Source organism: Azolla caroliniana, unplaced genomic scaffold (genome assembly GCF_043228905.1).
Source record: "Azolla caroliniana isolate FFs.n. ecotype wild unplaced genomic scaffold, voAzoCaro1.0.p SCAF_3, whole genome shotgun sequence".
NCBI lineage: Eukaryota > Viridiplantae > Streptophyta > Polypodiopsida > Salviniales > Salviniaceae > Azolla > Azolla caroliniana.
The window spans coordinates 6410924-6555102 of record NW_028230438.1 but is presented as its reverse complement, the minus strand read 5'-3'; the positions used below and the strand labels follow the sequence as shown (position 1 = coordinate 6555102).

Below are 144179 nucleotides of genomic sequence, written 5' to 3'. Positions count from 1 at the left end.
ATTGTTGTTTACGAATCACAACCTCAGGCTCACCAGTTATTGCATCATATTGACCTCTTAAAGTATATAAGAGCATTAACCATACCTCTTTGACTAACTCAACCGCATTTTGTTTAGCTTTTTGAAATACACATTTACATCTAACTTTCCACAATACCCAAACTACTAGAGAAGATATCGTAGACCAAACCATATCCTCTCCCAAACAACTAACTCTTGTAGTATTAGAGACCTCCAATACATGTCTTCTATTGCAGAGGAGAAGAAAATCACCGTACTCCTTTTCATAGTTATGAATTTCTTTAGCCAATCTTCCCCATCTCACAAACCCCCATGTGTACACCTGCCTACCATAAAGTGGATATAACATTCTCAACATTCTTTTCCAAACTGCTCTAGCAATAGGACATATCCATAAAGCATGGTAAACCGATTCAATGGGAGAACCACAATTGTCACAATGGCATCGATGACTTCACAACAATGGCATAATGTGTCAACAACCATCTAAATAACACAACTTTTTTAGGAATGACATAATGGATTGCATATTTCGATAATAATAAATTGATAATAATCATGAGGTAGTCAATAATCGAAGAAACCAATGCACATTCATGGTCAATGTTTTATTTTGTATCATTGGATGTAATTTTGGTTGTTCAAGTGATTAACTAATTAATAATATAGCTGTAAATGAAATGGTGATACATATTCATGTTTCAATTCAATTTTTTTGTAACCTATATGCTTATCAAGTTCTAACTAATGCTAATTATTACAACCTTCCAATATGTACATACATACATATATAGATGATTAGTTATTGGATGACTTCTATTCACACACAAGTGATTCAATGGGATATATGTGGTAACACAACATATAGAGGTTAACACTTCCTTTACGTGGAAGGATTATATCATCATTATATCATTTGGTGAAAATCTCATTGTTCGCATTGAATAATCTCTTCATCTTCTCTATGACTTGGGCGTCGAGACATGCATTCAACTTTTGAGGTTGAGGAGGGTTAGAAATATATCCAAAGATATGAAGGTTTATTGTATGGTTGCTTTGTGTTGGGCTAGTGTTGTGTTATTTGGACCACCCAAACATTTTACACGCCAATGTGTGGTCAAGATTATAGCATACTTTTCCATCTTGAAAAGTTAGCGTATGTCCAATATCAACATTCACATCTCGTTTGGCTTGGAAGAATGCTATAATGGACAATTTGCTTCTCATGTACTAAAGGCTTTTTGTTCCCACGAGGTTGTTACATCCAATAAAAAAATTTAACTTTAATGAAATATACTAATCTTGTAGGAAAAAGGAACTTTGATATGACATCTCGAAAGTAAAACAATCGTATGATAGCATAACTAGCATACAAACACCAACACCAACACAAGAAAAGTGTTTCATATATACTAAACATTATCGAAAACTCAAATGTATAGAGACTAAAATAAAGTTGACATGCCATTACGTTTATAGAACAAAGTTATGCTTCTAATTCTTAACATTTCTGGTAAATTTGTAAGTAACATATAGTAAGAGAGGGGAACAAGTGTTAAGCATGTAGTGATTGAATTATTGTAGGATATATCACGTGCAAGATTGTTGAACAAGGCACACGTGATTATTTTTATAAGTGGACGATCAATACATATAATACATTAGTGGATTGAGTTTTGCTTTCCTTTCTAAATCGTGTTCATAAAGAAAACATATGAATTGAATTAAGAAAAGAAAACACAACTAATTTTCATACTAAAATATGGGCATTAAAATAATGTCTCAAACTTGGTCTAAGCTTCTCAAGATAATAGATTGCATGTTTAGAGAGGAGGCACTAGACAATTCGAGATTCATTCTCCATAAACATCTAGTTATTTTGACACATTGGGAAATCATGACTAATTTTCACCTGGAAGTATGGGCCTTTAAAAAAACTATTCAATTACACCCCCATTTGGTGTAGTTCTAGAGCTACACACAGATGCATGCATAGTATGAACCATATGTGCATTTCGCATTTGCGCAAGAAAAACACCATCAAAGAATGATAAATACCATACTTTTGGATTAACTATTTATTATGAGGTAAATAAGCCTAAAAAATGGGGGAAAAACAAAAAAAAAACACAAGAATGTTTGAATAACATTCACATTCGTTTTCCAACGTAGGGAAACGAATGTTATGCTAGATGAACACGAATTTTACATATTATGGATGCATGCACATGGCCTTCTTAAGACACTGAGATGAGACTCTATAGCGTAAATTAGATTGCATAAATATTTGTCACGTCATTATAAACATAATGGGATCATTGAGCTTGTTTCATTTAAGTTCTTAGTAAACTAGCAGACTTGTGTTATGTTGCTTGTACATACTTCCAAGATTTTTTTGATTTTCGAAAATCTTATTGATTGGCAAAGCCCAAGCTTTAGATTACACCTTGTGACGCCGTGCTTGCCATTAATTCATAAATATATATAAACTTCCCATGCCTTTTAAACTGAATTTTTGACGAATGAATATGTAATTTTAACTTAGAGGGTCCTTTTCAATTTCATGATTTGTTGTTGGTACTAAGATTGTATAACATACCTCAAAATTAACTTTGAAATGTAGTTTTTACAAAATCAACTCTTTGATGCTTGAAAGGGCATCCACAAACTCCTATTCAATGAGAAAACTTTGATTAGACGGAAGCTATCCCAATTTGCCATATTCATTGCTTTTATCTTATAGCACGAATATTGTAAACATGCAACAAAATTATCATTTGACAAGTAGGCATTGTCGAGTATGTAATGGCCCACAATTGACGTGATATATCTATTGATTACGGTAGTTCAAAGTAGCATTAAAACTTTCCATTTTCTAGTCTCTAGTGATGAAGGGGTTATAGATTGAAACTCATTTTGAAAATATGCTTTGGTTACAACTTTGCCATGTTTTATACAATGTAGTCTCGACAAAAGCAAAGATGGTCAATTACCAATGAGCAAAAAAGGTTGGCAACATTAACATCAAAATGGCCAATAAGTTGAACATAGTCTGACCTCAAATTTCCCTTGTAAGTGTCAATGAGGTTGGAACAATTCAGGTGCTAGAAATGGCAAGAAGATGAGGTTATGGTAGGCATGAAGACGAGGTTATGTAGGCGTGCAATCACTAAAGATGTTAAGACAAAAATTCACAGTGGTTAGACCATTCTAAACATGATATTGTTATTGAGGTTATTAGGATATTGTAAATGTGAAAACATAAGTCGGACCATTATTGAAGTTTCATCATTCCAAAAATTCATAAACCCTAGCCAAGGCCGTGATGGGTGTGACCTGGCATTGCAGATTGTGTTTGGTTTCCAGCCAAGTTGGACTACTTGGATTACACCCCCCTCCCTCTCTCTTTGGTAAAAAAACTTAAGTATATTAACATGTGCGTGAAAAACGTTACTTACAATGGGTGTCCCAATGGAGTATGGAACATGTTGAATTGCTAGCAGGACAAAACGAACACTCCAATGAGGAAAGAATTTCTACTTGCTCCAATAAAGAAAATTGCGAAGAAAATTCCAATATTACTACTACTAATCTCTCTCTCTCTCTCTCTCTCTTCATAATTAGTTTGCCCTAGTGGTAAGTTGCTACACTACTAGCACGACATATTGGGTTGGAAACCCGGTTTTCTCACTTCTCTATTACTTCAAACATATCTCTTAATTCACTAGATGCCACCATGGAATGTAAGGGTTGAATCCATGACCTCCTGGTCTCCATTGGGCAACCTTACCAACCTCATGAACTACATCCATCTAGCATCTCTCTCTCTCTCTCTCTCTCTCTCTCTCTCTCTCTCTCTCTCTCTCTATCTATCTATCTATTTGGGCATCTCATATTTGACCTCTGAAGACGATAATATAATATATCTATCTATCTCTCGAATCTTGAATCTTGATTAGGGAAAGGCTTGGATCTCGGGCAAGAGGGTCAAAAGCCAGGGTAGTGATGCAACTTGTTTGGCCAAAATAAATTTTTTTTTTTTGGGGGGGGGGGGGGTGTAACATATGTCCAACCAAGCTCGTGAGGTCATGCCCATATCCATACACGCGTGGAGAGCCATATAAGTCTCTCTCTCTCTCTATTTGGGCATCTCATATTTGACCTCTGAAGATGATAATATAATATAATCTATCTATCTATCTATCTCTCGAATCTTGATTACGAAAAGGTTTGGATCTTGGCCAAGAGGGTCGAAGCTAGAGTAGTGATGCAACTTGTTTGGCCAAAAGGATGGGCGGCGGGGTGACATATGTCCGGCCAAGCTCGTGAGGTCATGCCCATATCCATACATGCGTGGAGAGCCATATAAGTTGCGTGTCTGGGCAGACACCAAGATCTGTATATGTATATCGGCCGGCAGGGATGGGCGGGCGGGCGGACAAGGCGAGCTCACCAACGAAAGGAAGAAGATGCTCACATAGATGAGAGAGAGAGAGAGAGAGTTTTGCAATGCAATCTGATTGTGTTGAGCTGGTGACAGCCTGTCTTCAACCAATAACTGTCCCCACCTTCATCCCCCCTCCCCTGTCTCTGCTCTCTCTCACTCTATTCAATCCCTGTTTTTGTGTTTTAATTCTATCCTCTTTCTTCTTCTTCTTCTTTTTGCCCTAGTTTTCACCCTGATTTTTGCCCTATCCTGCAGAAACATCTCTGAAGGAAGAGAGCAGAGCAGAGTCCAGAACAGAGCAGGGCCCAGAACAGAGCAGGTTCCAGAATAGAGCAGAGTCCAGAACAGAGCAGAGTCAAGAACAGAGCAGAGTCCAAAACATAGCAGGGTCTAGAACAGAGCAGGGTCTAGAACAGAGCAGGGTCCAAAACAGAGCAGGGTCTAGAACAGAGCAGGGTCCAAAACAGAGCAGGGTCTAGAACAGAGCAGGGTTAAGAACAGAGCAGAGTCCAGAACAGAGCAGAACAGAGTAGAGGAGAGCGGAACAGATCGGAATAGAGCAGAGCATGTGATTGTTAGAGCGTTTCCGGAAATCACTGTTTCTGTTCCTTTGATATCGTTTTCTTTTTTTAGGGCTTACATCAGGAAGTCTCCACAGCATCTCTCTCCAGCATAAAAGTAAACAGTAGGATTCCTCGCAGGGCGGCGGGGACAGCAAGGATTCCTACGTATATACATATACAGGTGTTTGGTTCTTGTTTCTTCCTTCTCATCAAAATCTGTTCGGCTTGGATGAGAGATCTGAGAAAAGAAGGCAAACGAAAGTCGTTCTTTTGCTTTGATTTTCTTTGTGCTCTGAGAAAATTAGTCTGAGATTTCTCGAGAAGAAGAAGAAGATTGTTGGAAAGGGGAATTTCTCGAGGAGTGAAAGTTTCTGAAGATGGGTAGCCTGAGGAATGAAGGTTTCCGAGAAGGTAACCCAAAAAGGGGAGGTTTTTTGAGAAATTAGCCAAATAGGGAAGGTTTTCAGAGAGAAGATTGTCTGAGAAGGCTAGGGTTTTCTGAGACAGTAACTTCCACAAGAGGTGGAAGCTACCCAAGAAGAAAAGTTTTTGAGAAATTAGCCAAATAGGGAAGGTTTTCAGAGAGAAGATAGTCGAGAGAAAGGCTAGGGTTTTCTGAGACAATATCTTCCACAGGAGGTGGAAGCTATCCAAGAAGAAAAAGGGTTTCCTAAATGAATGTTTCTCAGAGAGATTTGTTGAGAAGCTATTTGAAAATTTGAAGATAACAACACGAGAAGGGTTTCTCGAGAACCCAATCCTGACGAGAAAACTGTCGCCTTCAAAGGTTTCCTCTCTTATGAGAGATCACGGGAAAAGGTAGCCAATCAGAGAGAAAGAATATCTGACCACGAAGATTAGTCGTCATTTGGGGATGCTAGAAAAACCATGCTAGACATTAGCTGAACCTGCTAATGCCCGATTCGAGCGCCGCGACCGATGTACTCGGCATAGGGACCCTTGTACTAGTATTACTCTCTTGCCTTTTCGGAGCTTTCTCCATTGTTTACATCCTATTGTTTCACTTCCGAATCAACAAATTGAGAGAGCCTCTACTGCATGACTTTGATTCGCCATGGATAGCTCGGATGGTCCTCGTTTGCTTCTTCATCCTATGGAACCTAGGTGAAGCTCTCTGTCTTCCATGGTCAAGAGAAAAGGATCGAGTGTTAGAGGTTTCTTCCCAAGTTAATCTCTGCAAGGCCCATGTGGTATGGTCTCTTGGGCTCATGGAACCCGGTTTGCTCCTCATTGTTTTGTTCTTGGTTCATGGGGCCTTGCAAGAAGGCTCAAGGAAACATATCAATGTTAGGGTTTTAGCACTCATGTGTTTATGCGGCTTACCAATATTCGTCTTGCAAGTCATAGTGGCCATGATAAGCAATGGTGAAGGAAGCGTTTTTGGTGTGGCCAAGTTGCCCTCATACTTCACGAGTTCGTATGAGAAGGTGGTATTGGACGGAGCAAATGTAGAGGTAGAACTATGCACCTATCCACTCTTAAGCATACTCCCACTGGCTCTATTCTTCATCATATTTATGCCTTATTTCACATGGTTCGGGTTTCAGCTCCTCCGGAATATAATCAACCGGAAGCTCCGTGCCCGGGTCTACTGGTTGGTATCGATGTTCGTCATTTTACTTCCAATTCACGTTGGTTTCCTCGGGGTGTCAAGTGTGGTGAGCCGGCCAGGAAAGGCTGCCCATGAGGCATTTTCTTTCCTTGGCTTCATGTCCTTGCTACTCATCATTGGCACGGCCGTGTGCATCCTCGTGGTGCTGCCCATTTTTGACGCCACCGCTGTCCATCACTTGTTTCACACACGTCGCTATCGGCCATGGAATCATCAAAGCGAAGCTTTTAGAGGGAGTATTAGTAGTAGTCCGCATGGGGTATTTAGAGGGGGACATTCCAATGCAGTTGTGAGTGATGATGATGATGCCTCGTCACAAGGTCTCGCGAAACGTAGCCTCTTGGGGGCTGTTTCACAGTATCGGGCCGATGCGAGTACTTCTTCGTCCACAAGCGCCCGTGGTTTTGATGCCATATCTAAGGATCTAACTCTTGGACCAGGGGCCTGGCTTGTGGATGTTCCGGGGTCAGTTGTTTCCCCACCCTCTTCTCCAACTCTATTGGGCGCACCTCTCATTTTTCTATGACAATCATCTATGTTTTTGCCATGTATAATGCCTGCTAGGAGTGTCATCTTTGTGGATGTTGCATTGGAGTGTCATCTTTGTACCCTATTCTGGTATATGTTAGGGAAACCCTCAATTTTTTCTTTGATATATGGAAAAAGTATATACTTTTGTAATTTTATGGTAAAGGTAATTAATACCTGCAAAAAAGGTTTGGCCAATTCCCACTTGTGTCAAATTTATTTACTTGTCAAAGTGTGTCAAGTTATATGCTTTAGATCGTTTTCTACTGTAGTAGGTTGAAATTTTGTCTCTGTTGGTATAACATAAATGCGATTAATTTATGATGTTGATTCGCTAATAGAATCAAAGTTGGATCATTGCTACAAAACGGACAACTGTTTAGTTTGCTTCCAAATAGGCCCTTCTAACAAAAGGAGTAGTCTAACTGAATATATTGCAGAATCTGGAAGATGATTTCAAATGGTGATAAGTTTTCTAATACAGCTAAATGGGAGTCTATATATCTTTAGTAGATCTATTTTGATGGGAGTGAAAAATATAATACAGCTATTGTGGATCACGATTTGATAAGAGTGTTTTCACTTGCAATGTAAAGGAAGCTCGAGTAGGAGGTCCAAAATGCATACATAAATCAGAACACAAACAAATGCGTTGATAGTGCTATCGGACAATATGGAGGCCAATGTAGCAAACCGCACATCTTGGCTCAACTTCATGTAACCACACATGTGCCCCACCCCTCCTAGGATTCTACTGCCTACTCTTACCAATTGACAACATTCATTTGGAACCCCCAATGTTAAGGCAATATGTTGAGGAAATGTTATATGATGACAAACACAAATCTCATGCCCATGCAAGTATCGCATGGAAATGAGCAATCCACAATTTGGTTTCATGAATAAGACCATAATTGTATACATACATATATGTGTTCATTTGGTTGTTGCTAAACCATAATTAGTTACAAGTCCATGTGAATTTGGTATAATGATTAACTTTATACATCACATCAACACATCGAGTTGATGAAGTCAAGCACACCATAACCAATAACATTTTGGTAGATGATGTTGTTGCTCAATTATTCCCTACTAGTCGAGAAGCTTTGATAATTGAAAGCACGCAGTACCCATGAGTATGGCATCTTCATGATTTTGGATGGACACAAGGAAATATCTTTAATGGTAGTCATTGAGCATTGTGAGCATTTCTCATGTGGGGATCACAATGGAAGTTGTATATCATTTCAATGGCTTATGGCAAGAAGCAAGTAGTGATTGAAAATAGAAAGCCTATAAATACATCAAATATCTAATGCTAATTCAAAACAAAGATGAGATATGAATGACAAGGCATGAGGATAGAGAAAGGAGAAGCAACAAGAGAGCAATAGACAACTAATGAGTCAAAATAGAAAGGCTATGATTACGACCAATTATTGGTGTTGATCTCCTCGAGAAAACTAGGGTGAATGCCCCCTTTTATACATCTAAATATGCAATGAATGATTGTGGATGGCCATTCACTATTATGAGCTTGTATGAATTTTCTTTCTAGCCCTTCACTATTTATATGTACCCACATAGAATAACAACTCTTCACTCATTGTTGGTTGTGACGTTGTCGTGGCGTGGCTTGCCTAGAAGCGTAGTGTTGCTTAGACAAGAGATATCGTGAAAGTAAGGAAGGAATCGCTGGGATTATGAACGGAAGAGACGAAAGAGTAGAGATATAGTAAATAGAGATCAATAAGATATGACAAATTAGGATTTTTAAGGAATATAAGATAAGATATAAAATAATATATGAGAAAGTGTATGAAATTTATAATCATTTTCATAAAAGAGTTACAAAATGATTGTGCACGTCGTTGAACCTCCGAACTTTGTCTTGCAAGGTAATCGCTCTTCTCTTTCTTCATCGTCGACCACTACAATCTTCACTTCAATATTTTGATGAAGATAAGGCTCGAACCGCCTCCCTCTTGTTGAGAGTTGACCACCACGACCACCAAGCTAGAGCTCCACGTTTATGTTAAACTTCTTCCCTTCTTTCCCTATTTTTATGGTATCTCTTATGTAATACATAATTTGATTGATATCTCATACCTCTCCCCTTTTGATCTTCTCTTTCACCCTTTAAATAGGTGCCCCCATGCATATGATGCATTGGAAGGTACAAGACATGCATGTGATGCATGATAAACATCTCGCTCATTTGAGCTTTTATGTATGAAACAATATATGCAATAACAATAAACATGAAAATATAATCTTAAAGAGAAAGCAATTAGCCTTATGGTAGTTGTGTTGACTTTGGTGTATGAGGTTGTGGGTTTGAGTCTCAAAATACTATTAAATACAACATACAACTTTATTTTTATATCATCAAGTAAATCCTTTATGTAATATAAAGTATGCTTTACTTTATGTATATTACTTTGAGAGTCATAGGGTGGGGTTATTGGTTCAGTTCCTCTCTTGTTCGTGTAATATAATATATTTATATATATATATATATATAATTTTTCTTTACATATATATCTAATATTATCATATGTGTTGTTAATATTATCTTTATATATAAAACATTATCAAATGTTATTTTAGTTACGTATTTATCTTATTGTAGACTTTTAATATGAAGCTTTCGTACTTCACGACAACGTAAGGTACTTAGTTGAGCTTGAGATCCTAAACAACATGTTTGTACCCATCTTCTCCCTCACAATAATGATAGCTATCCATCATTGAGGCACAAAGTTTCGATATCATGCTAACTTGTGGAAATATATACGAAGCCAAAATAGCTAATTGAGTACAAAATCAATAAGAGAACATGTGTATAGATGCCAACTTACCATTATATACTTGTATGAAATCCACAATGTCACACCGACCCTTTCTAGCCCTTACAATATCTATATGTACCCACATAATTGTACAATTCTTCACTCCTTGGAGGTTGTGACATAAGGTGTGTGGTTAAGCTTGACATCTTAACACACATGTTTGTACCCATCTCCTCCCTCACAACTTTGTTGGTCATACAACTTAACATGTGTGATTGAGCTTGACATCTTAACATACACGTTTGTTCCCACATAGGTGTATAACCATTCACTCATTAGTAATTGTGACATAAGGTGTGTGTTTGAGCCTAAAATCTTAGCACACATGTTTGTACCCATCTCCTTCCTCACAAGTTTGTTAGATATCCATTGTTGAGACTCAAATCTCACAAGATGTTAGCTTATGTAAACATGGAAGAAGCCAAATAGATAATAGAGTACAAAATGAATAAGAGAGCATGTGTGTGTATTCAATGCATATATACAAAGTTTCTTCTTGTTCCTCTCATAATAGTAGTTGTGACATGGAAAAGTAGGCCCTTTAAGGTATTGTAAGACTAGGTTACATGAAGCCAATTTCTTTGAGGACAAGGTGCTTTTATAGCTCAACTGTGAAAACTATTAGATTAATCTATGTTGTTGTGATGATACTCCATAGACACCAACCAACATCAACCCATGCCACATGCTCTAATTGTACCATATAACCAATGCCTACGGTAGTCCCACAATACCGTATGTGATAGACACAGTAAAACCCAAGTTCCTTAGGCAGAAACACACTAAAAGGGTGACAATCATTTCCTAGTTAATGGAGCCCTCGAGCAAAAGAGTGGGACAATATATCATGCATTCATATGTTGTTAGTTTCCCCAAAAATTGACACGTGTCATGCTCCTTGTTGAATAGTGTCATTTTGCACCATGTGCCACTTTGTGATGCTTTGTTAGTAGTGTTGTTAGCAATTTAGAGGTCATTTGAGATCCCAACTCTATGAGCCTCATTTAGGGCATTTTATCAGACGCATAACATTTAGGAATTAAGGGTAAAATTCCAATGGTTTTAAAAGTATATTAGGAATCAACTCATGCAAGGGGAATGTAGACCTAAGCTAACCTAAGGTACAATTATAATGAGAAGTACCTAAACTAATTGGAAATGGAGACCAACATCTCCTCGAAATGTTGTGAGACACCAAAAGTGCAACAAGGATATTGTAACAATAGCTTGTGTTGATTGCATCCATGGTATGATCTTATGCAAAATTTAGTGGTATTGGATGTTGAAGGTGTTTAGGATATGCCTTGATTCCCTTGGTCATGGGTGGTTGGGTGGAAGCATGCTCCGCACCTTGCAACCATTCACGGCTCCCCTGTTGGTATTCATGCTAACAAGCTATATTGGCAATCATGCATTAGATTTTACAATGCGATGACATCTCGTAATATTGTGTTATGGCTTAGACTATCTATGAATACCTTCATGCTAACAAGCTATATTGGCAATCATGCATTAGATTTTACAATGCGATGACATCTCGTAATATTGTGTTATGGCTTAGACTATCTATGAATACCTTCATGCTAACAAACTATTTGGCAATCATGCATTAGATTTTACAATGCGATGACTATCTCGTAATATTATGTTATGGCTTAGACTTACGACAAATGTTGCATGATGTGGAACTTTCTAATGAAATTGAGCTACAAGCTCTAAGGCACAACAAGATTTTTGATGGGCTCTCATCCAATCATTGGAGTTATATTTGAGGAAATTCTAGGTCATCAATAAGGTGAAGTAGAGCTAGGGCAAAACAACGTAATCTAACATGGAGCTGGATGCATATGACATCATGGTTGTGGACAAGAACAAGATAATCTAGCTTCAAAATTTGAAAGACTAAAGGATCGATAGGCCATGCTTTCACAATTTGTATTCGTATCAAAAATCAAAATCAAATGAGCTTTTACTATTTTGTTCCACATGAGACTTTTGTTCTTGTTGAGCTCATATTAGGACATGTGTTATGTTTTAACAAATGTGGAAGTGATACATTGGAGGGACATCAAAGGAAGACACATATGAGGAGGAGAATGCGATAACACAACTTCATTGATTTGGTCAATGTTAACATATGGACAAGGTGTTAATGATCTAACTTGTTGCAAGGCTAGGTGGTTCTTATGATAATTCGTGAGAGCCGTATATGTGTTGGACTAAAAGTCCTACTTTAACCATTGTACCCTTAGTGTGAACACTCCTTGTAGTTAGGGCTTTGTTCCCTCATGTATACTAGGAGGAATTCCTCCTTGTACAAGATCGGCGAATGATAATACAATTTTCTGTTTGCTAACAATTGTGTAACTCTATGTGTGTGTGTGTGTGACACACATTCTTTCTATGTGTATATCTTGAAACGGAAAAGAGATAACAATACCTCACACTTACTCTACCCTTGCTTGCTTCACATTAACAAACATCCACACTTGCTTCTGCACGATCGACCACAGTAGACCAACAGACCACGCACAATAGTGGATTTAGACACTACGAGTGTCAATAATATGATCCCGGACCTATAACCTAGTCCCATTTTGTGATGAATCAAGATGATTATGATCTACAAATTTCTTGAGTAGCTTGAGCATCATGTAAATGGCGAGAAAGAGCATCATCCAATGGGGTTGACATAATGTGTTGGCAAAGGAGGGAGTATATTAGGTAGAAGAATGAACCCTTCGTGTTTCTAATAAAAACCAAAATGTCTTAACTACCTCCACATAAAAAATATTTATTCTTAAACTACCATTTCTTCTATGTGCTAATATTCTCCCTTGTGTATATCCCAAACAAATACCCATAAGATCATAAACACACGTAAACATATACACAAAATCATAGCTCTACAAATGCTTAAATAATATATACCCGCAAATTGCACCTACTTGTACACACAATCCACAAGCATACAAAATCATAGGTGCACCGTGCATTTATATCTATCACACACATCAAATATCAATACAATCCCATGGGCACCTTTGCATTTAATGTACACATGCAAATAAATATTATAACACAAACACTCGTGGATTCACACAATAACAACTATCATACACGAACACACATTTTCACACCTTCTTGGGCGCATGCCCACACTCACATCCTATGTGCACCCATACCTTCCACCTAGCAAAATAATTAGATGTGAGCTTTCAAGTCATCTTAAACATTCAACATCAACAAACTCCAGATACATTATCATCAACTCAATCTTCTCTAAGTTTAAGACATAGTGGTCTTGCTTGCATTCAAACGCACATATGAATTTTGACATTTGTAGTCATCCGACTCGTCCCCAACACCAAAACTCTCCACAACATCCTCCAACTTCCTATCAATGATGCAACCATTGACAATCCTAATTCCTACCCGTGGCACAATAGGGCAATATTTCCAACTCATACTCAACTATTCCCAAACTGTACCACATGTAAAACATAGCTTCTACCAAAACATTTGAAAATAAGCTTCTATTGGACCACTTGAAGGGACACGATTCCACTTTCTAAAAGTGAATGTAAGTAGTAATTACATCTTGCAATTACCATAACTAATCTCCTAAATGTCATTATATGTTAATCTCAAAAACAACTAAGAATGGTATTCGAGAAGAGGTATATGGTTATCAACATAGTTGCTTGTACAATCTAGAGTGATTACTTGACTTTCAATTCATATAAAACATATTATAATTTATATTATCTAAAGAGTCAAGTGAATCCAAAACCTTAATGACAAAAAGTGTCTAGGCTCTAGCTTCCTAGTGGAGTTGGGTACAACAACTTCAGGTTCTAACATTGAAGTCAAAACTCTTCACAAACCTCCTTTAGGTTCCTCCTAACAACACAACCTTTGAAAATGTTGTGTATTGCACACTGAAACAATAATTTGGCCCATAATTAGCTAACACCAAAGTGTACCACGCGTACAAAATAACATCTATCAAACCACTTAAAAATCAACTTCTAGAAAAACACTTGAAAGAGACATGCTTAGCTTTTTAAGAATTAGTAATTACATTTTGTAATTACCAAAACTCATCCCTTAATTGTCGATAATTGTTGCTTTTCATAACAACTAAGGATGGCATCTTGAAAAAAGGTACATACTACATAGCTATCAATACAATTATGCATGCAATCCAATGTGATTAGCAAAGTCTCAAGTCAGATAAAACATATTGTGATATATATTCCTCGAGGAGTTAAGAAAATCCATAAGCTCAATGACAAAAAAGTGTCGGCTTTTTTAGTGGGAGGGCTTCTTTCTCGGGGCGTGAGAGACGGGCATACCCTCTTCGGGTTTCTAACCTCGAAGTTTGGTAAGATCAATCGACACATACTAGATGGACAGAAGACCCATCTTCTCATACCCACTTCGGGGTTCTAAACTTGAAGTTTGCTAAGATCAATTGACAGCGAGTAGATGGGCAAAAGCCCCCAAACTTAGCTCTCTCACACCCACTTTGGGGGTTTCTAACCTAGAAGTTCGCTAAGATCAATCAACAACGAGTAGATGGACAATATAAGAAGCCCCGAGACCCAACTCGGAAAATAGAAGCAAAAACATAATGTGTATGTATGTATGTATGTATGTATGTATGTATGTATGTATGTATGTGGCATATTGTCAATGATGAATCAAAAAGCATAGTTCTTGATATTTCCAATACATACAAGCCCACATTTGTAATTTTGCCCTACAATAAGATTTCAAAAAAAAAAAACAGAGAGCTCTCGCTTAGCACGGAGAAGACGCTCCCGCCCACATCTGCGTCTAAAGCTAAATCGCATTTTCCTTCACTACCCACATCATCTCTCCTCTACTCCTCACTTGGGTCCCTCTCATCTCTGTGTTTTCTGGCCAAACCCTAACCCAAACCCTAATCATATCCATTTCGAAGGTTTTCCATCCATGAATCAGTACCATATCTATGAAGCTATAGGGCGCGGCAAGCATTCGGTAAACAAAATAGAAACACATAATCATATTCCATAGTTTTAGTTCTCAGTTATACTGTTCACACCCTAAGTCTCATTCTCTGGTGGAAAATTTATTATTTATCTATTTTGCCGTAATGCAGACTGTTTATAAAGGCAGGAAGAAGAAGACTATCGAGTACTATGCGATCAAGAGCGTGGATAAGGGTCAGAAAAGCAGGGTTTTGCAAGAAGTAAGTTCAAATATGTTCGGACCTAAGAATTTAAGTATGGGGAATGCTGTTTAAGATTGTTCGTTTAATTCTCAAATTGATTTTTTGTGTTGGAACTTGGATGAATTAGACAAAGCATGAACTAAATACATGGTTTGTGTTTTTTGTTCATTATGGTGTCACAAAAATGAATTCAAATCTGTTCTGATTTCAGACCATAATAATGTGATATGCTTTTTAGGGGTATTGCATCAATTCTGAAATTGGATTCTTGGTATTGGATGAATTTTAGAAGCGCGAATTTTCAAAAATTTTGAGGTTTCATGAGGAATTTGAAGCATAAGATTGATTCCCTCATCTAGATTCTATATTTTTTCGTGGTTATTGGTTCAATCCCCAAGTAGGATTCTTGTGCTGGATATAACAAACCTATATGATCTACACTTGTTGCTTGATGCAACTACACAATGCTGGTTGCAAATTGTTTTAATGTATTCAGATTTCAATGGTTTTTGAGGCACTGGGAACATGGCTCTATATTATATGAATTTTAAGTATAGATTTGTTCCATGACATCTGAGTTTGAAGTTCTTGATGCAACGCCAAAGTAGGTTCTCGTGTTGGATGAATTAAGAAAGCATGACACATTCATGGATTTATGCATTTTACGGTATGGTCGTCTCCAAAATTCAAGTGTACTCTGATTTGGCCAACATTACTTGAAGTTTAATCCTAGGCCTGATCTGTAACGTGATGTTATCGGTTCAAGACCGAATTGGGTTTTTCTATCTTGTGTTGCATTACTAAACCATAATTTGTTCACATGGCTGGATGCGTTTTACAATGTTAAGCTTATTGAGGTTTTGATGAATACATTGGGCTGGATTTAGACTCATATTTTATGATTTGAAGTATAGATTGGAATCCTGCTTAATTCTTGGCATCTAGATTCTGAGTTGCATTTGATGTGAAAAACTCAGCCTTAGCATCCAAATACAAATGTAAATTGTTTTATCATTTGGATTCTTCAAAGTGCTGAAGAAATTCAGCAGAGAAGTGTTGATGAGTATTAATTGTTATCTCAGCGTGTTGACTGAAAGTCTTTAACTGCACATACTTACACTATGGTGCTTCCTTACAGGTTCGAACACTCCATTCATTGGATCACACAAATGTGCTCAAGTTTTATGCATGGTCAGTAAAACTTTCATTTTCTAGATAACAGTCCATCTTTGGAATCATGTCACATTTTAATGGTCAAATATAGAAGCTTCTAGAAAAACTGAAAATTTGTCTTGTTGGGCTATTTAGTAACTTTCCTATCTATTAGACAATGCTATTTTCTTTTTCTCTGAGGGTATTTCTTTATTAGGTATGAGACATCTGCTCACTTGTGGCTTGTTTTGGAATATTGTGTTGGAGGAGATCTTCTAACGTTGTTGCAACAGGTTTGTCTCCACTGTCTTTATTGTTTTATTCTATCGATTGAAATTTCATTTTGCCTCTGTGGTCGTTATTGTTTTATTTTTTGGATCAAAATTTCTTGTGTGATATCTAGTGCGGGAAAGTCCACTGTTGCCTATATTAACAGCGTGCAAGACATTGTGGCTTTTTAATACATTAGTTTATTGGGTCATGCAATCATAATTTCTCAAAAAAACAGGAGAATAGGGAGGAAAATTTTTGAGCCAATATGTACAGTAACAATGTTATTTAGTACCCCTACTTGATGTGCATACAATATCTTAGAAATGTGTGTGTGCATGTATCCCAAAATATAGTAAACAGTTTCCTATTGATATGTGCCTTCTAATTAACCATGGCCTCTGTGGCAATTAATGATTTTGAGTTTCGGGTGCTTTAGTGGTAGAACATGTACCTAAGAGTTTACCCAGAAGAATTGATATTTTGCCCAAACACAATCAGAATATATTATTACAAATGCAAACAAAGAATTGTATACACGAGAATATATACTTTGAAAGCAACAATTCATTGACGCTCAAGCCTCTTCCCCCCTTTCCCCACAAAGGCACTCTTTCCTCTTTGTACACCTCTCCTCACTACATGCACACTATCTCCCTCTTTATACACAAATATACTCTCTCCACTCTCTCTACACCTAACACAATTACTAATTGATATACCAGATAAAAGAAAAGAAAGGCGAATAGATTGGATAGAAGAACCCAAATCCTCCTGACCACCCCCGAGCTATGATCAAGACATAGCCAACCTACCACCAACGTCCTAACTCTGTGATATCATTCATGAGTTGTTCCTCAAATACTTTCACTTTATATTCAACTCCAAACTGTTGCAAAAGAGTGTGTGAATAGTTCGGTATTGTAATGCCCAAGGAGAGAGATACCGCAATATCTGTCAGAATGCAGGCCAATCATTTTGTGACATGTATCTTACAAGGTCCTAGCTTAAATGACGAGTTCTGGGTTGTTACTCTGTACCTGATCAATACTGAGTTATTTATGGGTAAAAATTTGTAAGAGTTCCATTGGGTTAATATCTGTGTTGGACTTCCCTACGTAACTTACTTCTGCTTGGTATTTGGGCTAAACACAGACATTCATCAGGTGTATCAATGCATCGTCTATAGTCATAATTGAATTCAATGTGCTCTTGGCCTTAAGACTAGGAGATAATTATTGTTTAGGTTGGCAGGCTGATCCTCATCTTCAATTTGAAAAGGTAATTAGGATTAAGTTTTATTGTTGCGTCTCTCAAGACGGGATAATTCTATGAAATCTATGTACTTGAGGGTCATTGCTTGACACCTAAAAAGGTCCTTGCACTTTGATTTTACCTATTTAGATCTCTGCTCATAAGCTATCTTCATTGGCCTTCTCCTTCTAGCTACCTATTTGGAAACTTTATGAAGTTGTCCACCCCATTATCTTACAATCCTTTGCATACATCTTTCTCGTTCGCTAGGCTTAAATGGGAGTTTTCACCCTTCTCTCGTTGTGATGTTGCAATTCAACACTTCCTGCCTGTATTTTTTTAACCCAGCATTTAGGTTGCATTTCTTGAAGCTTCCACCTTAACATCATATCTTCAAACATTCTTCATCGTAACTAGGCAGTGACCCTGCTGTTCCTCAAAACACCATTTTGGAATCTGGATTTATGTTATTGTGAAGTCATGGTCTTCAAGGACAGGGAATGAGGAATCAAATTGTCATTCTAAAGATTCCATATGAAACAGTCATTAGATTGCTCATAAATGTATGCATTTCAAGCTGTACATTATACATAAACCTCAGATGCACAAAGTAAACCACTTGAAAAATTGCATATGAAAAATAAAATTGAGAGCCTACATGGTCGAACCTGGTTTTGCAAGTACCTGATCATATGAACATGTTACTAAAATTGTGCACCAAACTGAAACCTGAAAGAGAAAGGCTCTTTGTTCATCACATAACTTCTCCAAGACCCTGCTATTGAGAGATGTCACACCACCACCTTCACAGCACCAATGTCTAATAGGAAAGCCCTGTGAATTAATGCACTGTAAACTACAATGTTGCTTAAAACAATTCCTCCATGCACTAATGAGCACATGGTTACACATGTGCACAGTATTATGTTGCATTATTGTGTCTGAATTATTACCATAATCTACAGACTCTTCCTGAATCAGTTCCTCCTGCACTGATGAGCACACACATGTCCAATGTATTATGTGGGATTGCGCTTTATTGCGTTAACATTAGTGGTACTGACCTTCACTTAGATATTAGGTTCACTATTCTTGTCTTTGGAAAGGTATATTGGTAGCGCTTTTCAGTGAATGGATAAGTTTCATTCCAGCACGGTGATGTGTCCTTGTTGGATTGGAAATTATAAATTTGTAATTCTCACTAGTATGAGTTTTTTTAAACCGAAAATGTCATTGGCAAAATCATAAATTTAGATGTACTTTTTCCCACCATATAGTAAACATTTGAAGAGCTCTCTGTATAACATGACAATTTTTAAAACTTGGGCAGATGTCTGCATATAAATATTATTAGAAATTTATCTTACCTTGTTTTCCTTCACATAAATTTCTCCTTCACCCAGTTCCATTTTGCATTTCTTCTTGACACAGTTGCTCCACTTTGTATGTATGCAGGATTCAAAGTTGCCTGAGGAATCGATTCATGATTTTGCACGAGATTTAGTTCATGCACTGCAGTAATATTACATACGATGCTATAACTTTTTCCAAGAAAATCTTTCCTGTAGTTTTAAGATGGTATTCTTGCTATTACCCCAGATTTTTGCACTCTAAAGGAGTCATATATTGTGATCTCAAACCGTCTAACATATTACTGGATGAGAATGGACGTCTAAAGGTAAGAACTCAAACACATTTCAAAAAATAAGTAATGAGTGAAAGGGCTAGGAAAATTTATTCTAAATGTTTGTTGGGTGCAGTTGTGTGATTTCGGTTTGGCAAGGCGCCTAAGTGACATTTCCAAAAGTTCAGTTCAACAGGTAGCTCTATGTATAATGAACTTACATCTGTTACTGCAGACTAACTTTTAGATAGGCCTAAATAATATCTTTGTATATGTATGACATATAATTTACATGCATGTACATATTTTGTCTCCTTTCTCACTCACTCATGCACACACATACGTGGGCTGAATTCATGCCTTGAACTGACATGGGTGCTAGTTCGGCCTGGTAAATACGTGCTTGGCATGAGGAGAGTGTTTCTTTTTTCTCCATTTTTAAAGCATGCAGTGTGGCGTTTTCATAAAAGGAAAAATTAGTTATGAGCTGGAGCTTGGGTCTCAAATTTCGAACTTTTTGTCTTCTATGCCTTAGTTACCTCAAGCAAAAAGGGGCACACCTTGTTACATGGCTCCAGAACTCTTCCAAGATGGAGGTGTACATTCTTTTGCATCAGATCTTTGGGCTCTTGGATGTGTTTTGTATGAGTGCTATGCTGGAAGGCCTCCTTTTGCATCCAACAGTTTCACACAACTTGTAAATTCAATTTTATCTGATCCAACCCCTTACCTACAGGGAAACCCTACAAAAGATTTTGAAGATCTTGTTATGTCTTTGCTAATAAAGGATCCTGCTAAGCGTCTTCAATGGCCTGATGTTTGCAAGCATCCATTTTGGAGGGTTGAAATGAAGATTTTGACACTTCCTGCACAACCAGCTTTTGTTCGGCTTTTGCAGCAGGCTAATGTTGCTGGCGACAATACTAATGCTGCACCATACAAAACCCCAAGTGCCAACTCAAAGGGTGCAAATCAAGATCAGAAGACTCCCATTGAGAAGCCTACCAGAAAGTTGGATTCACATTCAGGACATAAGAAACCACCCATAGCTTCTACCAGAGATACAGAATCATGTGAAAACTTGCCATCATCAAAGCAACCTAACTCTGGCAGGCCTACTAACATGAGAAGCCCAACACCATTGAAGGAGGATTTAGTGCACAAGAACCGTGGGGTGAATCTCTTGAGGCTATCTAAGATAGTAAAAACAAATCTACAGAGAGAAACTGAAGGTGGTAATTATCGTCAGCAAGGCCAGAATGTCCATGTGAATGATGAAGATGTGACAATTGAAAACAATGACTTAGAGCTGGATTTCGCTGAGCAAACAGATGGCGATTCTAATGATGATGATGAGGTGTCAGACATTTCTACATGTCAAGAGTCTCCTGCAGCTGGTAATGAAAATAGTGTTAAAGAGCAGCCTTGTGATGTACAAACACCGCAGGTTAATATGACTGATAGAAATGGTGGAAATGATGCTGATTATGGAAAGGGTGATACTGAAAAAGTTCAAGTAGCCCTTGCTAGACTGGATGTTGCTGCTACTCCTCCCGGTGTTGGTTTACCAAGGAGGGTTCAACGAACACAAACACATTCTGATCAGAAAAAGCTCACTATGATTTCTCCTGCCCATGCTAATGGGGAGCCACTCAAAACCTCCCTTATAATCTCTCAAGCACTTTGGCATCCCTCTGATCTAGCTGTGCGACCCATTATGATTTACAAAAAGGTTGACAAGCTTGCAGAGCCTGGCTATGATTTGCGTTCTCTACCTTGTGATCATATCACACCATCGGACTTTGTAAAGCTCCCGGCTGAAGAAATGGAAAGTTTTGTTAACAAAATTGTGGTGAGTGTCAGTGGTAGTAGTGCACTCAACGAGAAATTGAATACTCTTAAATACCTAGAGACTGTGTGTGCAAATGCAGAGAGTGCAAATATCCTCATAAATGGTCCAGCAATGCAAATGCTTGTAAAGATGCTACGTACGTCAAAGCCTCCTGCTTTGCGTATTCAGGTGATATACACAATGGGCTTGTTGATCCGCCATGCAACACTGATAGAAGAGGAGCTTGCAGGCACTGGAATTATCACTGTCTTAAGTCAAGGTTTACGTGATAAGCAGGACAAAGTAAGACGATGTTCTATGGCAACACTAGGAGAGTTGCTGTTCTATATAGCAACACAAAATGATAGCTCACCAAGGTCTGTGACCGGAAGTGATACAGGTTCAAAAGACGGAAAATCTGCTTCTTCTTGGCAGGTAACAAGGTCATATTTATTTCTGTAATATTGTTTCGGGTCAGATTGGCCACTTTGGCCACTACTATAGCGATGTTACTATAGCCTTTCTTGCTTTTCTTTTTTCTGCTGTAAGACCCATGTTGTTATTACTTACAAACAATACTTTTGACAGGTTCCCAACACATTGATTGCATTAGTTGCTTCTATCCTCAGGAAGGGTGAGGACGATCCCACACAGCATTATGCTCTTAAAACAATTGAGAACATATCAAGCCAAGGTGGAGAATGGGCAGCTCGGTTTACAAATCATGGTGTACTTGAAAACCTCTGTTATATTTTTAAAGCTTCTGGAAAGCAAGAAAGCCTCCGTTTATCTGCAGGATCGTGTCTAGTACGTCTCCTTAGATTTGGAGCTTCTAATGTACCCTTTGTCCTTGAGAAACTGAGCCTAAAAGAGCTTTCTATGGGACTAACAAAGCCTAATCTCAAGGAGCAACAAGTGAACATCAATTTGTTGAACATCTTTTTGATGGGAAGCTCTTCAATGAGTATTTCTAAACAGCTTTCCTCTCTGCTGGAGGAGAAATCACTGGTTTCTAATCTTTTAACAATGCTAGAGCAAAGTACTGAAGTGTTACGAGGAAAATCGTTAGTATGTGCAGCGTTATTGTGCAAGGTTAACCGCAGATGGTTGACTTCACTTTGTAGTGGCAAGCTCTTAGCAGTTAGTGAACGGTTTGTGAAGGAGAAGGAATGTTATGTTAAGCAATGTATAGATGCCCTCATACAGACAATTGTTGACATAGTCCCAAATATCTTGGATAGCATAGGGTCTGATGTGCAGCAACCTGCAGGAAGTGGCAAGCGGCTTACACCTCAATCAGGAAGGAATCAAGTTAGAAATAGTCTATCCCTCTTTCCAATCATTCTGCATTTGTTTGAAAGCCCAGTCTTTAGAGAGAAAATCGTGAATGGGCGAATTCTTAAACTGCTTGCAGGCTTTTTGAGCATTTTGCAAACGGCTTCGTTCCCTGTAAGAATTCTCTATGAACGCAACATTAATCACGAGCTGAATCTTACCCATTGTTTTTCCTGATGATGCATATATATTTTTTACAGGGTCTAGATGAGTTTCAATCCACTCTCCTTAGGATCTTCGAAGTCTTTGGGCAACAATCTTCAATTCCTCTTGCACATCCAGATGTTTTCTTTCATGAAGTTCTCCCTAGCCTTGCCATCTTGTACAGAAAGAAGAGCTCAGGCGACACCCGGTTTTTGTGCTTAAAGACCTTCTTTGATGTACTTGTAGTTTATTTGGATGACATTGCAAATTCTCCAGGAGGAGATATAAGAAACAACAGCAGTGGGTCAGCCAGTCATGATGATTTGAGAGTGATTGCTAGGGAACAGTTTTTGCCCTACTACTCAAGTCTCTTGGATGATGATGATCCAATTCCTATGTATGCTCAAAAAACTCTAATGATGTTGGTAGATATCAAATGCATTGGAATCGAGGATATACTCAGCCTAAAGCTGTTATCCCAATTCTTTGATTTTCTTCGTGATGATTTCTCAACTGTCAATCTGTACAGCGTGAGGTTGTGCCTTTTCTTGGCATCAGCATCAGAAGTCAAAACGAGCTCACTTTCAGGGCTTGGGATTAGTGGAAGAGTAGGTGCATTGATAGAATTTGTACATAAAAGGGATATGGAAGATTTCTTGGAACCATCACTGTCATTGTGCAAATCACTTCTTGTGCGCTGCTCTGTGGAGGAAATAAAAGATATTGGAGAATTTGTGAGCTACATGGATGTGTTCTTAGAGCTTTGTTGTAGGCATGAGCTCCAGGTAGCAGAAGTTGCTGCAGAATGCTTGTATTTGCTTGTAAAGGTACTACCAAGATCTGCAACTCCAGTGTTAGCATCAAAGTTACCACTATTGAGGAATGCATTAGATTGTTGTACTAATTCTCAGGGCTCGAGGACAGCTTCAACGATGCAGAGGCTATTACTGTTAACACTTACTGCAGTTTGTAGAGAACAGAGGACGGGGCATTATTCGAACCGACAGCCATCTCCACATCTTTCAGGTGCAGATGGTTCAGCACTAATGTCTATTGTTGCCAGATTAAAGAATTCCAATGTCCAAGCAGTGGCTGATGCTGCATCAGACTCATGTCTTGAGTTGCAAGTTCTCCTTGGTCAGACTTGACAGTTGGCAATTGGTTGTTGAGATACCTGGCAGTTAACAGTTGAAACTTGCATCAGAGCAAATAGTTTGCAGTTGACAGTTTGAACTTGGCTGATGCAGCACAGATTCATGGTGTTGCAAGTTCTTGGTCAGATGTTGCAATTGGTACTTGACAAATGGCAACAGACAGTTAGTTGAGATTTGGGCCGAGGCTGCAGTCAGATCCATGTCTTGAGTTAGTTACAAGTTCTTGTTGATAGTTGGCACCTGGCATTTAATAGTTGGTAGTTGACAGTTGATGCTGAAGGTGGGCAGAAAGAGACAGAGAGAGAGCCTCTGTTCTGGGTGCACACACACACACCATTGTGTGAATTTTTTTGCATTCCTAGATTCCTTACATTCTTTGTGATGGAATCTCATATGCATGGTTTAGATGCTTGTAACATAAGTTTGTCGTTACGTTTGTTCCCTAAAAATGAAAGACCCTTGAAATTGTAACAAGCTCTGTTGTAATCTTAAGGCCCTGATGTCAACAAGAAAATACGTACGAGGTCCCTTGGGTCTTCCATATGGAAAATTTCTTCCTTGTGTGCTTGATTACTCAATATGAAGTCTGTCTTGTGTCATTCCATTAAGCATGGTTTTTCTAATCATCATGATGTGTTCAGTGTTTGAGAAGGACTTCCTTGCACTAGAAGCTGTGGCCATTTCAATGCTTCAATCGGTGGATTGGTTGCACGCTAGTATGAATGTGCATGATGGTCTTCCTTGATATGATTGTGTTACCATAAAGCTTCCTTGATTCCTTTTTACCCAATAACAGAATTTAGTTATTAGTTGACATTTTAAAGTAATCTGCATTTGGGATCCGGTTCACTGATTGCATCTTCTAAAATGATTTTGTTTTCAACTACTCAAAGAACATAGATAGCATCCATTATTGTTTTAGCAATGAATTTTTATGCATGTTACGAAACAACTTCTTGGGATGTCACCCATCTTGGTACTCTCTTTACACTTCTGCACTTAACAAGGTTCCTATATTCATTTAATCATGTTTATACCTGGATACTTTAAGGTGCTGAAGACCTATGATTTAGACAACTTAATTAAAGCTTATGACCTACCATCAACCTCTATGGTGTCAACTTCACCTCTTACTTTCATAGAGGATGCACATTTATGGTTTCGTAGTTCTGCCCGCCCTTGGCCTATAGCATAGGTAATACCAAATTCTGTTTTGCTACACAGTGTGTGCTTGGGTTTGGCTCAATCCTCCTAGGCAATATGCCTCAACTTGGCCTATATCGTAGACAATAACAAACTCTACCCTTCATTTGTCCTACATGTATAGGCACTACTATTGACTTGGTCCATATACTCATTGTGTGCCTCATGCTTGACACATAGATTGAAGATCATTGAACAACCTTATGCATAGTGTGACCAGGGTTGGCCTATGTACTAGGTAGGCATTACCAAGCTCTACTTTTAATTTGTCCTAGAGACATACATTATTACCAACTTAATCCTTCTACCCATAGCATGACTTATGCGTTGCTCATTCAATAACCAGAGATGTGATCTAAATTAGGCCCATCAATTGGCAATTAGTCAATCAACTACTCTCTCGTGCATGTTTTTGGGGGATAAATTTCTTAACAGATGACCACCATAGAGTATGGGTTGTGAGGATATGTAATCTTGCTCATTGATTGCATGTTTATCATGGCTTGTTTTCAATCCCAAACTTGTAGTTCAACATAAATCATATTCGCTTTGTTTTAGAGATGAGCTTTTATATATGTTCAAAGACAAGCTTTTTGGAATGTCAATCTAAAATGTTCTCTTTGCACTTGCCTAGTTAACAAAGTTTCGAAAATCTTTTAGCCATATTTACACCCTAAAATTTTAAGATGCTCAAAGTTTGTGGTCTAGATAGTTTTGGGCAAACCTTGAGCTTATTATTTCAAAACTTCATGAACTTACGAAATATAGGTAGACTGTAGAATGGAGCAATAGTTCATCATGTCAATATGGAATCAAATTTATTTGAAGAGATAAAAAAATATTTTGTGCAATTGTACTACCAATTGTATCTTGAACGTTGATGGTAATATTAATAACCATTAAAGGTCCAACTTCCTTGGTTAGGCATGTTGGTTGCATGCACTCAATAAATTGTGAACCATTGGGCTCAAATTTCTTAGTGTATTCATTCTCATCGTAACTATTTCATTTCTATCTCGAACATGTCTATGCTTACATTTGCATGAAGATAGGAAACTATAAAATAACCTCAATTTGTAAACTTATGCCAACAATTTAAGAATTTCCAGTTTTAAATATTCATCCTAAACCTAGAGTAAGGATTAAACATGAGATACTTAATTTCTTATCTTTATTGGTACTTTAACTCCTTGTTTTCTTCCATTCTCTCCCAATTGCCCTTGTGTATCCATGCCTTGGAATGAGGGATCAAAATGCTCGTATACTAATATAGATGCGGCAATTCCCAAGAAAGGAATTTGTACATGTAGAATCCGTGTCCACCACACATCACAAAATCAAAATAACATGCGACAACCATTGGAATGAAATCCACCCTTGCATATGAGGAATTGAACTCGAGACCTCAAGTTTTGTTGATATGTTAATCATGGGGTTATGTGAATCGAATTGCAAAGAGTGGGCAATAAAGAAATTGCATTTTATCACAACTTTTTGTAATAATGTAATTGTTAGATGGAGTAGATTAGATTGGGTGATTGTATTTTTGTTCTGGGTTTAAGGTGCTCTTTTGATTTGAAATGCAATTGATTGAAAAGAAATTGTTAATGGTTTTTGTAAGTGATCTTGATAAGCAATAAGTCTCGAAGTATGTTTTGTATGGGTACATCATCAGGTCATATAAGATGTGACACACATGTCTCTTTCTTGATGTCACGGTTCCATTTCATATATGTACCATAGTATGCAAGCTCAAATATAATATCCTAACTTTCATTTGTTGTCAATGGAGTTGGAATCCACTTGTGACAATGAATGACAACATTGTAAAATCATTAGCTTGCAACATTTTTACCTTACTCCTCAAAAGGGATATATGGCAACATTCAATCAATGGAGAAGGCCAACTTCCTTTAAGTTCCACTTATATTGCAAACCTGTGGAATCTCATGAAAGTGTCTTTATTATATCGTTATTAATATGTTAATGATATGAAAATGTGGCTATTGATACATCATATATCATGTGTTTTGATGATAGTGGTTAAGGAATAACTCAAAATCCTTCAATGTGATAATACAGATAACAATGTGTTATTCTCATTTTGGTCATTCCACAACAAAAAACCAATTGCAATATTTGGGCAATCTTATAAATCCCACAAAGATTAAGAGAATATTTATGTCAATGTCTAGGCAATTCTTAGCTGATTATTGAGCATCGAAATTATGTGTCATATATTACTTCTACATACTACACACCAGTTACAATATAGGGTTTCAACTTCTCACCCTTGATCCAATATTGTCATGGTAAACAAACTCATAACATATTCCTAATCAACCACATAAATTATTCAACTTAATGAGCCCATATTTCTAAAGATGACAATGTATGCTAGATTTTAGTTAAAGAAAATATAAACAACTCCAAATCGACACTTCCAAACATAAGCTTGACAATAGGTAGAATCAACATTTGAGTGTGATTATCTTCTTTTTTTCCACAAAAAGAGAGTGATTATATTGTGAGCAACCTTTTAAGTTATGTATCGACAATAGGATGTCTACTCACTTTCTGGTCATTGAAATTGATTTGGATGGAAAACCTTTATCTATTTTAGGAGTTAGCACATTACAAGACCAAGCTTGAATGTGTAACGAGGTTAATTTTTTGTGGCACTTTCTTGGAACGTGCTTTGTGGAGTTAGTTACTCTTCTTATATTGTTATAAATGTTTTTTCACAATCCTCTGAGCAGTATGTTATCGATTGACTATATTTGAGGAATACATATGAGAGTAAAGTCTACGACAAGTTATTTAAATTCAAGAAATGATAAATATGCATTTAACCACTATGGCTTCACCCATATGATCTTTCAATATATACTATGCATGGTGTTGATTTTTCTCTACGAAGCTCACAATCGTAGACAAATTCATTTAGGGTTAAAATGTCCACAATAATAGTGGTTACTTTTCAATGACATTTTCTTTGAGTAGTTACAACATGAAACACCTTGAAGAAAATTCCATGCACATATAGTATATAACTTGCAACGGATTTAGAAAAATCTTTGTTTAAAGCAAGTAATGTGTGCACGTGAATGAAATGCACACTATTTTTTTACTAAGATTTCAAAACATGTCATCTGACACTACAATAGTTATTAAACTACATGAGCTTAGTTTGACCACATGTTTCATGGGCTTTTAATATCCATGACCAAAGGATATATCTGTCTATATCTTGACATTATGCCGATCCAAACATCATACTCGTCACAAATGCCATTTAAAGCATGCATGAAAACACATAAAACACCTTTATCCATTTACAAATTGACATCAACAATCAAACGCTCTAATGAGATAATTGTTTTGGAGGATGTTGATCCCTTATTGTATTCAACCTAAGAAATTTGCATTGACCATGTAATCTCAATTAGAAGATCCTTTTTTCGTCGTTGATGCATGCATGGACTGGCTAATTTTGTGCCTCATAAACATGGACATGTTTTCACAGTTACTATGGATGTCTTGATTGATCAATCACACCCAATGGGCCTTTTTGAACATATAACATCCATACTTTCGCGATCCATCCAATTATTTGAATTTGTGATCCTTCCAAATCTCTAGTGGTTATAGTTGTGGGCCTTGAGGGGGAGAGAGAGAGAGAGAGAAAGAGAGAGAGAGAGGAATTGTTGAGTAGAGGAAAGCTATATGTTAGGTTGATGTTACCTTTTTTTTTTCTCTAGAAAATCTACTCCAAAAATGTCTTTATGCAAGATGATTTTCTCGCAATGTTTTTTTTCCGTGTGTGTGTATATTAATCTCGAAATCTGTTGAAATTGGTGCAATACAATCAATAGTTACATGTTGTTGGTTGCACACCATGTCTAATAGAAAATATTCAGTAAAACATAAAAGTTTAAAACTATAGAATATGTTTTTTTTCCTTTCCAAAACAAAATATCCTTCCATTAGTTTTAAAAAACCTATCAAGTACAAACGACAAAAGAGATGAAAAAGGACTATGTTTATTGATATAATCTTCATGTTCGAGAACATAGTTTGAATTTATTACAATACAACCTATATTTATTGCATTTGTGTAAAAGTAGTTGCATCAATGCTTGAAAATAACACGACAATTATGCATTGTTTTGACAAAAAATGATCCACCTATTTTAGTATTCCTAAATATTAATGCATGCACAAATGATAGTGTGCATCACATCTTTGTGTCATGTAAATAATCTTGTAATTGAAAATTAGTGTAGATTTTGCTTGACCTTTCTGTGGCATATCAAACTTTGCCGCACAACTTTTAGTCTATCTCATTGTAGCCCTAGTATTTCACTCAAAAATAATTGGAATAGTAAAGTTTAGGCCCAAGAAGAATCACTACAAATCTCAAGGTTCCATAAATAACATTGCAAGGGACGAGATTGTTTCGATTTTACATGCATTTCATTACTTGTATTATACGTACATAAGCCATACATTCACAACTAGAACAACTAGAACAACAATAGTATGCCTTACGATGTGATCAATAAGTTGATTCGCTATGAAAATTCTCATAATTACGGATTGGGCAGATTCTCAACTCCAATCTCTAGTGATTGACCTAGCATAGCTTATTGTAATTCCCATATTTCATAGCTTTATTTAGACAAAGCTAAATGATGTATGGTTAAGAAAAAATGGCACACTTTGAATTCATTAAATATGGAAATTTTCTTCAAATCTAATTATGTGGGAGTGAACTAATAATAGAATATATACTTCCTATTTAAACAAATAAAATATTGTTCATCCATTTATTGCTTTTAATTCTCAAGATTGTCAGCAAAGAATTAGAATGTTAGATGTTGCTCGACAATATAACACATGTTTGAGACTTCTGTTCTACCTATAACATCAACTCCTTTGAAGACACCAAGGGTCATCCAACAATGGGTCTTCGTTCATTAGGTTCTTGTTTGTACATTGAATTGACGGCAAAATTGTAACCAATGATTCTTTCCATGGGAAGTAAATACTTTTCTTTTCTGAAAGATGCATTAGGAAATAATCATACTCATTTTTGTCATCCATAGATATCTGAACAACTCCAATATACAAAAGTTTTCATTGGGCAGAAAAATCGTTGGTATGTACTAGCAAAAACACGAGATTTTGAATGCATGAATAAGCGAAGGAATAAAAATAATATGGCAAAATTGTAACCAATGATTCTTTGCATGGGAAGTAGTTTTCTTTTCTGAAAGACCGCATTAGGAAATCATCATACTTATTTTTGTCATCCATAGATATGTGAACAAAATTGCAATTGGGCAGAAAAATCGTTGGCCATTACTAGCAAAAACAGGACATTTTGAATGCATTAATAAGCAAAGGAATAAAATAATAGTGAGCATTGAAAACAACTTCCGTGAATTTCTCGCAACACAATAACAATACAAAAGACACGGTAAGACATAGTTATGCTAGGTTGTCAAACTAGTTCACGAGAAAATAGTCGTATCGAAGAAAGTAATGCATAATAAAATTTATGCATTTACCAAGGATGCAAAGTATTATCAAACAATCACCTTTTAAGTGAACATATCTCCATAATGATGTAATTTGATGTTTTTGAGGGACTTTGAACCACTATAGTACACGTCAAGGTAGTGAAATGATGAAAGTGACAACCTCTTTTGGATTGATTCTAGTTCGATGAGGTTCCTGGCTCTCTAGTCTCAATATTTACTGCCAAATGACAATGCTTTTTACCATCACGAGATAGAAATATGGAACTTAACAAGAAAGTGTTTTCTTGACTCGAAATACGAGGAAGCGTCTGTTTGTTGACATCATTACTAGTATTAGATACTATAAACTTTATGATTTGGGAGTTTTGAAGTTTGTGAATTGCGTGATTGATTCATCAAATGGATTGGTACTAGTGTTGATCTCATTCTCGATAATGTTATGGCTGTCTTACTCTTTTTGGACTTGACAATTAAGTTTGCACAATTTCCACTACACGTATGGTCGCCTACAACAGTAGGACACACCAATATCAACCAAGACACATGTCACTACTATGTTAGCCATGGCGACTTGTATTGTATTTAAAGGTAGAACCAACAACGAACGAATCAAATTGGTCCTTCAATTCTTTTTTTAAAGATGTGACCCTTGCCAATTCCTTGAAAATCCAGTATTACTGTGGGGGTAGAATTAACCACAAAAACACCAGTCTACATTTTATTAAAGACTCTTTAATTTATTCTTCGAGAATTGAGAAACTAGGTAATTCCACAAAGTCAAATAGACCTCAAATTGCGTATGCACTTTGGAATGATAAGGCAAAGTCATGATATTATACATTAGTATGAGATATGCTCATTTCTATCTCACATTGGTGCAATTTAGTTCTCTGTTTGCTATAAGAAAAGTATTGATATGACCATGTGGTTGATATTTACATGCATGATTTCTCCCAACTTTTAACATTATGTGATGCTTTCAGCACTAGAAATGCACCTTAAGCACCCTTCAAAATTGAAGCATCTGTATTAGAATTGAGTATGAACAAAATGAACTTTAAGGGTTGGACCTTTAGTTTGGTAGGAGAACAATTTTCTCATGTCCCCTAAAAATAACATTTTCGAAATTACATGTGAATATGGACTATGTATCAATCAATATTTGATTTGATTCGTCATGTAATAACTATAGGTAGAGTTTAAGCAATGGATCTTAAATTTGATGCATACAATTTATGGGTGAATGTTGAACTTGCATGTGTGTAGTTTACGTCGGTATAGATTTCTAGGTCTTGGATTAGAGCATTTGTTAGATAACTACGCTATCATTGATGCTCGAAGTGCCTCCACATTCATAAACTTTTGTTTCCGGCAATGTTTGGTATTATTAGTGGTAAACCCCATGATGAGTCAAAACTCAAAAAAAATTACCAATGCTCAAAAGTTCTGAATTTGTTTTTGAAAATTAGCGACAATATGTTATGGATGTAAGACGATGTCCTCAGGCAATTAGAGAAAATATGTTATTGATGTTAGACGACGTCCAACATACAAGACAAACAATGGATAATAGAACTTGAACTAGGTTTAAATGGACCCCAATACACCCAATAAGTACTAGTTTTGACCTTCTTAAGCACAACTAGGGTGAAAAAATACAAAAGATAGGGCTTAAATGTGTGCCTTGCATCCCTCTATGCAAAATATGTCATCAACTAACTCAACCTATGCGTAGAAGTCACCTTGTGACCACTCCTAAAAAATTTGGTAAACCCATAAAATATGCTAACCAATATAACTTATTGCATTTTAATGTCCAGATCATGTTCACTGTGATTACCATGTTGTTTATCACTAATTTCTAGGTAGGGCATGTTTGTGGGGATAACCATGGTGAAAATCTTGGACTGTGTCTAGCATGTTACTGAGGTGGTTGGCCAATTCCCAAGTTACAACTTCAAACAGAGAGGGTAGCCATTCCATGACACTAGATAAACAAAGTTGTTGGTGCAAATCGAGAGTCTAGGATCTTCTCAAACTCGTCTTTGTCTTCAAGTATAAAGTGCTTGGAAGATAAGAAGATTGGTAGTAAGGCTCCAAGACCATTGTATGAAACATATCAAGGATCCAAAAGAGCGAAGGAAGAACAAGTTATAAACCTATTAGGTTTATTTTCATAAAAATGTCATAAAGACTTGATCTTTGATAGTCTACTTCATGGCATGAATGGTTTCGTGATGTAAGAGCCGAACTTTGTCCTCAAGTGTAAAGGTAAGAGCATTGGCTCATAGGCATTCAACTTGATCTTTATGTGTATCTTCAACATAAGAGAGTTTGACACTCACATCATGATGAACTTGCTTTAGTAGTTGTACATGTTCTTGTGATGTAGGGTTTACATTACAAGTTGGGTATTTGGCATTGAATCATGGATTAAACTTGTAGGTTGCAACAAATAGAGTCGTGGAAATTGGTGAGTGTAATGTATTACTACAAGGACTCTTGTGTGAGAAGAACTCAATTTTTTCATCTTATTGATATCTTATGACACACCGTTAGTACTACTTGAGAATTTGGTTTTGTCACGGATCATAAGCTCAAGAGACAAGCAAGAAGATAACCAAATGGACAAGAAAGAAGATAGTATTAAAGGAAAGACTCCATAACTGGTGTTGTTCACCTTGAATTCCTTCAAGGTGAACTCCTCTATTTATACTACATGGCATGCATACTTGTTGCATGTAGGTATGCATGCATGTGCCAAGTGTAGGTATGCATGCATGTGCCAAGTGTAAATACTACAAGGGAGCAACTATGCACATGATGCTAGCAAAATAATAAGGACCAATTACATACATAACTAGTACTAGATATCTTGGTTAACTCATAATACTAGATTATAACATGGTCGTGTCAAGAGTTCGAATCTTGACATTATCCCCCCTCCTACGCCGCCTTCCCAAATCGGCCGTTGGTTTCTGGGGATATCGGTGATGAAAATCTTGGACGACCTATGGGGCATTTTGTAAATTTGCCGATGGTTCCCATGTGGCCTCAGACATGGGGTAACCCCTCCATAGGACGAGGTATTGCAAGTGTCGACGGTGCCAACGTGAGTCAAGGATTTGGTCGACCTCGTATTCCTCCCCTGTCGTCAATTGCACATGTGGTGGTGGTGGGGCTTGACGTCCTGGAAGTTGTGAAGCATAATGGGGTTCGAGGAGGGAGACATGAAAAACATCGTGAATCCGGAAGTGGGATGGAAGGGCGAGCCGGAAGGCGACGGGATTGATGCACTCGATGATACGGAATGGTCCCAACTTCTTGTAATCAAGTTTCGCACATGGACGAGTAGTAGAGATGTGTCGACGTAACAACCAGACCATGTCTCCAACGACAAAGTGTGGAGTGGAAGATCGATGGCGATCAGCCTGCATCTTGTATCGTTCACTAGCAAGACTGAGCTCCAAGGATAAATCATGATGTAGTTCTTCCAAAATGCGGGCGCGATCCTCCGCCGAAGGGTTCACGGAAGTGGTAGGAAGGGAAATGTTGAAGCGAGGATGTAAACCGTAGTTGGCAAAGAAGGGAGTGACGCCAGTCGATGCATGGAGAGAATTATTGTAGGCGAATTCCGCGAGCGAAAGTAAGTTGACCCAATCATCTTGTTGGTAACTAACCGAGCACCGAAGATACTGCTCAAGGATTTGGTTGACACGCTCTGTTTGCCCGTCAGTTTGGGGGTGATAAGCGGAGGACAACTTGACAGAGATGCCTAAAGTTTGTAGCAGGCGCTGCCAGAGAGAGACAAACTGGGGTCCGCATCGGGGAGTCCATGCAAGCGTACCACATTGTTGAGTAGGAGATGCACCATTCCTTCTCCGGAAATGGTTTTGGAACATGGAGTGAAGTGACCCATCTTCGTAAACCGATCGACAACGACCAACACCGAGTCATAGCTATTGACCAAGGGTAGATCAGTTATCAGGTCCATAGAGATAGAGGCCCAAGGACGACAAGGACATGGAAGTGGCTGTAGTAAGCCGTATGGCCGATGATGAATGGCTTTGGAGCGAGCACAAACCTCACAACTCTTTATGTATTCTTTGACCAGCTTCCATGGTTGTGGCCACCAATACCCCCGAGAGATTAGCTCGAGGGTTTTCACGACCCCGAAATGACCTGCAAGTGGGTCATCGTGGCATTCCCGCAACACCCGGGTGCGACATGGGCCCTTTGGGACGTATAAGAGATGATCTCGGAACAACAAACCCTCTTGTATGGTGAAGGTGTCAAGATCCTTCCTTTTGGTCGCCTTGGAGGGGTTTTGCAGACTATCTCGAATCTCGTTGGCGAACGCATCGGTCTTGGATGCATCAATGATTTGTTGGAGTAAAGAATCATCCTGCAACATACAAGTGGCAAAAAGATGCAATTGGTCGGGTTTCAACAAATGTCTAGATTGTTGAGCATAAGCAGCATCCCCAGGGCGGAGTGCAAGGTCAGCTCGGCGAGAAAGGGCATCAGCCTTCCCATGTTGGCCACCATGTCAAAATACGATCTCAAAATCGTAGTCGGCAAGAAATGTCAACCAACAGGCCTGCCTTCGATTCAAAGTATGAGTGGTGGACTGAATGGAACTAGAGTTAAACGAATGCCATACCTCCAATGTGAAATTGCTTGATGGTCCGACAATGGAACCAAGAGAATGTGGGCGACGGGAGATGTCCAGTTGCATGGCTCCTACTGCAACCGAACGATGTCGTTTTCCGGATGTTGGGGTCCGTTAGCTCGATGGAATTGTGGGCGAGTACTCCTAGGACAATGGCAAACGACATGACCGGAGGCGCCACAATACATGCACAAGCCATTAGCCCGCCGAAATTGTCGTTCAGCATCAGTCAGTGGCCGAAATCGGGCTTGATCAATTTCCATGGGGACAGGAGCATTTGCCGAAGTAGGTGAGTGTGAGGATGCTTGGGGTTGTATGGCCGGGGCATGGCGTGGAAGTGAATGAGGTGGAACCCAAGTCCGGCGCTCTTCTTGGCGAAATTCGAAAAGACGATTGTCACAATGGACTGCTTGTGAAATCGCTTGGGATAACGAGGTGGGCTCCGGAAAGTTTAAGAGAAGATTCTTGACATTGCTTTGAAGGCCGCGCCGAAAGTGATAAGCTAAAGCTTGATCATCCCAATTGACGTCGCATGCTAGTTGTCGAAATTTGGAAGCATAGACCGAAGCTGCACGTGAACCTTGTTCGAGTGCATAAATCTTGTTAAGAGCTGTACGTCGTCGGTTTGTCTCTCCAAATGTGGCCTCTAACTCGGCGAGGAAGGTGGGAAAGTCCTCCAATAAAGGTGATGAGGTTTCTACCAATGGTGCAAACCAAGCTTGGGCCGGACCGAAGAGAAGGGTGCCCACAAGGACGACTTGTCGAAGACCATCTCCATAACGTTGAGGTTGTAGCCGAATGATAAGTCGAACTTGGTTGATGAACCCTCGGAAACGCGACCTCGTTCCATCAAATTTTTCTGGGAGGCTAACCTTAGGCTCAAGAAACTGTGACGAAGCTAGGCTAGATGTTGGTAGAAGATCGGGCTCTAGGCTAGGTTGTTGTGGGAGACTAGGGTTCGGGGGTTGTGAGGATAGGGAGGTACCGACTTGAAGTTCTTGTAAAGAATTTCGAAGAGCTTCATTTTCAAGCTACAGTTGTCGTAAGGCTACCATTATTTGGCCTAACTCACTAGTTGAGTCGGACATAGCTATGGCTCATGAGAGGGAGAGCTATGAGGATGGAAGGTGAACAAACTGTCATGGATCATAAGCTCAAGAGACAAGCAAGAAGATAACCAAATGGACAAGAAAGAAGATAGTATTAAAGGAAAGACTCCATAACTGGTGTTGTTCACCTTGAATTCCTTCAAGGTGAACTCCTCTATTTATACTACATGGCATGCATACTTGTTGCACGCATGTGAATCTACAATAGAGCATGTAGGTATGCATGCATGTGCCAAGTGTAAATACTACAAGGGAGAAACTATGCACATGATGCTAGCAAAATAATAAGGACCAATTACATACATAACTAGTACTAGATATCTTGGTTAACTCATAATACTAGATTATAACATGGTCGTGTCAAGAGTTCGAATCTTGACAGGTTTACTCATTTTGTTTGGTCATTTGTTCGAGGGTCATATGTCAAGGACAACTAAATGGAGCATGTGCTTCCTGAGGAGATGGAACATGTGCTTCCAGAAATGCGAGACAAATGTGGGGTTTGTATTTGAGATGGTGTCCTTTGGGAGCTTGTGCATTGACACCAACCATGGACTACCACGGAGCTCGGATGACGAGGCTATGACCGATAAGGCTATGGACTTTGGAAGCTATGGAGAGCATGAAGGCATAGATGAAGAAGGAGACAAGAAAGAATGAAATGAGAATACTAGATTGATGTGTCAATGACTGGTGTTGGATCCCTTGAAAGGGACCAAGGATGTTACAAGTATTTATACTGTGAGATGAAATACAAGCATTGAAATATTCTCAAAAATATTTTAGAACCCTCTAACTTCTAGTTCTAGAACTTTCTAGAGTATGTGACTAGAGAGTATTCCTATATCAAGTACATTATATACAAATACAAGCTCATATCCAAATGGTTGAGTGTGACATCATGTTGACGTGAGATGGGGTTTTTCCACAAGACATATCTCCCAACAGAACTTTAAACTATACATGTTCAGAAAGAGTGTGTTCTTTTATGTGTTGGGATCTTGGGCAAAAGTAACTTTCAAAGTTGTAGTTGTCTAAGATTTGAACTAATGGGTTTGTCAATGGTTAGAATATGAGTGGTGGTGAAGTAGACACAATTATTATGATGTATGAGCATTTGAATCTAGTGTTGGACCCTAGCTAAGTAAAGCCACTAGTCTTGAATGGGGAGATGTTTGTTGTTACCTCCTTATCAATATTAGATAATTTATCTTTAGGGCCAATTGAACTTCTCTTAAGTATCTGCCACCAGACACATCGGTTGTGGAGATTGAGGCATCAACAAGGGACAAAACCGAGCTCCACTAACCATAGGAAAACTGGTGTAGAACAAACCAAATAGGAAGCAATGTGAGTCAATGGGCATCCTCGTGTAAAAGGAACCCACCTACCTTGTAAAAAGCTATAAAAGCCACCTTTTGGTGACTTTAGGGTTCTTCCCCGATCTTGGGAGTTATCCTTTTTCATTATTGCTTAAGAGCTCCCATTCTATCTCCCTTGTATGGTGCTAAACCTTAATCTCTATGCCCTTGTATGGTGCTAAACCTCTTTGTAATAAGAAGTGGTGTATGATTTCTTATATCTTCTTTGTTTCTACATTGATGTCTATGTGCGCGCGCGAGAGAGAGAGAAAGAGAGCTTAAGCACTAATGATCATAGTTAAGTAAACTAGTAACTCCAAGGTACTTGACAACCACCTTGTCTCGGATCCCCACCAGAAGGGTGTATGTAGGTCCAGATCCTCGGCAAACGACATCAATGGAAGGAATAAATTCATGAATCCATTGACGTGTTCCGATGAAGCTCATGGAAGCCACACAACTTCTGATAAAAGAACACAATATGACGTATGTTACCAAATTCATCTAGTTTAGGGACATTAGAGAAAAGGGGAATATAGCCAAACTCCCTCCAAAGCTGTAGGCAAGAGGGCCACCCCTATTTGAAAGAGGTCAAACCTCATTGTCTAAAGCTATAAAAGTCACTTTTGGTGACTTTTGTGGCCTTCTTCCCTCTTAAGTTTTCTCTCCTCCTATATTCATCACTCCTATTTGTAAGTGGTAGAGTTTGAATTTGGTCCTCCATTTGTCAATACCACCAAAAAGTAGGCTCTAAATATGCCAAAAAGGAAAGTAACTCTTCCAGCAATGATGATGAGTATTCTCAAAATAGTGCAAACCATCCATCCATTTGCCATCCTTGAAATTGATAGAGAACCACTGGGATTATAGATGGATGACAAGTTGGATTTGGTTGATGAACCCCTATAGGAAATCCAAAGTCCCATCAAAATTTTGAAGCGAGATAACTCTTGGCTCCAAAATGAGAGGCTCAAACAAAATATGTATTGGGGTCTACGTGATAGAAGAATGAAGCTCTTGTAAGGACTCACAAATTGGAGTATTTTCCAATTGTAAGTGATGAAGGATCGCCGTAATTTGATTAAGATATGTAGTAGTGTTGATCATGTATGAAAAAGGACAAAAAGAGTGTTGATTTCAAATACTTTGAACGCTCGTCGTAATTTGATTAAGATCTATAGAAATGTTAATTACATTTGAAATTGTAGTTGCCTTATTGGTAAATATAATGCTTCATACTTCGAAGGTGTAAGGTTTGAATGTTGTTGTCCATGAATACATTTTGCAAGTTTGCATTACATACTCATATTATTATTATTTTCCCTAGTTGGGGTGGTTTCACGCTATGTGCTGAAAACATATTGACACTAAAACAAACTCACATGCACAAACCCATGGTTTCAATGTTGGAATCCCATGACCCATCCTCTCTAGTTCAAGGCTCCGTGATCCTGTTCATGTTTCACATGCATACACATAACGTTGTGCCACCATGACATATTACAAAGTATTGAGATATTACCTCCCAAATATGTAGTGTTCCTAAAATCTCCATATAAAAAAGCATTCCCAAGCCAAGGGTACTTATTTGATTTGAAATATCAATCCTTGATTTGGAAGAATTTAGAGGCATTGAAACTATCAAACCCAAAAAAATTCCACCAGTATGACCCTAGATGTCCATCTGTCTACTGTGAATGTCCTTGTAAGCAAACTGGAATTGTACTCTTGTTTAACTAACACTAATACACCAAACGACTTTCCTTTGACCCTGAAAAAATTACTTTAGCTAGCAAAGTTTCATATTTGCCAACAAATATGTTCTCGATGTCCATCCAACTACCATGAATGTCATTGTAAGGAAACTAGTATTGAACTCTTGTTCAACTAACATTAATAGACTAAACGACTTTCCTTTGCCCTTATAAAAAAATAATACTATAGCTAGTAAAGTGGCATATTTTGCAACAAATTCTGATTGCTTATGTTCTTAAACACAAACATGATAGTTCCCTAATCAATTGATTTGGTCATATTTCCAAAATATTTTCCATTTGGAAGGGTGTAAATTCAACACACTTGAATTCAACATACATTTGATTATCTATTAGACATGTACCGTGAAACTGCGGCTTAATGGTTTAAACATTTCGGTTCGGTTCAAGTTCGGGTTTTTTTAACGGTTCGGTTCCGTTTCAACAATAAAAAACCGTGGTTTAAACGTGTTTTTATTTTTTATTTTTTAAATTCAAAAAAAGTTTTTAAAAAAGGGAAATTTAAAAAAAAAAAAAGTTTTTAAATAATCATTTCATTTTCATGCCTTATTCTCACATTTTGGGAAAATTTTTAAAAATTTTAAATTTTTTGAAATTTTAAAAATTAAAAATTAGACCTAAGCTGAAAACCGAAACCAAACCACGGAACCACCGTTTTACCGGTTTAATGGCTTAACGTTTGAAAAAAATTTAATGGTTCGGTTTAACGGTTTCGTGATTCGGTTCAGGTTTCAACATCTCTAAACGGTTCTTTTTTCAAACCGGTTTGGTTTGGACCCTCTCGAACCGAACCGAACTGTTGCCGAATGTTACATGTACAACATTAATATCCATGCATGTTGACATCTTGTGACATATCCATGAAAACACCTCAATAGTCATTATCAACATTTCCCTTCTTTACTATGTCTGCGTAAGAGCTTTGTTACATTTTCTGTTCTTTGGGGACTAAAGAGTTACAAGTGTACTTGATGAGGTAGAAGCCTAGTTTGTAAAGCTTTGTGAAGTTTCTCTCCATAACATATTTCCAAGTCTTAATTTGATCCGCCCATCGTTGAACCCATTCTCGATTGTGGGAATCTTGAGCATGGGAGGTTTGATTTCATTGGCTTTTCTCATGTATTGGAGCATCTTTCCTTCCTTTTTTTCAAGTTGGTTTTACATTCATGAACTTCGTTGCTCAATGATTTCCCTATAATTCTCATATGATATGCACACATGGACTTTAGGGCAATATCAAATTATTCCAAACTTTGTGATACACACCAAATGAGTTTGGCTTTTGATCTCCTTCACATAATTTGTGAAATCTTTTAACACTAGAAATATGAAATATTCGTCTTGGATTGTTATCTAGTTGGTGAGAGAAAACACCAAGAGAGCATGTCATTTACTTTCCAACCATTGGAGACTTCAAATGGACATATCCAACGAACTATTGTAGCACAAATGTCCTGAACTCGATCCTCAAACTTGGTTGAGTTATTGCATCAATTTAGAACTCAAAGCCATTTTATGGCGACCTCCAAGTTTGTGACTTATAAAAAACATCTTTGTTTTACTTTCCAACTATTGGAGACTTCAAATGGACATATCCAGTCCACCCTCAAACTTGGACCCCCACCCTCGAACATTGATGAGCTACCTATCGAATATAGTCATATAATGGGCGTGTCCACACTATCCCTTGTACAAACTAGGATAGGCTATTTCTGTAACTAGTTTGTAGGTTGATGTTGCGGTTGCCATTACTGGTCCTTGAATAATACAAGTTTGTATTTTGTGCCGCTCTGTTTTTCCCTCCCTCCTTCCCTCTGTCTCTCTCCCTCCTTTCTTTTCAGTTGTCTAAGACTATTCCGTTCTCTTGCTTGGATTAATACATTTGTTGTCTATTAGCACACACATCATAGTGCACACACAATTGTAGACATTCATCCATTGAAGACCCATCTCCAACACTATCACATCAATTTAGAACTCAAAGCTAATTTCAATGTCGCCCTCCATTGTGTGACAAAACTATCTAAGACTATTCCGTTCTCTTGCTTGGATTAATACATTTGTTGTCTATTAGCACACACATCATAGTGCACACACAATTGTAGACATTCATCCATTGAAGACCCATCTCCAACACTATCACATCAATTTAGAACTCAAAGCTAATTTCAATGTCGCCCTCCATTGTGTGACAAAACTATCAAGGATCCAATGGGTACCCAAAACTCATTGGGTCCTACCATAAACAAACATTGCCCCAATATCTCCCCAAATGGCTACTAAGAAAAGACCCACAAATTTTTAGGGAAGATGGAGATCACATAATTTGGATGTATACGTTTTTGGGGAAACAATGTCTACTAACTTTGTTTATGCACATTTTGTTGTTACAGATTTAGGTGCTATAGGTTACATTGAATGCTCAATTGCAGTTTGGGAGGAGTAGACGATAAAAATCTTGGAGATATGGTGTACAAATATGTGTTGTTCTTGCATATACACATCAAATCGACTATGAGGAATGGCGCTTGAAAGTTGCTACTACTGCTGACTATGCTCAACAAATCGTCTATGATGAGAGTACAAAGGAATTGGTCAAAAACTTAAAACAGGGGAAATTTAAGAGAAAAGAAGAGAATGTCAAAAGAACATTTCAATGTTGTGTCATTTCTCAAAGCTTGTGCTTGGTGGAAGGATCTTTGTGAGGGTTCTAGAATACTGGCATATATTGTGAGAAAAAGGGTTGCTGGAAAAAGCTCATATGTAGCAACTGTTTTAATCAGCATGTATGTTAAATGTGGTGCTCCTTTAAAAGCACAAAAACAGCTTGGAAAGTTGTCAAGCTGAAATGTTATATTGTGGAATGGAGTGATAACTACAAGTGTACAACGATTCCGATGTCCAAAGTATTATTTCAGCCATCTCTCATTGGCATGGAGGCTGCAAATATCCATGAATCGAAAATGTTTTTAGGTCCCTTTCTCCTCATGAATGGATGGATGAATTTATGGTTAGCATTAGCTTTGTTTTGGTGGGGTTCTTCTTCTCACCGAAACAGCCATCAACTTTTGTATTGCTTATGATTTTATAATACCAGGGTGTATCTTTTGTTAAATAAATAAATAAATAAATAAAGACCCACAAAACCTAGGAAGTGGGTTAATAGTTGAAGGAAAGCAAGGTACCGAGGCCACATGGCGTGTTAGGAAACAACAAACAAAAACCCAAGGGTGGCACAAAGGTGACATACAATTTTGGTTTCCTAGGCATAGTTAATTATGTAACCCAATTAAACCAATGCCGACTATAGGCAAAAAAGCAAACCTAGTAATGTATCCACTCAATTGCAGATTCAAAATGTCAAAACCAAAAACCTCGACGCTAAAACTAAATCGGAAACTAGTAGTTTAGGATGTGACTTCATGGTGTTCTCACGATACCAAGTTCAGATTGTTCCTCTAGCTAACCCCTTTTTTTTCTTTTTTCTTTTCCCTGAAAGATTTTCTTCAACAGTATTAAAACATCGAGAAAGTACAAGTGAAAGTTATCTGCCCGTAGGTTTACAACGTAATGTATGTACACCTAAACTTGTACATACAAAAACAGCTTATATATGGTTGTTGAGCCTTAAACGATACATTAACATGTTGGTTTTATATCAAGAAAAGGTCCATGGAAGATGATAATTCCATTGAGGCTTTGGTTTGTCATTACAAAGAGAGGCACCTTCCTCCATAAGTGAAGAACCAGCCATGTTATCATACTGCCCACGAACTACTGTCAACAATGTTTCCCATATCTCAAGCAATACCTTTGGAATGCCAAGCTTTGTGGCATCGTAAAGTCGACTGCATCTACATTTCCATAATACCCATAATGTTATCGTAGTCACAGTTTTCCAGATCTCGACAGATTGCATTTGCTTTCGAGGTTGCTGAAACGGACTAACTGATATCAATCTTCTGTTATATGCCGTGATGGCCTCTTGCATATCATCTGCCTCATACAACATCAAGTTGGAGTGTAATACTCCCCACACCACTGCTCCCCATGAGAACAAGCAACCAACATTGATTGTTAGGAATAAAGAAAGAACTTTATTCCATACTTGTTGAGCCAAGGGACAAGACCAGAGGGCATGCTTAGTAGTCTCTGGCGTTGCATAGCATAATCCTCTAGCTAACCCTTGGTTGCTATACACACGGGATTAGCCAAAATCTCATTTAATTGACCCATAGAATGTTGTATATATGTAATTTTTACCAGTCTTGTAATTTTTTGGTTTGACTCACAATGAAATGTTTATGTATTTTCCTTTGTCTTGTTTAAATTTGACATGAATGGGCACCTTTCTCGTTTGATTTTTTTGTTTGTCTTTTCATCACATCCACTGCCTACCTCATGCTTGCATTTGCTTTCTATACATACATACATACATACATACATACATACATACATACATACATACATACATACATACATACATACATACATACATACATACATACATACACACACACACATACATACATACATACATACATACATACATACACACATACACACATACATACATATAGCCCCTTCTTTTCTCTACCATTTATTTTTTGTTCCATTCTTTCTATTGCTAACATTCTCTTCATTACTATGATGTTCCCTTCTTCCTTTCTCTCTCCCCCATAGGCCATCACCCCAATATTGCACTTACACGTACTTGCTCACTCTCAACGCCCGTTGTCTTTCGACACCTCTACCAACCCATGATCGATTCCACGAACCTATAAGATAACCTTGGAGCTAGTTTCTCATGCGCACAATACCCAACAACAATCCCTGAAGGGTATCCCACAAGCTAAATATGTGAGGGGTTGTTCTCCTTACCAAACCTTGGTGGGAGATTGCATATTATAATGCCTCTCTCATACATGCATATTGTGTTGTAATATGCAATCTCCCACCAAAGGCTAACACATGGCCAAGAGATTACATGTCCTTTATTATACCATATGATCTAGGACCCATGATTTGACACTTCCTCAATCAACATAAACCCACAATAATGGCAAAAATAGGCAATAGAGGGGATCTTTGTAAATGCATTCTTCGTCTATTCCCTTGTCTTCGACTGTCAGCTCGAACAGTCGGCTCCTCTCACAGGAGGGACATATTCCTAGCAAATCACACTCAAGCTACTAGCCTCATAGACTCTTACTCTCGCCTCACTAAGTCAACTATAATCAAGAAGTTAAGTTTATGCCTTAAGTGGTAAGTACACACACACACACATGAAAGCAAGAGATTACTCGTAGTACTAATCACACCTCAATTAAGTAGAGAAGTCAACACAACACGTACAAAAGGAGAAGTGATTAGGATTTTTCTATGTAACACTTAACCCTAATCACTCAAGTCACTACAAGTATATGATAGATAATGTGGAGAGAGCTTTGGCTTAGTTTAAAAGTCGAGAGAAAACTAAAGATTCAAGAATAAGAGCTAAAAAGTCACAAAAGTGACTTTTATAACACTTGCAAAAAGGTTCCCCTTCTACATTGGGGCAACCATTTGGCCTAACCCTCTAGAGCCAATTTTGTTCTATCCCTCTTTTCATGATCTTGAACTTAGTTTAGTACCAATGTGTATGTCAATCTCTTTATGGGTTATATTATTGTATAATAGGTGCTTAACAAGTGATCACACACTTCGATGTGCATCATCTTTGCATGAAAGATTGAGTTTTGGAATATCATGAGATGGAGTCTAACTATCACTATGGAGGGTTTGGCTATGGTAAACCATTCTTGTGTTCGCTTCTAGGAAAGAAAACCACAATGCTCCCTTTCATGCTTTATTGGTTGCAACTTATTTCTTCTTTGTTTGGCACCGTTTTGTACTTTTGGACTCATTTTTCTCATGAAAAAATATCCTTCATTGGTACTAAGAGTAAAGTGGCCATAGTCAATATACAAAGTAGTCCAATATTATAATGAATATTGTAAAGCCGTGCCAAGCACCAAAATCTTTCCAAGCAACTTCTTATGGATAATTTCATCATGTACATGTTTTCCTTCATGAAGGGCCCAAACATTGCGACACACTTTCAAGATACATGAGAAAGTGAAAGCATTACGAGGGATATCCTTGAATTTCATTTCGTTGAAGCATCTCATTGCTTCTTCGGCCTCACCCCAATCAATGCATTCCAAGAGGCCACAACACAGATACAAATATGATGCAACACTTGATGTGTAGTTTTCAACATGCCACATTTGGCATACGTTTGTATTTCTAGAGTCTTTTTTTCTTCCAAAAAAATATATCCTTCCATTAGTTTTAAAAAACATATCAACTACAAAATACAAATTGATGGAAAGGAAGTGACTATCCTTCCCAAGCATGTATTGTGTAAGACAATGGCTTGCCATGAATCCTTCGTTTAATAGATTTGATTGAGCACTTAATGAAATTTCCCATTCTCATCATATCTTGCAATCAGAGAATTCCAAGAGACCTATTCCTGGACTGAAAGCTTGTTAAATACTACCATGAATTTGTACTTCTAGAGTCTTGATGTCCATAATATTGATTTTCCATCAAATTGGAAAGCATACCTTGTTGTCTACTTTGTATTGTCCATGCAATCAACATACTCAACATTAAAAAATATGATCATTATCGTTTCACCAAATCCAAGTTTCAAGCCTTGGCTCCTTTTATTGCTTTGGTGTTGCATACTTCCTTTCACCTCTTCCCCTATGATTCTTGATGAGATTTGTCATGAATCTTCTCACCCCTCCCATCACAAACATGATGTTCAGCCATATGCTTACAATTGTTAATATTCCAATGAAGACATGTCAAATTAGTTAAATATGATAGTTAATTCAAGAATATATATTCATGTAAGTAAAGGATTTAAAGAGAAGGCTATGAAATTTAAATAATAATAATTGTATAATGACATTTTGGGGATTGGAAAGTTTCTCCCTTGAATATATCCATCGATCACTATTAATGAATAATTAGTTAGGGTAAACCCCTTAATGGCCACTTTGTAATTGGAATTAAGGAAGGAAAACTTTATGATGGGAGATCCACATGTTTAGCATGCCTTTTTCTTTGATAAAAATTAATGTTATAAAGCTAGAAAGGCAAATACGCATATTCTTATTAAGCGTCATTGTTGCTATGTTATATCTCTTTCTTGTTTTTATTTGTGTTAATAAAGTAATATTGGTACTTCTAGCCTCATTACATTTATTCCAAGTTTTGAGCACGATTCTCATAGTGTGGGTGCATGATTATGTAAGGTGTCTTTATGTGGTCTCACATGATATGATGCGCCCGAATCTAGTACCCATGAGTATAATACCTCATCTTCCTAGGGAATATGCCATGCCATTGCCCAAAGAATCTCCAATTCCTTTACTATGTTCTCATCCCATTATAATAGGACATTGAATTTCACGATCCTCCTTGAGGACCGGGACCATCACTACGGTTCCTACCAACATTCTTAGAAGCATGACAGTCCATCTAATAATGGCCTCTCTCATGGAAATTGTAACACTCCACCTCCTCAAACCGGGCATTACTACAATTGTGGTTCTTCTTGTCCTTGGGTTTTGCTTTGACTTTGTGCCAGGTACTTTCTACGTGAATACGTGAATAACACGCCTTATACTATTCATCACCTTGTGCACTCCCCATTGTCTTCCAATAAAACTCCTCGTTAAGAAACACTTCACATACCTCTCTATATGAGATCGTGTTGTCTATCACACTCATGTTGAAGCTTGTGCATAAGTTGGGGAATATGCACGTGAGCATTGTGTCTCTAGCTCCAAGCTTATATTAAGCCCATTTCGTTCTGGACCGGACCTATGTGATCCAACTTATTTACGTGGGCGATGGTTAAATCAAATTCAAAGTAGTTTTCTTCTTGTATGTATTCATTAACTTATCTGACACTTGTTCAACACTTTTACTACCCAAACATAAATAATATACATATATAGATATTCTTAGGTAGATGCATGTGGTCATTAACATTGCCAACTAATCAAGTTTAGCCAAATCCTCCTCAACAATGTTAGAGGATGTCTTCTTGTTAATAAGATTACTTAGTTGCCACTAAAGCTGAATGTTACTGATTTGATTCTTCTATGGAGTGAATTTGGTTCCTTGAAATTTCAACTTCCTCTTCCTTCGGCATGACATACCTCAAGATATTCCCATTTGTGTTATGATATATGGTGAAGTGTATGAAGACATGACAAAGATGATAGAATAATTAGCCTCCCACCTTAAATAAACTCTCATCTTCGTTGAATTATTTACGATTATCCCATTTCTCCTCTTGTCTGCTTTGCCTCTATGTGAGTAGTGCTAGATCTTCAAAAGAAAATTTCTCATTATTCTATACAATAGATGAATCTTGCTCTGATACCATTTCATGTAGGTGACATTTAGTCTCTACTTGATTCATAATCTATCACATGGATCCCACAACACCACAAAGATAGAATGTTAAGGTCACAATAATGACACCCCAATCAACAATAGAGAGAGACAACAAAGAATCAATCTAAAATTCTAGAGATGGTAGTTGTACTATTGCCAATAATTACTCTACAATGTATACTACTTACCTCTTTTACTCACACTCTCCAAAAATGACTAAACTCTTCTTGTCCTAAGTTTTAGATGCTTATAGTTGGACATGATGGGTTCACACTAGTTTGACCCAATGACCCTTCTCTCTATTGCATTCCAATATACAACACTAAGGTCACAAATTGAAATAGTGAAATAAATGGGTTTCAATCCCAAACTTATAGGACAATAAAATTATGGCTTTCTTATTTTAAATTTTCTCGTGAGAGAGTCTCTATAAACTCGACATAAGCTCTACAAACCTTAATCAAACCAACTTGGCAATCCTTGCTCTAGCAAACTATGCATATCACACCATAATAGAAAACATAAATTATGATGGCTTCAAGGAAATTGCAATCCATTTCTATAAAAAAAAATATTGAAAACTAAAGATAAGACTATGAGAAGCATAAACACGGATATATAATGCCTCAAAGGAAATCACAATCAATTGTCATTAAAAACTATAGATGAGGTGACAGGAAGCATCGAGGGTCTCTAAAGTATATATATGGTTGCAATATAAGGACAAAGAGCACAAGAAGCATACACATGGATATGTAATGCCTTGAAGTAAATAGTGATTGAAAATTTTAGATAAGGCAACACGAAGCATCGAGGGTCTCCAAAACATATATATGGTTACAATATAAGGGCATAGAGTTGTTTTGTGTGTCAAATGTTCTGGACATGGACAATCATTACTGGGGACACATCATCATCATCATCTCAATAGAGGTTCAAAAACTAGAGGATCACAACATTCGACACACAATGTCTGGTTGATGACAGGTTTGACAATAAAAGCATGAAACGACACGGGACTTGCCGATACAAACGGGCTTGAAAGTCGAAGATTGGAGCACGTCCTCGATAGGGGCGGCTTGCTATGCATGGACCCAGACAACTGCACTCTGATCATGCCATGACAGACTTGCCGATATGGACGGGCCTGAAAGCTGGAGATCGAGTACACACACTTGATATAGGCAACTTGCTATGCACGGATCCAGACAATTGTACTCTGATCATGCCATGACCCCGGACAAATCGAACACGATACTCTCGAGTCTTGACCGCAACAAAGGCTCTTCGCGTCTACTCTGCAACCTTTTTGCTTTTTTGTTTTTGTATCACCACTCTATTTACTACTGCTCCTCTGCTCTATCGAACCAAAAAAAGCCGAAGATAGGGGTGTGCGCTCGATATGGGTGGCTTGCTATGCATGGATCCAGACAAACAACGCCTGGCCATGACCCCGGACAAAAATCGAACATGATACTCTTGAGTCTTGACCGCGACATAGGCTCTTCTTCACTTCTACTCTGTAGTTTTTTGCTTTTTTGCTTTTTTTTTTTACCACCACTCTACTTACTTATTTACTGCTGCTTTGTCAAATATATTTCTTTTTGACCCACAATTTAGGAATTCTTTCAATCTCTTTCTCTCTCTATCTCTCTCAGTTGCTTTTTTTTTTTTTCAATTTTTAATTTTTATTAGGCCAAGATTTCTTTTTGATCCCTGAGAGGGAGAGAGCCCACAAGAAAATTTCCTCCTTTACCAAGGGACACAATTCAGATTAGATCCATAGAAACCCTAATCCACAGGCAGAGAGGCCTAACCTCCTAACCCTAACCCTAACCCACACACATCCTGCCCTACTCCATGGATAGATATATAAAGCAAAAACAGTAAACTCCATACATCGATAAAGAGAATCCTGAACACCATAATCCAGCAGGTAGAGGAATACAAGCATCGAAAACTTGACACATAGAACAGAAAATAAAACCCTAATTCACTGACAAAGAACGAGAAAGAGAACGAGGGAGAGAATCCTGCAAACACTAGCCCCTATACCGAGAAAGAGTAGGCTGGCACTTCTTTCTCCTTCCTTTCCTTTGAAGTTTGATGAGGAGACTAATCTGATCTAGCTGCATTGCTATTCTCTTTTGCCATTTCTATGTCTCCAGAATCTCAGGCATAAATTTAAAACACATCCTAAGTTAGTTTGTAGAATCTTTGTGGAAGAAAAATCGCGGAGGCTGATCTTGGAGACAATATGATGGATCCTGGCCGCGCCGACATTGAGATAGCCCTCCGGAATCCGTACCAAGAAAAGCCGAGGACATTCCCAGCTTTGCGGAGCAAGTCTCAAATGCCTTGGGTAAGACAAATTTATATATCGTAGGTTAATCTGTGAAGAAGTTATGTATTAGGTTAATTTCAAATGCCTTGGGTAAGACAAATTTATATATCGTAGGTTAATCTGTGAAGAAGTTATGTATTAGGTTAATTTCAAATGCCTCGGTTAAGAAGAAGTGATGCATTGGTTAATCTCTACTAGCTAATAAATTAGTTATCTATTAGCTTAATGTCAAGTGCCATTAGTAAGAAACTAATGATGTATATTAGGTTCAAAAGACTTGTGTAAGAACATGGCACGATAAGAAGTGATCTATTGTGCCCAATGCCTTAAAAGGAAGCAGCTATGTATTATGTAAGAAAACGTGATATATATAATGCCTGTGGATAAGAAAAGTGGTGTTAGATTCAAATCCCTGGAGTGAGCCATGAGTAAAAAAAGATGATGCATTAGATTTACTTGACTGAGATGCGCATTCAGAACTTATGCTTAACATCATTTGGATGACGTGAGTAAGGGGATGAATCCAGGTGTGTCTCCTCGCTATGGCAGTGAGGAAGTTTGGCATATTAGTGGCATGTACCTATATACGAGATATAGAGCAAAAGATCTCACCGTCTGCATACACTCTCTAGAGCCCATTATTATTTGCATAGAAAATTAAAATTTCAAGTGAAACCTGATGTTTTGCATGAATTTCAAGTTAAAATCAGAGAGAGAGAGAGCCCAGATTGATGTAGCTCAGTTGGTAAGGTTGCCCAATGGAGACCAGGTGGTCATGGGTTCAACCCCTACATTCCACAGTGGCACCTAGTGAATTAAGAGATATGTATGGAGTATATAATTGAGAGGTGAGTAAAATTGAGTTTCGAACCCAGAGAGAGAGAGATTGATTGATTTTACAGGTCATCAGATTATTTTGTGGTTTCAACAAGAGGGTATATTATTTGCTCACTCTCTTAACATTTGGAGCAATTTTCTATGTTGGTATATCCACTTCTCCAATCATCATATTCGTACTCCTAGTTAGTACTGTCAGCATGCTGTTTGCTGCATACCTTACAAGTTGGGTTCTTGCCAAGGATGAGGGCCCTCCAGAGATGACTCAGGTACTTCTCAACTTGTCAATGAGTACTTTTTTGAGTCAAAGTGCTAGGGATATATAATAAATCAATTGTAGATGTAGTGTTTGCATTTTCACCTATGTTTTGAGTAGTCTCTTCCTTGGTGCTAGAATTCGTTATGACTGGTCCATGTTGTGTATGAAATGGTTAGCTTCAAAGATTATAATGTGAATGTTTCATCAAAAAAAAATTGGCTACCTAATTTAGTCCATTATTTATATGAAATGCTAAATGGTTCTTGTCCTCATTATAGAATTTATAGTGACTACTGAGCTCAAATTTGAGTTTGGAATTTACATGTCTTAAGCTGCATAGTGATGGTACTTTCGCAAAGTGCTGAGACGGTGCTTTGCCTATGACACCAGCGTGATAGCTTTAAAAATAAGAATGTGAATGTTTCCTCGTATTCTTTTTTGGTGATTTTGTCCATTATGTAAATGAATTCTAAATGGTTCTTCTTCCACGTTATTGAAGTTATAATGACTTCTGAGCTCAGAATACATATCAGAAGCCGCATATAATTAACAAACTTTTTTTTCCGACGATTAACCGAAAGGTGTCCTTGTTTGGTAGTGTGCACACACTTACTACATGTGTCGACATAATCAAAAGATGAAATATGATCTTTAAATAGGAAAGATAGCTGGAATATGATATTTTGATACATCTAACCTTCCACTCATGACTGATTAACATAGAATAAAGCAGTTGACTTATAGAGGATTCTAGTCTCTAGACAATATTAATCACCTGTTCAATAATCTGTGACAAGATATAGGAGATCAAAGAATGGCAAAGGTGTTATTTTGAGAATTTATTGTGTTTATACTCAGATTTCAGATGCAATTCGAGATGGTGCAGAAGGATTTTTCCGTACACAATATGGTACGATCTCCAAAATGGCAGTATTACTCGCTTTTACGATACTTGGCATCTATCTCATCCGCAACTCCAGTCCTCAACAAGAATCTTCCGGATTAACAAGGTATTAAATACAGATAAAGGATGCAGATTCAAACAGTACATTCACTGTTGATCTTTTATGCTATATTTCTAACAGATAAATGGTTCAGATACAAAATCACATCCATAATTGACATTCTTTGCTTATTGCAGATCTACTTCTGCTTTTGTAACTGTCCTCGCCTTTTTGTTTGGAGCTCTCTGCTCGGGTATTGCTGGTTATATAGGCATGTGGGTTTCTGTCCGAGCAAATGTTCGTGTGACAAGTGCAGCAAGGCGATCAGCACGTGAAGCATTGCAGGTTTTATGGCTCTCCTTTTGTATTTTGGACAGGAAATCATTAATTTGTAGACTTATCAAACTGATTGACTTAAAATGGTGCCAAACATAATCTAGATTGCAGTTCGGGCTGGTGGGCTTTCAGCTCTTGTAGTGGTGGGCATGACGGTGCTGGGAGTTGCTGTGCTGTATGCTTCATTCAATGTTTATCTAAGGGTAGATGACGACAATGCAATGCATGTTACTGAATGTAAGTTTGACAATGCTGAACTTTAGTTTCTAGCATTACATTATGAGCCTGACTTGTTGGGCCTTTCACATACAAAGTATGTATGCACTTCATGCTTGTAAAACCATCTGAAGAATCATTACTAATTGTGAACCTGCCTCATGCTTTTAAAAACCACTATCACTTGTTGGCACTTCTCTTACAAAGTAGGCATGCACATCATGCCTGTAAAATCATCTGAAGAATCATTACCAATTGTAAAGCTGCATCATGCCGTTAAAATCATTATCATGAATCTTTAGGAAACCTAGAGCTTTTATTTTTTCAGTATGGATAACAGGAGGCTAACCATATTTATGACGAGGATTTGTCTTATTGGTTTATTTTGGTCTAGTAGACCCCTATATATCTTTCTTTCTTGGAGTCCTGACACTTAGCATTTTTTGAACTATTACAGTGCCACTTTTGTTAGTTGGTTATGGTTTTGGTGCATCATTTGTGGCTCTATTTGCTCAGCTTGGTGGAGGTATTTACACAAAAGCAGCAGATGTTGGTGCTGATCTTGTTGGTAAGGTTGAGCAAGGAATTCCTGAGGATGATCCAAGGAATCCAGCTGTCATTGCTGATCTGGTATGTTCAAATATATTTTCAAGTGTCCTTATATTTGTCAGAAAACAGTCATTGTGTTCAGCGATGTTCTTGTTTACTTTTTTTCATGCCCATATGTGTTGTAATTTAGGTTGGTGATAATGTTGGTGATTGTGCCGCACGAGGGGCAGACCTGTTTGAGAGCATAGCTGCTGAAATAATAAGTGCAATGATATTAGGGGGCACTATGGCAAAGCGTTGCAGACTTGAAGGTAGCCAACCATTCTATAATTTCCTGATATGTAACTATTTTGGTGTGATGGGTTGGTGATATTCCTTGGATATATTTTGCAGATGCATCTGGGTTCATCCTCTTTCCTTTGGTTATACATTCTTTTGATTTGATTGTGTCTGCAATTGGAATATTGTCAATTAGAGGTACTCGAGATCCAGGTTCTAAATCTCTGGTTGAAGATCCAATGGCAATTTTACAGAAGGGCTACTCTGTGACCATTGTGTTGGCAATAATTGCATTCTGTGGAGTAAGATATTTCATTTTGTCTTCTAATTTATGTGAAGAAAATAGTATGCACCAGGATATAAAAATGATGCATTTTGGGTTATTGTTGAACTAATGTGTGTTTGACAGTCAACGAGGTGGCTTCTATATACAGATCAGGCACCAGCAGCATGGTTACACTTTGCTTTATGTGGGCTAGTGGGAATAATTACAGCTTATGTCTTTGTTTGGATCTCCCAATACTACACGGATTATAAATATGAACCAGTACGCTCCGTTGCCTTAGCAAGTTTGACTGGACATGGAACAAATGTAATAGCAGGGATTGGACTTGGTCTTGAGTCAACAGCTCTGCCAACGTTAGTGATCAGTGTTGCGATAATATCTGCTTATTGGTTGGGAAAAACCTCAGGATTGGTTGATTCTGATGGATCAGCAACTGGCGGTCTTTTTGGAACCGCTGTTGCTACCATGGGTATGCTGAGCACTGCCGCATATGTTCTCACTATGGACATGTTTGGTCCCATAGCTGATAATGCAGGGGGTATTGCTGAAATGAGCTTACAGGTAATATACATATGTAAGATCTTTCCATGTGTCATGTATGGTTATTGATATATAGCTTGTTTTGTGTATTCTTATTAATGTATGACCTGTTCATGCCACTGCAGCCAGATAATGTGAGGGAGATAACTGATCTTCTTGATGCTGTGGGTAATACAACCAAGGCTACTACTAAGGGTTTTGCTATTGGTTCTGCTGCTTTGGCATCATTTTTACTTTTCAGTGCTTACATGGACGAAGTGTCTCACTTTTCTGGCATTGAGTTCAGTCAGGTACTTAACAGCATGGTTTTACCGTTTTGCTTACATTTCGCTAGCAGTGTAAGATAATTTATATATCTCTTTTGCAGCATAGAGTTGATCATGCACATTCAAAAGACTAAATATTCATTCAGTTTGTGCAGTTGCATGGATGATTTCCCTGTCTTTCATTAAAGGTGGAATGTAGGAATGTCAAAGTCTTAACTTGTGAAGGAACATCTATTAATCACTTCAGTAGAAAATTTGGCATCAGAGTATAATTTTCTTCCAACAGATGACGAGTTCCATTGTTTTATCTTCAATTGTCTGTCTTTAGATGAAATTTGATTCCCCTCAGCACCCAGACATCATATATTCACCTCCACCAAATTAGTCATGATTATATACCCTTAGTTAAATTCTTATTACTTAGAGAATCTTTCTTGCTCTATGCTTTGTCTGTCTGTCTGTCTGATTCATTTTTTTCCCATTGAGATGTGGTATGGTACTCTAAATCATCAATGCTGAGGACCATGATCATTTTGTGTTAACATTTTCTCTGGAATGCAGGTGAAAATATTCTGTTTCATTGAGTATGTTTTGGTTATGTTCTTAGTTTTAAATCAAAAAGTTAACTTCAGAATTAGCTTGGAGTGAATTCATAACTACAAAGTTGTGCAGGTTGATATTGCAACTCCTGAAGTTTTCGTTGGAGGTCTGTTGGGTTCAATGTTAATATACCTTTTTAGTGCTTGGGCATGTATTGCTGTTGGTCGAACTGCACAGGAGGTTGTGAATGAAGTTCGGAGACAGTTTATTGAGCTTCCTGGTATCATGGTGGGTTTTGACACTAGAATAAGGTTTGAAGTAAAGGGACAAGAGTTATTTTCTGTGGCTGCTCATGCTTCTTCTCTTTGTACTGCAGACCTACCAGGAGAAACCCGACTATGGTCGGTGTGTATCAATTGTAGCATCTGCAGCCTTACGTGAGATGATCAAACCTGGAGCCTTGGCTGTGATATCTCCTATAATGATTGGTAATGTTTTCGGGGGTGCCCACTTCATATTGAGGTTTCCCATTAGTAATATATATGTAATGCAGGAAAAAGCCTTAGGGTGACACCATTTCATGTTGTTCGAAACAAATGTTATTCTTAAGATAATTAGATTTTGATTTCCCATAGGGGCTCATTATCAAGAGAAATGAAGCTTATTCTTAAGATAATTAGATTTTGATTTCCCATAGGGGCTCATTATCAAGAGAAATGAAGCGAGTTCTAGAGTGTGACTACTTTGCGTGAAACAAATATAATGAGTATGCTTAAAACAAACTTTTTTTTCGTCAGGGTTTTTTTCTCTCAAGATAATTGTGCATTTTGTGTGTGATGACTAAATAATAACAAATTTGACCCATTCTTAAGATAATTAGTGTGTTTGTTTCTGTAGGGATGATTTTCAAGATAATTGGGTACTACACAGACCAACCACTGCTGGGAGCAAAGGCAGTTGCTGCGATGCTTATGATGGCTACAGTCTCAGGCATTCTAATGGCCATCTTCCTCAACACAGCCGGTGGTGCTTGGGACAATGCAAAGAAGTATATTGAAAGTGGTGCGCTTGGAGGGAAGGGCAGTGATGCTCATAAAGCGGCAATCACAGGCGACACGTGTGTATCCTTCTCTTTGCAATATTGTTTGGGAAAAACATGAATTACAATTTATTGGACATTACCAGAATACTCCTCATGTTTCGAAAGTTACCTGTAAAACATTTTGACTGCTATGTGGGAATTCGTTTCAAGTTTTGCAATTTTGTGGTATTCTGGTAAATATCCATAAAGCTAGGCATATTTTTCCCTTCCCTTTCTTAATGTGATCTCAAAAAACAGTTTATGGGACAAGGCCGGGGTGGGGATGGGAGTTGATCTTCAAATCTCTGGCTTATAGGATGATCTCCCGTGTCACCTATGTGCATGTTCATTTTGGTTCTTGACTTAGCATTTGTGTTACCCAGGGTGGGGGCGATTTGAGCCTCCTACCTATATAGCTTATAGGGCAAAGATGCTCACTGTACCACCTATATGCATGTCACATTCACTGAATCTTCTTTTTAACATGTTCTTAGACTAAAACATCGGTTTATTTTTTGCAGTGTGGGAGATCCCTTCAAAGATACAGCAGGACCATCATTGCATGTCCTCATAAAGATGTTGGCCACAATAACTCTTGTTATGGCTCCTCTCTTCCTCTAAACAAAAATGTGAACGCTTGGCCAGTTGCTTACATGCATGCTTTTTTTATCCTAGCATTCTGAAGTCTAGCTTGAGCTGTTTAACAACATATTCATGCCATGACTTGGTTCAGCAGTCATGTGCAAATACAACTGTTTCCTGGAAGAGAACCCTTCAGGATGTGTGAGTAATTGTTTTAATGTACTTAATTATATAGCAAGAATGGTTATTTCCAAATGCCTTATACACGGTATCAACAAGTGTGATCTAGTCTAAGCCTAGTTTCCCACTTTGAACCTTTCCTTCCCCAATATTTGCAAGGCATTTGTAGCCTATGGAGAGATCAAAATGATTTCGTATTGACATTATGAGATTGCCTATTTGAAGGCTAGATTAATATGAAAATCTTATCTTATGCCCACAATTTACTTATATATCGTGAATTCATGTGTATATGTGAACTTATGCTTGTGACTTTGTGTAGCACACTTAGTGTATTTATGCTTTGTATATCTTAGATGCATCATTTGTGGATTAAGCATTCTGTATTATATGGGAGATTGTATGTAGACATCTTTGTGGATATCATGTAAGTCTCAAAGGGCCCGTTCTTATTACATGTAGGAAATTTCATAAATAAAATAATTTGCACAACTTTTTGTTTGTCACAAGTTCATTTGACCACTGAGGGGCCCATAAACACATTTGAATAAGAATCATTGGCATACTTGTAGGCTGTAGCTTTGAACTATTCCTTTGTGTTTAATCAAGGATGCTAATAACGTGATATATCAGCAAAATATTTCTATGACTTAAATTATCTTTCTACCAAAGATAAAATGTTTCAATAAATGAAATGTCTTACAAATCCTTTTGAGAAGATTTGGGTTTTGAGTTTTTTAAGATCACTTATTGTAAAGTGAGAACTCTCCTTTGATGGACCTTTAAGTCTACGAATGGAGTTATTATTATATATGCATTCATGACATTGAATTGTCCTAGGTGCAAGCTTTTCAACTACCTCAACCAAGACAGAACTCCTTTTTTATGTATATCAATGAAGACATCTAGTTCTTCATCCTTATATTATTTGGATATTACGCTTTGTTCATGTCAAATGATTACTACCCTTTGCTGCCTCAAATGATTTAAAATCAAAATGAATGGCCAAGAATAGCTCAATATAGATGGGGAGTACTTCCATTTATGTTATCCACAAATAACTTCAACACGTTTGAGCTCCAATATTTCTTGATTAAGGCTATGTTCAAAGTAATGCAATAGGCAATTCCTAGTTTCATGTGTTGTTTTGGCTTCTACAATATGCATGACGCTCTTAAGAGAGAAAGAGAGAGATAGAGTAAAAAGTTAGTGTTAAGCTTCAAAATGTCAAAATTACCCAGGAGACCAAAGAAGTAAGATGTAATACAATTTTTTATTACAAGAAGAATAAAGAAGTTATGTTAAGAGATTGATAAATATCTCTTTAATGTTTATGGGGGACCAATTGTGATCTATGGGATGGGTCGAGCCCATGCAGAGGTTCAAACTTGAGTTCCATGGAGATATATATATATATACATATATATACTAAAGACCAAATTTGGCCTATGAGACAAATCACAATTACACATGGATGAATAGATTTTATTCATTCTAAAACAAAAGTAAAAGCTCTAGGTTTCCTAAAGCAATCGTGATCTCGACACATGTAGTGACTTCTTCTATGGTATTACAAGCATGATATGCATAACTAATATGTATGGGTTGAGTAATGGTAATTGGACATCATATCCAGTGATGGTTGGTGAGGTGGAATGAAACTATGACAAAGTTTCTATTTTACCACAATGCAAATTGTCTTGGGAACCTATAGAAGAAGTCATTGCAACATGCAATTCCTTTACATCTCTTGTACTAATATATACATTGATATGTTATACTTATTGAACCTTGAGCAAGCCTTGGCCAAAAAGGGTCAACCTTCTCCACTAATTGGTGAGGGTGAGGGGCCCCTTAGTGGGTTGGGGTCATGTTAAGTTTAATACAAGTATAATGCATAATTAACGTCCTAATACGTGTTGGGATTTTCGGTCCCTCCGGATGGGATGTCCGGAGATGAATGACGGCAAGCCCGGAGGCTGTTACGGAACCGTAGGATGAAGAGTACCCGGCATGAAGCCGGATGAAGAGTACCCGGTTACGGAGCCGGATGCTGTAGACCCCGGTTACGGAGCCGGATGATGAAGACCCCGGTTACGGAGCCGGATGACGTATGTACCCGGAGAGAGATCCGGATGCGGGGACATATCTGTGAATATGTTTGCCAAGGGCCCTTGAGGCTATATTTGTAAATAGCCCGAAAGTCATATGTGTATAAATATGACTTAGGGCAAACAGTTTTGGTTGTTGCTGCTTATTTTCTTGTTTCCACTGAGAGGAAGCGAAGTGAGAGCAGCCGAGAGAGAGTGAGAGCGGAAGAGGAAGGAAGAGGTCGACGCCTCTGTGTAATACCGCCGCCTGTGGCGAGGACAGCGAGCTCAAGGTCGTCGCCTTGCAGCTCGCCATTGTACATTCCCCGCGTATAGTGATAGTTGGAGTCTTGCACTCCCGTGGTTTTTCCCATTTAGGGTTTTCCACGTAAAACATCCAGTGTACCCTTCTCTCTATTGTTTTTCGTGCATTCTTGTATTTCCCGTTGTCTGTGAATCGATCCTGTTCCTCGGTTGTGGCCGAGCACTGTTTTTTCAACAAAGTGGTATCAGAGCCAGGTTAACACAGAAGATGGAAGGCGGCGGTAGTGGGTCTCCGGGCATGATAGTGTTGAACTCACAGAACTACGCCGACTGGAAGATAAAGATGGAAGACCTTCTCATCGTTCGAGACCTGTACGAACCGATCGACAATGCTGAGATACCCAAGGGGGTAATAGAGTCGGAGTGGAAGCTCCTGAACCGGAAAGCCGTAGCCACGATTCAGCAATATGTCGATGTAAGTGTTCTGCAACATGTCGCGAACGATACGAACGCCTATGAGATGTGGCGGAAGCTGTCGGGCCTCTACGAGAGGAAGAATGCATTGAACCGGACCTCCCTGATGAGGAAGATAGTGAACCTCAAGTACCGGGACGGCGAGAGTATGGTGGAACACGTAAGCACGTTCATGGGATTCGTGAACCAGCTTGCGGCGATCAAGTTCCCGTTGGAGGATGCAATGCAAGCCATCATCCTGATGTGTACATTGCCGGAAAGCTGGGAGAACTTGGTGGTGACTCTCAGCACCTCCTGCACCGAAGAAAACTTGTCCCTACAAACGGTAAAGACAAGTATTTTGAACGAAGAAGCGCGTCGGAGAGATAAAGAACCGGCCTCCGATCCGAAGATGCTGCTTACCGAATCGGATCGGGGAAGACAATGGAACCGGAGTCCGCAAAGACGGGAGAAGTCGGGGACCCGGTCGCAGTCAAGAGGAAGGCCCACATGCTTCCACTGTGGGAAGCCGGGGCACTTCCGGAAGAATTGTCGGCATTACCGAAAGGACAACGGAGACGGCGACACCGATTCGAAGAAGTCACCGGAGAGAAACGGTGCATACCGGGGAGCCACGGACCGGAGAGGTTCGGATCGGCGAGGGCAGGACCGGAAAGGAACGACGGCACTCGCGGCAAGTGAAGAGGAGATCATGCTCATCACCGAAGAAGGTGAACTAAACATTGCCGGCGATGAGACTACCTGGGTGGTCGATTCCGGAGCGTCGTTCCACCTGACTCCGGAAAGAAGATACTTCTCATCCTACACAGCCGGTGAGCTTGGCTGTGTTCGGATGGGAAATGAAGGTACGTGCCGGATTGCCGGCATAGGAGACGTGTGGTTGACAACCCCGACCGGATGCAAAATGCTGCTGAAGGATGTCCGACACGTTCCGGAGGTTCGATTGAACCTGATTTCGGCCGGGAGGCTAGACGATGAAGGCTACACAGGTAGCATCCGGAACGGCGTAATGAAGTTCAGCAAGGGGAGCCTGATAGTGGCTCGGGCCCGGAAAGTCAACACACTGTACCTTATGAATGCCTGGTTGTGTCCGGAAGAGTTGAACGTGGCAGCCGACACTGTCGGTGAGCTGTGGCACAAGAGACTGTGCCACATGAGTGAGAAGGGGATGAAGAGGCTTGCAGAAGACAACCTTATTCCAATGAAGCATGTGCACCTGGAGAAGTGCACCGACTGTCTGGCCGGTAAGCAAAACCGGACCTCCTTCCACTCAAGGCCACCGACGAGACGTAGCGCACCATTGGAGTTGGTGCACACTGACGTGTGTCAAGTAGAAACGAAGTCCCATGGCGGAGCCCAGTACTTCGTGACATTCATTGATGACCACAGCCGGAAGCTGTGGACGGCACCGTTGAAGACAAAGGACCAAGTGTTGTGCGTCTTCAAAGAACTTCACGCGAGAGTGGAAAGGGAATCCGGCAAGAAGCTGAAAGCGATACGAGCGGATAACGGAGGGGAATACCGGGGGCAGTTCCAGGAGTACTGTCGCTCGAAGGGAATCCGGCTCGAGTTTACTGTGCCGAAGACGCCGGAACTGAACGGGCTGGCCGAGAGGATGAACCGGACCATAATGGAGAGGGTCCGGAGTATGCTGGCGCATGCGGAATTACCCAAGGGGTTTTGGGCTGAGGCAATGTCAACGGCGACATACGTGATAAACAGATCACCCTCAGTACCTTTGGACGGAGACACGCCGCAGAAAGTGTGGACCGGTAGGGAAGTATCCTACCGGCATCTGAAGGTGTTCGGGTGTCTCGCATACGTGCATGTGGCAAAGGACCGGAGAGGAAAGCTAGATCCAAAGACCCGGCCATGCATATTCCTCGGTTACGGCGACGACGAGTTTGGCTACCGAGTATGGGACCCGGTCGACAAGAAGATATTCCGGAGTCGTGATATCATCTTCATGGAGAACAAGACACTTGCCGACTGGGAGTCGGAGAAGAAGATGAAGAGCTCCAAGTCGACCGGTGAGGATCAACTCTACGAGGAGCAGTCCCGACCGGCAAGGGACCGGTTAGCACTCGAGGATCCGGCCGAAGACGGTGAAGAAACAGAACCGGCCGAAGAAGATGAAAATGATACCGGAACCGGCCCCGATCCCGAAATGGATTCGGATGGAGAAGAATCGGAAGAACCGGTTACCGAAGCTCCGGAACGGAGATATCCTCTAAGAGAGAGAAGGGCCCCCCGGAGATTTCCGGAACCAGAGCACGTGCTGCTAACCGACGAAGGGGAGCCGGAGAGTTTTGAAGAAGCAAAGCTTGACACCCATAGCCGCAGGTGGTTAAGTGCCATGCAGGAGGAGATGGATTCCCTGCATGAGAACCACACATATGAACTGGTGGAGTTGCCGAAAGGAATGCGGGCACTTCGAAACAAGTGGGTGTTCAAGCTGAAACCGGGAGATGCCGGAAACCCCCCGAGATACAAAGCCAGGATCGTGGTGAAGGGGTTTCAGCAGAAGAAGGGCGTCGACTTCGACGAGATATTTGCCCCGGTAGTGAAGATGACCTCCATCCGGACGGTGCTGAGCATAGCGGCAAGCATGGACCTCGAGGTAGAACAGATGGACGTGAAGACGGCATTCCTTCACGGTGACCTCGAAGAAGAGATCTACATGCAGCAACCGGAAGGATTCGAGAAGAAAGGGAAGGAGCACCTGGTATGCTGGTTGAAGAAGAGCCTTTACGGACTGAAGCAGGCTCCCCGGCAATGGTACCGCAAGTTCGACTCCTTCATGACCGACGAAGGGTACCACAAAACGCAGTCTGATCACTGCGTGTTTGTGAAGAAGTTCGAAGGAGGAGACTCCCTAATACTCCTCCTGTACGTGGACGACATGTTGATCGTCGGACGGGACCAGGTCAAGATACGGACACTGAAGAAAGCGCTTCACCGAACCTTCTCAATGAAGGACCTGGGTCCGGCGAGGCAAATACTAGGGATGCACATCATTCGGGACCGGAAGAAGAAGCAGTTGTGGCTGTCACAGGAGAAGTACGTGACAAAGGTGCTTCATCGGTTCAACATGTCGGAAGCAAGACCGGTCGGGTCAACCCTCCCGGCAAACTGCAAGTTGTCCAGCAAGCAAAGCCCCAAGACAAAGGCTGAGAAGGAGGACATGATGAAAGTACCATATGCCTCTGCCGTCGGAAGCTTGATGTACGCAATGGTGTGTACAAGACCGGACATTGGATACGCAGTCGGAGTGGTGAGCCGGTATATGAGTAATCTCGGCAAAGAGCACTGGAACGCGGTCAAGTGGATACTCCGATACCTGAAGGGCACGGCAAACGTGTGCCTCCGATTCGGCTCCGGTAAGCCCGAACTGGACGGCTTTACCGATTCGGATATGTCGGCTGATGCAGATACCAGCCGGTCCACATCAGGGTATGTGATGACGTGTGCAGGGGGAGCTGTTTCGTGGCAGTCGAGGCTGCAGAAGACGGTTGCGTTGTCAACCACGGAGGCGGAGTACATGGCGGCCGTTGAAGCCGGCAAGGAAATAATATGGATGAAGGACTTCACTAGAGAGCTCGGTATCCGGCAGGAGGAGTACCGACTCTACTGCGACAGTCAGAGTGCCATCCACCTTGCGAAGAATGCGGCCTATCACATGGATAGAAGACAAGGAGTTCGTGCTGACGAAGATCCACACGGACGAGAACGGGTCGGATATGCTGACCAAGGTACTTACACCCGACAAGCTGGAAGCATGCCGGAAGAGGATCGGATTGGAGAGACATCCCATGCCGAAGTGAAGGGGGAGTTTGTTGGGATTTTCGGTCCCTCCGGATGGGATGTCCGGAGATGAATGACGGCAAGCCCGGAGGCTGTTACGGAACCGTAGGATGAAGAGTACCCGGCATGAAGCCGGATGAAGAGTACCCGGTTACGGAGCCGGATGCTGTAGACCCCGGTTACGGAGCCGGATGATGAAGACCCCGGTTACGGAGCCGGATGACGTATGTACCCGGAGAGAGATCCGGATGTGGGGACATATCTGTGAATATGTTTGCCAAGGGCCCTTGAGGCTATATTTGTAAATAGCCCGAAAGTCATATGTGTATAAATATGACTTAGGGCAAACAGTTTTGGTTGTTGCTGCTTATTTTCTTGTTTCCACTGAGAGGAAGCGAAGTGAGAGCAGCCGAGAGAGAGTGAGAGCGGAAGAGGAAGGAAGAGGTCGACGCCTCTGTGTAATACCGCCGCCTGTGGCGAGGACAGCGAGCTCAAGGTCGTCGCCTTGCAGCTCGCCATTGTACATTCCCCGCGTATAGTGATAGTTGGAGTCTTGCACTCCCGTGGTTTTTCCCATTTAGGGTTTTCCACGTAAAACATCCAGTGTACCCTTCTCTCTATTGTTTTTCGTGCATTCTTGTATTTCCCGTTGTCTGTGAATCGATCCTGTTCCTCGGTTGTGGCCGAGCACTGTTTTTTCAACAATACGGGTCAAGTACCTCCCAAATGAACAATATTTTACATATGCTTTTTTGCATTTGTTAAATACTTCAAACATAGATAAATTGCATACTTTGTGTCATTTGTAAAAATAAAATTATAATCTAAAATTGTGCAATTACAATAAATTTACAATTTAGACAATAGATAATTATATATTACTTTCAAGTCCCTTTAGGATATATGCATTTCATGCCAATAGTACCATTAAATATTTAGGTTTGAACATATAAATTCTCAATAATATCAACACCAACAATGGGTTACCTCTATAATAATGTTTATACAAGCATGCATGAAGTTGCCAGCCTAACTCCTCTTGTTTGTAATCTTGACTCCATTTGTTGTCTTTTGTCTACATTGTATTCTGTACTTGATGTCCATGTCAATGAAATCCTACTTGATGGCCTAGACATCGATACTAATGCAAAATCATGGTAAATAGCCTTATTGCTTTGTGTGATCGTATGATTTGTGGCATATACTGTTTTATGTGTTTGATTTGCATCTTTGTTAAGTCTTCATCAATGAAGATAGGGGCCCATCCAAACTTGACAACATGCCTCACTTTCTATAGAAGGCAATTCTTTCTACTTCATTTGGACATCGTTAGTGCTTAGAGGTTTGATGGCGGGGTTTTCCGCTCTCAAGGATTTGGCGATATGGAGTTGTTTCTTTCTTGCTCATATCCAAGCTTAGTATAGAGTGTCCTAGCTTGGAGTTGGCATCTAGTGACTCAGAAACGCCTTCATGACTCACACATTGAATTGTTTCTCAATACTCATCCGATCTTCTTTGATTGTACTAATGCATAAGGTGTGTTTGATTTTCTCTATTTCGACCCATCAAAATTCTTTTGCTTTAATTTCTTCCTTCTATGCAAATTTTAACCATGTGGCATATCTAAAGAAATGCATATAAAAAAAGTGTTTATAAGGTGTGTTTGATTTGTCATCATGTGATTTTCCAAGTTTTGAGAACGTTATATTGTAGTTATACAATAATATGTGTGATCAATGCATTGAAATAGATAAGCCATTAAATAGCACTTAAGAAGAAATCATATAATACATACATACATACATATATACATATAAGAGAGCGAGAGGTGGAAATTCTCCATATTATTTTGCTTGATTCTTGGAACTTGTGATAGCGAGACACTGGAAATTCTCCATATTATTTTGCTCGATTCTTGGAACTTGTGATAGCGAGACACTACTGACTATTTTGACCCAATCTTTCTTTTAGTTCAACATTGATTCACCTTACTTAGCTAGGCTCCTCGTCTACGACAGACTTTGGCCCACTCTTTTTTCAACTCAACTTTTATGTTCTTAAGTTTAGAGTTAAGTTGGCTTTCATGGTTTCGCATTGAAGTCAAAGGTTTTTATTGTCTTTTCTTATGACAAAGTTTCAAAGTTGTAAGGTGTTAATAGGTGTGCATCTACATTCTTCTTCTATGATCCTAAATCAAAACTATGTTTTTTTGAGGTTTCATCCATCGTCTTGAGGATTGTCATGTGTTCATTAAGTGTTTCTTAGTGAGATCCAATTGGATGAGTAGTAGTTAGAGGGAGATACCAAACCCTAAAATGCATTGGAAGAAAACCCAAAATGTAGGACATACAAATCCTAAAACAAAACAATAAAGACACCCTAAATATGTTGCAAGAGCAAAACTTCATTGCGTCACAAGAATGAAACCCAAAAAACACAACAAACATGAACCCTTAAAATCGTAGCAAAAACAAACCCCTAATAATGCAGCAAGAAAAATTAAATGAATTTACGACAAGATAAAATGATATACTAACGTCTTTGAAAGGCCAAAATGACCCATGCAAACAAAGAAAAAAAATTACAAGACTGGGCGGGGGACAAATCTCTCTTTTGATAGAATGCATTGGAAGCCATTCAATCGACACAACCAAATCAATGTGAATCCATTTTGGGTAATTAGTATCCTTTAGGCACAACCACGAAAATAAATAATAACAAATTTATTTATTTTTGCTACTAGTACAATTTATCTCAAAGCTACAATAAATGTGGTATATCAGCTACACCAAAGTTAATCATGAAGTGTTGTGTTGGCCATTAAGACTGTTCATTTGCTCTTGTTTACATCATTAAATAATTTACAGCATCCGATGCCTGTTTCATAAGTTTGAGATCATCCCACCTGTGTTCCTATAATGAGAACTAATCCAGAATGGAACTATCTTTCATTCATGGTGCTAAAACAAGCATATACCTTCATCTGCATGAGAACCTCATTTAGCTTATATCCTTGGAAAAAAATTGTTGGTATTAGATTCATCGATGTATCTCTTCACTTGTGAACATTGCATTCTTGTAAGATTGGATTGTCGAAATTGACGAAACGTGTCCAGAATGATTTATACCTCCCCATACCGAGCTCTAGCCATGGTTTTGCATACCCTCCATAATGAACCACTTCAGCATCCCTGACATCATTTTGAACCTCCTCCATTCCATCAACATTGAATATATGGATCGTATTATCAAGAAGCACATAGTCAATGTTACTCTTCTCTCGTTCGAGATGATTCAAATTGCTACTATCAATCTACAACCAAATAACGGAATTCCCACCTTAGTTATCATACAAAGCAGAACAACAGTTCCAATATACTCAAAAAGAAAGATGCACATGCAAAATTAAAGCACATACAAACTCAGACAGAGAATGGACTCACTGGAAATTGGTTGATCTTTGTGAGACTTTGAGTTCTCCATTTCCGTAAATTGACCAAGTTTACACATGACCACCAAACTCCATCATCTTGGCTTGCTTTACATGAATTACTAGCAATAATCATGTTGTTACCAATTTTCAGCTGCCAAAGTGGGGACAAGTCTTTCAAAATAACTATGTCATCATCTAGAAGAAATACTCTATCCAATTTGGGAAAGACCCGAGGCAAGTAGTCTAGTATTCGTGGCTTTTCCAAGTTTTCTTTTTCCATTTTCATAACAGAAGTCTGCAATGGATCAAGTTGCAATTGCTTCCTCCTAGCTTGCTCATTTGGTTTCTCAAAAATGTGTGACACACTAATATTGTCCAAATTTTTTACTTCCACGGTGGCTTTGTCGGGTGAATAGGCCCAGAACCACATTTGCATCGCAGCATAGTTGAGGCTATCTGTTAGTATATGGAAAACAAGTCTGCGAGGTTCCTGTAGCATAGAAAAACAATGTGGAACCATGAAAATGCACGAATATTAGGTTAACCCAACAATCAATGTTAATAAAAATATGGAAAACAATCTGAATTATTTGTAAGTTTCCATTTTTCCCCACATACTCCTGGTCAAACTCCAAAAGAGAGAAAATGGAGTGAATTGACTACATAATTGTAGACAGGGGTTTGACCTAGTGTATATTGGGAACTAATAGAAACTTCAGGGGCATTCAGGGAAATAAAGAAAAACCAGGGTAATTCAGAGTTTTCTCCTGGAAATATTAACCATTGCAAAAGCAATAAGAATAGGTGTGACCTTCGCATTGGTAGTGGTAGAATTAACTACTACTGCTGCAGCAAGAACATTCTCTGAATAAATTATGTAGTGGTAAAGCCTATCATCTTCCAATATGGTTCTATTTGTAGAATGTGTCTCTTTTCGGAGATGATTGTAGTATTGGATAGTTAATTGCAAAGATAAACAATGCAAACCTTTCCGAATCGTCCTTGCAGCAAGTCTACTTAGATATGTACCCTCTTCTCTTAATTCAAGAACTTCCTCCTCTTTCACTAAAATTGCAGATCTTAGCCTTTTCACTGAGGCATCACATTTACTAGGTTCTGATGATAGTGATTTCTTTGGATAAAGTCTTCGTTTCTGCATCATGCACACAAAACAGACAGTAAATTCAATAACGAATTCTCTGGCATTTTCATCATAACCTAAACACAAGGGAAAACCATGGAATAATCTAATAATCAATAAACATGTAAAATACAAATGTAAATCCTATTAGTCTCTAGTTTGTTTTTGTAGACATCGATCCAAGTAAATGAAAATGAAAATTTGAGTAACCTGAAGGACTTGGTAATATTCACATGAGGGGAGGCCCTAAATCTGAAGAAAAACACCTAGGAATAAGATCCACCAAATAGGATAAACACTGGATACAAAATGGTTATGGTGATGCGACAGTTTCCAACCAGCTACAACTTGTTTGTATTCATGTGTAGATGAGACTATAAAGTCCTGTCTCTTTCATATACATGAGAAATAGAATTTGATAGATTGGGACAGTTCTTTCCTTATCAAATCAAATATCATTTATCACAATTGTCATTTTTCAATGTGATTCTTCAATAAGTTATGTCATGCTGGGGTTCTGAACCACCAAATAACATGACCTGAGAAAATGTAATAGGATATGTGTAGAGAGGACAGTGGGATTTGATTCATCTTCCAAAAAACTAATCACCAGTTCATAATGTAACTCTTTAAGCATAGTGAAAGAGTTAATCTGACCCCAACCTCCTCTCACATGGTGGGAGAAGATGTCTTTCCATCCAGCCAACTCAGGCAAGTTCACTCTTCCACTCAATTAATGAACTCTTCAGTTTATATTAGTGCTCCTACGTAGGTGTCCTTTGGAAATTGTCAAAACAAACGAAATGAATTAATCCAAACAATGACATAAATCATCAAGCAGCCAAAAAGCATCTACATCAAGTTTTAGTTCAGCACTGAAAACATAATGTGTAAGAGCAAGGTTATCATTAAAGAAGTGAAATGACTACTATTTCTTCAGAGAGATATATTAATGTGCTTAGCCCTAGGATTAATGTAATTAAATGCGTTCAGATTTTCATGTGTGAAGGCTCCAGGTCAAACAGGTATATTTACTGGCATAAATAGCTGGAGAAATGAGATGTGTTATCATGGGGTACATGATTGGTACACATGTGACCCCTAATGATAATTGTTAATGCAGGCATTAAGATTGTTAATGATCATCAGGTGTGTGATAGGTAGGATATACTTTACATATCGAGAACAAAAACAGTTTTGGAGGAAATGTAGTCATCAAGAGTGCGTTAACCTCTTCCACACTTTTCTAGAGCACCGAAATTAGGGTTTCTGGTGATTTTGGTAGACCAAAACTTAGTGGTTTCTGAAATGTTTTTATTATTAGTATAAATGATGGTTTCTTTAGTCTGCAGTTTACAGATTCCCAAAATCAGGGTCTCAAATCACAGTTTATATTATTATTAAAATTTAGGGTTTCTGATCTGCAACTTGCTGAACACGAGAATTAGAACTTCCCTAATATGTTGTTGATATATTATGGAAATTAGAGTGCCTCAAAATATCCTGCAAATCTTCATGATTTTTGGTATTAGGGAAAGTTGAGAACAACGCTCCTGCAAGTTCATGCTTCCTGGGATTGTGTTATGCTGGCTGAAATCTACTTCTCGTGACCCCTGATACTAGTTGGGGTTGCTCAGCTTTGGGGACAATTACTCTGCTCTTTTAAATCTTGTATTTCTCTCTTCTCAAGCATATGTTAAATCTTATGTCTGTGAATTAGGGGTAGAGACGATAATCACCGGCCTTGAAGCACTTTTCAGACAGTTTCAGGAACTAAATCCTCAGTCTAAAATGAGAATCAATGGACTTTCTTCACAAATTTTACAACTTTCTTCATAAATGCCAACCATCAATATATACAAATAGTGAGAGTTGCAGCGAACCATTTCTTGTTCCCACCAATGAAAACGAGGTCAATGAATCACTAGAATTCTTGCACTATGAACTAGAATTACAATCAAGGGATAGAGAGGACATTGAAACAGGAAAGACACACATTATCTCTCTCAGTATTAGATAGATTGTTTCCGGTGTTCATCAAATTTATTTCTCAGAATCCATTAGTCAAGCCCCTCAATAAGCTCGCTCTATGTCTTTCAACCTCCAATAAGGATGATCTTAGGCATTCCCAACAATCGGGTGTCTCTCAATTCATCCCACAAATACCTCTGTGATGTCCCAACCATAGCTCAAGAATTTGACATCAGGTTTTGATTAGCAGCTATGTGGATATAGGATGTAAAGCTAACACACACAAGTGGAATCTACAGCCATCACTTCCTACATAGTACAAATATCTGGATAACTGATGTCTTCATGTGCAGATGATGAGCACCAAAATGTAAAGCTAATACACCAGATGTAAACAAAGGACCATCAAATATGGAATTAAATGCAGCAATAGAACCATCCGTTTCTAGGTATGAAGTTCTCTGAATAGATAAATCTAGTAATTTTTTCGATTCGAGAGAGAAAACGCAGGAAACGAATGGCAGAAAAGAAGGAGACAAGAATTGAATGCCAAGATATCTTCGAGACAAAGAAAAGGTTTTACCGGAGCAGATGTTCGGCCAACATTCGCCAGATGATGATGACCTGAGAAGCCAAAAAGGGGGGAAGAAACGCACGAATTAGTACAAACCAGGAGAAGTGCCTCGATTTCAAAGAAGAAGAAGAACATGATGATGATGATGAATGTGATGATGAAGAAGATGATGATGATGATGATGATGAATGTGATGATGAATGTGATGATGAAGATGATGATGATGATGATGATGATGAATGTGATGATGAATGTGATGATGAATGTGATGATGAATGTGATGATGATGATGACGCAGAAAGCAGGATGCAGGAATCAAAACGCGAAGATTTTGAAGAAGCAGAAGAACATGATGAAGATGAAAGAAAGCGAGGAGAAGAATCAAAAGGGGGGAAATTTGGGGGTTATGCGAGTTTTGCGAAGGTTACCATGGCTGTGGGCGCCCAAGACGAAGACGAAGAAGTGGGAGAGAAGGGAGAGGGAGCAGACTAAACAGAAAACGATGGAGAAGGAACTCCATCTCCTGCTCCGTCCAAAAGGAACGCCATTGCTACCATTACTGCAACTGCTACCATTACTGCTACTGCTACTGCTACTGCTACCATTACTGCTACTGCTACTGCTGCTATAACTGCTACTGCTGCGATTAAGATGGGGAGGAGGAGGAGGAAAGGAGACCATGATTATTGCAAAGAGAGAGAAAAAGGAAGGAAGGAATCTCTCTCTGCACACTGTGTATGTGTGTCTCTGTGGGTTCTCCTCAGAAGAGAGGAAGGAGAAAAAGAAAGCAAAGCAAAAGAAAGGAATGGGAAGGGAAAGATAAAAGGAAGAATGCTTGCTTTTTTGCTTTTCTGCTTTTCTGCTTTTTTGCTTTCTGCTTTCTGCTTTTTGCTTTTTGGCTTTTTGGGCTTTGGCTTTTTGGCTTTTTTTGGGTGTGGGTTCTCTCTGTGTGTCTGTGGGCTCTCTCTCTTTCAGAAGAGAGGAAGGAGAAAGAAAGGAAAGCAAGAGAGGAATGGAAAGGAAAGGAAAGGAAGAATGCTTGCTTTTTTGCTTTTTTGCTTTTTGGGCTTTTGCTTTTTTGGCTTTTTTTGGGTGTGGGTTCTCTGTGTGTGTCTATGTGGGTTCTCCTCAGAAGAGAGGAAGGAGAAAGAAAGCAAAGCAAAGCAAAGCAAGAAAGGAATGGAAAGGAAAGGAAGAATGCTTGCTTCTTGCTTCTTGCTTTCTAGCTTTCTGGCTTTCTGGCTTTCTGCTTTTTGGCTTGTTTGGTGGAAGAGACACATGGAAGGTGTGACCACCCTTCTGTGTCCCCACACAAGAAGAAGAAGAAGACAAAATATCCATACATACATATAAATTATAATGATAGATCATTAGATAGATAGATAGATAGATAGATAAATATATAGATCAATCGGTAACACACATACATATAAATTATAATGATAGATCGATAGATAAATATATAGATCGATCGGTAACACGCATACATATAATGATATATCGATAGATAGATAGATAGATAGATAAAGATATAGATCGATCGGTAACACAGATACATATAAGTTTTTATATACATAATAGATAGATAGAAATAGACATAGACATATGTCCTCCTAACAGATCGATAGACAAAAATATAGATCGATCATCGGTAACACAAATACATATAGGTTTTATATAATAGATAGATAGACGTATGTACAGACACATGTGTAGATAAACATATAGATCGAACGATAACATACATACATAAATGTTTTATATAATAAATTGACTGACATATGTCCAAACAGACAGATAGACTAACATATAGATAGCTAGATACACATACACATACACATACACATAGGTTTTATATATTGCCCTCTGAAGGCCATGCATGACCCCGCATCCGCACCGAAAGTGAAACATGTGTTTTTCGCGCAGAGCATGCATGGAATTGACTCATAAGTCTCTACGCTCGAGATTTTCACCAGACAAACAGTGCAAATGGAGAGTGCACACTGTGACGAACAAGAGGAATGCACGTAGGGAGTGGACCATATCTGTAAGCTGTGGCAAGCAGTCTCGAATGGCATCGTGTTGAAATTTTGATACTTGGACAACTAAACTTGTTCGAGGAAGATTTATGCATAATAAACTAGTCTCCTTGCTTGTGTGCCGATGCTTAATCTCTCATCGAAGAGTGTGAGTTAATCAATGCATGCTTAATCATATATATGTATGTATTATATATGGGTTTGATCATTGCTCGAGGCTCAAAAGTGGCATTTAACTTTTACCACTATCCCCCAACATGTTAATATAAAATTTAAAGCTTTCGAAAATTCCATTACTGTTATATAATACTTCTTTAGTGCATTTCATGATGTATCTCACGCTTAGAGGTGCGTCTATTATTCAAAAACTTATTCTATGATTACTCGTAGATACTTGGTTCCAACCATAACATTGTCTACATGGAATATTCATTAATATTGTATGGTTGTATAAGGTACAATACTTCACATGATGCAAACTCCAAAGATTTATATGGCCCCCTCATATACTGGACTTTGAAGTTGACATGATCACTAATGACTTCTTTGCATGAAAGTGGCCATTGAGCTTTAACCATCTCAAAGTGGATGAAGAGATGAACTCGGATTTCACCGATATCAATAATCAATGTGCCACTTCTCGAGCAATTTTACAAAACTAGTTAGTTATGGTGACAACCCTTAGAACAACGAAGCACAAACACATTGGAAGCAAAAAGGGAGTGAGTAGAAGCGAAGCTCTAAGATGAGGCAAAGGTTTCGAGGGTTGCACCAAGGAGGGTATCATGGGGGGAATAACAACAACACACAAAGCGGGCATCTGACAGAAATGGTGAAAACTCATAGGCAGGTTTTCCCTAAGTTTTAAGATGAATGTGCATATACAAGCGCGCTTGAGTGAGCGTATTTGTAGCAATCAGCAATGAACCGAACCGTGAAATGTAGCTTAATGGTTTAAACGGTTCGATTTGGTTCAAGCCTTTATCAGTTTAACAGTTTAACATTTTAACATTTTTCAGTTTAAACGTTTTGAAACCGCGACTCAAACGGTTTAAACAATTTTAAAAATTAATATTCAAAATTTTAAAATTTTAAATGTAAAATGTTGAATTTTGACTAAACTTAAAAACCAAAACCGAACCACAAGATTGGGGCTTTAACGGTCTAACGGACTAAAGGTTCGAAAGCATCTAAAACCGTTTGGTTTGAGCTTGGATTTTTTGAAACGGTTCGGTTTAAACAGTTTCGTTTTAAGCGGTTTTGTGGTTCGGTTTAAGTTTCGATTTTATAAAGGGTTCGGTTTTAAACGGTTCGAGTTTGACACTCTCGAACCGAACCAAACCGTTCCCGATTGTTATGCGTTTGTGTGTGTTGCATACTCAGAGAAGAATGCTTTATAAAGAGAGAGTTCCTCCGCCATTCCTCAGCCTTAACACCATGGTGCCTTCTCCTCTCCACCATGATCATCATATCATCAGGTATGAAGCTCTACAGTGGGTTCTCAAGAGGCATATCAAGCCACCATAGAGTCACCCACATCAACATACATCGTCATCATCACCATCACCATCATCCTCCAGAAGAGCTCTGGGAATCTCTCTTCTCCGACCCATCTCAATGGTGGGACAACAGGCTCAACAAGACCAGACATGGGCAGCCAGATTTCACACACAAGACCTCAAGACAGCCCCTTTGGCTTAATAATAAGCAAAAACCATTGTGGGTTGAACGTAGCCTCCCGCAACTCGACTCGGCAAAGAGGACCAAATTCGCAACTATTGGCCGACAAATTCAATCTCTTTGTGAACAAGGGAATCTTGAATCCTCGTTCAATCACTTTTGTAACATAGAAAATGATGGTGTTTTCCCATCGGAATATGTGTATCTGGCTTTACTCAAGTTATGCAACATTTATAAGAGATCATATTATCTGGGTATCTTACATGCCCATCTTGCTCGACATGGTTTAGATTTGACTAGTTTTGTTGGTGATTATTTAGTGGTCACATTAGCTAAATGTGGTAACCTTGATGATGCATTCACCTTATTCAATCGGCTTCCTCATCGTACTGTGTTCTCATGGACAGCCATGATTTCATCATTTACAGATCATAAGAAGGGTCAGGAAGCATTGAAAATGTATGCAGACATGGTCAAGCAAGACGTGAAACTGGACAAATTCACATTTGCTACCTTGGCTAAAACTTGTGCCAGTACATCAAATTTGGAACAAGGAAGAAAAATTCATGGTGATGCTCGGAGGAGTGGTTTCATTACAGATGTCTTTGTGGGTAGTGCTCTTATTGGTATGTATAGTAAATGTGGCAGCATCAAAGAAGCAGAGCTTGCTTTTATTGAGATTTCTTGCCGGAACATTGTGTCTTGGAATGCTATGCTTTCAGCATATGTAGAACATGGCCTAGTGATGAAGGCTTTTCAGCTGTTTCACCAAATGCAAGCTGAATGTATATATTGTGATGCACGTACTTTTGTTATTTCCTTACAAGCATGCTGTATTCTTGCAAGGAATGAAGATTCGGATACGTTGGATATCCAGTCATTTAGTAGAGTAATAATTGCTTTGGAAATAGGACGAGGTTTGCATGCTGATTTAAAGAAAAAAGACCCAGCGTTCGATGTCTATATGAACAATGTGCTTGTGAGCATGTATGCAAAATGTGGTAGCATTGCCGAAGCTGAGAATGTGTTTTGTGGCATGGATGAATACCGAAATAGCATTTCATGGAACGAATTGGTATTGGCATATGTTGAGCAAGGGTGCATAGTAAAGGCCTTACAATTATATAAGGTAATGCAACAAGTATACACGACTCCAGATCAATGGAGCTTTGTAATATTCCTTCAAGCATGCTGCTTGCTTGAAGATAAGGACAAAGGCCAATTGATGGATGAATCGCACATCCGATTGATATCCCTTTTGATTGGCCGAGCCCTACACGATGATGCGAAAAGGATGCATTTGGCTTGTCATTTATTTGTTGGAAATAGCCTTGTGAAGATGTATGGGAAATGTGGGTCAACTATAGAAGCAGAAAATGTATTTGAACAGCTTACGCATCGAGATGTAGTGTCATGGAATGCGATGCTTTCAGCATATGTCGAAAAATCTGGTCAACAAGAGAAGGCTTTTGCACTATTTGAAAAGATGCTTAAAGCAGGGCCTTGGCCAGATGATATTACATTGGTTTATATGTTGCGAGCTTGCAGTGGAACCTCAGGAAGTTCACGTTTATGTAGGTTAATCCATGTTATTGTTTTGTGCATCGGGTGTGACGACAAGAGACCTCTTCTTGCAAACACGTTACTTCATGCCTATGGATGCTGTTCAAGGATGCCTGATGCCCAAGCAGTGTTCGATCGATTGACAAAAAAAGATGTGACTTCTTGGAATTCCCTAATTGCTGGTTATGCACAAGATGCTAACTTAAATGCATGCCTAGAGAACTTCGAAAGAATGCAAGGTGCTTTGGGTGTTGCGCCAGATGGGATCACTTTTCTCTCTATGTTTTTTGCTTTCAGCCATTCTGGCTTTATAGACAAGGGCATGGAGTTCTTTGCATCAATGAGCAAATATGGCATAACTCTAGAGATTAAGCATTTTGGTGGTATAATGGATATTTTTGCTCGAGCTGGAGATTTTAGGAGTTTGGAAAGCATGTTACTGAAGATGCCAATGCAGCCGGATGCGACACTTTGGTCATCTTTGTTGGGTGCTTGTCAAACACACAATAATAGATCTTTAGCCGAGTACGTCTTTAACCATGCAGTCAATCATGATGCAAGGGAAGTTCCTGCATATGTATTGATGTCAAACATATATGCTAGAGAGGAAGTGAAGTTAGATTTATAAACACACCAACCATATTTCATCCCTGAAGTATATGATACACATGGATGAAAATTCAAGTGTCATACTCAAATATCCACCAAGAAGGGTGAGCACATATATCCCTGCAGGAAGAAAGATATATGAACGTCTTATAGGGAACTTGTCAGATCGCTCGTCGGCCTTCATTGAAGGTTGGAATTATACTGCACGCTGCAGGATGGTCATGAACAGTCTTCTCTCTCTCTCTCTCTCTCTCTCTCTCTCTCTCTCTCTCTCTCTCTCTCTCTCTCACACACACACACGCGCGCGCGCGAGAAGGGGACCTGGGGTGTATTCGCACTCTGGTAGATGAACACATACTTCATCTTCCCAAGTAGTGCAGGCATTGTCTAAGCAAGGAATTGCTAACACAAGAGGTACATATACTATAGAACAGATCCTGTTCAAGTTTTCACAAAAGAGTTTTAACCCCCCATCTTAGGAAAGAGTGATGTCAAAGCGGATACACTAATTTGGTCCAATAGGTCAAATTTGACCACCTATATATTTCTTTCTACCCCCACGAGAACAATTTTTTTGTATGCTAAAATTGTCTTTACACAAAGGGTTGACATCGTATAGGCATAATGTAAAAGCATTGCCCTTCAATGCACATCTATTTAATGTGTGGTTATGTTGATTGTAACATGCAGTACAAAAATAAGAATGTATATGCCTATCCAAACAGTGGATATTTTTCTAACTGAAATTATTCAGCTCAAACAACTACTTTGAGACTACATGTTCAACTCCCACTAAGTCCTTTTATTTGATAGGTAACATTTCATACATCTGCACAACTTCACATTATTCACGGGTCAGAGTGCAATATGCCAAGTCAGTGTAATTCACCTAAAAATAATTGACTTCTCAAAAACTGACTGCTTAATGACCCTAAAATATTGAAAACAATATATTTGCAATCTTGATAAATGAAAATGCCAAAAAAACCATGAAACAATTGTTATCACTCATTTGAGATTGATTGATTGAAATATATTTTGGGATTTAAAAACCTCCAAAGGCTTTTTTAGGAAGAAAAAAACTCCAAAGGCCTCACGTTTCTGTTTTTCCAAATGCTAAAATATTTAGTTGTTTCCTCAAAAAAATTGAACTATCCCAAATTCTTAGCCATTTTTGTCAATACAAGCTTTTTCATAGAAACTTCAGGAGGCATTCTCAAGAAGTTTTTGCCTGGAAAAGTGGAATTACAAGTTATTTCGTCACAATAAGCAACAAAACCTCTACAGATAGATGAAAACTCTGCATGAGATGTTTTTCTCCAAATTATTGATGTTTCATATCGGTCGGCTAAGATAAAACTTCATATTGCTATAGTCGTCAATGAGAGGGTTAAAACTACTCTGTGTCTGCGTCCTTGATATATCCGCATATCGCTTCATAAAACTTGATGTAGAAACCTTTGAAACATGAATTCAGAGATGAAATAAATAATGGAAAAAGACAGAGAACATAGAAATCAAACATGAATAAAGAGTTTTCTTTTTCAATACTATATTCTGGTGGAAGCCTTTCTTAGTGTCTGCTCTGCCCTGGTTTAATATAGTGGAGCAATGAATATCCATCTTTCTTAGAAAGTGAAAATCAGTAGGGAAAAATATGTCTGCATCTCCCTGACACCACACACATTAAAAAGGATAAGTCAGTATAATCTTCCTCCTAAAATTAAACTGAAAGAAGAAGGATGTTGTGTTGTGAAAGAGGGGACATGCCTTTACATCAAGATATGAATTCAAGTCTTCAGTGCTACCATCCTTCTGCTCAAGCATCATTTTCGCATAAGAAAACACTAGCTTTTGAATATTAATGGAAGGAGAATAATATATACTCCATACCCACTTTCTTTGAAGGTTTCTTTCTAATTATTTCAGAAACGCAGAGGGGACAGGATTAAGGTTTCACACCAGCAAATATAAACTTATATAATGAACTATTTTGTGATGATAGTAAAAGGTTTTTGTGCAAGGATAATTAAACACATGTAATACCTTCCTAGAGACTAGAGGAGCGCAAACGCCATCAACTTTGACATCTGGAAGAGCATCAAAGTCTGATACAATCAACGACATGTTCGGACGACATGTATACAGAGTTTCTAGCAATTGCTGCCAGAAAACATCATTTGGTTTTACAGGCTTTGAAGGATACTATTTTGTTGGGTATAGTTTTGTTTTCTTTTTCAACTTACTAAGGTTGCAGTAGGAATCCAAATTTTCTTCTTTAGAGGGATGACGTTTGATACCATACTCCTAAGTGTCACCAACCATGGCGGTGTTGGCTTTGATCCATAATCCAAGATGTTGATGCAACGCTGCACGAGAGGATCTTTCACTGGCTGATACATTTCGACCAGCTTGCCATATGTTGGCCTGTAAATGAGCTGAAAACCTATAAATGACATATTTTCAACGCATAAAATCTTGTCCGATTGATATGATACCCTTTTGATAGGCGAGTTTCCATCCAGGCAGAGGCAGGATTCTCCTTGTAAATAAGATCATGTGGTTGATTATCTAGCACCTGGAAGCATGGGAATATAGAACATTTGAGAATATAACTAGAATGAAAAAAAACAATAACTTCCACTGCAACTGAAAAAAGAAACCTGACAAGTAGCATGTTGAAACTAGACCAACAAATGAAAAGTATAATACATTGATTATACATCCACCACCATGAACAGATATCTTCATAAAAATGATAATCATAATAGTCGAAGTGAAGAGTGAATGACATATGATCAAGACACCTTTATTACTGGATAAAAAATGGCTTACCCTCAAGATATCCATAGAAAGGTTGCTAACTTGCTTAAAAAAGATCGCTAACTAGGGCTACATGATATGGGTTAACGCATATCTACAAGCTATTTATAGCCATCCAGAGCTGCACGTTGGATACACAAAAAAATGCATCTAAGGGAGTGGTGTGGAGATATTGGAGATTTATAGGATTAAAGTAATTAGCTAAATAACACCATAACGTATTATAGTATGCCACATTCTTATAATTAATGATTGAATATTGAGAAGTTGAAGCATATGTCTTGGTAAAAACAGTTTCACTAGGATATAGAAGTATATCACAATTTCACCCTCTATGGTAGATACTGAAGTTTCAAATTTCAAGGCAACTATAATTAATTTACCTCGAGCATGATGACAAAGCATGGATGTCCGTTAACCTTCCCTGCATCATAGAATTAATTCCACTTTTCTCAGTGTTAATATTTAATTATAGGATACAGAGTGAATGAAAATTGATTAAGTTGACATGATCACATTACCCCATCCTCTCTTGTCACATGCATCTCTACACTCCACAGAAAAGCGTGATCTGTGAGTATCATCTGTATGAACAGCAGCGAGTTGTATTCTAGCCAATGCTCTGCTTATCTCAACAGAACTGCAAAACAACTATCACTTAGGTAGTTGGAGATCCAAATTAGGTCAGGCAAAAGCACTTTAGCATCATATATATATCATGGACTTGAATTGCATTTCATAATGGAATATTAACTTGAAATTTGTCAAACAGGTTTACACACTAGCACAGGATGTTGAATTTACTCTATTCAAATACATTGCCACAGTATAGCAGAAAATCCTATGTATAATAGCAAATTAATATATCAGAAAACCCAATGTATGAACAGCAGTGAGTTGTATTCTAGCCAATGCTCTGCTTATCTCAAAAGAATTGCAAAACAACTATCATTTAGGTAGTTAGAATATTAACTTCAAAATTGTTAAACAGGTTTACACGCTAGCACAGGATGTTGTTTGAATTTACTAGTACTATTTCAAACACTCCAAATTAGGTCAGGCTAAAGCACTTTTAGCATCATATGCATATCATGGACTTGAAGTGCATTTCATAATAGAATATTAACTTCAAAATTGTTGAACAGGTTTACACACTAGCACAGGATGTTGGAACTTACTAGTACTATTTCAAACACATTGCCACATTATAGCAGAAAACCCAATGTATAATAGCAAATTAATATATGATAGTGCACTAGGTGTTACATGAAGTTGAAAATTGGCATATAGAACATGTTTGTACCATACATTTAATGATTGCACATTCACATGTGAAAATTACACATGTTTTTAAAAAGTAATTCATATTCCAGAAATCTACATGTTCAAGCTAGTTACAATATAATCTACTGCTCTGTAAAAGATACTCCGCCAGAAACATAAAACATAAAAAACAGGCACATACATTATAACCAAGATGACCAAAAAACACCTCATCTAGATGACGATGAAGAAAATGCAAAAGATTTTCCAATCAAATTCAAGAATTCTAGGTGGCGATAAATTTATGGATGCCAGAGTCCAGACGGTGATCATATGAGTGGTCAGTAGAAAGGGAAATCACGATCATGACTTAATATATAATACTTAAAAAGCAATACATAATCTATACAAGCATTCAAAGAATATTGATGCTTCGCTTGTGTTTGAATTCATTAGATAAGTCTTCATGGATTCTTGGCATAGTGAACATCAATGGTATTCAGCTTAGCTTGATTCGTCAAATAAGCCTTTGAGGAACATTTTTCAAGTTCTGAAAAATAAACTAATGCAATATTCATAAACGATAATTCTGTACTTAATGTAAGTGGAGTGATCAACCGTACATGTATCGCATGTTGTCATAAACCCCTGGTGCTTCAAGCTTTATATAGTCCAATATATTTTTCGCACAAGTGCCAGTGCCCCCACCAATCTCAAATATCTACTCATGGAAAGCATGTCCTTATTCAAAGTTATTAATGCAACATTCACCGTTTATATATTTTTAAATATGAAATGAATATGTTTTAAATTCCACCCCTATTATTGTATCATACTGCAGCTACGAAGAATGTCATGGAGTTCCCACTAGACTATTACTATCATCTGAAGTAAAACCTACATATAAAAATTGTTAGCTAAAATGTTGATATTCATCATTACATGCCAGAAATTGTTTCAATGGCACTGTATGCATGTTCACATTACAATTAGGTAATATATGCATGTCAATTTACAGATTCATTAAGGGTATCCTGATAATTTACAATTAGGTCATATATACATGTTCAATTTAAAGTTTCATTCAGGGTGTGCTGACAATTTACAAGTAGACAATATATGCATGTTTAATTTAGAGTTTTATTCAGGATATCCAGACTGAACAATTAGGTAATATACGCAGGTTCAATTTACAGTTTCATTCAGGGTATCCTGACAATGTACTACTATAAAACTATAAAGTAATATATGCAATTAGATAATATATACATGTTCAATTTTACAGTTTCATTGAGGGTAACCCGACAATGTACTACAATTTAGAGCATGTTTTTTTGCTCTACTTGTCTATCCACTATAAAGCAATGCTGTAAAAACAGTGAGACACCTTTGAACAACTATAAGGCAAAGCTACAAAGGTCCCCAAAAAAGAGTGGATTTTGTGCGTGAGTTTCTGGGGGGGAAAGTAGTCTGCAAATCTAGTACTCCATACTGTGGCACCTTTGAATCAATTCTAGGACAAGCACTATGTGCACTAGCTCATTTGTAACACCAACCAAGAACCCACCTGTGGTGAAAACAATTGTCTCAAATCCTCACTAGAAATACTATCAATACTAGATTGCAACCACTTTTACTCATTAAAAGTGATTGCTTTGGTTTCCGAGTCTCTCCACCTTGAATAAGCTGCATATTGGGCCATGGTTGATATACTGAACTCGAGTACTAACTAAAATTTCAATAAATAAGCATTCAATATGAAGATTCTTTGAGAAACAGAAAGATTTCATATAAAGACCCAAAACATTTGTTTAGGAGCAGCATTTACAAGCGATAAACCTGTCATTTATGGAGTTGCCTAGGGATTTGATAGTGCTGGTGAAGATGTTGCCTACATGCATTTGATCGTATATGCATCGTTTTTTATATATCTCTACATTCTTTTATTTTCTTCATGAAGATGTTACACAGTATGCTTGGCAGAAAAGATAAGAAAAGTTACACTTCAAAGTACTCTGGTTCCACATGTAACTTAAGGAAATTTTGATTCATTAAATTAGTGCTTTATTGAGTTATTTGACCCATTGAATTGGTACCATAGTTTCTCTATTGCAAATACCATCAAATTCTAATTCACAATTTTATGCCAGAAAATATCAGTATCAATTAAATCACCTGTAATGGGAATCTACGATCATGATTTGCAAGCATGTATCTTGAAAGTGCATAGCCATACCATGGCTGGAAACGCAGAAGAACATAATACAATTAGATCATGTCTGGAACAAAAATCCGCACACTGGAGTGACTACACAATGGAAAGACATATAGTTATCTTTGCTCAAAATTTAATATTAATTAAAACTGTCAAGTTTTACTCCTAATATTTGGATAGCAGACCAGAAATCTTTCATGCCACTGTAGAGTTGTAGCTGGATAGTAGCGCTTTACTATTTAAAGGAAGAAACCATTAACATGAGAAAAAAGTAATCTCAAATACATTGCATGATATGCTTTTTATCACACATCATTCCAGCTGTTCTCAGAAGTAATAGTCATGTCAATAGCATAGCCTAGGAGACTTCAATAATTAAGCCTTAAACCATTCAGGTTTAAAGAGTGCTTTACATGGACTCACTAGCTTCATTCCATTGAATGTGATCGATAAATATCTTCTTTGGACCTCCCTTCGCTTGGGGGTGGTTGGGTGGATCGGCACCCTTCTTGCTCTCTCTGTCTATTTATTATCTTATCTGTTTCCTTATTATCATGCCTACATTAGAAAGTATCTCTAACAACTTTTCATCATCAATATTTATAACAACTTGTCAAGTAGTGCCTAATGGATTGCTCCATCCTCACACTGTTTTTCTGTATGAAGGAACTGTTGATATCATGGACGCCAATTCATTGATCTGGGAATATTGTTTCTTCGAAGTTTGATACTAAGTAGCCATCACAAATTGAGCTTGGAACCTACCATACTTCAGCTAGATGTGATCATGTAAACGTTGAGAAAAGGACTCCTCAATCGGAGCCAAATAGGACTTGCAAAACAAGACTGAAGTATCATGAACTTCAAAGAGCGTTTGATGGGTTGAACGGAAAAACAAAACATCCCTTGGGGCATTCAACACCTATAAACTGTATACATTGTTTTGAAAAAGATTTAAAATTTGACAGTTTTGCTTCCCTCTTCATTCACATTCACAGGTACAGTGAGGACAGTACACATAAATAACATAAATACCATAAGTAGTATGCTAACTCTTCCATGGATAGAGAGAGGGACAGTGCACATAAATAGCAGAAACAATAGGCTAAGGCATAACTAATCAAACCTTGAAAAGTTCCACAGGTGTGAACCAAGAAACATCACTCTGCTTGTATAAATCGTGAAGATATTGCATGTAATGTCTTCTTCCTGGAGATCAAGCCACAAAATCTATGATTTCATACAACATACAAACAGATAACTTTAACAACAAAACTCTAAAGTTTGTGCAATGTGTGCAAACAGAAAATATCAATACAAAGTCTCTATTGCACACGTTACAACAGACAATGAGATCATCCCACAAAAAAAAACCAAAGCAAGCACAAAAACATTGAATTAAGAATTTTTTTATGAAATGACACTCTATTTGTTTGCAATATGATTGATACGCAAAATGTCACAACATACAATGAGATTATCCAACAACGAAATTTCAAGCAACCATACTGTACACAAAGAGAAAATATAATCTTAAGGGAAACATTCCAAAATGACATTCATTCAGATTGTTAAGTGATTACGGCTGGCCTTTTGGCTGGAAGGCCACCCTTTATTGCTTAACTAATCTGAAAGCATGAAGAAATAAAAGAGTTAATCCAATTTAATGCACAACCGATTGATCAAGATTTGGACAGTATCCACATAAAATGATACTAAGTAATCATTGTTCAAGGAACATGCTACTAATTTTCTCTTGATTTAAAGCCTCTGCTCGATATGCACAATGTCACAATATAATATGAGATAATTCAACAATAAAATTTGAAAGTATGCACGATAAGAAACATTCCTTCAAAAACTTCGTTTTATGTGCACAACATCCCCCAGAAGTTCTGAAGCATGCTTACTTTTCATCACAAAATTACTACACTTACTGGTAGGCTCAAGTTCGTAATGCTCATGGTACCTTAAAACAGAATAACATAAATTAAACTCACTCATATTACTTGTTTATAGATTAGTAACAAATATCCCAAAAGAATGCATCAAATTTGATCCACGTCAATGATATGTCACCCTGATCATTAATCCTTATACATTAGAAACTCTACTAGAGACTGCTAAGGTGGAATCTAGTTTCTCAGTACCTTTTATGGCATTAAATGAGATGGGTTCTGACATGATACCCACTGCTTCAGGTTTAGCCGAGAAGTAACCATGCTGAGGATCATATAGAGCTTGGTGGATGAAATCTCTGACCTGAAAAAGGTCACATGATGATTCTTCAAATATATATGCATACATAAACACACATACCATACAAAAATACATAAGCATGCACATACACATACACATACATGTCCATATCCATATCCATAACATACATTATATATAATTACACATATATAAACATATGCATACATGCACATAACCGTATCCATATACATATACATAAAATACATATATGTAAAATATGCATTTATATAATGAAAACTCACAAAAAATGAAGTGATATTTTTTACCAGGATGGGAGAGTGTTCTGGGACTTGGAATGAAGATGTGGTTGTGGATGTGGATGCGGATGTGTGGAGGTATGAAGCTGCAGCAGGGGAGTAAAATCTCCTCCTCTTCCTCCCCCCCGCCACGAGACGACAAAACACGATCATGACATGACAGTGGCAGGCTGCAGCAGCAGCAATGGGTTCTTCTAAAAAAACACTCACACAGTGCAAATCTCTCTCTCTCTCTCTCTCTCTCTCTCTCTCTCTCTCTCTGCCTCTGTCTTCTTGAGGTCTCTACACTAAACCTTTGCGTTTTGCTTAATTCTTTCAGATGCCCCTGAAGGGTGGATGGGACAGAATGCAAATCTCTCTCTCTCTCTGCTTTTGTCTTCTTTAGGTCTCCACACTAAACCTTTTGGGTTTTGCTTAATTCTTTGGGATGCCCTTGAAGGGTGGCCTCAAATTACGAGCAGAAGAGACTCAGCAATCAATCAATACCCTGTGTTTCTCTTCATCTTACCGGGTGGGTCTATCAGTCATCATCCATCATACACTCTAGGGTTTCGATCAATCACCCTCTTAGCCAATCCCAATGCAAAAGTTTATATTTATCCCCTGAGACATTTCTTCTGATGCCTGATTTCGAGTCCAAATTTTCTGTAATTGAAATTTTGTATATATATTGGACACCTTGTGTCTCTCTTATGGTTGTACCAATGTGGTTCTCGTTTTAAAATTCAGTGTATATACACCTTGTGTTGTTTCATGGTTGTATCCGATATGGGTCTCGTTTTAAAATTCGGTACATATATTGGCCACCTTGTTTTGTTTGATGGTTGTATCCAATATATAAAAAGTGGATCACGCTGAATCCACATCCAAATGATATAAACAATCTCTCTGAAATGTGGGTCTATGGGAATAAGCCCATTAATCGCCTTTTGTGGGATCCTGGTGAGTGGAAATGGCAAACCATATCGCAAGGAATGCTAGGTAAGCAAATCCCATTTTTTTAGTATTCGGTAAAAATGGGTAGAGAATTGCTAAGGAGGGGTGTGGTTGTTATGCCAGCAGCGTGTAATATTTGGAAATCTGGTAATGTAACAAACTTTTGGTTGAATGCTTATTGGAAATGGTTATGGGCCATGCAAATTCCTAAAAAAGTTGTGTTATTTAGATGGCATAAATGTGAAGTCATGGATGTGGGGGCATTGCCATGATTAAAAATGTGATAGTTGTGGTTCTCCCATTGAATCGGTTTACCATGTTTTATGGATATGTCCTATTGCTAGAGCAGTTTGGAAAAAAATGTTGAGAATGTTGTATCCTATTTATGGTAAGCAGGTGTACACATGGGGTTTTATGAGATGGGGAAGAGTGGCTAAAGAAATTCAGAACTATGAAAAGGAGTATGTTGATTTTCTTCTCCTCTCCGACGGAAGACATGTATTGGAGGTCTCTTATACTAGAACAATCCGTTGTTTGGAAGAGGACAAGGTCTGGTCTACGATATCTTCTTTAGTAGTTTGGGTATTGTGGAAGGCTAAATGTAAATGTGTATTTCAAAAAGATAAACAGGATGCGGTTGAGTTAGTCAAGGAGATATGGTTAATGCTCTTACATAGTCTAAGAGGTCAATATGAAGCAATAACTAATGAGCTTGAGGTTGTGATTTGTAAACAACAACAATTTCGAGAAATTTGGAAAAAGGCAGAGGTCTTCACCTCTTTTGGAGAGAGAATAAAGTTGAGATATGCTCCACCAAGATGGCTTTTTCCGACCCGCGTCTTGGAACAACTCTACGTGAGGGCTTTTGATACATGTGGATATGAGGGTTATAATATATTGTATGAATTCGTTGTAGAATTTCGGCATATTTCCATTAATACCAAGGTGAATCTTCATTAAAAAAAAATTTAAAAATCGGTATATATATTTGGCCACCATGTGTTCTTTGGATGGTTGTATCCACTAGGGGTCTCGTTAGGATCATGACCATTGTAGTGTGTTCCTTGAAAGCATCTGGTGTTTTACCATGCATGTTTTGGGCAAAAATCCTTCATGAGTTTAATTAAATGATACGATTTTGGTAGCATAGATATTGTGTAGTTTTTTGTGTATATGTTTGAAATTTGTGTTTCATCACTTACTAATATAAGAAGCGATTTTCTAATGGCTCATGTGGGGTATGTGAGAGTAGTTCTATCAACATGTCATCGTGGAAAGTTGTAGATTGACAGCAAGCAAGATCACACTTTGCATAAAAAGGTTGCACTTGTGGTTTGCCCACATTAGACTGTTCTTCCTTGACCTCATATGAATTGAGATGGTTGATGAATGGGTTGAAAATTATTTTCATATGACTAGGAACTTTAAGCCTTGATGGTCAGATTAAATACAGTTTAGTTGCTTAATCAACCATCCAAGTTTTGCGTGGGCTAAATGATCACACTTTGTATCGTCAATGATTTATGTAACGAAGCCTTATAAGGATTATACAGTTGAGTTGCTTAATCAACCATCCAAGTTTTGTGTGGGCTAAATGATCACACTCTGTATCGTTAATGATTTATGTAACGAAGCCTTATAAGGATTGCATTATTGATGTTCTTGAAGTCAATTGACATTCAAGGATTTTATAGTGCTCTAATTTCTCATAACTTTAGAGTTAATCAAACATGGAGCAACCCGTATCTAGCCATATTTTTAGAGTTTAGAAGTTAATGAAACATTCAAACCTTTGTGTGAAGTTGATTTCTAATGATGAATCTGTTCAATACTCTTGGGTTGAGGCATCGAAAAGTTTGATTACATTAAACTACCTAGAATTGGGAAAAGGACTTCACGACATGATTACCTTCTTTTTTGCATATCCCATATTTAAAGGAGGAACAAGTCAAAGAGCCAGACATCCTTATAGCTATTTAATAGATTATAGAGTTGCTTTGCAAATAACATGGTGTTTAATATATATATGATAATACATTTAGCTCAAAAACAATGAAACTTATCAAGTACATGTTGAAGATGTTATTAGGAAAAATATGAAAACACATTTACATTCAAATTTCATGTAGAAATTTATCGTAACCAATTATTGTTCTACAATATGGTCCACTTGATGTGGAATCAATGTAAAGTTATTTCACAAATTTGAAGCACTTTGATGTTGAAGATTAAAGAGAAAATCAAAATGTGTTCTTACGTATGAGAAGTCATGGTCAATTCAAGAATGAATAGACATCCAATGTTTATGCAAGATGTCTTTATAGTATAGATATCTTATGGGATAAATTATTCCGTGTCCCTTGATCATTTGCAAGTCATTTATCATAGTTCCCCATCGATGTAAGCTAGCCCATTTGTTTAGGTTACAATAGGCTATACATGTAATTTGCCCACGTTCTAAATCTCAAGATTGCAATGGCGATGAAGCTTTTCTATTGTAGAGAGGGGGCGGGGGTGAGAAATAGACGACAATGGCAATTATTTTTAGTGTACTTTTCATACACTCGAATGCTTTTTCTACAAATCCTTTCCTATGTCCTTGTACATATTTGGAAATAGTAACGACATTTACTTATCTCATTTCGTGTCGTCAAATGATTGGATTGGGTATATACACATGTGTACATTAAAAAAGACACATTGATGTTATCATACATTTTTCTCAGATCATTAAATAAATTTGTATGTATCTTTGGAGTGGATATACACTTGGGTCCTCTTGATGCATAAGGCATGCATTTTTCATGAGCTTTTTAAAGCATTTATAATTTATTTATGAGACGTTTCTCGTGTCGGCATATTGAAGCATTTATCTTGAATCCATGAACTTTATTCATATCTCTAGGAAACTTTCTCACGTAATCCTTGAAAAACAAATGTATTCGAACGTTCAAAATGGTGTAACATCATTTTCTTTCGATTGTGTTGTCACTTGTAAGCAAGTGAATAGTAGTAATGGGATTTCATTCCTATTGGTCTTAAATTTTAATATTGTTATGGAATATGTTTGCCAAGTCTAAAGAGATCATCGATCAAACTTAAATTGAGCATCCTTTAAGAAAGAGTTGTAAAAGAAAAGAATGCTTTTGACTATCCCAATATATTGCCATTCTTCTTATATTTGGTTAAACGTAGCTTTTATACTCACTATTTTCCAATTGAAAGTCTCTTTTAATTATGATTGACCAACTTGATCAAAGCCAATTGTATTGGTAACAAGATCTCGATAGTCAAGGCAATTTACTTACGAACAATCCCAAACATTGCAACTTGGAACAACAAAAGAAACTTCATCTTTCAATGTTGTGAAGGAAAAGTCTGCATGCAATTTTATAGCCGCAGATAATGTTTGAACTTCTAAAAAAAATGAATCGATAATCCTCAAGAATGATTTGACTACTCAAAATATCCAGAAGAGAGACCCGTATTGTTGCAACATCAAAACATAGTTGAAGGGTCAATAAACGAATTAATAATAGGCATGAGTATAATAAGACATAGGACTTCTATATAAGGAGAGGATCATGATTATATGTAGGATAAACAAGAGACAATTTAGAGATATGAGCCCTATCTAGACATGTCCATTAGTGTATAGATAATTCCATGATCATTATTAGTTTGCACAAAAACCAATCACTTAAAACCTTTACGCCATTAGTTTGAGATACAACATTGTGGCATAATAGAGGTGTATAATACCCACATAGTTTTATTGTTTTTTGCAGAGGCTTGAATAAGTGTACCAATTGCTCCTTGTCTGAGGTTTGAGACGGGTGATAAGGGTCAAAAACTAGACCACACGGGCACGGTGTAGAGACAAAGAACGGGGAACATCGGAAAAAGGAATCAAAACAAAGGACAAGGCAAAACCCCGTAATTTGTAGCGATTACAAACCGCACAAAAAAGAAACACATGATTCGATACGGCGACAACTTTAAGGCGGGCGAACAGATGAGGCAAGGAGACAAATATATAATGGTATATGACTAATACCCCTCGATTCATTATGTATTTGGTTGTGTAGCTAACTAAATATGTATGTATTGGTGCTTCTATGAAAGGAAAATGACTCTATTTGTTTGTTTGCTTGTTTGTTGGTATGTATAATAGACCAAGGGTATTCCGGAGAGAGAGGTGGTGGAGCACCAAGAAGGCGTACTAACCTTGTATAGTGATGGTAGCTTTGAGAGGTGCATAGATCATTATGTCCCATCCTCCTATGGCACTCTCGAGAGCGGGGTTGCGACTCGAGACGTGGTCGTTGACCCAGACACGGGCGTGTGGGCCCGCATATTCCGGCCCAAATCCACCTTCTCTGGCATGGAACCCCCCGAGAAAGTGCCCATTGTCCTACACTTCCATGGGGGCGGCTTTTGCGTGGGCAGCCCAGCCGCCCCGCACACCCACGGCTTTTGCCGCGCCATGTGCTTGGCCACGCGGTGCTTGTGGGTGTCGGTCTCATACCGCCTCGCACCCGAACATAAGCTCCCGGCCGCATACGACGACGGGGTGTCCGCGTTCCGGTGGCTCTCGGAGACCGATGACCCGTGGGTGTCAAGCATTGGAGACCTCGGGAGGGTTTTCGTGGCCGGTGAGAGTGCGGGCGGGACAATGGTCCATTACGTGGCGGGAGAGATTGGCAGCAAGGCCATTGCGGGGCTACTCCTCGTGCACCCGGCATTCCCTCAAGAGAGGCCCGCCTATGACCCGGCCTCGGCCAACCTTAGCAATGCTAGGGTGCAATTCTACCACACCTCGGCCCTACCGGAGGGTGCGCAGTTCGGGCACCCACTCATGAACCCGATGCATCCTGAGTCTTCGATAGCGATCCACGACCTCCCGGACGTACCCGTGCTCGTGGCCGCGGCCGACAGCGACCCTTTACTCGCTGGCGCGGCCGAATATGTGGAGACACTCCGGCTTTTCCGGGACACTGGCCTGCCCGAGGCCTCCGGATCGTTGGCCGCTTCCGTGGAGTACTTCGAGTCCAAGGGAGTCGGGCACTGCTTCCACATGTTCCCCGAGAATGCCCCGGACGAATCCTCGGCACTCCGAGGAGCCCTTGCTAGCTTCATCTCTAAACATTCCTACCCCAATTGATCTACATACTAATCAATAAAAACCTATTTCATAATGATTTTTTTGTAAATTTGTCTTCTATTCCAATGTCTATGGTGGAACAATATTCCTACCCCAATTGATCTACATAGTAATCCCAAAAAGCCTATTTCATTAAGAATTCTTTGTAAATTTATCTTCTATTCCAATGTCTATAGGGAATTTATTCCAAAAGACCATGGTGTAATGGTAAGTACCCATTTTAAGAAGCCAAGCCCAATAATACTAAAGATGTAAATTGGACTAAGCAATGCTAAGACAACCTGCTCAATCGATCCATAACTTTGTATATCTGAGATGCTTCGTCATCTCATCTTGTGACAAATAGTCCATTGAACTAATAAGTTATGGTGATGAAAGGTTGGCTAGGGTCGTTCAACACGACTATGCAATATTCATTGTAATATTGGACTATTTTGTATATTGCCTTTCGCCACTTTAATTTTAATAGCAATGGAGCATATTCTTTCATGAAAGAATACATATGTGGTGTCCCATGATTTGTAGGGCTCATAGGATATATGTAGAAAGTTACATTTTGCGAGATTGTAGAAACCTAGACACTCTTTCTTTTAAACACACATAAGTCACTACGATACGTACTCGAGCCCTCAACCAGACCTTACTCCAACAAACTATATTCAACAAAACTAGTTTGCTTTGTTTTATCAAATACTATGGAGCTAGTGAACAAGGTCACGGTTATCCACAACTTATGTAGATTGATGACCCATACTCCTCTTTATGATGAATTTCAACCACCTATTGAGAGTTGCGACATTACGATGATATAGATTCTCATTGGGTTGGTCTGGAGGTGCACTCAACCTGGAAGGATGACAAACTCCATTGCTTACACGATGAATGCAATGAACAAGTAGGAAATATAATGAAACAACACCAACAAGAAGTAAGGAGGTTTTTTGGAGCATGCACATTTTCCATATCTAGATCACTCATCGCTAAGCATGCATTGCTAAATTGCTTTATTGCATGCTATTTATTATCTAGCAATTATCATAGGATGAATATATCTATTATTAATTGGTGTAGTAGATTAAGTGTGTTAATGTTGGTTTAACTCATAGTTGTTAAAAAATGTGTACTTTATGTCTCGAATATGTTTTAGAATTGACTTGAGTATTCTACATGTAATGTATAATTCAGAACTGCCACTTAATAATGTTTGACACGTTCGACACATTTAACAAGTATAAACATTGTCACCAGGGTCTAAATTTGACGGGTTAGTATTAAAGTTTTTTGACATGCATTTTTTAAAGATGTCATTTGACATACAAATTTTAATAATGAAAAGCTCTATATGATGCTTCATTGTTATACATTTCATTACTATAGAAAGTGCACAAAGATGCACAAATAAACATAACTACGGAATGGGCTATTTGCCCCTCCCCCCCAAAAAAAATAAAAGAAAAAAAAACTTTTTGGCCCCCCTATTTTGGCTATTTTGGCTAAACCACCCATTCTTCATTAGAGCAAACTTCTCGAAGAAAACGGGACAGTGGTCTATTAAAAAGGCAACTATTGTACACAATCATCCTATTTCTGACAATCTTGGTGGTATATCAATGGCTCGTAGACTAACTGATACAGAAAAAACCATTGTTCGCGACATGGCAAATGCTGGAGTTGGTGCGGCTTCAACTTTGGCCTACTTGAGAGAAAAAACCAGAAATCAATGGACCACCAGGAAAGAAATCCACAACAAAAAAGTGGTTGCAAGAGTTGAGTTTCTTGAAGGGCGCTCGCCAATTCAAGTGTTATACGATGAGATCTCCACTGGCGACTTTATCTTCAATTCCAAGGTGAACTCGAACGGCTCAATCAGTAGCCTTTTCTTTTGTCATCAAAAGTCAGCAGATCTTGCCAGACGGTTCAATGTGGTATTTGTCATGGATTGCACCTTCAAAACGAATAGATTTGGCATGCCGTTGCTCAACATCGTTGGAATTACGGCTACAAATAGTACGTTCAATGTTGGATTTGCGTTCATATGCAATGAGACAGAAGCCATGTATGTTTGGGCATTGCAGTCATTTGAATTTGTGACAAAGCCATTAGTAATTGTAACTGATCGAGAACTTGCATTGATGACTGCAATTGCTATCGTGTTCCCTTCTACAAAGAATTTGCTTTGCATCTGGCATGTCAACAAAAACATTCTGGCCTATGCAACGACGAAGTTTGCAAGCACCGACAACACAAACGCCTATATGGACGACTGGAACCAGCTTCTATACTCTTCCAGCGAGCTAGATTTTGAGGCTAACTGGGCCACGTTTCAAATGAAATGGCGACCAAGTCACGATGCGTTGGTGCAGTATGTATACGAGACTTGGCTGATTCACAAAGACAAGATTGTACGTTATTGGATTGGTCGCTTCCCTCACTTTGGAATGACCTACACCTCTCGCATTGAAGGCAACCATTATGTTGTCAAGAGGGTTTTAGGCATTGTAAATAATGATCTACTCACTGTATTCAAGAAAATCCGTTTACTATTGGACACAGTTGACGGAATTGAACACCAAAATGGAGTATGACAAGTCTACACAGGCACATCGACATGCACTCGAGTTCATGTTGCCGCTAGTAAAGAAGATATCCAAACACGCATTAGACAAGTTATTGGAGTAGTACAAGAAAGTTATTGACAACAATTATGGTGATGAATATACGGGGTTGTTTCGATCAAGTTTTGGTGTCCCATGTTGTCATGACATTTTGAGATGCATCCAAAGAAATGAAAGATTCCATCTTGAAGATATTCACTGTCAATGGAACTTGATTGCGTGTTCAATGGTTCAACACACCTCTATAGTTGAGCCATGTTTGTCTCCCATAAAGCGTTTGATGAGGAAAATCAAGCAAAGATTGTATGAAACTGACGATGACCAGGTTGTTGTTCTCATGACACGATTGGATGAAGCAAGTCAGGCACCACTGCAATCTCTCTCCAATCCAGTGGTGGTAACTAGGAAGCGAGGTCGCCTTGCAGGGTCGAAGAACAAAAAGGCCAACCAAAGGGAGAAGTCACTATTTGAGTACTCTACCGGTCGCAAATGTTCCAAATGTGATCAAGCTGGTCACAATGCACGCACTTGCAATATGCATGTGCCCCCCCATTTTGGCTATTTGCCCCTGCAGTACTAAGAATGTTATTGAGAACGATTCCTTTTTATGTAATAGTTGATAAACCTTTTTATGAGGTTGTAAAGTGTAATAGTTGATATATATCACAAAAACATTTTGGTTGAGGTGAGAACTATCAAATTTTTATTTTTATTTTTGTAATACCAAGAAGGTTGTATTTGACTTCCATTAATATAACTCATTTTAGCTATTTGGTACTTCACAACAACAACCAAATCACTTGACAAGTCACTGGTTTAATCTCTTTTGCATCCTCTCGCTGGAAGAGGAACACGGTTTTAACAAAGGACCTCGTACTTAACTATGCCCTATCATTCATTGGGGAATAAGCTTGTTGGAAATTCTAGTCTACGACTGCCTTTGTCTTAGACAAGCAGATTTGTTCCAACAAGGTATTGTTGTAAGTGTTATTGGGAAAGAAGATATAAACATTCTCCACTTTATTGCCTACGTGACTCATAAGTTGTATCTTTAGAGAAGTTTCGGGTTACAATGCTTTGTTTGATCCATGGACATAGCTAGACCTATTTCAGTTGCGTGTTTCTTGTTTCCACCACCAGACATAAGAGACAACTAACAAACAGTGAATATTGCTAAACAAAACTGAAATATAAGTGACAAAAGATGGTGAATGATGAACATGTTATTAAATGATATAGAAGACAATGAATTTGCATTGGCATACTATTAACATCACATTATTGTAAGGGGAAAATTAGAATATGGTTTACAATAAGAGATTCATGCGAAACACAAGCCATCGTGTTTGAGATATTACAGATTCCTAGAAATTCATTTAACCAATGGAGACCTTAAGATGGCCACAAAATGAGATATTCAAGATCGATCAAAACATCATGTAACCAATTGAGGTTCTATGGGGCTGAGAGGCCCTCTTTTCCCTGATTTCTAAAAACATGCTTCACATCAAAACTTAACCACTGGTTTAAGATCTATCTATCATCTTCTCTAAGACATCTCTAAGACTCTCCTTTGATCTTGAGAACTCACTTTTGTGAAAGAAGAGAATCTCTCTGGTGGATGCATATATATATATATAAATAAACGCTCACTTGGTCACTCACTCACATCTCCATCTCCATCTTCAACGTGTTCTTCTTCTTCCTCTTCCCTCATTTGTTGCCTGTAGTTTTGGTGGATCCATGGCAGAAACCCATATAGTGATCAATAAGACCAATAATTATAAGAATCACGATGAGGAATTCCTTCCTTCCCCATCATCGTCATCTAGTTCCGCGTTCAAAAATAGGGGGGCCAAAAAGTTTTTCTCTTTGTTAGGGGGCCAAAATGTTTTTTTTTTCTTTTTTTTTGGGGTGGGGGGGGGGGGGCAAATAGCCAAAATGGGGGGGCAAATAGCCCATTCCCATAACTACCTCACAAAGATAATGAAATACATAAAATAAATATTGTGTTAATGTTTTAACTTATAAATATGAAAAAAAGGTTATTTTTTGGAAAACAATATTTTGTTTTAACATAAAAGTTTAGGTAATTAAAAAATTTAGATTTAACATAAAACTTAAAACATTAAAATCAAACCTAGAGTTTACGCTTTTAAAGTATTTAATAAAGGTTATTATTTACAATTTCAACTAATATTATTAGTAAAGAATAAATATTTGAGAATATATGTATATCATTATTACACGATGATGATGATATTATTTAAAGTGTGTTATAAAAAACATATAATTTTTTGGAAAAAAAACATATAGTATAAATATATTATTATATACACTCATAGTATCTATAATAAATGACATATATATGACATGGAAAATATAATTTTAGCAGGTCATTTGACAAGCATAATTTGTAAGGGCCTTACACATGAAAAATAGAAATTTAAACTTTATATGTCACTTAACGGGCATTTTTAGTATGTGTATGTTTTTGACGAGCAAAATGACCTTTGACGAGAATGACACCTGTCAAATTCTTGCCCTGATTGTCACATAAACGTGCTTGTGTGCGATACTTGAGTAGGATTGCAAGGAATATGAACTAGGGAAGATGTGATGTTGTTGGAGAGATTCTCACAATGTGACACTTGAAAAGCTTTTGTGGGCTCGGGACCCCTTTCAAGGAATGTCCCTGCTTTGTGTAATCCCACTTCATGTAATCCTTTCGTGGATTGCCTTCACACAATTATTTTGTGGATTGCCTTTGTGCAATCCCCTTTCGTGTAACCATTTCATGGATTGACTCAATGCAATTCTTTTGTGGGCTCCCTTTGTGCAGTCACCTCATGTAACCCATTTGTGGATTGCCTTCATGCAATGAATGACATTTGTGGATTGGATGGACGCTCATGGTTGATGAAGACTTGTGGAATGGGCACTTGATAGTGGATTCAACCTCTTCTTGGTTGTTTCCAATGACTTGACAAAAATTAGATTGCGATCAATGCAAGTTCAGTTATAACAAGAAAACCCTTTTAACATAGTGTATGCGAGGGACAATATTAGGGATCCAATTATGCTAATGAAAGGACACCATTTAGGCGAGGCCCACTTACATTCAACAACTACATTATCTCTTGCTAATATAGGATCCCTACACCTTTTTCTTGCTCCCTTCCCGAGCTCTCAAATGTTGCCTCTTGCTCTTGTTTGGTTGAACTGAGTAGCCCTATACCAAAATCCAAAATCCAAAGAAAGAACGACGTTTGAGGTGAATGTTATCTTCGAAGTGCACAAGTAATAATGATGTTGGTGCTCCTCATGCAAAGCGAACTACCGAGTTAAGATTTGTCTCCCATGGCGGAGAATCCATGAGTAGCATATATGCAATCAAAATGGTCTTCCAAACAAACCTTGAGAAAAAATGTTACCTCAAACGTAAATAGCCACGTATGTGGTTTAGCTATGAACAAAGCTAAACCACATAGTTAGCCTTTGACAATCTCAATTATCGGAGACTAGAGGAGAACTCAAAGATCAAACACCAGAGGAGAAAATTGAGAGAAAAGAGTGGATTGAAAAGAACAAGAGTGATGAGAGAACTCCTTTAGCTACATGTGTGTGTGTGTGTGTGCGCACACACACACACACACACACACACACACACACACACACACACACAAGCACACAAGCACACAAGCACACAAAGGGTGGATGGATGAACATGGGAGGACAATCAATTAATGGCAATTTAATGGGATAGATAGGCCACACCAAGGTAAACATCATTTTTATGTTCAATGGACGACGATTGCGATGGGATGAAGACCACAATGAGGGTCGAACTCGTTGTTCTCTCAAATTTACAGCTTCAATGCAATATCTATCTAACTACCCATCTATCAATCAATCTTATATATATACATATATATATGGAGATTGTTGCTTCATTTGCTCAATGGAGGACAATTGTGATTTATGGGATAGGACAGAGACAATAACGAGGATCAAGCTTCAATGCCATATCTATCTATCCATATGTTAACCAATTGACGCAATATCTACCTATCCATATGTCAATCAACCGATGCAGTATCTATATGTCAATCAATCGATGTCATATCTATCTATCCATATGTCAACCAATCGACGCAATCTCTATCTATCCATATGTCAATCAACCGATGCAGTATCTATTTGTCAATCAATCGATGCAATACCTATCTATCCATCTGTCAATCAATCTTATATATATATATATATATATCGACGGAGATTGTGTTGCATGGATTGCTTAGAGTGGTTAATTACTCTCTTCGATTGCTTGTCAGTTTTTTGTCATGTGTCCGCAATGAAGCGGTCTATAGATGCAACTTGAAAATGTAAGCCATGTGCGAGTGAACCCGAACGAACCAAAAGATGTTGTTGGTTGGGCTATCAAAAGTGGAAGGAAATAAGGGCTATATGGCATCATCTCAAAGTATATGCCACTTATAGTTCTTTTATTATTATTATTATTATTATTATTTGGGGGTCCCTAAAAACAGAGGAAATCCAAGAAGGAAGGAAGCAAAAACAAAAAAACAGAGTTTTATCTTTTAGTTCTTCTTCTTCTTCTAATTTTGTTGGGCGATTTGGAGAAACAGAGTAGTAGTAGTGTTGTGTGTGTTTTTTTGTGGAGAGAGATGGCAGTGTTGCAAAAGAACGTGTGCGAGCTCATTGCTGTTCGCCATGGCGAGACCACTTGCAACGCTGCAGGCATCATGCAGGTCCTTTCTTTTTTGTTCTCTCTCTCTCTCTCTCTCTCTCTCTCTCTCTCTCTCTCTCTCTCTCTCTTTATATGTGTGTGTGTGTTACGTTCATCATGTTTGTCTCTGCTTGTGCTCATTATGTCTATGAGTGATTGTCTCTATGTTCATGTTTTGTGAGAAAAAAAAGATATTGGGGATGATGATGATGATGATGATGATGATGATGATGATGATGATGATGATGATGATGATGATGATGATGATGATGATGATGATGATGATGATGAAAGAATAAATAACAGAGTCTGAAAAGAAAAAAGAAGAGGAAGAAAGTGATTGGTGAAGCTAATTGCCGATCATGAAGACTTCCTAGGCATTGATTAGCCAGCCTTCAAAAGAAAAGATGATTGATGAAAGAAGGAAGGAAGGGTAAAAAAAAAGAAAAAAATGGAAAGAAGAAGATAGAAGAAAAGAGTGAAGAAAGGAAGCTGAAAAGAAGAAAAGAGGGAGGATGGAAGAGAAAAAGAAAGAAGGAAGTGCATCTGAACTTTGCTTGTCTGGGGTTTGTGTAGGGCCAAGGTCCCGCAAGTTTGAATGAAACTGGAAAGCTTCAGGCGCATGCGGTATGAGTTTTCGCTTGTATCGTTGATATATATATATATATATATTTCTTCTTCTTCTTCTTCTATCTTTTATTGCCACTGGGTTTCTATTGGATTGTGAAATCTCTATCAAAGACGAAGAAGTTTCTTCTTTAGGTGGCTGAACATTTGTCCCAGAAGCAATTTCCTCTCGCACCAGTTCTTTATTCGTCAGACCTCGAGCGAGCATTGGACACGGCAAGCATCATTGCTGGCAAATGCAACATTTCAGAGGTTTCCTTTTTGTTTTTGCTTTTTTACTGCCAAGTTTTGCTTATTATGTTACAGAAAATTCACAGAGGAGGGGTTGTATTGATTGATTCCAACCAAGAAATCTTTATCTATTTTAAAATGGAAGAGTTTCGACCATCTTATCGTTATTTTTCTTCACATGTAGAAAAGAAAGTGCACACAGTTCTAGAACTAAATGATAATTCTAGGACTAAATGATAAAAACGACTGTTCGAGAAAATCATTTGATGGGCTTGAATGGACAAAAAAAGAATCTTTTGGAATTTTGAGAATCTTTCTCTTGCTCTAGATTTTCACGATGGAGGGGTTGCGTGAGCGGCACCTCGGCAATCTTCAAGGTCTTTTTCGAGAAGAAGCTCCTCTCATTCAACCAGAGGCATACAAAGCGTTCACCTCTGGACTTATGGATACTCAAATCCCTGTATGAATCTATAAACCATCACTCTTATATAAGAACTACTCTATTGTGTTCATATATGCATTTAGTTCTTTATAAGTTTTTTCTCATGGCTCCTGGCCCGAGGGTCTGGTTAGTCTCAGTGAATTATTTTTCTGTTACCTTTTTAACATGGTTTTTAGAAAGCTCATTTGGACGCATAAAAATTGGCAGGGTGGCGGGGAGAGTCTCAATGATTTGCTAGAGCGCTCAACGATAGCCTTAGAGACCATTGCGGAGAAGCATTATGGTTTGTTCCAAACATCAGTCGTGTCTTTTTTCCCATTTGTTAAAAGTTGGATGGTTCTATTTTAAGGAAAAAAGATTCACTTTTTCCTGATGAAGCATATATTAATATTCCCTAATGTTTTGAGTAAGTTTTTTGTTTCTCGTTTGGCATTTTATTTTCTATACAGGAGAACGTGTGGTAGTTGTTACTCATGGAGGTGTTTTAAGGGCAATCTACCAGCATGCCACTGGATCTTCTTCTCCGAGGAAAGTATTGAATACATCGATTAACGTTTTCAGGATAACGAATAAAAAGGTGTGGAGTTTATGCCAATGGGGAGATGTAACCCATCTAAAGGAGAGGATGATTGCAGCTCAATTGAATGCGAACCAAGATTCGGCATGATAACTCTTTACTTATGGGTCTATGGCGATTTAGTGAAGATGGTGAATGCATAATGCATGCTAAATAATGCCGAAAAATCTCTATCAAACCTTACAGAGAAAGCACACTTTGTTTTCCCTGCCTGAATTTCAAAAATATTGAACTCAAGATTCAGAGCTATACATTTTCAGTGGTTGCATTTAAGCTATAACCACTCCTTTGTACCCATAATCGAGGAATGTTACACCTAGATATAGGTTACAAGTTATTTTAAAGCCACATAAAGTGGAAACATATTCCGAAGGTGGCAATATACTATACTATTTTTATATGTGCAAGATGCATGGGTGTAGCTAATGTATATTACTGCAAAACAATTGAAGTGGATACAATTCTTATGAAATGCACTTTTACACTATGTGCACAACTATAAAGTGTGTTGCTAGGATGATCATCTCAAGCATCAATGTCTTTATGCATAAGAGACATGTGAACAGTGATCAAAGTTTATGAATTTGAGTGGGAGATGAGATTGAGCAGGGGTAAACCAATGGAATTGCTCGTGGAATGTGGCAATGTATAATGTGGTGAGTACATTAAGATTTGCTGTTTTTGATCGTTAGGATCTTAAAACACTTTTACATTATCTAATGACATTTGGAAACTGAGTATGTACACTTTTTTTGCTATTGTGGGGATCCTCCCATTTTGCCTTGGAAACATGCCATTTCTATTAGCCAACTGGCAAGTGTGAAATGATTGGAAGTTCATAATTTTACATTTGGAAGCTGAATATGTACACTGTTTTTGCTATTGTGGGGATCCTCCCATTTTGCCTTGGAAATATGCCATTTCTAAACATTTTATTCATTGGCCAACCGGCACGTGTGAAATGATTGGAAGTCCATAATTTTACATGGTAAAATAAATGCAGATATGCTTAATTAGGTGGTACAGTTTTACTATTAATAGCAATTTTTGGTCAAGCAGCTCAATGAATAAGATATTAAAGCTGGTAGGGACAATTGGTCATGCAGCCAAGTGAATGGGACAAGATTTGTGAAAATGGATTATGTCAAGCCAAGAGGTAGGATCTATGGCATACATAGTTTTCTATGGTCAAATTTGCATCTTCATGAGGTCATCATCAAGGAAAATACAGGGTCTCCAACCGTTGTACTATGATTTGCGTTTTAGGAAGGAAAATCTTCCTACGACATTCAAAATCATAATACGAGTGTTTGAGCTTTTGTGGTAACTTTTCCTATTCTCCAAGATTTGGTGAATGGGGTTGTTTGTTCCTTGTCATACTTGAGCTTCGTATACAATGTGCTTCCTTCTTGGTTGAGGATGACATTTGGCGACTCGGGGATGCTCGTGCAACATATGTAGTCTAATATGTAAAGAATGAGCCTCCACATTTTTTCTCATATCATGATACATTGTCTTTGAAAAATGACTCCTTTAGAAAGGAATCTATTGATGCATTGTGAAGCAAGTGTATTGTGTCCCCATCTTCCAAACCGTTTCCCCATATCTTATATATAATTGGAATACAAAATGTTTCTTTTATGTAATCATTTGGATCTTTTTTCCTGATCTCATGCAAGTCGTAGAAGGCAATGTGAGGGTTTTTTTTGAACCTTAAGCATGTATTTGACAACACTTTCCATGGTCATAAGCTAAATGGTCATAAGGATGTATGCCATTTGTTTCTTGACTTGGAAAAACTTTATATAGAAAATCCTTTTAAACATTTGCAAACTCTTCCAACTGAATATAAGGATGTTATTGCCCTATAGTTCAACCCATAGAGAAGCAACAAAATCAACAAAGTGTCGAAAATGTATTTCTTGAGAACCCAACACTTACTTTCTCAATGATTGCATGTGCTCTCAAATGCATAATATGTTGTCTTTCCCGTCTCTAAGCAAAGGGTAGCACATTTGTTCCAATTATAATTTGAGGAAACTTCAAGGCAAAGGTATTTAAACCTATAAATAGTTTCAAGTGGGTCATTATTGTACGTAATGCATGATTTATCCTTATTTTGCCTTTTCACAAGAACAATCTCTCTTTTTGAGCTATTGAAACACAACTTTATATGCATACAAAATGCTACCAATGCCCACATAAGCTTTTGTGCATCTCCTAAAGTATTTGCAAAAAGTATCATATCATCTTCATACATCAAAAGCATGATGACAACATTTTTAATGATAACTTTAATGTCTTCCTTATTTACAAAATTGGCAATCATTTGTTCTAATCCATCAATGTAGAAACCAAATAGAATAGGTGAGAGTAAACATCATTGCTTAACACCAAAAATGCCATAGAAAAAAACCGAAATTTTATCTCCCATATGCACACAACATGATATAACCATCTCATAGATTCAAACAATTACAAGAATATACATAATCACTTGGCACCCCGAGTTCGTCCATGCACCTTCAAATATAATCACGAGGTACCATATAAAAAACGTTTTCAAAGTCTACAAAACAAATTGACCCTTATCTCTGAAGTGACTTTCTTTCATTTATACTCAAAGGGTGACAAAGTAATCAATGGTATATAAAAATTGTTTTCGAAGTCTACAAAACAAATTGACCCTTATCTCTGAAGTGACTTTCTTCCATTTATACTCAAAGGGTGACAAAGTAATCAATGGTGTCATGGTGTTCCAAAAGCCAACTTGCTCATAAGCTCTCTTGTTATATTTTTTAGCCCATGCACTTGCCTTTGATACCATTACACATCAACATAGTTTTCTCATTACTAAGCCAACCATTATGATTCAATAATTTTTTATATTATTTATTTTCCACATTTGTATAGCGGTTTAATCCAATTCGTAGTCGAATCCATGGGCATGTTATGTTGTAATGCATGATTAAACATATTACTTATCCACACTTTTGCTTCCTTTACCCTTTGTTTGAGCATTTCCTTTATACATAGAAGATAATGTGCCTTTCGAGAGACCAATTTCTTAAGACATATGCATACATCTTCAGTTGTAGACGGGAAACCTATTGGAAAGAGAACCAAAATACATTATGTTTCTGGATTTTGATAACTCAAATAATTTATTACAATGTGTAGATAAGTCTACAAGCATAGTACGTAATATTTGTGTTCGTTAGCCCAAACATTCGTTTTCATACGTCTGCAAACGAATGTGTATGTTATTAAAACAATATTGTGTTTTTTTTTTACACTTTTTACCTCAACTTACTTAATTTTCTTACCCTAAAAGAATTACCTTATAATAAATAATGAGCGCAAAAGTATGGTATTTACCATACTTCGAGGGTGTTTTTCTTAACACGAATGATAAGAATGTTCTCGAATGAGAATGCACGAATGGTGCGTATGCTTCATACTATGTCTACAAGAGTTAAGTCATCATAATTCTCAACACGTTTTCCCTTTAGATTTCCCCAAAATTTAACACATGCATGTGTTTTCTCATGTTTGAAGAAATTGTCAAGCAACATTTATATTCTTCTCTTCCCTTGATTAATTCTTTTGTATTCATGCAACCACTTTTGATAATTTTCCTTGTCCTTAATTATATCCGAACTTCGACGACACTTTTGAGCTTCAAGACATTTGTTATCAAACCATTTTTTTAACTTACATTTCTAGATGCCTTTGCAAGCTATGTGCTTGGTCAAAAAACATTTGTTGTTGCATGAGAAAATAATTTCCTTGAAAACTTTCCATTTGCATTCTAATGAGCACCATGTTATATCTTTGTCATTGTTTAATATTTATGCTAAAATAGAGTTGTTTATAATCTTCAATGACCTTGTCACACTCCAACCTTTTCATACATTTGAGGTCAATACATAACGTCCTATGACCAGGTTCTTGTGTCCATTCACCATGTGAGAATTTGTGTATGCAATCCAAAAGTATCTCATAGTCAATCGCATTATTTTCGTTGGATTTCCTACATGTATAACCATTAGAGTTGGGCCATAAGACACTTTGCAATAGACATTCTAGTACTGTTGCATATTTGTCGGAATAACTTCCCAAATTGCCCCAGATCTTTTTCATAAATAGAAGAGCGATTATACATTTGTATATATCCTCTCGCATCCTTGAGATATGTGGTATGAAATATTGTTGTGCATAAAGTGACAAACTTCTTATACAAGCATTCATGTCACCAAAGATATTAACTTCCCCGTTGGCTTTGAAATAAGCATATTATCTTCTAGATCGTCAAAGAGCTGCTATTATCCAAACGTGCATATTAAGAATTAGAATCTTGGTGAGGAATGTAACATCTAACCAAAAGTGATCATATCATTTGATGTCTCGGGTCTGTTATCCATGGGATTGTAAGTGTATGAGTGGAGAAGTGGTGGTACGTGGATAGATAAGTGTAAAGTCTTTGTGTTAAAAGTCATGTTGTAAGGGTATGTGCAAATGTGCACATGAGTAAGTGTGAGTATATTGATATGTGTAAACACATGCACATTTGTTTGTGTGTGCGCAAATACGGTAAAGTGGGTGTAGGTTGTTAGAAGGTTATGTAACTAACCTACAAGCCTCATTGGCTGGTTGGCTACCTGAACTGTAAAGGTCGACAAGGGGAGTCGGAGTCGGAGTCAGAGTCGGACGAGTGTGGAAGGATAGTAGTCGAATTGTATTTTTGGCCAAGGAAATAGAATAGTTAAGGTAACCATAGGTTCTTACCGAATAGGCAAGTGTACTATCTTGGAAGTGTACTATCTTGGAAAAGTCTCTTTGGTAGCCTATAAAAATGGGTCGAGAGGGTTGTATCATTATCAGTATGATTTGATTAGTAATAATTTTGGTCGTTAGAGTATATGTTGTGTCGGATGTTTTGTTTCTCTTTTACGCAGATTATATATCTATCGTTATCAGTCGATCAAGTTCATAATTCATACTTGCATTAATGAAGTTTGAGTAATTAATATATGTGTAATGATTAAGTGATTATCATAGTCAACAAGCATTCCATCTCCAACCACAATATTTTGATAGGACAACTTAGTGATTAAGTTGTTCGACCGTTTGTGTCAGTCAACAGAGACAACAATGTCTCTATTTTAAGCCATAAATATGTTCATTATTTTTTATGATCAACACATCTTTCTCTAGTTCCCCCTTAATCAAACATGTCACCCCTCCTTGTCCTCTTTGTTGTCTTGGATTGTTCACCCATATTAAGGGGAGAGAGAGAGAGAGAGAGAACAAACATTGAGAATGGCAACAAATCTATGATACAACAATGCAAGAGTTATCTCATCAACCCCTAGATTGTCTCCTTATATGGTTAAGGTTGAAGGGTTCATACTAGTTTATCCAATCACCTTTTCTCCCAAGTGTGTCCTATTTACAATGCTAACTACAAGTTGTGGTTGTACTTTTGAGATAGTAACTATAGTCGTTTCAATAACTTTATCCATTGTATGTCAACAAGGTTATTCCAAATGCAAGTTACGAACATAATAAACCAATAATGGAATGATCTATTGAATGTTTTTTACTTGGCATTAGGACAACTAACAACTGTCAAAGCAGTAAGTGGTAAACTTCAATATTACCTTTACAAATAAGTCATCTAGGTATATCTTTGTACAAGTGTGGCCCATTAAAACCTTTTGTGCAAATGGGCGTATGTTATAACTTATAACTTATATGTATCACAATTCCCAAGATAGTTTATGCTTGACCTATGATACTCATGAAGGAAATGGCACATTTGGTCAAGATATGAGGGTCCTATATGAAGTGACGAAAGAAATGGTGAAATGAGTACTTGTTACATATAAAACATGTGACACATAATTATCATTTTTCTAATGCATTACATTGCCGAAAATGTTTAGCATTATTACAAAAGCGCCTAAAATTCAAGCATTATTGCAAAAGTTCTAGCTTATCTAAATTTATATGCACAAGAGTTTTCGACACTTCTATTTTATTTCATTTTACAACTTTAATTAATGTCAATGGTTCTGCGCTATGACAAAATGTCATTGTAAGTATTATGAAACTTGTTGAAAACTACCGATTCCCTTGTTATGGTTCGTGAATAACCTCAAAACAAAGAATGATCATCGTTCTTCAACTAGTTAATCATATGATGGTGACGTTAATGTTATCATGAATAGCTTGCCAAACATAGAAACATTGAAAATATTCCAACATATGAGAAGATGGCCACTCAGTAATTATTTTCTAGGCTTAAGGTAGATCCTTGTGGATATTGCAAGTAGCCATCATAAAATGACCTAGATACTCATCTTCTTCTTAAATAAATCCACATTTGAAAGCTTCGACCATGAGACAAAGAAAATCAAAAGCATTCGTTGATGCTCTAAATGTTCTCATGTGGTTGCTCATACATGAGAATATCATTCTAAGACGTGACAAACTTCCCTAGAACAATTTGGGTACACTAGTCTTAAGCATCATAAATGTACTAGAGAAATAGCAAGACCAAATTACATGATAAAAAACTCATCATGGCCAAAGTCTGTATAAAACTATGACTAGGCCCTAGCGGATATGTTCTTAATGTCATGAACTAGATGATCGCATGCTAATCAACGATTGATTTTCAATCGAATGCTTCGGAGATTATCAAAACAACTTATTGATTTTAAGGGAACCAAATATTTATATCATCCAATGACTAGAGTTAATATAGGATAATTGACATGTGCATCATCGTCCCACCCTTTTTAGTAACCAATGAAATGGGTGTCGTTTGCAAAGAAGAAAATGGAGGAATGAAATATTGGGATAAATGACTTGGAAGTTGTGTTTTACCTACCCTATTTCTCTCTCGCTTGTGAGTTGGATAAGCAAGTTCACTCATGTGCATGCTAATGGGTAACAAGTCCATCATACAATCTATGTCCTCATTGGAGGCAAACTAGATAGTAGTCATTAGACATTACAACTACATAATAGCTATGTAACAAGATGGTGAACATAGCAAAAATCTAGAGAAACAATCATTTGAAAAAATCATACATCTTTGTCAAGTCATGAGATAGATACACATTTTATGTTTTTGGAGTATGTTCTAAGAAATATAAGTTTGCATTACAAATAGATGTGAGGGGCAACCCTTGATTGCCAATAAGAACAATATGGTTTCCACTATCTAAAAACATGATTGTATTGGTTTTAGTATAACATGACAACCATGCCACTAACCTACTTTTACTTGAGTAGGGCGTAAGATAAGGATAGGGTAAAGAGTTATGAAAGGTATCTAAAACAATGCAATACAATATTCTCTTTGACTACGACGTGTTTGGCCTTATCTTTAGGTTTACAAAGTGATTAACTTGAGGATAATTCTCCTATGGATCCAAAGCCTATATGATTAAACACAATTGTTCCTCGCCATATTCCTTCGTACTCAATATATGTACACTCCTTGCATGTTGGTTGTAAAATTTCCATATCTTCCCATAACTTTAATCATTGGAATTGTATCAAAAGCTTTCTTAAATCTATAAAGGTTATTCTTTAAGGTTATTCTCCTATGGATCCAAAGCCTATATGATTAAACACAATTGTTCCTCGCCATATTCTTCCATCCTCAATATATGGACCCTCCTTGCATGTTGGTAGTAAATTTTCCATTTATTCCCATAACTTTAATCATTGGAATTGTATCAAAAGCTTTCTTAAATCTATAAAGGCTATTCTTTAAGGCGACTCTCCATTATGAGCTAATTGTAGACATTGGAGACAATCCAAGGAAAGTTAATCATATAACATTTTTGCATATTTGTTCTTCGATGTAACTCTAGTAAAACTTCTCAAGCTTCAACATAAGATACAATTTCCATTATTTTGATGTCTAATTAACATCCTGATGTTTGCACATGTGCTGGAAAAAAAATTGACAAAAATGGATCATCCTAATAAGAATTTATGTTAGTACTACTATAAAATCAACTATCCTTCAGTATGATGCTTTCATTTACTTCAGTGGGTAGTGGATAAAGAAACTCTACTTTGGCTGGGCCAGAAGATAGCAAGGTTTTCTTCTCCATGAAATATTGTGAACATTAATCTAAAACACGAATCCACAAATCATCGTCTTTTTATTCTTTTCATCACTCAGTGAAAAAAAATAAAAAATTAGTGATCCGTTACATTGCTGCATCGTCATGCAGAAGGGAGGAGATGAAACTCATTTGGAATGGACATGATTCCAACTCAATCAGAATGCACTTTCTGGTCTCAAATTGAGTGTCAAAGGCTTTGAAAAATGCCATCTCATTTACACACAAAAGCCCCGGGTACATAGCCAATGTAATGATAAGGACTTGCATCCCTCAGCATTAGCATATACACCTCCTGCACCAAAATCACTTGGGCCAAACCACCAAATTAGAACATTTAATGCCTCTTTTGTTTCGAAACACTAGAGTTTGGCTGAGCACAATTTTCATTCTTTTATTCGAGCTTATCTACTACAATTTCTGCCACCCAACAAGTTCTTTTCCACGGGCACTTCAGCCAACAACATATAAAAGCATCCATAGAGCAGGTTTTGCAATCTACACTTCAGCCAACATTTATTTCCAATGCTAAAAATAGTCAAATCTGTTTCTCCACAACAATATTATGTTCCCATCAACTGAGATCAACAAGAATTGAGGCAAGTTATCTAAAAAGAGACTCCAATTCCTTCCAAGGAATGTCACTCTGAGAGATCATATAGGCACCAATCAGCAAGAATTTTTTGAAGCATTGATAGGACGTTTGTATGTTGAGAAACTCTGCCAGATGAAGAAAAGAGTTACAGAATGATTGTTGTGGATATGTGGAAGAGTTTTCAAAGTAAAGTTACCAAAATTCTTTCATCATCATTATGATTATTAAACAGTTACAGAATGATTAAATGTTGTGGACACCGAAGAGATTTTTAAGTGAATTTCACTTGATTTCTTTCCACAACATTACGATGTGAGACGGCATTTCACAGGCACTAGAGACAAACAGAGTAAACTCAGTATCGCAGTGCTTTTAGCGTGTTTCTTTCATAAACCATGCAACTAAATTACATAATTTATTTCTGAGATGAAGCAAAACATCACTGTTGTACAATGTAAAGTTACCCAGATTCTTACTTCATCATCACCTTTATGATTATTAAACAGTTACAGAACGATTAAATGTTGTGGACAGCGAAAAGATTTTAAAGTGAATTTCACTTGATTTCTTTCCGCACCATTACGACGTGAGACTGGCATTTCACAGGCACTAGAGACAAACAGAGTAAACTCAGTATCGCAGTGCTTTTAGTGTGTTCTTTCATAAACCATGCAACTAAATTACATAATTTATTTCTGAGATGAAGCGAAACATCACTTTTGTACAATGTGTTAAGAAATCTCGAAGGAAAAAAAGGGGAAAAAGAAACAATATATACATTAAAAAAAATAAGCTCATAACATAAGCTTCCTATCAAAGTTAAATAAGAGTATGAAACTAATCTTTTTTCCATCGTTCCGCCACAACTATAACTCAACCTTTTTCTTTGTTTTCAAAATACAAATTTACCAAAAATTATGGTGGTGGATGCTCGCTCACTCGCTCTTGTTGAACAACTAACATGTGATGAAAGAAAATGAACAAACTACTCTAGCACGGATCAATAATCCCCAAAAAAAAGAAAAAGAAGGGCCCAGATTGTTTTATAAAGAAGAATTTCTACCTGTTAGAAGAGTTCTCAATCAATCCCATGCACTATTGGCACCACCATGACTACTATTATAGCCCATTGATGCACCGTAGTTACCACCACCATATCCACCTCCACCTCCACCTCTGCTGCCTTCCCTGCGATAATCACGACCGCCAAATTTGGCACCACCTCCAGACTTGCGACTTCGACCCCCGCCACCACCAAAACTAGCCCTCGCAGCATATGAGGCCAACCATTCGGGAACCGTTTGGTTGGCCTCTTGCATCAACTCAGTTAATGGCCTCGCTAGTGACATGTTATTTTCATTGAAAAATGCCGTTGCTAAGCCAGACTTTCCAGCACGCCCTGTCCGACCAATCCGATGCACATAATCATCGATGTCATTTGGAAGATCGAAATTGATAACATGTGCCACATGTGGAATATCGAGGCCCCGGGCAGCAACATCAGTAGCAACTAGCACTGGTGTTACCCCAGTTCGGAAGGATCGTAATGCTTGTTCACGCTCCTAGGAGTACAAAAAATATTATGGTTTAAATTATATACAATGCAAGGCCTGTTATATACAATGCATTTTGCTAAATTTCGTGAATCCTCAGAGGTAATATTCAACTCAGTAGTAGTAAATACTTGTTTTGACCAATAGTTCTAGAAATGGGTGTTACGTATGGCCGTGAAAAAGTCTCTGCTTGCATAAAATACCTGTTGTGTACGATCACCATGAATCGACGTGGCAGGGAAACCCATTCGACACAGCCAATCCTCTAAAGAATCTGCCCCTCTTTTGGTTCCGACAAAGACAAGAGTTAAAGGTAACTGCTAACAAATCAAAAGGAGAAAAAGAGCCTGTCAATAACAATAATAATTTATGGTTTGCATTTATCATCATAGAAAATGATGAATGACATGCCTTCCCTTGAACCCCTTGAATGCCATTGGCATGTTGTGCATGAATAAGGTCCATCAGCATGCTTCGCTTCTCATTATCAGGAACATACTCAACCTTCTGTGCAATAAGATCAGTACTAGATCCCACTCTTCCAACCGCCAAAAAAATATAGTTTGACAGGAAATCTGCCGCAAGCCTCTGCCAAACCAGGCTAAACCTTATTAGCTTAGAGTATTCTAGTCGTTCCTTTTCCAAAACTTACACCTTCAGTTAAGAACACAAAGTCCAAAACTCAAATGAAATGAAATAACAAAATTGAAAAGGATGAAATCATTACAACTTTGGTTAGAAGTGCAATCTTTTAAAATTCTGATAAGAAAATATAGGCATGGAAGAGCACGCATGCATATGCACTCCCATAATATTTCAATTGTACATAATGCATTCAAATATACGAGCGTACTTTCTGAAGCACACACCCTGATGGATAAATGCTATTATGTACTTTTTCACATGTGAAACATCCATCCACACATATTATAAGAATGTAGTGCCATGGAAGAGCACACATGCATATGCACTCACATAAAATTTCATGTGTACATAATGCATTCAAATATACAAGCATATTTTCAGCAGCACACATCCTGATGAACAAATGCTATACCTACTACTTTTCACATGTGAAACATCCATCCACACATACAGAGCCATACTTCAATGACAGAGCAGTGGACTTTTTTTACCTAATTTTTTGCACTCAGAACGGTGAACTTGTAGATTCATCTTACAAAGATAAAATTAATTATTTCGAGAGAAATTGAAATAAAAACAACATATACACACAACCAACCTGATTAATAATTACACAATGAGAAATTAGACACTTGATTAGATTCGAAAACTAAGTGAAATGCATGCATATAGACAAGCACACAGAAAGGTTTCAAACAGCATAAAATCGAACTATGTTAACGATAAAGGCATATGTATCTCGAAATGTTCCTTCAGCCTACCTTCACGAGCCTGGACAATCCTCACTGAAACTTTGGTCATGAAATGCTAATACTATCAGATTAAGTTACAAACAGACAAGATATGGTTTTCATAAATTCCTTCACAAATATTAATACAAACACAACACAATAAGATTTCATGTTGATATTGTTGCACAAGATAGACAAACTGCTCTGGCTTAGATTCCAAGTGGGATAATTCATTACTGTTTGTAAATACCTGAGATTGTACACAATGAATTGCACCCACAAATAAATCTAACCACGTACGAAATGATAGCATTCCTATCCTTGAAATAAAAGATAAGAATTCCTATAATGACTTATTTAATCACGTCCTAAAGATCAGCACATAACAGAATTCCTATTCCCATTACTTAAGAGTTGGGGGAAAGAACCTGTATTTCCCTTGGGAAAGTGGCACTAAACAACAGAGTCTGCCTTTCCCCTGCCCGAGGCATGTCCATTTGTTCCACAATGCTGCGTATTTGTGGCTCAAATCCCATATCAAGCATCCTGTCAGCTTCATCCAAGGCCAAGTACCTCACATGAGATAGAGATACTCTAGCCCTCTCTAAAAGGTCTGATAAGCGCCCAGGTGTTGCAACAAGGATGTCAACCCCCCTCTCCATTTCTCGTAGCTGGAGGCAAAAGAACATTGCAAAAGTTGTTGTGAACTTTATCTTCATTAAGAAACTTGACACACCATGCTATATGTAAATGAACATAAGATGGAAGATGAAAGAATCAGCCCAAAAAGAAAATGTCTTTAATGCCCTAGAAAATTTCTTACGAATTTAGGCAAAACTTCCTGCTGAATTAGTTTTACAGAGTAAAGATGCCAAAAGGACAACACAAGCTGTGCGATGAAGGGGAAAAAAAAATTGCATTACAATGTAACACACCTCTACCAATTCTTTGGATAACTTCCTTTGAGAATAATTAAGGCATGTATCTCTACCTGCAGATTGATTGGAGCACCACCATATGCCACTACCACCCTTAAGCCAGATCGGTAAGCAAACTTTTTTGCTTCATCATGAATCTAGATCCAACCAAACCAATTTCAAAATAGACTCAGTTAAAAAACAAACAAACAGAATCCAAACAGAATCCAAAAGGAAAGAAAGCAACCAAGAAGCAAATTAAACCAAAACCTAAACCTGCATTGACAACTCTCGTGTTGGAGCAAGGATCAGTGCAAGTGGAAAAGCAGTGCGACTTCCTCGGGGTAGCCTCGAGCTTGGGGGAGGACAAGCCAAAATGCCTGCAATGATTGGAAAACAAAATGCAGCTGTCTTTCCTGACCCAGTTTGAGCACAAGCCATCAAGTCTCTTCCTGCTAGTGAGATAGGAATAGCATGTCTTTGCACTGGAGTCGGTTTCACATATTTGCACCTCCGAATGTTCTCACTCAATACTGGACCCAGATCAATTTCGGCAAAAGTATTCACAGGCGGAGGAACATTCTCTCCGCTAGTCTCAACGGGTATATCTTCATACGCATCAAAGTTGATACCCGTATTCTCTTGCTGAAAGAGGCTCTCATCTGCAACTTCATCATTAGCAAAAGGATTCTCCTCCCTGTATCGACCACCTCCTTCATAGCCTGACCTTCTCGGCCAACCGTCGGTACCGATACTGTTCGCAGAAACATTACTGCCACTACTAAAACCACTAGCTGAAGTTCTGCCCCCTTGGTAATTTCTATTACCACTCCATGCTCCTCCTCTTACTGGAGGAGCAGCAGAAGGAGGAGGAGCACTTATCGGCTCAGGATGGGGTTTGGAATCAGTACTAGTTTGATGGGTCCTTCTCAGATGAGGAGGTATATATGTAGATCGAGACGGGCCTGCTGGACGAGATGATGCTGAGTCTCCACTAGTGACAGTGCTATAGTTAGTGATGTTATTGTTAGCAGTAGAAGTGTTGCTAGTGCTGGCAGCTAATTGATCAGCTGCCGAATTATCTGCCCACGATGATTGCATACTTTGATAAATATCTCTCCTGATGTTGTGTGTGAGCTTGTATGATTGATCTCAATGAAGAGTCAGAAAGATAATATGTTGTCTCTCTAGAGCTTCATGTAGATTGCACCTGTGAATTAGCCATGAATGTTTTATAGAATACAGAGAATCAGATAGGATATTACCTCAGATCCAGGAAAGTAAATTGAACAAAATGCTTAGTCAAAGCCCTAATTTTGGAATAGGAATAGATAGTCACAAGGGAACCCAAGAGAATGAATTGATTACAAAGCCAGAATCAGAAGAGATCCAATGTCAACAACCATAAAACTCAACCGAAGGCACAAAAACAGAAAATCAGAAGCACACACAATAGGGTGGATCGACTAAAAATCTTTCCAACAGAAGACTGAAAGACAGAATAGATGGGAACCCAGGAGCTGTAAATCAAATCGACCACAAAACTTAATAGAAACCCTGAATATCACCATGATAGAGACCCAGAAGGGAACCCTAAAGACTGACTCCATCAAAAAGCTCAATAAAAACCCTAATTTTCCACAGATAACAAAACAGATTAAAATATGGAAGCCAAGAGCGTGAAAGAGCCAAAAAATTTGCCGCAAACCTTGAACATGGACCAATCACATACTGACAGAGAATCAGGATGAGCCATAAAAGCTTGACAAAACCCTAATTTCTGACAAAAGATAGAAATATACTGAATCAGAAGGGCTAATACCTTCCGACAACAAAGCTAAATACATCTAAAGATTTAAAACAAGCTCGAGGTTTGAAAAAACAGGAAATCAGAAGGGAAGTTTCTTAATACTGGCAGAAAATGAATCGACCAAATAACTTGACGAAAGCCCTGATTTTCAAAAAAATACAGATTCCCTTGAAGTCATGAGTTAGGCCTTCTAAAAATCTTAGCAAGACCCTAATTTTCAATAGCAAACAGAGAAATTCAGGAAGAGAAGGGGGGAAAAGAAATTGGACCCTAAAACTGAATCGACCAAGAAAAGCAACTAGGGACTTGAATTCTTGACAGAAGACAGAAGACCAGGGAATCACATAGACAGACAGAAAAGAAAAAGAAGCTTACGAAGAAAACCTAATTTCTGCCAAAGAAGCTGAGAAATGAGAAGGAGAAAAAAATACCTTGAAACCAGGAGATTGAAATCGACCGACCGACGAAGCTTAAACCTTAAACCCTAATTTTTGGACAGAAGACAGGAGGAGAACACACAGAGGAAATTTTTACCTAGGAACCCAAGAAAATGTATGTATGTCGCTTGCTCTACTCTTCCTTCCTTTTCCTTTTCCTTTTCCTTTTCCTTTTCCTTTCTCTCTTTTCTTCTTCTTCTTCTTCTTCTTCTTCTTCTTCTTCTCCTTCTCCTTCTGCTTTGCAAATAAAGGAAGAAATCAGTGGATGTTCCTCTTCCGTGGAACTTTGAGGCTATAAGTATTTTGGTCTTATTCCATGTATATGTATGTATGTATGATTGTATAATTTGTATGTATGTATGTATGTATGATTGTATAATTTGTATGTATGTATGTATGTATGTATGTATGTATGTATGTATGTATGTATGATTGTATTTATGTGTGTATGTATGTATGTCTATGTATGATTGTATGATTGTATGATAGTATGTATGTGTGTATGTATGTTTGTGTGTATGTGTATGTATGTATGTATGTATGTATGTGTGTGTGTGTGTGTGTGTGTGTGTGAACTCTGTGTTTGTCTCTGTATATGAGTAATAGTAGTAAGTAGAGTACTACTCATTTATATGTAGTACATGCATGCTTGTGTGATTGTTTGTATGACTAGTCATTGCAGTATAAAGGAGTGTATGTATGTATGTTTGTCTAGTTCTATGAATGTATTTGTCTATATGTATGTTTGTATTGTATGTATGTATGTATGTATGTATGTATGTATGTATGTATGTATGTATGTATGTATGTATGTACGTTTGTATGTATGTATGTTTGTATGTACGTATGTATGTATGTACATACGTACGTTTGTATGTATGTTTGTATGTAAGTATGTATGCATGTATGTATCCATGCATGTGTTGTATGCACATGCGTATGTATGTATGTATTTGTAAGCCTCTCTAAAGCCGAAAGACATTAATATAATTGGATTGCAAGGATGGCAGAGTCAACTGTAATAGTCTTGTCAAGACAAAAGTATATGATTCTTGATTTGCTAAAGTTTTCGTCGATGAAGGATGACAACAAGTCCTGTGGAGCAGGGTAGGATGGGTTGCTCGTTTGATTTATGATTAATCTTTTTTTTTTACTGGAAAGTATGTAGCAAGCAAGATCAACTACAAATATAACACTCTCACTAACTTGTGTTGGAATCTAATATGATTATGTATGATGGAAATAGATCGTACGATTAAAAAAGGATATACATATTTTTGTTATTATGGTAGAGCTATAGTGGAAACTAAGATGTCCAACAATCTTGGATAAATGTTAGTCCCATTCATCACTTCATTTCAATATTTTTGTTTTTGGCCGATGTTGCTTTCACACAATCAACTAAGATGAAAGGTTGTCATAAGAAAAAACAAGCAAGCATGGATTGATGATCATTTCCATACACATAACAAGACTGCTTCTTGCCATAAACCAAAAATCTTAAGTGAAAATACATACGTTCGGTAATTGCCACAATGAAGCCTTAATTGTTGTCCTTCCACGTGTTAAACCCATGTTCTAAACATTAAACAATAGATATCCATGGTTGTGAGTCAGAACACACATCTTGCAATAATGAAAATCTACTAGCCATCATATGCATAGATAAGTCCAATATTCTAGCTCCCCCCAAGTGCTTAGGGGTTGCTCGATAATTCCACACAACCCATGTGATTCCCATCTTGTCCCTCTTTCTCCACAACAAATATTGAAGAGGTTGCAAAATAGAATGCAAAGCCTTCTTTGTCCATGGAAAACAATGACAAGTAATATAATTCCATGGGTTCCATAATACATTGAACAACCTTCGAGCATACATGAAATGGCCAAGATTGTGACTTCCAATACATGAACTTATTCCTAAACTTACTAGACATCCATTCATCAATTGACCATTTGCAGCAATCATTCCCAATGGATACCCCAAGTGTCGAAAAATAAATTATTTCCTAACCATTCCAAATCCCTTTCAGAACATGATATGAGACTAGACCTCCTCCAATTAATATGTAATCCGGAAGCCAATGCAAATTCGTTCCACACAAGCATTCCTTTCTCAAGATTCTCTCATGAGGCAGGTAGAAACATGAAAGAATCATTTGTCAAAACCTGTGCTACTAGTTGCCGTCCAGATGGAAGGTGTAGACCCACAATGTCACCATTCCCTGCAAGCCTTGATAACGTCACTAACAAGGGATGAGTAGCAATAGCAAACAACAATGGCCTAAATGAACATCCTTGACGAATAGATATTGTGAGGGCAATATCTAATGTAATTCCCCCATTAAGCATCGCTCGAGACACTATATCTTGTCCTAATAAAAATACACGACGTCACATATGTGGTCCAAAGCCCATTGTATGCATTAACCCATAAACAAATGACCAATTAACACAATCATAAGCTTTCTCCAAATCTAATTGCACCATAAAAAATCCTCGATGAGTCACATGCATAATCCATGGCCATTTGAACATTCAACGCATTATGCCATATATTCCTACTTGCAATAAAACCATATTGGGCGGGATATATTTGGCAAATACTTTTGTAATCTACCCACACACTTTTAGATGCCTTATTTATCTGAAGCTACCCATGACTTGCTCCAACATGAATTGGATGCATATGTAGACAATGGTTTATGGCATGCACCCAATTGGGACAATGTTGTGATGCCAATTGTTTGAGCATAAACTATTTCATGGTACAACCATCCCAACCAATGACCCACCATCCAGTAGATAACATGACATGGCCTTGAAGATAGTTGAATCCTCTACTCTCTCGTGTAAAATCTATTGTAGCGATACAACAAATGACCTTAGTTGACATGAGCCATTTTCAAAAACATTTCATACGAACATTGGTTATGACTCAGTTTCCCAACACTTAAGCCTTTGTGTGGTGACATCTAATGGTGGGATCACTTACATGAGATATTAACATCCTTACTAGGTGGACATGTCTTGAAGCCCAAGTAATACCTATGAGAACCCTTTCTAAACTATGTATGTATTATAGGGCAAGATTGGTGAGATGCAAGTAGACGTATGATTGGTTTAAGTCCCCAACTAATGTACTTCACCTTGCAAATAAATGTATGATTGATAATCTCCACATACAAGTCCTATTATAGAGTACTTTACACTCACCATACTTGATCCAAACCTCGGAACTCTCAATTTAAATGTTCCTACCTCAACTACTCTTGTAGAAGAAATCATGACCCTTGAAATGGAGGTTCCACCAATTACCCCTACAAGTCTTAGTCTATCAACCTAAAAAATTATGTTAGGTGGCCACAATCCAAGTGTGGTGAATACATGAAGTGTCATCACTGAAGATACATAAAAGGAACCTGAACCACGTTGCTAGTAAATAGGAAACAACTGCCTAATAATGACATCAAGGCAACACACTATTTCGACTCCCTAAACTTACACAAAGTCACCCAAAGTAAAAAATTGTTAGCGTTAATCTTACAACCATAAGCACAACGCCCTATTGATACTATTTAAGTCGAGGGAAACAAGTGTACAATTTAAGGGAAGTCATACACCATATCATCTTACAAATCTATGAAAGCTAGTGGCGGTTTGATGAAAGCACACAAATCCTATTCCCTATTTCATCAAGGGTGGCCATGCAAAGCCATTCAAATCATAACGCAGTTACCAAATATTGTCAAAACAAGTCTCCAAGATACACCCCATGTTGAGAAATCCATAAGACAACACCTATCTACATCGCTAGACATCTATAGAACTTGAACTCATAAACCCTAGGCACTTTTATAACTAGGCCATTCAAAGATGCATGCAAATGTCTTCAAAATGCTTGTCTTCAAGACTTATCTCCTTAGCTAGACCTCTTGAACTCATAGATCCTAGGCTCTTGGAAAACTAGGCCATTAACATTCTAAGTGTCATGTAAATGCCCCTACACCAATCATACATGATGTTGTACAGACAAAGATGTTCCTTTTTATTGGCTATTTTAACATAGGCAAATATAGTTGAGCTCTATATCCTTGTTCGTCATCCACACCATTTCTCCCACTATGACTTCGTTCACAATCTCTTTAATATGAGAATCAAGATTTCCTAGACTTAACAACTCACATTTCAAAGAAGCAAGATGGAGCATTAGGATGGAAGAACCTAAAAGTGCAAGCATCTGAGAATGAGAATGAACTTTATAGCCAATCAATCACATTGAATGTAAACCATTGATCCATTTTCTTTGCCTACCATTGAGCACTAATTGTCATTGCATCATTCACTCCTGTCAAATTTGAATATATAAAAAACATTAGAGGAAAATCCTTCCATTAGTGACAAGATGTAAGAACCCATTCTTACACTTTGATTAATACGCTAGCATCTAACAAATAAAATATTACTTCACAAGCATATTAAAGAGAAGGAAATGAGAAAAACATTGAAGCACGATGCATAAGTACATACAGATTATTAACATTATTACAACAATTGAGCACAAACACCACATTGGGTATATCATATAATCATCTATTCTCTGATCACAAATTAACATTACTTTTATGCTGCGACAATAACAAAAAATAAGGGTTATCGGCCCTGATAAAAAAAACTTATGCGCAAATTCATTATCCTTTTCCATAATAGAGGTTCTAAGAATGTTTAATAGATTCCAAAGTTCTGTAAAATTGTAAAGACCAAGCACCTATGAGCTCAAAATAGATTCTAATCCATGGCCAACATGCTACTTTGACAACAAGACCAAAAATAGGTCCAATAAGCAGACATTAGAGTTATCATTATCCAAGAAACCTTGATCACGATAAACACCATACAATGGCTTCATGCAAAGATAAGTTATGAGTTCACATGCTAGGATTATAACATACAAAAAAAGGAGGTGAGAAATCAAATGAATTATCAGCAAGCATCACAATAAACCCAAATTAATTGACTTGACAAAAGTGTCTTAGTTCTTGCTTTTCTTTGCGGCTAAAAAATGCATAAACTAATTCACAACTTCTAGCTCAGAGAGAAGTGGTCTAAAATGCTGCCATTTTTTTAGCTTTCCAACGACAAAAAGGATATGGTAAATACCCCTAACTAAAAAGATGCAATATGCAAGCTCTAACCAAACCCTTCTCTCAATCTTATTTAGTGATTGCAAACCTTTCATTATATCTTTCTTCTGCCATGTTGATTGATGAGTGATGTTAGAAGGAGCGAAACACTGATTCGTCTTTCAAAAGTGAAGTGAACAATAAACAAGAATCCATCCAAGAAAGCTGCGAAAGGAGTGAAAACCCCAAGTAAGATTATGCCGCACACAAGTGAAATGTTTCATTCAATCCACCATAAATATGATGCTAACATCCCCAACTCTTACGTTTATCAAACCTGGTGCATTCACCTCGTCCAACTCTTTGCCTCCTTGAACATTAGCCTCCTTCGAGCCTTTGCTTGATGGAATGTTCACCTCGTTCAAACCTTGGCCTCCTGTGAGCATTCGCCTCCTTCGTCCAAGTCTTTGCACCCTTGAGCGTTCACCTTGTCCAAGCCTTCACCTTATGGAACATTTACCTTCTATGAGCTCTTGAATTTAGTGAATCTTAGACCATAGATAAAAATATATAAAAATTGCCAGAACTAACCAACATTTAAAACTAGGTTGTTTATAAGCTCCCAAAGAAAAATGCCATTAAAATACTCAACAATAAGTTGTACATGAATATAGAAGATATTGAAGAGATCATAAATCTTTACACAACCACACCAATTCATATCAGCCTCCATGTGCCTTTGCAACAATAGTTTTTATATGCAAATTTACTTTTTGACTGTATAACCTATTCACTATGGCCTTTTGAGCATTATTTGAATGGTTTAAATCTACAATATATTGGTGCTAGGCAGTTATAATATTACTAAGACAATATAACAATGATATTCGCATAATCTCATTGCATCCTCTGATATAAGAGGATGAAATTTGTATATGCAGATGTGTGAAATGGAAGTAGAATTAAAAACATATATCGGTAAGGTAGTCAGAAATAGATGTCTAATCACCCAACAAAGCATTTTGGAGGACCTATAGGTGACCATATCTATCAGATAACACAATGAAAACATGCAGAACAAGATCAACCAGCTATTGAGTTGAATTCTCTCTTGAGTCTTCTTCCATTTACGAAGCCAATCAAATAAGGGATATCTAATTATCCAAACCATTGCCTTGAATCATGCCATTCCTTTATTTTCCCTATTAAATCATTCTCTTCCATTACCAAATATAGTTAAGGAAAACATATATCAGCACAACTTACCAAAAAGAGCATGATAGAAGTGAATAATCTTTCTTGAAGAAGTCCTCCGTGTCCATCAAAGTTTTCCACAGTGAGTTTTAACACGATATTGTAATAATCATAAATTGCTCCAGAGTACAATGTAGTAAAACTGCCAAAACAAGAAACATTGCATGAACACATATTAGGACCTATAAGAAAACATTATTTGGTTGCAAGGTTCAGATTTGACATAAAGTGAAACATTACATTGCAATCCATATGGCTCCAAGAAGGGGGATGCAGCCTCATCTAATTACATAAAAGGAGTCTGATGACTCATCTTCACCAATAAAATCTATCTAGCAATTCATCCTCACATAATATTACATCTTTTCTTCAGCCCATGTCAAAATCTAGGTTCTTTTCACTCAAAGTACCATCCTTCAATGGTTGTGTTTGAAATCCAGATTAGTGAATAAAAGCACTGTATCTCTTTTAGTAAAAAAAAAGTATTCATTTACGATAGGATCATCACTCAATCTAAATTTTTTGACATAGTTCAGAGATTGAGATTTGTATAACGAACCTTTTTCTCATTGATCCATCACTCAAGCTACCATCTAAAATGTAGTTTGAGGTCCATAATAGTTAAAAAAAACGATGTTTGATGGGTTCATCACTCAATTTAGCACCTTAGACGTCATTATCAGTAGAAACAACCCATATCTAATCCATCCATCATTCGATCAAGCATCCTAGATGTCATTATAAGTAGAAAGAACTCATATCTTCTGGACTTGTCACTGAACTTATCATCTCGGATGTAGGTCCTTTGTAGAAAGAAACCAGTATCTGTACACCCACGACTGAATAATCACCTTGGATATAAACAAAGAGCTCCATATCTGATCCATCCATCGCTCGATTTAGCATCTAATATGTAAGTTATGAATAAAAAGATGCATTGTTTGATGTACTCGTTGCTGAAAGTTCATCCTGGATGTAAAAAGAAACCATATACAATTCATTCATCACTCAATCTAGCATTTTAGATGTAATTATGAGTAGAAAAGGCCCATACATCATGCACAAATCACTCAAATTAGACAGACTTAGAAGTAACTAATTAGTAAAAAGAAGCCACATGTGATGCCATCCATCGTTGAATCTTATAACATTTAAATGTTAGTTAGGAGAGCAGAGACAATAAAGCAAAGAAGAAACACAGAAATGAAGTTTTGAAATCTGTACCTTCTCCAATGATGTGGCAGGATCAAGGAAGCTTAGACATAGAGTTGCCATGGGCTTCAGCTTGCTGGTTTAGCTTTGTGGGTGATTCCTAGGTCCTTCATTTTCCCTCTCTTCTTTCTCTTTTCTTTCTCATTGATGCTGCTTCTCTGTACTCAGATGAATCATGCATGATTCATGAGATCCATATCCACAGGTGGTGGGGGCCAAGGATTTGCAGATCCTTGCACCAGGATTCAAATCTCAACATGTCCACAATTGCTTCACTTCTCATTATACATAATGCACAACTTCCTCTCTACCTTGGGACAGATGTCGGTACACACCGGAACCAAACCGAAGAATGCATTGGCCTTGTTAGAGTTCTCGCTCCTCGAACAAACAGATCCTTGGTGAATCAAATCATCACTCTCTCTGTCGTGGAGGATTGATAGGATCGGATCGGATCGGATCGGATTGGATCATATCGGATCGGCATCCATTAGTTTCTGTCGTTCTGGTCCGATCCATTAGTTTTGTCACCCGAACTAATGTAACTGCTATCGATCGGAGCCTTCGTTCTATCCGCGACAATATAATGTCCTCTCTAAACGTTCGGATATGCCGCTCAATATGTTTATTTAAATGTTTGCACTCTACCTTTGATTGATCGTTGGTTTCATAGCAATTTTGCTTGGTGTCTGTCATTCCTATGCATGCTAGCATTAATACCTAGAATAATAATAAAAATTCCCCCCTACAACATGGTTCACGAATAAAAACTCGCTTGCACAAAGTAGCGTGATCTCAATTCAAGGCAATGTTGAGTAATGGACCAATACATGGTCAGCCAGGGCCTTGGCCCATCAAATAACCTACACATATGTCAATATAGTTGCAATCATCCCCAAGCCATAAACTCGTGTTATGGTAGTAAATGCATATATTTCCATTGAAGTGGAATTTTCCTCAATACAATCGAAGACAAAAAGGTTGTGGATTCCATTTGCACTATCTAGACCAATGTTACATTTATGCTCTTTAAACATGCGTGGGAAACAATCATACAATATAAAGGTAGATCTATTTCTTGATCAATCCTTGATTATAAGGAATTCCGTGCTCCTTTTTTTTGTTGTCCAACAATAAAACACTGATTTCCTTTCAATAAGATAATTTATAGAAGAGCAAGTTTACAGAAAATACATGGCAGCGAAGCTGAGTAATACCTCCCATCAACATTGCACTATTGCTTTAAATACTTTTAGTAGATTTTAAGGCTTGTTGACCCTTAATTTTGCGTGCATTCTACTATTAGCGTTGCCTTTTTAAGGGGTCACATTTTCCACAATAGAAAGAAGAAAAAAGTACCAGGATACCCCTGGAAGTTTGTCTATTTACCAGAATGCCCCTGGAAGTTCCAAACTTACCAAACTACCCCTATGTCCAAAAATTTACACTTTATAAAGTATTTATACACTCAAATCTACAAGCCATATTGACCAAAGATGGAAGAAATGGACCCAAAATAACGCTATTTACCAAATATTTGAGTGTATAATTACTTTATAAAGTGTAATTTTTTGGACATAGGGGTAGTTTGGTAAATTTGGAACTTCTAGGGGCATTTTGGTAAATAGACGAACTTCCAAGAGTATCCTGGTACTTTTCCCTAGAAAGAATGAAAATGATAACATATGGTAATGCGAATGATCTTTAAGGGTGTTTTTTAAAACTTATCAACCTAGATGATGAAATTAGATCATGCACAACATTCAATGAGTTTGTGCACTATTTGAGCACGTTACCTTCAATTGTAATCCACGCACTATTGCATTTATACCTAGTACTAAGAAAAAATTTGTTCGTAGTAATTGTGACAATATAATGAGATAAGTGATTTTTAGTTTAAAGTGTACTTAGATGAATCATGCATGATTCATGAGATCCATATCCACGGGTGGTGGGGGCCAAGGATTTGCAGATCCTTGCACCAGGATTCAAATCTCAACATGTCCACTATTGCTTCACTTTTCATTATACATAATGCAGAACTTCCTCTCTACCTTGGGACGGATGTCAGTATACATCATAACCTAACCGAATAATGCATTGGCCTTGTTAGAGTTATCGCTCCTCGGACAAACAAATCCCTGGTGAATCAAATCATCACTCTCTCTGTCGTGGAAGATTGATCGGATTGGATTGGATCATATCGGATTGACATCCATTAGTTTATGTTGTTCCAATCCGATCCATTAGTTTTGTCACCCGAACTAATGTAATTGCTATCGACCGGAGCCTTCGTTCTATTCGCGAAAATATAATGTCCTCTCTACACGTTCGATATGCCACTCGATATGTTTATTTAAATGTTTGCTCTCTACCTTTGATTGATCATTGGTTTCATAGCAGATTTGCTTGGTGTTTGTCATTCCTATGCATGCTAGCATTAACATGCTCCTCCAAACACCTTGAATAAATAAAAAATTCCCCCCTACAACATGGTTCACGAATAAAAACTCGCTTGCACAAAGTAGTGTGATCTCGGTTCAAGGCAATACATGGTCAGCTAGGGCCTTGGCCCATCAAATAACCTACACATATGTCAATATAGTTGCAATCATCCCCAATACATAAACTCGTGTTATGGTAGTAAATGCATATATTTCAATTGAAGTGGAATTCTCCTCAATACAATCGAAGACAAAAAGGTTGTGAATCCCATTTGCACTATCTAGACCAATGTTACATTTATGCTCTTTAAACATGCGTGGGAAACAATCATACAATATAAAGGAAGATCTATTTCTCGATCAATCCTTGATTATAAGGAATTCTGTGCTCCTCTTTTTTGTTGTCCAACAATAAAACACTGATTTCCTTTCAATAAGATAATTTATAGACGAGCAAGTTTACAGAAAATACATGGCAGCGAAGCTAAGTAATACCTCCCATCAACATTGCACTATTACTTTAAATACTTTTAGTAGATTTTAAGGCTTGTTGACCCTTAAATTTGAGTGCATTCTACTATTAGCATTGCCTTTTTAAGGGGTCACATTTTCCACAATAGAAAGAATGAAAATGATAACATTTAGTAATGCCAATGATCTTTAAGGGTGTTTTTTTTTAACTTATCAACCTAGATGATGAAATTAGATCATGCACAACATTCTATGAGTTTGCTCACTATTTGAGCACGTTACCTTCAATTGTAATCCACGCACTATTGCTACACTATTGTGTTTATACCTAGTATTATTTGTTCATAGTAATTGTGACAATATAATGAGATAAATGCTTACAAGTTATTAGTATAAAGTGTACATGGGCAGAGAGGATAAGTATATACAAACAATAAATATGACACGTTGTATTGAACATACATCAATAATGATAACGAGCAAATCCATGATGTCTACTATAATTGTTAACTAACTTTGATGCGATGCAATTGTTATACGAACAAAACATGTATTTTATTAATCAATCGACCAAATGTTGCATACCAATCAATCTATATTTCAAATTCATGTAGCCACAATATGAAGAAATCATGTTTTTAAAATATTAAATTGAGATATATCGTATTGTGATTCGTGAGATTGTCAATACATGCATGTTTCTACCATGATTGGAGGATTTCCGATGTATTGTGTAATATACTTTTAGTATGCATTCCTATCACATGTCACAAGCAAGATACTACGTGCTTAAGCACAATGTGATGTCATTGATATTATAGATTGTAATTTAGAATCTAGAGTCTAATAGTAGGATATCCTACTAAAATTTCATTTTCCACAATCTAGTCTAGTCTACATTCGATAGTATATACTATAATACAAGCTTACCTTGTCATCATCACACCACCCTTCCTCGCTCTTCGCACACCCATCCTCCCACCTCTCATAACTTGTGTTGAAACTAATTGGATGATCAACGTAACAACCATTCATTTGGCTAGGGTCCAATAGCAACCAACCATACATACTTTGAATACCCTATTCATTGTCTCCCCCCTAAGTGTTGACCTTGGCCCAATCATCCCAACCCCACATGGTTGCACTCAGCCCTCCTCTCCCATCGTCTAATTTCATCATGTTCACACCACCATCAACATATTGAAAGCTCAAATGCTATGAGTCAAGGCGAACTTCATTAGCTCGTTCATTGTGATTCTTGACCCTGACATCCACACATTGCATTTCTCGCATATTTTTCAATTAGTGGCACAAACCACGTTGTTTATAAATATGATGGCGTAATGGTAAAGATTGTACTTTGTAACTTTGAGGGCGGAATTCTAAATATAGGAGCATCAATAAAGCTTGTCCTACAACTTTTAGGGTGTAAGTGATTATAGGAGCTCATGCTAAAGATTGTACTCCTCAACTTCGAGGATTAGAGGTGTATGTTTGAACATAGGATTCCTTCATAGTTGTCATTTGATTTCATGATTCATAACACTACTAGGTTGTTTGTTAAAATGGTCATAAAATATTGGCATTACCATTTTTCAATTGTGCAAGGTTGAATTCATTAACATCTTCCCTTTAAAAACGCATCACAAACAATGCAATGCAAAAATTGTTGAGCATCGTGGTTCCTTTCTATGCAAAAATACTTGGTTATACGGTTTAGAAGTAGATATGTAATGTCGTTCCTTCGAAAAGAAGCAATGTTAATTAACTTTGGAATGATATTAACTCCACGTATTATGCAGTTTTCTCAATAATCCTAAATTTTAGTACGATTAAACCTCTCTCTTTTCTTTGTGTGTATATGAAAGGAGACAACGTTTGAGGATGCAGTCTATTTTGTGGTCATAAAGACCATTTTGGCCTCTTCGAAGATTCAAATATAACATTCTTTCTGTCTAAACAATACTACTCCAAGCAATTGAACATCTCTCTACATATGCTTCCAATTCCTACCTAAATTTACATCATGAAATATAAATGTTATTTTATAATAAAGTTTTTAGTGGCTCTAAGTGATTGAGTAAGCAAACTTTATGATTATGATGTGATGTATTATACATACAGAGTTTTGGGAGTCATCTTCTTGGAAATAGATATCGTTTTCATCACATTGTAAACCCTAAATGACATATAGATATTTAACCAAGATTCAACGTTAACGTAACACCTACTAGTTGACATAGATGCTCGTGCTTATTTTCTAAATTCACTAGATTCTCCCCTTCGATGCTTTTCAGTGACTAAGAGCACACCCCTTAGTTCTAGCAAGGATTTGTTCGACCCTACAAATCCTCTTTCCATGCATTGGGCGTATAGAAAACAAACCTCCTCACATTCAGTATCACACCATAACCATCAATCGGATTCCCTTTTTACTTTAATTCTCTCATCCAACTGGATCGATGACAATATTGTCGTCCATGATCGGTTGACCAATTGATAGGGTTGCTGAGGGATCATTGGATCCTTCGTGAAAATGGTCGAGGGGAAGAGTGCTACAATGATACAACAAAACAACGACATGCTCATATTGGGCTAGAGCTTGGGATTAGGGCAGGCAAGGCGGACGATAGAAGACATGTTAGGCATCGACAATGCCCAAGGATAATAATACACTTAATATCAGGCAAAACATCCACTACTCTCGTGACTGAGACACACGCATGCGCACACACTCAAATTCCTCTCTTTCTTTCATTCATTCATAACACACACACTCTTCTCTCTCTCTCTTAGCAATGGGCACGGTTTCGGCTCAAACCGAACCGAACCATTAAGCCATGATTAAACGGTTTATTGGTTCCAAAAAAATTTAATGGTGTAGTTTGGTTTGGATTTTCAATAAACGGTTTGGTTCGATTCTAAAACTCGGGTTTATAGGTTTGGTTTAAAGGTTTATAGGTTTTTGGTTAACTTTTTTTTTAAACCTTAATAGTTTATTGATTTAATTAATTAGACTTAAATGTTTATTTAATTTAATAGTTCAATTAAAGTTTCTTTTATTGATTTATTAAATTTAACTTAAACGCTTATTTAATTTAATGTATTTTTGTTTATTTAGATGTTTAATTAGTTTGATTTAAGTGGTTAAGTGGTTAGGTTAAATTTTTTTATTAAATGGTTCGGGTTGGTTTAAACTTTTCCCTAAATGGTTTGGTTTCAACTTTTTCTTAAATCGTTTGGTTTAAATACTGAGAGTTCATAAATGGTTTGGTTTGGTTTTTGTTTTAAATAAACGGTTTGGTTTCTTTGCCTTGAAACCGAACCGAACCGAACCCATTGCTACTCTCTCTCACACACACACACAATCTTCTCTCTCCTCTTTTGTCATTCATAATCTTCTCTCTCTCTCACTCGTACACAAATCTTCTCTCTTCACACACACAATCTTCTCTCTCTCTCTCTCTCTCACACACACACACACACACACACACAATCTTCTGTCTGTCTCTCTCTCTCACACACACAAGCTCTCTTTCTCTCTCTCTCTCACACACACACACACACACACACAATCTCTCTCTCTCTCTCTCTCTCTCTGAAATTCCTCTGGTTTTTTTAATTCATTCATAACACACACACACACACACACACACAATCTCTCTCTCTCTCTCTCAAATTCCTCTGTTTTACTTCATTCATAACACACACACACACACACAATCTCTCTCTCTCTCTCTCTCTCTCTCAAATTCCTCTGTTTTTTTTAATTCATTCATAACACACACACACACACACACTCTCTCTCTCTCTCAAATTCCTCTGTTTTTTTTAATTCATTCATAACACACACACACACACACTCTCTCTCTCTCTCTCAAATTCCTCTGTTTTTTTTAATTCATTCATAACACACACACACACACTCTCTCTCTCTCTCTCTCAAATTCCTCTGTTTTTTTTAATTCATTCATAACACACACACACACACACACACTCTCTCTCTCTCTCAAATTCCTCTGTTTTTTTTAATTCATTCATAACACACACACACACACACTCTCTCTCTCTCTCAAATTCCTCTGTTTTTTTTAATTCATTCATAACACACACACACACACACACACACACACACAAATATTCCTCTGTTTCTTTCACTCATTCCTACATAAAACACACAAAAAACTTCCCCTCTTCCTTTCTTTCACTCAATTCCTTCTCCTTCTCTTCTGATTTCTGATTCCATCTGAATCTCTCTCTCTCTCTCTCTCTCTCTGAGTTCGCCATGGCCCCTCTCCCCCTCCTCCCCTTCTGCTTCTTCTTCTTCTTCCTCGCTTCTTCTTCTTCTTCCCATCCTTCTGCCTTCGCTGATATTCTTCCACAACATCATCCTTCGCAGCTCGGCCACCACGCCGATCCAATCCCTTCTCAGTGCCCTGATTATGCTGCCTTGCTCGAAGAACTCGATCTTACACAGAGCAAGCTTCACCTTCTCGGTAAATCTTCTGTCACATTTCTCTTACCGGCCTTTTTCCTTCGCTTCTTCCTCTTGCTCCTTGTATCTCTCTCGTTTCAGAGATTTTCTGTCCACACGAACTAAAAGAGTTTGGTTTGATTATGGCTCTTTGTTTTTTTTTTTTGAGTCAGAGAGAAATCTGTCAGAGAAAGATGTGGAATTCCAGGACAAGATCAAGCTCGTAGCTTCCTTACAGGATGAGTTTGAAAGGCTGAAGGTAACGATTTCCTCCACATTTTGATGTTTTTTTTTGTTGTTGGAGATTTCCATATCTCTATTGCAGGTTTTTCACATTTCATGTTTTCACCGTTCTTCCTTAATGCCGCCAAGGATGCACAGTTTGGATAGATTTCTCCGGAGCCGTCAGTTCCCGTTTCCTTTTGATTTAGTTCTCAATTTCATGTTTCCCCCCCTCACTTCCCTTTCATGTTTTCAGTGTCCAATCGGTGGACAAGCCTCACCTTACCCAATCAGTAGATGATCCACATATGCATGGGGGATCTTAGCCTCCCTCTAGACAGTCATTCTTCCTTAATGCCACTAAGGATGCACAGTTTGGATAGATTTCTCCGGAGCCTTCAGTTCCTGTTTCCTTTTGAGTTAGTTCTCAATTTCATGTTTCCCCCCCACTTCATGTTTTCAGTGTCTAATCGGTGGACAAGCCTCACCTTACCCAAGCAGTAGATGATCCACATATACATGGGGGATCTTAGCATCCCTCTAGCCAGTCATTTGATGGAGCAGAATAATCTTCATGATCACCAGATGTGTGTACTGTGTCGTACTTTTGTGCACTAGTATGAGTGCTGGTTGGGGGATGGGCTCCTGAGGAATTTGTGAAAGGGTCAGAGTTTAAAGGCTGACAGTATGGCTGCAGCTTCTTGACCACATTCTCACATTTCTACTACCTTTACATCTTCCTTGCGTCCTGACATTTTTTTTTATGCTCTTATTTAACCAGAGAAAGCAAGCGTCAGATCTTGATGCTCTACAGATGGAGCTTGCCTCAAAGGTATTGAAGGATAAAGTTGGATATTTTTCATTCACCTTCTGAAAGAACTACCTTTTTGTTTGGCTGATTGTAATTCGTTTCTCATGGCTCAATACCAATGAAGTCATGTTGCATACTGGATGTAATATTGTTTTGACTCTTGGAGGCTTCAGGTGGCCAAGCTCGAAGACAACTTGAAGAAAACAGAAATTGAGCTACAGAAATACAAGCAGACAGCAGAATCTCTGGAGGCTGTGGGTGCTACTCAGTCTTCCAAAGTCAAACAGGTGACAGTTTTTGTATCTTTTCCTATCTCATTCTTTGCGATGGCAATTTTAGTTTTTCTCAAATCTTATTCTGTACGTGGTATAATGAATAAAATAATTATTTACAAAGTTCAAACTTTAACCTATATGATAAATTAAAAAAGTCTCATCCTAGAGTTCCCATTTTGTGTAAGCTGATCCCCATTGATATGTGCCTCATTCTTTACTGGTTTTGGTCTATGTGTTGCACTATCTTCTTCATACTGCTTTAGCATTCACCTTTAGGTGCACTTGTACACGTTCCAGGTCTAAAATGCCCAATATATATGTAAGATGTGTAGTTTGAGTTTCAGGAGAAGAATCAATAGGATGAAGCCACCTTTCCTTTAAGATATGGCCACCTTTACCATTGTAACTGCCTATTTAAAGGATGCCTCTGTAAATGCGTGGGTATGGATTTTTTATCTTAGGACAACTCTATCCTCAAAGCCGGCAAGAGAGACACTGGAACTTTCATGGGCCCTTTCATCCATCATGTGTTTTTATATGTTAATGAGAGAATGTATTTGGTTTATCCCTTAATTTCTGTCCTTTAGCATGCTCAATTATTTTTAATTTAGTTCAATTGGCATTAATGTTGGAGAAGGGTTACGTGTTTTATGGCAGGAACCCAAAGTTAGGTTAATCAGGTTAGAGGTTTGAGCTTTTTGTCTATCATCTTATTTTCTGGTTGGTGGTAGATTGAGCTTGTGAATTCTCTATTAATAGTGGTTTTTATTTTCATGTTGGGATTAGGGTTTATTTTCATTTTCAGATGTAGGGATCAGCATTTGATTTTCAATTTCGTACTTCTGTTTTTCTCCACAAAAGTTTCATTTCTGTGGGTGCCATGGAGTGTGGTCCATGCATCTTCTAACAGCATGTGGTATGTTGGGATTAAAAGCCCTTAGGTTGCACCTATTAAACTAGAAAAACGTTTCTGCTCCTATTTTTGCTAGAATTGCAGTCTCGTTTTCGGAATTGTACTACAGTCTACAACTCCTAAAAGAATATTGGTACACTGATTGGGATCCTTAGACAAGATTCCCATTCAGCATTAAATAGGTATTTATGAGGCCAAGATTTAGCTGTCCCATCAATGTTTAAAGTTCTTCTTTTAAGAGCATATTCTATGGATCTTGATAGTGCGTACACACACGTGTGTGTGTGTGCACCTCCTACCTTGTAGTGCAATCCAACATCTAATGGTGTGCCTGAATGATACAATATGACATTACATAAAAGGGCTCAATGTATTCCATTCACAACTAATCTTCCTTAACATTTTGGGGAGAGGCGTTACAAACTGTAGTATATATTCTTAATTGATCCCCACACATTTCACTCAAAGGTGGCATGTTGGAGAGATTTGGACAGGCAAATCAGCCTTGTATGATCATCTGCGCATCTTCGGTTGTGAAGCTTTCGTCCACATTAGAGAGAAGTTAAGAAACAAGCTGGATGCAAAATCCATCAAAGGCATTTTTCTGGGATACAAGGCAGAAGGTGAGACGGGTTACAAAATTTGGTTATTGTAACCTCGAAAGGTAATCAGGACTCGTGATGTTGTATTCAAAGAAGCAAAGATTCTCAAAAGTAATTGTACCTCATTAGAATTATCAAACAGACCAAAATTTCAGCAACAATCAATCATTAACTAAAAAATAACCTTGTAGGGTGATGAACAAATAGAGATCTACAAAACAGTTTTATTGCTAGAAGAAGATGGACAGCAAAACAGAGAAATTTTAGACCCCAGAAGATGAAGATCAATTACAACCGCCTCCTACAAATGAAGAAATAACTATTGAACTACAATTTCATAAGAATATACAATTTCAATCTAACACTAATTAATAGACGTAACATTCTTATATCATAATTAGTAATTTCTATCTACAAATAATGCATAATGCTGGTAACTTAATTCTGAAGAAAACATTCATAAGAATATGAATTTTAAACCTAACACTGGCTAATAGACGTAACATTAGCTTAATCTATTTACAGGTCTCATAGATTTGAGCATCAGACGGCATTTAAGCAGAGAAGAAACATTAAATCTAAATAAATTTAAGATTAAAACTGAGCTCTTTGGACTGTCACGTCACGAGTTTTAACCTTAATCTTCTGGCTAATTATCAGTCTAGACTATTGGGAGATGCAACTAGTAATGTTATAGTTTTCTAATATTCATATAATATATCATGTGTAGACTTGTAGTTTTAACAATGTAAACCACGATTTCATAAGCGATCTTATTATGAAAAAATCATGTAAGCATTCTTGAATGCATGTCAGCGCTGCTAATTATGAAGTGTTAACTCATTATGTATGCTCTTTACCAGAGCCTACGAATTGATCACTGATATACTTTATCAGTCATTCAAAAAATCAATTATGTACATCTTATAGTTAAGTAATCTTCAGACAATGGGATGGTACCATTACTCGTAAAGGTCAGGATAAGAATTTGTCAAGACAAGACATACAAGCGGAAAGGTCTGATAAAGATCTAGACTATTCTCGTCTTAATGAGTGAGAACTTTGGTATGTCTAACGAAAATGTAAACTCTAAAATTTAAATTATATTTAGCTAATGTCAATTTATTTTTTCTATTGAGTTTATTAGCCTGGCTTCCACTGTTTTTGTAAGCTTTGGTTAAGGACTACATGTTTTTTTTTCTGATATCGCAGCTGTTGTATGAACTCAAATTTTGCAGCTAGAGAAGTTGGTATCTGAGCAGAAAACAAAACTCACGAAGGCAGAAAAAGTGATTCATGTGGCAGAGGTTTGTAGTTTTAATAGATCTTGTATTTGAGCTCTTATATGGCAATTCTTGCTAAGTGTATTTATTTGTATCTGGTAGCTAACTTTAGCCAAAGCACAGAAAGAAACTGCTGCAAAGGACACTGAACTTCTTAATGTAAGGTCTCACTATCTCCCCTAAAGAAGTAACATGTTAATATCTTAGATTGAAGTTGCTTGGTAAAGTGTTTGTTCTCCTTTTTATTTGTTTTTAGGTTCGTGGTGGCTGGCTCCCTCCATGGATTCTAATGAAACTATCAGAGCTGCAGGTGAAGTAGCAATGCTAGTTGCTGATGCAGGAATGATTACCTCTACATATTCCATATATATATATGCATAGATTGACACATGCGTGATATTTGCAATATTCGAGAATATGAAATGACCCCAAGAATATTATAAAACCATTCGTTTTGCAAAAAAATAAAAATAAAATTCATCTTTTGATTTTTAAAAAAAACGATAATTCACTAAAAAAAGAGCAATCATTCATTAATAGATTATAAAAATATAATTAGTATTAAGTCTCCTTTATAGTGTCAAATAAAAAGGGGGGGAGTTTATGAACCTTTATTTTATTTTATTTATTTATTATTATTATTATTTAAAAAAAACGAATATTTTTATATTTATTATAGAAATATGATTAGTGTGGAGTCCCATTTTTAATGTCAGATAAAAATATCTATAAAATTTGGGAGAATGAAAAGTGAGGAATTAATGAACCTTTATTTTAATTAATTAATTAATTATTAAAGTAAGACGAATACTTCTACATTTATTATAAAAATTTATTAGTGTCAAGTCCCTTTTTTATTGTGAAGTCCCCTTTTTTATATCTAGGAAACTAAAAAGGAGGGAGTTTATGAACTCTTTTTTTTTTTAACGAATGCTTTTCATGCATTCGTTTGGTAACCCCCACAAATGCGAATATGTCAATCTATTTATTTATGTAGTGTCAATGATGTTTACAGGAATTTGCAGTTGTCTACTGGAGGAGCTATGTGCAACCTGTTGTGGATGCAACTGTAGAAAGGGTAATATATGAACCATTATCCATACCTTTGGCTAAGTGTCAGGTTGTTTCAAGGGAAGAAGAGTGATGCTAAAATGTTTCACAGGCTTCACAAAAGGCTTCTGTGGTTTGGAAGAGAACAAAGCCTTATACTGATAATTTTATAAAGGTAAGAAGTAACAAAATATGAGAATGTTTTACCTTCACAAATTCTTATGCTGATTTTATGAGTAATATTTTTTCTTCTTATTCATATGGCAGCATGTTCAAGAGAAGTGGAGCCCTGTAATTAAACATAGTAAGAAATCTATTACATCTACTGTTGCTCCACATATTCAAATTGCTAAGTCCAAATTATCTGAAGGATATGAGTCGGCAGTAGAATTTGTATCGCCATACCTAGAGAAGGTTCATGATACCATTAAACCGCATTTAGAGGTATATTCTCTTAATTTGCTTCTATGTGGGAGCTCATTCTAGTGTACTTATGTCTTTATTTAATTTGCATTATGGTGTAGAGATTCATATTCTACTGTCTATTTGTTGAGTTTCTGACTGTTGAAATGGCAATGATGCATAGATTGTGAAGGAAATATCAAGGCCATACTATAAGCAAGTCGAATCTATAACTAAACCATACAGAAAAAAGAGTTTCAAGCTCTACAGACAATTTGTCACTTCTGCCAGAGCATATCATGTTCAGGTATTCCATCATATAGTGTAAATCCTATCCTCTATGCAGTTTCCAAATTTTCAGCTAAGTTGGAAGGCTGCCAAGGTTTTCCATTTATTGAAACTAAGCTTACAAGTTGATCATTTCAATCACATCATTATGTTACACTATTTAGCTGGAGTGTCTGATGCGATCTCTTGTATATTAATCTCAAGGAAAAAATTCCGAAATATTCCTAAGTTTTTCTTTATTTTGTCAACCACTAAAAGAGCACTTATACATGGTATCTAAGCAATCAATTATACCTTCAATTCATTCCCTTGTCTTAAATATCTGTCCTATTTGATTAATTAAATGGCTAATTCATCCTCTCATCTCAATCGGTGGTTGGTCCAATGGTGTATACGGAAGTACAAAACTCAGTGGCATTTTGGAAATGAACAAACTTGGGTATATCAGAGTATTTTCCTAATCTAAATGCGTGAGTTTGCTGGGGGTAATGATGAAATTTATATTGGAACAGCTTCAAAAGTCAGTTGAGAGAACACTCAAAAAGGTTGATATCCTGAAACCATTGGCTAGCAAGGAACTTGTATGGTTTTTGGTATGATTACTTTTGCACACAAAATATTTTTGGCTCTAGTTCTTATTCATATTAAATTTTTATCCAGATAACTTCTTTTGTAAATGCAGGCATCGATCCTTTTGTTGCTTCCTGCCTTATTGCTCAACATGTTCTTTTCCTCTATACTAGGGTAGGCCCAGTCGATATGCTGGATGATTAAGTGGAAAGGTTCAAGGTCCTTTTTTTGGTAACCCAACCTTGATATGTGAATGCAGAACTCCTAAGAAGAAACCAGAGAAAGTTGCAAAAAATCATGGAAATTATGCCCACAAAAAAACGAAGCGAGCTAAGCATGCTGATAAGTAGCTTCAAGCCCAGGTCTCCCCGCCAGTATGAAAATCATCCATTTCTCCTTTATCTAAGTGCTCACGTTCTCAATATATTCCTTCTCATTTTATGTTTTTGTTGTTTGTGTATGGACTCATTTGAGACCACAATCTTGTAAGTGGCGTGCATGAACAAGTCACTTTGACACTTCTCCATGCTCTTTGGGAATTTAATCAGGTCTATGGTGTGGGCACCTAGATATTTTGTTATTGATTAAATACTTACTGGGGTACTATCTTCCTTTCATATTAAGAAACAGGCTAAAGTTATGGTACTCTCAAGGAATAACCAAAATGGTATCCTTAATGTTTATTTTAAATGAAACATAGACTAAGTAAGTTGTCAATTAGCAGCAAGGAAAAGTTAAGATGATAGGTATGACCTTGATTAAATTCTAGCAGTATCGAAAAGTAAGTTAAGATGATTTACTTGGTGTTGATTAAATTCTAATAATCATATTCCATATGGAAGATGAAAGATCATCACAGTATTAAGACCTTTCTACTGAATCAAACCCAGTCAGGATGCTGTATTTTTTTGATGTATTTTCTTTTGCTTCTTTTGAACATTCTATGATGGCGGATATCTCTTTCACACAACAGGTCATAATTTCAAAATATACTCAAATCTACTATTGAAGGTAGATAAATATATATGCTATTGACATGTAATGTGTGTGATTTTGTAGGCAGAGAGCCTACCCTTTTGCTATTTATTAATGAAGATTTTTGGTGGTATCTACCTACATTGTTGGAATTGGGTACAGATCAATAAATGCCACCTATGGTCATTGATACTGAAGCAGAGGAGGCAGCATTGTTGGATACTATTACAATGAGCAGCAATAAGGAACATTATTGCTTTAGATCCCCAGGTTCACATATTCTAATGGATGGCCTATATATAGTTTATGAAAGAATCCATGAGATATGTGTTTCTCTTCAGTAAAGCTATTGTGGATCTTTCTTTCCTGTTTTTATCCTGGTTTGGAGAAATCAAATGGACAACACTAGGTGCTGCTATGGTTATGTGGAAAAAATTAGTCAGATGTGTGCAGTTCTGGAAGCATATGATGCTGTAGTATAAGATTATCAATCTTTAAATCTAGTGATGGATAATTCACAAAGGACATGCAGATGATGGTACTCCTAATGGTCATGTATTGTATTGCAGCATGAAACTATATCTCTTAAAATATTTATTGTTCAAGCTTTGATACAGGTTTCATTTGTTGATGAATCATTGAACATTCTCAAATCAAGTAGTCTGAACTATTTTTGGGAGTGTAGTATAAGTGCCTCACAATGTCAATGTAATCAAATGTGTCAGATACTTGAAGTTATCTGAAACAATATTTAATTTAAATGGGAATCTTGTTCGTTTATGTAACCTGGTCAGACGACCGAACTTGTCTTATTTCTGCCCCTAAAGTCAGTGGATAGATTGTTTACTGGATTTGGTCTTGTTTTGTGACTGGCTTGATTCTGTAGTCTTATGTGTTCCAGATGTAACAATTGTTCTCTCGGCCACATTGTGATGTTTTTCCTCTGATACCAACCTTGGGATCAAGGTAGCCATGCTGTACTCAATTACTCGAAACGAGGATGATGGAACTAGATGGTCTCATGACAGTTCACAAGCATGTGATTTAAATCGATGGACATGGAGGCATATCACCAACTATAACTGAAAAATGCAAGTGACAAAGAAAAATGATCTAGTTATGCACATGATGAGGAAGAGATGGAACATGAGAAAATTATACATATTGAGGTACCACTGTTATTCTGAGACAGAATTGGATCATGCCTTACAATGCAGTCACAACCAAATGGAACCAAGATGCTGTCAATAGTGAATTGCTGTTGCTTACCCAAACTTAGCATGTTGGGACTACCTTCGATGAAGTGATGGGTTCCTTGTGCAATTTAATACGAGGTCAGGGCAATCAATCTCAACACTGGTTGTCATGAACTTGCTGTTGAGAATGAAGCTAAGAAAGACCAGCTAAAGCAAATTGCATCTGCACATTTTGTCTTGATCATGATATTGATGATGTGGAGCCTCATGCTATAGTGGGAAGCAAGCATATGCCACAATAATAAGTTGTGATGATAATAGTGCTTTCAGGTGTTGATTACCCTAATGACCAATTTCCATAACTACACCAAATCGTACACATGGGATAATTTTTCACAAATTTCATTATTGGACTAACCACAATCCATACAGATATTGAGTTTGTAGTTTGTAGTTCTGAATTGCAGGCTTACAAATTTCATTATTGGACCTTTGCGAGAATGGACATTCAGGGCCTTAAAACCCTGCCAGGTTTCAGTAATATGAGCAGTGTGATTGCAAGTCACTTTACAACCATCTACAATGATTGTCTGCTTCATAATGAGCTAAACACTGCTTATCATTGCAAGGGAGTGATTCCTCTTGTATTCTATATAGAGCAGATTTAGTACGTTTGCCAAATGTAAACAGTTCCCTTTGAATGTTGAACATATGCTCATTATGAAACAGGACAAATTCTCACTATGTGTTACAGAAACTTAGTTTTCATACTTGAAATATTTTTATTAGATACCAAACTCAATACATTTTGGGCATTCGAGGATGAAAAGAAGAGGAGAGTATCTGTTTATAATCTTTTCTAGTGAAAATGATTTACTCATTGTAGTCCTTCCATTCAAGCTCATGTGTGTAAAGCTGATGCCCTCACTGTGGACAAGGATCCGGGATTGGATCATGTACGAGGGTAGAGATAGGGAATGAAGAATTTAAACCTTGTCAGTGGTCATAGTCAGTTGCTATCACAATAATTGTTGGTTGAGCCGGTTGTCACAGACTGCGAAAGGTGGACAAAAGAAAAACACACAAGAAAAACCTGAATCGAGTGGATGTGTAAAATGGAGGCCCATGCTTTGCAATTAGGGTTTGGGAAATGTGGAGGGCATTTTGGGCGGTATGGCTTTTTATTCATTTTTTCATTCATCTCTTCCGACTGGCCTGAGCCCAATATTCTGCGACCAGCTGGGCGAACAGCGATGATTTGTTATCCATCAGTCTCTTGGGCGATGCACACTCGATCAGGTACCCTGTTTTAGCTCAAAAGAAAATCTGAATTAGTAATATATATATATATATATATATATATATATATTTGTACGTACGTATGGATGGATGTGCATGTAACAATCGGCAACGGTTCGGGTTGGGTCGGTTCAGGTTTAGGTTTTTTTTAACGGTTCGGTTCGGTTTCAGCAGTCAAAATCGCGGTTTAAACGGTTAAACGGTTTTTAATTTTTAATTTTATTAAAAAAAAATATTAAAAATCTGAAAAAAATTCTATAAAATTTTAAAATTTGTTTTTAAACAATCTTTTCATTTTTACTCTTATTCTCATATTTTAGGAACATCTTAAAAATTTTAAAAATTCTAAAAAATGAAATATTATAAATTTAAAAATAAAATAAAATAAATTTGACCTATGTTGAAAACCAAAACTGAACCATGAAACCGCGGTTTTTACGGTTTAAAGGTTTCACGGTTCGGTTCAGGTTTCAACATTTTTAAATGGTTTGGTTCCAAACCGAACCGAACCGAACCGTTGCCGATTGTTATGTGCATGTGTGTATAATGTAGTAGAAGCAGAGTCATGTTAATTTGCCTCCATGAAGCTTTTAATATAAAATTTGGACACAATGTAGAAATCTCCTTCCCCTTGATTGCTTCCTTTTTGTTGTATAAAATTTCAGATGCATTTTTTAGACCTTGAAATTTCCTTCTGTACTCTTGAGTAGATTGATGCAGACATTATCTTGACTTCCCTCATGAAATTAGGTGATGCTATTCTTCCTTTATTCCCCAGTGTAATCGATTGATGCATTTGGGTCTTTAAATTCCGATGTGAATTAGATTAATACTATTTGATATCTCAATTCCCTTGTGAATTAGATACGATTGATGCCATTCAATTTCAATTCACCCATGAATTAGATGGATGATGCCACATTTTATATCAAATCCCTAATGAATTAGATTAGATCGTGCCATCCAATCTGAATTCCCGCATGGATGACACTGAATCCAATTCCCTAGTGAACTAGGGAGATGATGCCATTCTGACTCAATTAGCTAATGATTTTACATGCTTGATTCATCTCAAATATTTATCATTATATCTCACCTAATATGCAATTAAGAATGCCTCTTCAAGTTATAATGAAAGAATGAATGCCTTAATGGTCGTGTGGTTACTGGACAATGCAATCAACCATGGGTGTTGCTACAACTAGTGATCTAGCAAAATTTATGGATCATTAAGAATGAATGGTGGATAGGTATGAAATAATGAAAAACGGAACAAAATGAATGAATATAGGATGGAATATATACCGTCACTGAGTGCAAGGACAAGGTCACTGTCGATGACTGTGGGGATGCGATGAGCCACAGTAATGACAGTACAAGCACGGAACTCCTTGCGGATGACTTCCTGGAGGAGTGCATCAGTGGCAGAGTCGATGGAAGCAGTGGCCTCATCTAACACAAGCACCTGACTACGCTTCAACAGCACTCGCCCCAGGCAGAACAACTGGCGTTGGCCTGCGCTCCAATTCTCGCCTTGATCCGACACTGAATGCAGAGGAATGATAGATTCATCACAAATGAGGTCAATTTATTCATGATTGTTTCATCATTAAATGAGTGGAATCAATTCATGTACTCGATTTGATTAGTTTTGGATAATTCGAATTTAGTGTGCATGATTACAGTAATATACCTGGTGATTCAAGCTGAAGAGGCAACTTTCGGATTACCTTCCCCAATTGACACTTCTCCAAAGTCTACACCAAAAAGATATGATTCAAACATTAGTTATAACTTCATTAGGGATTAATCATGGATCAATGAACTAATCACAGATATTGATTTGAACCTTTCATTGCAGAGTAACAAATCCTGATAGTAGATTCAAATTAGACATCCTAAGCAAAATGATTAGTAGAGACATCTTTTGATTGATCTAAGTACCTCCCAGATGTCATTATCCTTGTATTGGTTCAATGGATCAAGATTGGTCCTGACAGTGCCACGGAACAGGACAGGTTCCTGTGGGATGATCCCAAGGCGAAGCCGCAAATCGTTGAGCCCAATGCTGCAGATGTCAATGTCATCAATGTAGATGGAGCCACCGCACGGTTCAACCAATCGGAAGATAGCGCTGATAAGGGTTGTCTTTCCACTCCCGGTGCGCCCCACCACCCCTACCTTCTGCCCACCTTCAAATGTGCATGACACCCCCTTCAGCACCATTGGTGAATTTGAGCGATACCGGATCTGTGTTTCGATCAACCATGTCACAAAATTGGTCATTCCCTTTCTAAATGAAACAAGACATTACATGCTCAAGCAGAATGTGAATGTGAAAACAACATTAGCCTTTATGTAAGTATAAAAGTGATCATAACAACAAACTTTTTTTACATGATCCCTTCCTATGTTTCGTAGCATTAGATAGTTTCGTTTTAAACCTATAAAGCGTTCGATAGTTTGGTTTTATGTACTACCATGAAGCATTATTACAAGCCTGTTTAGTTTTCGAGTTATGTTTTTTACCTGTAAATTGTCGAGAACGACTTTTCCTTTCGTTGGCCATTGAGGGGACGGTCTATTAGATTCAATAATGGCAGGAGCTTCCTTGGGCAAGGTCATGTATTGCTTGATGCGTTCAACAGAGACAATAAAAATTGCAAACATGCATTGCCACCATGACAGGAAGATTTGGCAGTTGCTTAGTGCAAGGGCATATGTAATTGCTAGGCCAGCGAAACCTGAAACACAAAGGCATAAGACATGGAAATTCATTTCAGAACCTGATTTTGTTGCTTCAAAATTCCTCGTGTACTGTTGTTTCATCCATCAAATTCATTGGAAATAATGGATCTTAGGCAACATCCATTATGAGCATACTATGTATAAATAAAAATTCGATTAAATGGAATCAAGTAGGCCAAAGATAGGCCTATTGTAGCTCAGTCGAGCTCATCACCTGGTCAGCGCAACCATTCTAGGCTACTCACATGATGTGGACATAGATCTAAGATCAATTATTAGTCGGTATCTAAATGCTCACAACTTTGATATTGTGCATTCTTCTCCCTTCATGGGTCACCTTACCAATTACATCTATATATTATTATCTGGGATCCCTTTGCTCCAGAGTTCATTTTTCCATGTTGGCTTTGGGACATGGGGGCTCACATTATTATCTCTTTGCTCCAGAGTTCATTCTTCCATATTGGTTATGGGACATGGGACCTTCTCATATGGCCGACTGACTGGATGTTTCTCTAGTTGAGAGAT

At 37.7% G+C, this 144179-nt stretch overlaps 12 protein-coding genes and 1 long non-coding RNA gene across 20 annotated transcripts in view; 8 read left to right on the top strand and 5 right to left on the bottom strand.

The window, feature by feature from the left end:
* Positions 1-4704: 4704 nt before the first annotated feature.
* LOC147866068 (uncharacterized) lies at positions 4705-7396 on the top strand. Its single transcript, XM_087316435.1, has 2 exons — positions 4705-5460; positions 5578-7396. Exon 2 carries the CDS (start codon positions 5946-5948, stop codon positions 7188-7190), a length of 1245 nt encoding a protein of 414 aa, XP_087172561.1. The 5' UTR covers positions 4705-5460; positions 5578-5945; the 3' UTR covers positions 7191-7396.
* Positions 7397-14840: 7444 nt separating this feature from the next.
* On the top strand, positions 14841-24631 carry LOC147866067 (kinase family with ARM repeat domain-containing protein). Its single transcript, XM_087316434.1, has 10 exons — positions 14841-15075; positions 15197-15286; positions 16407-16459; positions 16638-16713; positions 19400-19461; positions 19544-19622; positions 19705-19764; positions 20104-21834; positions 21988-22848; positions 22935-24631. The coding sequence occupies exons 1-10, from the start codon at positions 15028-15030 to the stop codon at positions 24024-24026; spliced, it is 4152 nt and encodes a 1383-aa protein (XP_087172560.1). The 5' UTR covers positions 14841-15027; the 3' UTR covers positions 24027-24631.
* A 25589-nt stretch (positions 24632-50220) lies between these two features.
* On the top strand, positions 50221-57670 carry LOC147866066 (pyrophosphate-energized membrane proton pump 3-like). The gene is made up of 14 exons (XM_087316433.1): positions 50221-50523; positions 51408-51611; positions 52460-52611; positions 52743-52890; positions 52986-53118; positions 53555-53727; positions 53837-53957; positions 54040-54227; positions 54335-54772; positions 54877-55041; positions 55690-55845; positions 55934-56045; positions 56455-56674; positions 57160-57670. The coding sequence occupies exons 1-14, from the start codon at positions 50419-50421 to the stop codon at positions 57257-57259; spliced, it is 2415 nt and encodes an 804-aa protein (XP_087172559.1). The 5' UTR covers positions 50221-50418; the 3' UTR covers positions 57260-57670.
* A 9067-nt stretch (positions 57671-66737) lies between these two features.
* Positions 66738-71847, bottom strand: LOC147866065 (putative galacturonosyltransferase 3). Its single transcript, XM_087316431.1, has 5 exons — positions 71580-71847; positions 71161-71201; positions 68277-68618; positions 67476-67955; positions 66738-67345 (listed from the first exon to the last, which is right to left on the bottom strand). The coding sequence occupies exons 1-5, from the start codon at positions 71830-71832 to the stop codon at positions 67088-67090; spliced, it is 1374 nt and encodes a 457-aa protein (XP_087172557.1). The 5' UTR covers positions 71833-71847; the 3' UTR covers positions 66738-67087.
* A 2741-nt stretch (positions 71848-74588) lies between these two features.
* On the top strand, positions 74589-77161 carry LOC147866064 (putative pentatricopeptide repeat-containing protein At3g01580). The gene has a single exon (XM_087316430.1). It carries the CDS (start codon positions 74650-74652, stop codon positions 77059-77061), a length of 2412 nt encoding a protein of 803 aa, XP_087172556.1. The 5' UTR covers positions 74589-74649; the 3' UTR covers positions 77062-77161.
* Positions 77162-78032: 871 nt separating this feature from the next.
* On the bottom strand, positions 78033-86126 carry LOC147866063 (NADH dehydrogenase ubiquinone complex I, assembly factor-like protein (DUF185)). Of its 2 annotated transcripts, XM_087316428.1 has the most exons (13): positions 85869-86125; positions 85494-85605; positions 84470-84552; positions 83304-83369; positions 81752-81849; positions 80387-80505; positions 80249-80289; positions 79541-79620; positions 79289-79469; positions 79089-79205; positions 78809-78857; positions 78594-78709; positions 78033-78500 (listed from the first exon to the last, which is right to left on the bottom strand). In XM_087316428.1, exons 1-13 carry the CDS (start codon positions 86010-86012, stop codon positions 78378-78380), a joined length of 1329 nt encoding a protein of 442 aa, XP_087172554.1. In that variant the 5' UTR covers positions 86013-86125; the 3' UTR covers positions 78033-78377. The 2 variants fall into 2 exon arrangements, with proteins under 2 accessions (XP_087172554.1, XP_087172555.1); XM_087316429.1 differs by lacking the exon at positions 79089-79205 and having other exon boundaries at positions 85869-86126.
* A 4268-nt stretch (positions 86127-90394) lies between these two features.
* On the top strand, positions 90395-92259 carry LOC147866062 (putative carboxylesterase 6). Its single transcript, XM_087316427.1, has 2 exons — positions 90395-90837; positions 90970-92259. The coding sequence occupies exons 1-2, from the start codon at positions 90772-90774 to the stop codon at positions 91957-91959; spliced, it is 1056 nt and encodes a 351-aa protein (XP_087172553.1). The 5' UTR covers positions 90395-90771; the 3' UTR covers positions 91960-92259.
* A 1310-nt stretch (positions 92260-93569) lies between these two features.
* On the top strand, positions 93570-94544 carry LOC147866061 (protein FAR1-RELATED SEQUENCE 5-like). Its single transcript, XM_087316706.1, has one exon. The coding sequence runs from the start codon at positions 93570-93572 to the stop codon at positions 94542-94544; it is 975 nt and encodes a 324-aa protein (XP_087172832.1).
* A 4647-nt stretch (positions 94545-99191) lies between these two features.
* LOC147866060 (phosphoglycerate mutase-like protein 4) lies at positions 99192-101386 on the top strand. The gene is made up of 6 exons (XM_087316426.1): positions 99192-99346; positions 99901-99951; positions 100087-100203; positions 100511-100642; positions 100832-100907; positions 101074-101386. The coding sequence occupies exons 1-6, from the start codon at positions 99263-99265 to the stop codon at positions 101289-101291; spliced, it is 678 nt and encodes a 225-aa protein (XP_087172552.1). The 5' UTR covers positions 99192-99262; the 3' UTR covers positions 101292-101386.
* Positions 101387-110705: 9319 nt separating this feature from the next.
* Positions 110706-116263, bottom strand: LOC147866059 (DEAD-box ATP-dependent RNA helicase 37-like). Of its 3 annotated transcripts, none has more exons than XM_087316423.1 (7): positions 116137-116263; positions 114069-115002; positions 113867-113950; positions 113304-113546; positions 111911-112087; positions 111703-111816; positions 110706-111508 (listed from the first exon to the last, which is right to left on the bottom strand). In XM_087316423.1, exons 2-7 carry the CDS (start codon positions 114891-114893, stop codon positions 111029-111031), a joined length of 1923 nt encoding a protein of 640 aa, XP_087172549.1. In that variant the 5' UTR covers positions 114894-115002; positions 116137-116263; the 3' UTR covers positions 110706-111028. The 3 variants fall into 3 exon arrangements, with proteins under 3 accessions (XP_087172549.1, XP_087172550.1, XP_087172551.1); XM_087316424.1 differs by having other exon boundaries at positions 116034-116147; XM_087316425.1 differs by lacking the exon at positions 116137-116263 and adding an exon at positions 115058-115851.
* A 5644-nt stretch (positions 116264-121907) lies between these two features.
* On the bottom strand, positions 121908-123762 carry LOC147866058 (uncharacterized). The gene is made up of 3 exons (XR_015529556.1): positions 123641-123762; positions 122657-123385; positions 121908-122558 (listed from the first exon to the last, which is right to left on the bottom strand). It is a non-coding gene; the product is annotated as an uncharacterized LOC147866058 (long non-coding RNA).
* A 7051-nt stretch (positions 123763-130813) lies between these two features.
* On the top strand, positions 130814-138785 carry LOC147866057 (uncharacterized). Of its 5 annotated transcripts, XR_015529464.1 has the most exons (16): positions 130814-131039; positions 131191-131276; positions 132021-132071; positions 132224-132337; positions 135079-135147; positions 135226-135282; positions 135380-135433; positions 136139-136201; positions 136286-136348; positions 136441-136617; positions 136760-136882; positions 137376-137456; positions 137546-137607; positions 137693-137795; positions 138407-138444; positions 138529-138785. XR_015529464.1 is itself a non-coding variant. In XM_087316421.1 (15 exons), exons 1-14 carry the CDS (start codon positions 130829-130831, stop codon positions 137781-137783), a joined length of 1302 nt encoding a protein of 433 aa, XP_087172547.1. In that variant the 5' UTR covers positions 130814-130828; the 3' UTR covers positions 137784-137795; positions 138529-138785. The 5 variants fall into 5 exon arrangements, 4 of the variants coding, with proteins under 4 accessions (XP_087172547.1, XP_087172546.1, XP_087172548.1 ...); XM_087316421.1 differs by lacking the exon at positions 138407-138444; XM_087316420.1 differs by lacking the exon at positions 138407-138444 and having other exon boundaries at positions 138493-138785.
* Positions 138786-140366: 1581 nt separating this feature from the next.
* LOC147866056 (ABC transporter C family member 8-like) overlaps positions 140367-144179 on the bottom strand; it is an 8034-nt gene continuing 4221 nt past the window's right edge. Inside the window, exons 7-11 of the mRNA XM_087316417.1 lie at positions 143433-143647; positions 142848-143153; positions 142597-142660; positions 142209-142448; positions 140367-140908 (exon numbers count right to left, since the gene is read on the bottom strand). Of these exons, the coding sequence (XP_087172543.1) occupies positions 140802-140908; positions 142209-142448; positions 142597-142660; positions 142848-143153; positions 143433-143647 (932 nt within the window). The 3' untranslated portion in view covers positions 140367-140801. The remainder of the gene's footprint in view (positions 140909-142208; positions 142449-142596; positions 142661-142847; positions 143154-143432; positions 143648-144179) is intronic.

What these genes read in the sequence shown, in the direction of transcription:
- LOC147866064 (XM_087316430.1), top strand. Translation starts at nt 74,650, where the DNA reads ATGATCATCATATCATCAGGTATGAAGCTCTACAGTGGGTTCTCAAGA.
- LOC147866066 (XM_087316433.1), top strand. Translation starts at nt 50,419, where the DNA reads ATGATGGATCCTGGCCGCGCCGACATTGAGATAGCCCTCCGGAATCCG. An exon ending in CTGGCATTGAGTTCAGTCAG is followed by an intron (nt 55,042 to 55,689) that starts GTACTTAACAGC and finishes AAAGTTGTGCAG; the next exon opens with GTTGATATTGCAACTCCTGA. An exon ending in GATATCTCCTATAATGATTG is followed by an intron (nt 56,046 to 56,454) that starts GTAATGTTTTCG and finishes TTGTTTCTGTAG; the next exon opens with GGATGATTTTCAAGATAATT.
- LOC147866062 (XM_087316427.1), top strand. Translation starts at nt 90,772, where the DNA reads ATGATTCGATACGGCGACAACTTTAAGGCGGGCGAACAGATGAGGCAA. An exon ending in AAGGAGACAAATATATAATG is followed by an intron (nt 90,838 to 90,969) that starts GTATATGACTAA and finishes TATGTATAATAG; the next exon opens with ACCAAGGGTATTCCGGAGAG.
- LOC147866068 (XM_087316435.1), top strand. Translation starts at nt 5,946, where the DNA reads ATGCCCGATTCGAGCGCCGCGACCGATGTACTCGGCATAGGGACCCTT.
- LOC147866067 (XM_087316434.1), top strand. Translation starts at nt 15,028, where the DNA reads ATGAATCAGTACCATATCTATGAAGCTATAGGGCGCGGCAAGCATTCG. An exon ending in ATGAGAATGGACGTCTAAAG is followed by an intron (nt 19,623 to 19,704) that starts GTAAGAACTCAA and finishes TGTTGGGTGCAG; the next exon opens with TTGTGTGATTTCGGTTTGGC. An exon ending in AATCTGCTTCTTCTTGGCAG is followed by an intron (nt 21,835 to 21,987) that starts GTAACAAGGTCA and finishes TACTTTTGACAG; the next exon opens with GTTCCCAACACATTGATTGC.
- LOC147866060 (XM_087316426.1), top strand. Translation starts at nt 99,263, where the DNA reads ATGGCAGTGTTGCAAAAGAACGTGTGCGAGCTCATTGCTGTTCGCCAT. An exon ending in GCAAATGCAACATTTCAGAG is followed by an intron (nt 100,204 to 100,510) that starts GTTTCCTTTTTG and finishes CTCTTGCTCTAG; the next exon opens with ATTTTCACGATGGAGGGGTT. An exon ending in CATTGCGGAGAAGCATTATG is followed by an intron (nt 100,908 to 101,073) that starts GTTTGTTCCAAA and finishes TTTTCTATACAG; the next exon opens with GAGAACGTGTGGTAGTTGTT.
- LOC147866063 (XM_087316428.1), bottom strand. Translation starts at nt 86,012, where the DNA reads ATGATCGTGTTTTGTCGTCTCGTGGCGGGGGGGAGGAAGAGGAGGAGA. An exon ending in GAAACTCGCCTATCAAAAGG is followed by an intron (nt 79,470 to 79,540) that starts GTATCATATCAA and finishes GCTCATTTACAG; the next exon opens with GCCAACATATGGCAAGCTGG. An exon ending in CTCCTCTAGTCTCTAGGAAG is followed by an intron (nt 78,858 to 79,088) that starts GTATTACATGTG and finishes ATGCTTGAGCAG; the next exon opens with AAGGATGGTAGCACTGAAGA.
- LOC147866057 (XM_087316421.1), top strand. Translation starts at nt 130,829, where the DNA reads ATGGCCCCTCTCCCCCTCCTCCCCTTCTGCTTCTTCTTCTTCTTCCTC. An exon ending in ATGAGTTTGAAAGGCTGAAG is followed by an intron (nt 131,277 to 132,020) that starts GTAACGATTTCC and finishes TTATTTAACCAG; the next exon opens with AGAAAGCAAGCGTCAGATCT. An exon ending in AAGTGATTCATGTGGCAGAG is followed by an intron (nt 135,148 to 135,225) that starts GTTTGTAGTTTT and finishes TGTATCTGGTAG; the next exon opens with CTAACTTTAGCCAAAGCACA.
- LOC147866059 (XM_087316423.1), bottom strand. Translation starts at nt 114,893, where the DNA reads ATGCAATCATCGTGGGCAGATAATTCGGCAGCTGATCAATTAGCTGCC. An exon ending in CTTTCCCAAGGGAAATACAG is followed by an intron (nt 112,088 to 113,303) that starts GTTCTTTCCCCC and finishes CTGGTTTGGCAG; the next exon opens with AGGCTTGCGGCAGATTTCCT. An exon ending in ATGGTGATCGTACACAACAG is followed by an intron (nt 111,509 to 111,702) that starts GTATTTTATGCA and finishes TTGTACTCCTAG; the next exon opens with GAGCGTGAACAAGCATTACG.
- LOC147866061 (XM_087316706.1), top strand. Translation starts at nt 93,570, where the DNA reads ATGGCTCGTAGACTAACTGATACAGAAAAAACCATTGTTCGCGACATG.
- LOC147866065 (XM_087316431.1), bottom strand. Translation starts at nt 71,832, where the DNA reads ATGGTCTCCTTTCCTCCTCCTCCTCCCCATCTTAATCGCAGCAGTAGC. An exon ending in CTTGGGCGCCCACAGCCATG is followed by an intron (nt 71,202 to 71,579) that starts GTAACCTTCGCA and finishes TTGGCTTCTCAG; the next exon opens with GTCATCATCATCTGGCGAAT. An exon ending in TTGGCCGAACATCTGCTCCG is followed by an intron (nt 68,619 to 71,160) that starts GTAAAACCTTTT and finishes TGCATGATGCAG; the next exon opens with AAACGAAGACTTTATCCAAA.